The following is a 138,444-nucleotide window of genomic DNA, read 5'->3' on the forward strand; positions in this document are numbered from 1 at the left end:
TTTCTGGATCGTTTACATCAAACATATTACTGAGTCACGTAAAGTAAAGTTAAAAGGCACTCCACGGATATGCGCCGAAATATAATAATTCACGTTTGCAAAAGATGAATACACCATCATCATAGAGTGATTTAAGATATTAACTTGAATGTAATTTAATAACAATTATTTTATTTGAATTGTAAATTCAGTATAACACGTTCGCTCATCCAAAACGTTATTCATATATGTTACCAAGCCTGTGTTGAGGAACGGTCGAGTAATAAGATACTGTATGGCTTTTGTTATTTTGTGGTCTTTGGTTTAAAGCCACTTATTTTGTCAATATTTTTGTAATAATAGTATATCGTATCTTTGTTTGCAATAAAAATAAGCGTGCAACATTAATATTTTTACAATTAAACTGTTTACACCATTTAGCCTAAATGAATCATAACGACTAAGCAATATAGAAAATAAAGTCAAACATAGCTCTTTAAGTATTAACTTGCACTGAAAATCAAGAAATATCAATTATACATTCTCATACTATGTATAAACATAGAGAAAGATATACATACGGTTTCTGAAGTAGATTATCTAGTAAATTTTGGTGCCTTCAAAGGTTGCATTGGCAAGACCTCTTAGAAGACAAAGGAGGACATTATTATGGTTGGCATTGGTTTGTTGAGGAAAAAAATATGAGTCTGTTTCAATACGTCTCTCGTCGAGATCAGATGTTTTCGTACTAAACTGAACTGTTATGTTAAATCTGTTCTTGTATGTGATTGTTAGAATTATAGTTTCTTAGTTTATTTTTATATCTTCCATGTTTAGTAACAGTTATATTTTTAATGTTCTCCAAATCTTAGTTTTATATTATCGTTCTAATAACGTGAAGTGGCTTGTCGAATAATAAAAACAAGCAGGAAAAGTTGACGTAGGCTAATAGACGTCAGAGATGTTTTGTTAATTGTTTTGCTGGAGGCATTGTTTAATTTTTTCATCATTTAGAGTGCTTACATGTAATGTTTGTATTCTAAACAGTCTAACTGATGGGATGACTTAATAGTTCTTCAAGTTTTTTACCGTGAAAATAAAGGAAAATGGGCAATTGTCTCAAAGGGTCTTCAGCAGACGACATATCTCTCTTGAGAGGTGCAGACAATCCTGTTGATTCTTCTTCGACGGATCAACTGGGACCTCCACCACCTTACAGAGTAAGTTTTAATTTATATTAGTCTGTTGGAAGGAAATGTAGCCAGGATTTACTCGACTGTTAGTCAAGAGGATAAGTAAAATGTGAACATTCCAGTACAGATCAACATAAACAATGCAGGCCTATTCCTAAATATGTGGCCAAATTGAATATTTCACTATAGAATTAATACATTTTGGTATAAACTTTTACATCATAATTGATTACAAGAATTAACAAATAAAAAACTCACTTTTTTGAATAATCATCGAGATCCAGAATGACTCACCATTTTTTATTTTTTATAGCAGGTCTATGCATACCTATTGTTAAAAGAACTTTATTTTAATATCTGTCATTACATAAAAAAAATAATACAATCCGACCAGTAAGTATTAGTTGCCAAATGTCCTGGGTACAAGTACCATATCACGCACTTTATGTTACTGTAAGATGTGATGAAACTGCCATAACCTACTTCAAAGTTTGCAGATCTGGGTACCAGTAAGATTAAACGCCGGGGCGGCAAATCACGAATTTGACGTTACCAACGTATTCTGCTCACCCTCCTGAACAAAAAATATATATAGTACTAGGGGGTGCAAATGACAAATAACATGATTTTAGGGGGTATATTGATAAGTGGTAAAGTTTCTAATGTTTTAATGTTCAGTTTGTGTGCTGTGTGTCTGGATAATCTGTTTACTTGAATATTATCTGCGGCCGGGACTGATAGCAGCCTGATAGCATACCTGTTATCTGAGTTGTCCGGGGCATAGGTCAGTTCTACACAAGATATCGTGTTCAGTAGGTCGGATTGAGTGAGTGAGTTTACAATGATGAATCAACCATCCACTAGTTCAACCAACCCTAGTGAATTGTGTGTGTCGGAGTGTTTCGTAGGGCACGTAAAGAGCTTACGTTTTAACCGAAACGAAATTATCTCTTTTTTAATAGAACAGGGCATTTTTTAAAATGAGTGTATTTGTTCGTCGTGCGGTCGTCGAGTGGTGTTTTTAAACCGGGAGACTGTGTCGTTTCGTTGTGATAGACCACTTTTTTGTTGCTGCTGTTTAGCTATATCCGCCAACACACTAATGGTAAGTGTTCTCTGTTCATATCCATCTATGTATTTGAGTTTTTCATGATTTATTTAGTTTTTAAACTTTACATAATTGCCTTTGCATTACATTTCAATTTATATTTTTGATCAGCCCCTCTAGAATTTTATATTTTACTGTTAGGTACTATCTCGAGGGATGTTTTTCTTTTATTGACATCAGCGCGGGGCAGCACCGGAGGTGCTGCCGAAGCCCGCGCTGATGGCCGGAGGCACTCGTAATTAATTTTTTTCTCGAAATTAAGAAAAACATTATTAATTTTGATCAAAATTCTGCTCATTTCTGTAATTTCTCATTTACGTTTGCAAAGATGGCGGCGCAACCGATGACGTCATCACGAGGTTCAATCATTGGCCACAAAAGGTCACGTGACGCTAGACGTGGATGTAGAACATGGAGATATTACTGGAAAGTTATTTAATTTTTTATTTTCTAGAACTTCGTTATTTCTCATTTCCACCCCATCAAACCTTATACTTTTTTTTATATAGGACGATTCCAATAAGTTAAGAACGCAAAACTCGTATTTTTTCCGCCCCGGCGGTTAATATGATAATTACCTATGAAGAAAATGTCAACTAGAGTAATTTGAAGTACATTTTGAACTGAATTTTAACAATGAAATTATTGTTCTCTGTTGTTACATGTTTATAATTGTCATGGCAAAACAATTTTTAATACATATGAAAGTTTGTTGGTGTTATTTTTTGTGCTGGCTGTTTGAAATGGATGGAAATAGTATCAGAAAACTGTTGTAAGATGAAAGTGTAACTTAAATTTTTATTTATTGAAGTGGTTCAGTTTTTAATTAGGCTGAGAGATCACAGTCGTAGGGTTAAAGTGCATTAAAAGGTTGTATAGCGTTACAAGGGAAGTAAGAAATAATGCATAAAAATGCCATTATTCGTCACTAAAAATTTCGGTATCAATTTACAATAACGTGACCATGGAAAGGTATGTTCATTTTTTTCCCTGAAAACTGCAATTTTTCCTGAAAACAATAGTGAAGAAAAAATTCGTCGGCAACGAAAATCAAAGGAGTTACGATTTTTTGAAATCCTCTGAAAACTCTGTTTTTGACAGTACCTCTGGCTGAAATGATGCTGACTAGTACGTTAATCCTGTCAACGATGCCTGCCCGCTGCGCAGTGCTGCGCACTGCTTGCTCTTTTAGAAAAAAAAATCAACTCGAGCTTGCAAAAGTCGAATCCCAGATCACGTGATGCCCCTGCTCCTTAACCCTCCAAGTGTTGTTCGACAAAATTTTGTCGGTTATTTTCCATCCTGAACGCAATAATGCCTGAAAGGCATCAATATAATACAATAATATACTTTCCCACCAGTTTATATGCACCTGTGATAATAATACTTGGCTATAAATGCCCAACCCCAGGAAAAAAGTCCATTTTCCATGGTCACGCTATTGTAAATAAATACCAAAATTTCAAATATTACCCTGAAGGCAACGTTTTTATTAAATACCACGGTTATTACAATCATTTTTAGTAAAATACTAAAATTTCATGTATACTTTAAGTGTATTTAATAATTTTTTTACCAATATCACATTTAATAAGATACTTTATATTTGGTCTTACAATTTTTATGTAATGTGTTTTTTAACTTAATTCCTTTTAAGCTAATATTCCTTTGACTAAAAATAAAATGAATAGAGATTAAAACTGTCCAATAGTTATTCTTCGTTACCTCGTACAATTTGTCTTTAAAGCCACAGGATCCATGCATAGCCAACAAAAATATTTGGTACTTCTTCAGATTTTTGTTTTTGATGCTCTAAGGGTTAAAACCACTATTTTTATTATTCTGAAATACCATTTTGCAGGTTATTCTGGTGCCCTAGGCAAAGTACCCTTTTGCTGCCCCCTACCGTCAAATAGGACTGTACCCTTCCACACAGGAATGCTACAACAATTACAGAACTTCTTCCATGGCATGTTTACATAGCGAGACATTAATATACAACATTTTTTGTGATTCAGTAGAAAGAGCTCTATTCAAAAAATGTACATACATTTTATATATATAATATCATTTTTTTGGTTTCATTTTTGTCAAAAATTACATGTATTCACTCACCTGGGATGCTTTTGTATAAGGCCAAGCTTTTAAGAGGGCATGTTAGTCAGCTGTTGATGCCTGTCGCGCATTTGAGGTTCCCTTTTTACAACCCTTTTTAAGGTATAGAGTTAAAAGTAGCAATTCATCTAAAATCCATAAATATTTCAGTCTAGATACTGGTATTTTATGTTTTCACTCACAATTTCACTTTTTTACAATTCATCAGCATTGAGACACTAAAGTCTTAAGTGTTATAGGTTTAAGTCAAAGTTTTTACTTTTAGGCCCATTTTAAAAGTGGAGCCTTAGATGCGCATCAAGATGACTTAAGTTTCCTCTTAAATACAGGATGCTTGCCAATCGAGCTGCTTTAAATATTGGTAAACTACACAGGGTCTAAACTACACACCAAAACTAGACCAATGAGTGGGTTTAAAGTTAAACTGACATGAGTAGATCTGTAAATAATTAGTACAGATGGAGATATAGCAAAGACACAGCAATAACTAACCTCTAAGGCTAGATCCAACCACAGTGTCATCACAACAATTTCTCACGCACCACACTGACATTGTTGCTTTCATCACTAACACATAGAGAGATAAGTGGGCCTTTTATATTTAAGTATATATTTAATGTATAGCTTACTCAATTTTGACATTGTCACCAAGTAATTCATCTAATTAAAGTAGAGTTTCAAAGTAAGACAATCTGTTTTATCTAACTTTTTTGCTTGGTTAAGTACAATCTCTTATTAAGTGAATAATTGTCAGATCACATACAAAATTCTATAGTTCCTTATTATTTTTCATTAGAAAATTATAAACTTGGACCTGTACAGTTCTGATTGCAGTATTTATCATGTAATTTCCCAACAGTAAAACATTTTATCAAATTCCTGTCTAGAGTTTACATTTGACACAATTGTGGGTGTTATTTTTGATAAGAGTGTATTCTTTCCAGATCAAAAGCTAGTACGATAAGCAAATAAATACTTATACAATAAATGTTTGAAAATTTAACGTTTTCTAAAATTCCTTATGCATAAAAAATAGCCTCATTAGTTTTTATCACCTTTTTTCTCTCTGGAAGTGATGAAAATCATATCAAAACAAAGATTTTGACCTTCTCTAACCAACTATTCTTTGAGTAACATTATTCAAGTTTAGTAAATAGGATTATTAGTAAATTTTGAAATTATTAAACTACAATGAAATGTTTAACAAAAATAATTAATTATATGTGTTTAGTTTTGTGCCAGACAGGAATACTATAAAAGTTATTGAAAGTATTGTCGACACAATTTTCATGAATTTTGAAAATTAACTGATATCATGTGTTCTTAATTTATTAAACGGAAGTACTTGATTATTTTTATGTCATGAGTTACAATTAAAAAAACTCTCTGCATATTTAATTAGGTACAAAAATATAAAATATATGTCATATTTAAATGCTAGGATTATCTAGCTCACAGATGGTCTGATTTTAAGAAGTGTAATTAGTATGCCACAAGATTCCATAGTTTTTTTGACCCTTTATTTGCAATTAAAGATTTTGATTTTAAATTAGATTGTTCATCAACAGTGTTTGCACATCTTAAAAAAAAAAAAAAAAAAAAAAAAAAAAAAAAAAAAAAAAAAAAAAAAAAAAACAAAACAAGAGTATCTTAGTATAGATAGAGTGATGATGGCTGAGCGGTCTAAGACACTGGACTTTGGAGCTGAGTTAGAGATAGTGCAGGTTCAAATCCTGTCTGTGATTGTTGTACTTTTTATCAGTACCATCGACCTTGTACTGTATCAACTCTTCCCCTCTTTCTGTTTGATAAGATCCTCATACAGGCCAGTGCCCCATGAGGACAGGCAGAATAAGGTTTAAAAGGGAATTGGTCTCTTCTTAAAAACATAAAGAAAGCAAAAAGAAAAAGAAAAAAGAGGAAGAATATTAACAATGTTTGCATATCTTTCAGAAAATTTGTGTATTACTATAGAGAAAGACATTAAAATGAGCTTTAGAATGTTGTTGATATTTTTTAAAGTATAATGAATCATGAAAAAATAATCATTTTTAGTTATTCTGTTGAGCTGGGATTTATGTAAAAAAGTGATCAAGTATAATTTTTTAGTGTTAAGGAGTCTCTTATATTCTATTTATTAGGAAGTATGAAACAATTTCTACCGCTGATCCGTATGTAATATCAAACAATCCTATGTTACAAGATATATCGCCGCACTGCCAACAATAGGATTAGTAACAAACAATATCAGATGTAGGAAACATATAGGGTTTATGATAATTTTACACACAAAAATCCAGAATCTGTCCCTAAGATTATAATTAATCCATCAAGACATACTCATTTTGAGTGAACATGGTTCTGAAATTGAACGCCGTAATTTTAAACACAAAATATGGCAATATTTTAATTTTAAGAGTCACACATTTCTGTTCTTAAGGTATAAATTAATCACACAGCTTGAAGGATTGTATGAATATCAATCAAAGAGCATGAGCTATCTGATAGACTTCTCCCGTTATTTTTCACAGAGCGGTTATGCTCTGGATAACATATTCCCTAAGTTGAAGCAAGAGATGAATGTGGTGGGAATTGTTAAATTACTTTCTAACGATGGTGTTTAGTTGGTCTGACTGGTAAATTTTAACAACATTAAGTCGAGGAAACGCCATTATGTGACAAAGTATTCGTAGGAGTTTTAATGGTTCAAACATAAATATTTTTCTCAAACATCTGGCTGTTGAATCTTGAATGGATGTGTACAATGTTCCATTCGAAAAAAAATGTTTACCATTTTTTTAGGGTGATAATATCAATAAGCTTTTCAAGTGGTGTTTGGACTTATGCTTTCCATTGTAAATGTTGAGTTATGAAATAGAAACGTAACTGGATCTTAGACAGTTTAAAACCTGAAAGGGAAAAAATCAAGGGTTAAATTACAATAAATTAAAATATTATACAAATGGCAAAGCAAATAGTAAAATCTCCCAAACGAAAAGTAACATTGGAAAAAGCAAGTTAAAAAAAAACTAAAACCTCAGAAAATATTAGTAAATTGGTCTGAGGTTTTATAAATACGAAGGAAGGGTTTAAATGAATAAAAGAATATAAATTCAAAATCTCATTATTCAGACATGTACAGATTACAAGAATAGCGTCAATAAAAATGTATACATACCCATTACACTGAGTATATACAATTTTTTGTATATTTATACATAAAATATATCAATTTTGGCATTCATTGACAGAGAAAGGGCCTGTGGGCTTCTATAAAGTAAGTTGTAACAGCAACTATATAATTATAATTATGTATATCTCGATTACATACATTTTTAAAATACCTTATAACACTTAAAAGGTATTTACATTTACAGAAAAAAATCAAAAGAATACAAGGATAAGCCTAACAAGTAATGTTTAGATTTTTTCATAAATTTTCTCATTTTGTACGGTAAGAGGAAAAGGAAATTAGGGAGTATTGCATTTGGGGATTATCAGCTGAAAATAGGAAGTAAACCTAATTAATCTGAACTAGTAAATCCTCAAATTTTCTCATTGTATATGCCATGCCATTATTATCAAAATTAGAAAGGAAAATGATTTTTTTTATCTTTCTGTGTATCATATTGTACTGTGACTGTAACTTGCATTAAAATTTCTTATAAACTGTTACTCGCGATTGAATGGTACCAACTAAATAAAAGTATACAGAATTGTTTTCAAAGATTTTAAATTAAATTGAATAAATCCACATATTGGTGTCAAGAGATCTATAGCCTACATTAAATAACTGGGCTTTAGAAAGGAAACAAAGAACACTCTTCATAACAAATTGCCAATTATTCACTATCACCTTGAAACAGCCTTTTACAAGTACTTGGTCGTGATCCATTGTTCCTAGAATGTACGAGATAACAGTTACAGGCCTAGTGCAGCTTTTGTTGAAAAGGAATTCAAGCTGTGTAGTTTCCTGAATTACAATTTGCTCATATGTTTGCCTTGTTAAAACTTTCAAAAACTATAATTGTTTCATATTAAAAATTTTTTAACATTTATAATTAGTTTTTATAAAATTACACACAAATTTTAATATTAGCAGAAAATATTTACAAATCCTACTCAAAAGCTTTTGAAAGAAATTATTTTAACAAATTACGAGCAAAAATTAGAAGCTTTAAGAATTTTTGTTGTTTTTTCATCTTATCCTATCAAATTATGTACACAGATTATTTTGTCTTTATCGGGTTTCTGTAATTTGACTTCAGATTGTTTAGTAATGTGATGCTAACATCTGACTAACATGTAATAAAACATTTTAAAGTAGCCACCATTTAAAAACATGTATTCAGCACCCAATTAGATTTAATAATACAAATATGTGTGAACATCATATTTACAAATCTGTAAAACAGTAGATATGCTATTTTGATCAGCTGTTTTCCTTTTCTAACCTGTTGTAACCTTGCCTGTTGCCTGTTTATGGGGAAGGTGAGTGGGTTGACTGTTTGAGATAGTTGTAGGCAGGGCTTCTCCGTTACCTGTTAGTAGGATAAACAATTAAGGAGAAGTTGGTCCCCTAGCCCTAATTGAATTTACTAGTTAATCTCTGTGTATTTTGTTTGAAAATATAATTGAATTCAGATATATAATAATTTAAGCTTTTATTGTAAGATTAAGTGTAATTTTCCTTAACAATGCAGCATGCAAAGTTTAGTTGTAATTTATTTTAAAACTTCATGAATTTTAAGTGGAATTTTACCTTTAGATTATGTGTATTTAACACTTTAAAAGTACATAGTTGTGCAAACACTAAGTGGTGGGCCAGCTTACGTACATGCTCCATCTGCCGGGTCTCAGTGAACCGTTTATGTACGCTGCCCACATCATGCTCTAGAACTATTAATCAGTATTGATATTCGACTACAAAAATTATAATTCCAGATCGTTTTACAGTTTAACCCTCTAAGTGCTGACTATATTCACCTGTAGTGTCACACACTATAGGAATTTTGCAAGCGTTTGCTCAAAGTGAATTATTGTATGTATTATGTACATTATCATTTACAAACTGTAACATATTGTACTTTATATATAATATATATTTAGCGAAAGCTAGAGAATGATAAATTAATAATTTAAATCACCTTACCATTGCATATTTAAAAGTTGTAAACGGTTTCTTATAGAAATGTTTTGTTATTTCTTTTTCCACGTTTAGCACTTTAGAGCAATTTACTAAAACTCACTCTCACTAAAATAAAAATCCAGAATATACAAAATAAAAATCATTTATTTATATATATATATATATATATATATATATAAATTATCTATTAATACATTATTTTAATTTTGTTTGTTCTGGATTTTTATTTGAGTGATTTTTATTATGTATATATAAGACTTTAATATTTACTTTGTTAAAAAAAGCACAGGAACAAAAGTATGTTGTTTGTGTTTACTGAAAAAAACCTAAAAATCTTGCACACTCAAACAGTTATTTCAGTTCATGCTGATATTATACATATCTTTAATCTGTACGATTAGAAAAAGCTTAAAAATATGAAATATAACTACTAAAGTTATTAACAACAAAATGATTCGCGTAAAACCACAAGAGAAGACAATTCCAGCTAACAACTAGTGAAAATTTAGGAAAAGTAGAGATGGCATGAGGAATAGTGGAAATGTTATTTATGCATGCTACATCGTGTGCCGTAAATGTTGACTAACCTCGCATGGCGCGATGCTAGCACTGAACCTGAATGATGTGCTGTTACTCGTACATTGCAGGCCCGGTTACTTTATCTTTTTTGTACATTCAAAAATTTACAGTTGATTCTCAGCTGAAAACATCAATATTGAATTAAGTTTCACATTGCCAAGGAAAAGCAGCAAACATTCAGCAAACAATGAAAATGGTTTGGAATATTACATGTCACAATATACGTCTTGTATGATATTTGACAGCAACATCAGTGGTAAAATGATTTCCTTCAAGTTGTAGCATGAGCTGGTATTATTGCCTGCAGGAGACTTTGCCTGTGTACTACCCATCCCCCAACATCAGCCGACCCGTAACTCAGCTGACAGAGGAGGAGCAGGTGAAGATAGCCAAACGCCTGGGCTTAATCCAACACCTGCCTACTGGAACTTACGATGGATGCAAGAAGAGTAGAGAGTGAGTATTCATCATCAACTTTATTATTTTTATGTTCAATTTGTGTGAACGAATCACTATTTTAGTAATAAGGTAATTCAAAAGGTCATGGACAGATAAATTGTAATGACTATGACCTTTTAATTCCTTATAGTCTTTAATGTGTTCAATTTTAAAATGTACTAAGTTTATGTATTATCACAGTGACAAATAAGTGTACACTATTTGTTTAAGTAACTGTAGTACACATTGGCCGATTATTTGTTTAGTTGGGAAAATTTTTTCAGTTATTTGTAAATAGATCTAATGCGTTCAACATCATATTAATAAAGAAATTCCCTCCTTTTCTATATCCCATATTTGTTTACAAATAGTTTCATTACACACTTGTCATTATTTTAAGAAATAGACTCCTTGTTGAACTGGTTCTTCACTAAATCACCAATTTTAGTCCAGCAAACTTTGTTTTATTATTGAATCAAGATTGTTAAGATTAACTCAATACGTGACTTGCAGTGTACTTTTGAAGATCAGGACCAAAGATTTGAGGGCATTGTTTAATTGTTCAGGATGCAGAACAATTTGTTCAATTAAGTGGATGCAGTAAAAATTGTTAAATTAAAACTCCCACCTCATGACTAATCAAAGAAAAGCACTTTAACCCAATTACAAAACTTTTGATTTCATTCCGATTAATATTGGCCATTTACAGTTTGAAATCACAATTCAATATCTTCCTATTTTAATGAACGGTTCTCAAATGTTTCTTCATCTAGCTATGGGAATAATAAAAGTTAACTCAAATAATTCGAACAATATCAGTCAATTAATTGTTATTAGTGAAATCCAGTAATTTAAGAATTATCATTTGCATATGAAAATATGCGTTTGTCATATAAATTTCTTAGTTTCATTTTAGAACTATAAATAAAAATTCCAAAATGAGATGTACAGTACTTTTTACTAGGGGTATTAAAGTATGCACGTGATTTCAAGGTTGTGCGTTACAAAATATCTATATTGTAATTGTTTTCAATGTAAATACCTCATAATATTGAAGAGTACAATTATTAAAACATTAAGTTGATTTGTATATATGTTTCTATTAAGATATCTTTTAATGTCTGAGCTTGAAGAACATTTGGATTAATCTGAATTCCTTGTGATCTCCTATCAAAATATGTATATTCAGGGTGTCAAAAACGTCTGTTGGTGATAGTACTTATCAATTGAAACAAAACAATGTCATATAAACATATTTCAAGAAATGTCTCGTTTAGTTGCTAGCTGCCATTTTGTATTTTTTCTAAAAACATCTTTAAAACCAGTTAAGCTAAAGAAACCAAATTTGGCACATAGGTTTGAATAGATAAGTGTTATTTTCTTTAATATGGTGCCTGTTGAGAATTTTAAAAGTCAAATAATAATAATAAAATAAACAGTATAATTATAAAATATTATTAAATACAACTATTTTTGCTAGCATTACTAGCATTTTTATTACAATTCCAACGATACTTGTTTCAACGAAATCCGTCAACGCATAAGCGAACACAATCACTTTAAAGATACACTTGCCCAAGCCAGACGTGTCACAGTTGAGAGGCATCAGTTAATTGTTCAAATGGTGGGTGGGGGCAAGTCAAATATTTTAAATAGGATGACCTATCGAGTAATACCTCTACAAATTAAAGGTCATGATGAAATAAAACAAATGATAAGAAGTAAACCAATATCTGACCTCACTGTCCAAAATGGATAGCATTTAATCAAACATCAATAACCTCAATTAGATGTTTTGTTTGATTGAGTCTAATCAACTTAGAGAGAGACTTCTCACCAATTTTCACCAATCTCCTTCCAACATTAAGATATTAGATCAAATTGATAATATGACATTTTTCATTCATATGATGTTGCATCTGTTTCATTTTAAAATTTTTAATGGTATAAAAGAACAAGAATAATTTGTTCACACAATAAAGCGCAAAGGTTTTTTTTTTTGTAAGTCAAAACATCAGCATAAAGTATAATTATTGTATGCAAATAGAAAACCTACAACAGATAATGGTACCCTAGAATTTACAGAATAGCACTTTTAAAATCATAAAGTGTATAACATAATCTGGAAAAATCTATATTGAGAAAAGTAAAATTTATACAATTAGTTGAAGATTTATCACCAATTTATCAATTTTGTTGAATGAATTGGAGTATTGTTATTATTTAATTTATTAATAATTCAAATTCGGTCTTGTCGCTTTGTATTTCTTCAGACAAGAGAAGAAAAATGCTTGCGTCAATCTATTTTTAAGCGCCCTGTTCATTTGTTAGGCTTCCTCCCAACTACATTCTCCCCAATGGGACTTCCCTCTACGTCAATACCACTGACCCCAGTATAAGCAATTAATACTCTATGCCAGTACTATTTTTTTTATCAAAATTGTTATTTAAGATGTCCCAAATGACTTATTACTGCTTATATCTTTGATCACAAATGAAAGTTTAAACATCATACTGTTAAAAAGTATAGTTTTACAACAAAATCTTATATTTCAATTTCAGTATTATGATTTTTTACTGATATTAGAATGTGTTTTTGTGATTCTAATGGAATTTAAGTTTTTATTTCATGTGTTTTATATAAGCATTGAGATTCTGTGTACAAATACACAGAAAACATTCAGAACTTGCTTATTATCCTCACCTAATTCACAGAGGTGTTTCTGACATTGAAATGTTACTTTGGTAGAACATTTCATAGCTCTACGGTGCTCAGATTGAATCTTTTATATTATGTAGTCATTTTTAGAATAATTTTACACAAATTATTTTTAAGTAAAGAATTATGTACAAATTAAATTTTGTATGTTAGCTGTAAAAATATGGTTTAAAATATACTGACAGTTTCCAATTATTACATGAATCAATCAGTCAATCAATCAATCAATATTCTTTATTACATATTCTTGGAGAATAGTAAATCGTCAAAATACAAAAACAAGTGCAAACGTAATTTGAGAGTCCATGTTGCTAGACACACACCAACAACCGAATTTGGTTGTTGTTGTTCGGTTGATTTTGAATCAACCAAGTTGTGAGATGATCACGATGGCTCAAAAAATTAGAGAAGAAACCAAATCTAGTATTACTCGTGGAAGTGAGATTAGGATCATATGATGATTAAACATCAGACTATTACATTAATGTTTCCGGTTCATCTCATCACAAATGTTGTTGTTTTTGTGACAAAGTTTGGATTTTGGATTCAAATAATGTTTTGAAGGCGAAAATTTAGCAATGAGCTTGAAGAGAATACAAATTAAATTGCTATATGAATGTACTTATGAGCACTCACCCAGTAATTATCTAGTTCCAACTTTAGTGGACCTTAATTATGCATTTGATATAATTAACCATTCAGTTACTTTTCAAGAAGTTATTATATGATGGACAATCAATATATTTATACAAATATCAGTATTGAGTATATTTGTATTAGTATTTAGGAAGAGGAGGAAGGTGAAGTATAACATTTTAGAACTGTTCAACTTGGTACACCGCAGGGATCACTACTGGGACTCTTTCATTTATCTTAATATGCTAATTACACATTAGTAAAAGTATAATTCACTCATAGTTTTCCTGGCTCGTGCTGAACAGAAATATATCAAAAGATAAACTTGCATGAAGTAAACTGTCAATATGTCATGCATGATTGATCGTTGATAATTGTGTCTATAATATCAATAATCTTTGGATGACCACTTGACAATTGAACTGTTTTAACTGAAGGTTTCTGCAGTATTACTTTAGAGGAACATGATATGCTTATTTTATGTAGGTCTTGTTTCAAAACTTTTTGTCCCAAATCTTATTCATTCATCTTTGCTCGGAGAGCTTGTCCCAAACTTAGTTGGCATATATATTGACTTACCAAACAAATCATTTCATTTGGTAGTTCCTTAAAATAATCTTCCATGACTAATTATTGTTTTTACCACATTAAGATTAAATTGCGATACATTGTGATGATTAAAAAACATCCTTTTACTTTTTGTCCTTTGTATGTGTAATGTTCATCTTTAGAATAATAAATATGAGAAGATATAGAAAAGTATTAAATTTCAGTATAAATACCCTCCTTAGGATATAAAATAAAATATTAAATAGGGCTATAGGAACACAATGAAAACATAACTTGGACACAGAACAAAACAAAAATGTATACGATTGTTACAAATCTATATTTAATGGTGATTGGTATCAAACATATTGTTAATGTTGGTGCTATAAAGCAAATTTAATGTATATCATCCAATTTTTGAATTATTTTTAGAATATCTCGTTTTATAGTACAATGACAACAAACTACAACACAAATTAATTCCTAATATTCTTCACTAGTAGTTTATATGACAGCCATTTTGAAATTGATACTTACGTTTGAAACATGGTGTAATTCTTAGTGTTGTTATTTTGAAAAAAACAAAAAAATAAATTTTCATAAGATCTGACATTTGACATTATATTTATGACATTTGACAGTTAAAATTATTTCCCAGACAAATAAAACTTCTGTAAATCTTGGAGATTAAAAATACCAGATTATTTTGTAGCATTCATTATACCAGTAAAGGTAACAAAACTTTAGTATTTTGACAGGCTTTTGTATACTTGTAGCAAGTTTATATTTTAAAATAAATTTGAAAGTTCATGTTTTGAGTTGTCAGTTTGAAATTAAAATTAATTAAGGTATCAAATGTTTATTTTACAAAACTGTTTTGCCATGCATATATGGATACAGCATTCTCAAACTAAACTAGATGTTAGGCAAATATATAACAAGTGCATATTGTGTAGTTCTTGAACACATAAATCCTTTCATAATTGTGTATCCTTAAGATTACAATGATTTATTACCTTTACATTATAAGATTGCCACAGCTGTTATGCAATGTAAATACTCTATAAGCATTCAGATAAACTATGTTGTGGATTATTAGCTTAGTCTCGTGAAGGAGTGACGGTGTAGCAGATCGCAGACCGTTTCTGTTGCATTGGCTTTTACCTATCCAGTAATGTAGTAACGTTGATGAGTCCATTAAGAGCTCGTGGCACAGTTTTGATGGAAGCTTAAGTCAAGTAACATGTTGTTTTTAAATTCTCGAAACTGATTATTTAAACAACTCTGATTAAAAAGGACATTCATTTTTTTGAGTAACATTTTAAATAGGCCATATAATTTATATTCAAGGTTAATAAAAAAGAACGTTAAACATTAATTTTTGATAAAGAAGGCTAAAAACAGTCTGCCATAAGCAGAGTGTAAGAACAAAGGAGAGTAGATCTCTCAAGATAAAAATCAGTGGAGTCCTTCAGGGAAATCCTACCTGTGACAGATCTCTTTTTCATTTTATCAGTCAGGTTTTAGATAAGCTTAATGTCAAACATTATATAGTTCATATAGGATATTACCCAATGTTTAAAAGGTCTTGCATTTTATAGAGATGTCTAAATTATATATACTTTTTAAATATACTTATCAATGCCATTTTTATTACTAAGCCCTTTAAAATTTTGTTCTATTGATCTATACTTACTTGAAAGATTTACCATTTATTCAATACAAGTTGTTCTCCTGACAAGGTGCAGTCACTAAGTACATTAAAAAGTCCTATGACGTTTGCAGATATTAATCTTTATAAGTGTAAGCCATCAACAAACGGAAAATCCCTTTCGGTTATAATGTCTGTTATCACAGACGTACATTGTATATCCCAACATCTGTATATATATGGACATTCACAAATTATTTTAAAATACGAAATTAACGAAACTTACACTTGCGCTGTACAAAATGATCACAAATAAACAATCTTTCTAATGAAGTTGTGAATTAAACTTTAAACGGTATTTTACAAATACTATAATTAGTGGTATTGCAACTTGCTATACTTTATATGTAAATCAGCTGTAAATGCCAAGTAAATACACACTTTATTGTTGAGTGAGGATTGCATTGTTTTTTGAATTTATTGCTTGGTTGTTTTTACTACTATTCTGTTCACGTTTATATATGTTTTACATCATTCGTTTTTATTTTATGATAACCCTATTTGGTTTGGCCGTTACTAGTCATCCTGAATAAAAATTAATTCTCAAAAATGTAAAATTAAAAAAACCCATAATTTATTACTGAGAAAAATGTATTAAATTTGATATTGTTCACTTTTTAACTGTACATTTGTATGAAGTGGTCACATAAGTGCTTACTATGTTTATGTACCGTAATCATCTAATCAGAGAATACAAAGTAAATATAAGTTTGATAAAAATGTTTTTTGATGTTTTTATTAACATAATATATGCAAGCATATATATTTCTCACAGTTATTACTTTATAATTTAGCAGTTTAAATCTTGAAAACAAATTTTTTTATGAAGGTCTGTAAAACGGACACAACAGTGCTAGGGTTTTTAGCTGATACATTACAGTAAATCACAAGGATTTTCGGGAGATATTTTGCAATAAATGGCGGGGATCGAAAGGATTAACACCCTTTATGAGTTTAATTGATTGATTTTTTCCGTACCAACAATGAGAAAAATGACGAATAGTACAGCTCACTCAGGATACGACAATTTGTGAGTCAACTTCCCAAAATTTGTTTGTACGGTGAATAAAAATATCTGAATTTCCTAGGTTAACAAGAAGTTTAGGTAAATGTCCAGGAAAATTATAAAGAACATCGCTCATGATACTTTCATCTATTTTATTTTTGAGCTTATTTTTTTTAGATATATGAATGAACATTTTTTTTTCTGTAAAAATCATAGTCATATTTTAGGTTAAGTACGTTAATGTCAGTTAAAAAGTAGCTACAAAACTAAAACTGTTAGTTTTCTAAAATTTCAAAAATGTATATAAACATATTTACAAAATTTACAATTTTTAATATTATTAATTTTATCATAAATATAACATTTAATATATTAAATTACGATTTTACTACAAAGATAGTGGTAAAAATTGTATTGCTCTATCTTTTATAGATTTTGTTTTGGAAAGCTTTAACCAAATTCTCACATGTTTTCCCAATTAAATAGCTGCTACCATTTCTGCAGAGGCCTCAATAAATACTTCCTCAATGGGTTAATACGTCAGGAGGAATGCTGGGTGTCTATTACTATATCCATCCAAATTAAACTGATTTGCACATCCTTGTAAAAATTAACAAGATGAACATTTTTAATGTTTTCATACAGCTAAATCTTCATACTCACCCTCGTCATATGTTTTAGGTGTGTGTAAATCCTTTAATTGTGATTCATCATAATCTATTCATCCCTATTTCATTGACTTATTGGCTTGGAAGTTGTTTTTCACGTGTTATAATCCGTCTTGTTGTAAAAATGTAATGCTCTCTAGATTGTATAAACTGATTACGTATATTAAGAGTACGTATATTGTGAACGTGTTATAGATGTGTGATCTGCATGGTGGAGCTGGTGGTGGGTGACTGTGTCCGTTACCTGCCTTGCATGCACACGTACCATGTCAAGTGTATCGACGACTGGCTCATGCGCAGTTTCACCTGCCCATCGTGCATGGAGCCCGTGGATGCGGCCCTTCTCACCACCTACGAGACTAACTAACCACACGGCTAGTCACGACAACAACAAATGCTGTGATTATTAGAAAATAAGTATTCTATTTTATTGTAACATAACTTAAACACGTATATAAACGGTAGTGCTGGTGTCGGAATATGTGACTAATGTGAACAAAAATATTGCGTATTTGCGACATAAATAATGTAAATATGTAGTTATATATAAAAGTATTTAAAAATGTATCATAATTATAATTATTTTTACATAATACTATTTGTTAGTGCTATTGTTACTCGATCATCTACAGTTGTTGGATAATTTTTCGTGTTATTTCACATAATAGTTGACTTTGAGCAATACTACAGTCTGTGCTGCCCCAACAGATTTTATCACCGTCTTATAAAAACAGCGGAAATCCTCTGTATTTTTTGCCATTCGTAAATTAACTGTGGGATGTTTTAACATAAAATGTGGTCAAAAGACTTGAATGTCGTGTTAATGACTTCCGTGATATTTTATATTGTTGAATTCTATGGCAGTATTTAAATGCTGTAGACTTATTTTGGTAGAAAAAATCGCTTCATAGTGGTGGGAATTCATTGTATTTTTTATACTTTTTAGATTTCAAGCAGAATTAGAGGTATGTTACACTGTACAAAAATATGTATGAAAATATAACCTTATTAATACATTAAGCGTGTTTTTCCATTCCCTTGTTTACCACTTTGTGCATGTTAATAGTCTATTGTTTGAAATGTAAGAAACAATCAATTGCTTAGAGCAGTTTTAAGTGAACACAATCAAACCAATTGATCTCTAAACTGAGGTCATCAAGAAAGTGAAGATTGTTTGTTTCTGACACTAGAGCTCTCACCATTGTGATTGTTTACTCTGAGAGTTCAGATGTCATCAGTCAGATTTATGATTACTTCTGTAATCAAGAATAACAAGAATAATAATAGCATATAAAATATAATTATTAACCCTGACAATTATATCAAGTGATGTCCCAAAAATCTCAAGCCATTTTAGACAAAATGTATGAGTTTTGTTAACAACTCATAACTAGGCTATTTCTAATTAAATGCAGTTTACAGAAATATGAAAAAAAACTGCAAATGTAATACGTTAAATAAAAAAAATTAATATATATATATATAAATTTTAAAATTTCAAGTTTGTTGATGAAAAGTAACCAGACTTCATTCTCCTACTGCTACACGTACTGTACTTAATTTCCAATTCTCTGAGAAAACGCCACTTTTTAGATTTTCATTGATGAGGTGTGTTATAGCTCTTGTTGCAAAAGGACTTTTAGATCTAACCACTTGGTTAAATATCCCATCGCTACCAACTGCCTTTGATTTTATTTCATTCGTAGACGATTTCACTTCTTCAGAAACAGTGGTAAGACTATATCCATTTATCAAACTATTTTGTTTGTTTCTCTTGTAAGCATTCAACATAGTTTCATCAACTTTATTATTAGGTCCCATATTAAAAAAGTAGTTATTAACATCGTTTGGCTTGAAATGGCATGTGAGGTCAACTTGACTTTTTTTAGGCACAACCAAAATTCTTAGGATTTTTTTTATGAGGATAATTTATCTACAAAAGAGTCTACTTAGTTTTCCATACCGACCCATTAAGTCTATTTCTTGTTTGTCTATTTAGGATGCCTTCAGCTGATTCTAAATTATTACCAAAAATGTAAAAGGAAACTTGCTACAAAATTACAATCTAAAAAAATTATACTAAAACAACTAATTAAAAAAAATTGTAATGTATGTTTTATATTATACTAATACATTTTTCAGTATGCACAACACAAAAATTGTTATTGCTGATACTGGATTACTCGATATAGATTGATTCTGAAGTGGATCTTATAAAAAGATTTTATCATGAAGTTTTAGTTATTATAATGTTAGTAGTTGAAATCATGAAGAACTCATTATACAACTTAAAACTCTAGGATTTGTATGTTCATTTAATATTCTAAGTACAGTTCTTCTAATATTGACACAGGTGTTGTTAATCCACAAAGACACATAATCTGTATCGTAATCTGTGTTTTGCTTAATAATGCAATCTAGATTTTGCTGTGAAATACCTATTTCCCAAGATGTCCCATTTGTGCCAGCAGGGGATAACATTATATTTGGATGGTATAACAATATGTAGATATTGAAACACTTTTATAAAACGTTTTGTGCATTAAAACATACTCGTCTTCTTTCTTCATTTATTCGTAATAAAATAAAACAAAAGACATATATGTGAAAATGATATTTTTGTGAATTTTTCCCAATAGCTTTTAAGTGCTTCCATTTCACTGCACAAATGGTTGTCATCTTTCAAAGTAAAACCTGGCTAAATATTGTTGCACTCTAAAGGAAAAAAGGGAACCTACATGTGTTCAAACATAACTCCAATTCCAAAAAGCATCCTTTTGCACATTTTTTACAGTTCTCTTATGTCTTTACAGTTCTGTAGTAGTGGTTGATACATGATAGATGTTGCGGAAAGTTTACAGAAAATAAAGTATTTGACTTTCTACCATACCCTTTTTTGGTATTTTCTTCAATATATTTTGATTTATTCAGTGACATTTCCAAAAAATCTTAAACTACAACTATATTTACATGTAAATATCTGTTCAAAATATTGTTTTTCACTGAGAAAAACAATCTAACTTATTTACGTCTTGCATCCTATTATTTAAATTGTAGGCTTAAAATGTAGTTACTACTTCCTACATTTTAAACTTAAAATTACAATATTTTTCCATCTGTGTGTGCTGAAAGTCATAATAAATTATACCAATAAATTTCTCAAGTAATTTTCTTTAACTTTTAAGTCTTTTGAATGGACACTTGTGTTTATTGTAATATATAGCAGAGGATTGACTGTGTAGGAACTTTGTTTTTGTGCAAAGCAAAGTATTTGTATTAAAAACTGTAATAAATCTATACATTTTTAGCATTTATTAAGGAAAATTATACAAATTTGAAAAAATATACTTTATTTTTTTAAATAAGGCGGATTGAACTAAAATAAATATACACTAAAACAATAATGAAATACATATATAAATAATATTTTTAATGTACAAGGTTGTTAAAGCTTTACATTAAATGTATTTTCATTTTATAATTCTACATGAACAAAATAAATCAGCATGAATAACAAGTTATTGCTGGCTCGGCCGTGTCTCTCTGCTGCAGTGATAGCTGAAGCCGAGTCTGGATGCTGACTCTACCTTATAGAATGCTTCAGCAACTTTGCTTTGTGACTGTAATATTCCTTGAATCTGCTTTCACCGTAACACTGAAACAGTAAACAAATTTTAATCGGATTCCTTGCAAATGAAAAAGAATAAAATTCAACTTTATGACTGGTTTTAAGTCATCATTTAACAATGGGTGAAGTCATAAGAAAGTAGTGTCAGATAAAGCAAGGTTATAATTAGATTAGAACACCTGTTTTTCAGGGTGCCTTGGATGGCAGAAATAGATTACAAACACGTTAAAAAATTTATGGCCAATAATACATGGTAATCAAAGTTCCCTTCTCCCATGCTAATGTTAGAATCATTTCAGTTATAAAAAGAAAACTTATTTAGGATTATATTATTATATTCATATATAGGTCTATGGGATCTACTTTTGGGGTATTGAAAATTTGGGAGGTATACACTTGTGTAAAATATTTAAGTGCAATATGTTATTAGATAGGTCACAAACATCTAATAATTTTGGCACAATTTTTTATTTTTATTAGTTTTTTAGGTATTTGAAGCCCATTATTTCATTTTGACCAATACAAGAGTTATAAGGTTTGGAATTATTGAGTGTTTGGAGAAAAAACACTAAAATTTAAATATGCTCAGATGTACAAGGATTTAAAAAATTAAAAACAAAAAAATCACACAAAAGTTTGTATCTTCTAATAGAGACACCAAACCTTAATTTATATTTTTGTTAGGGGTAAAAAGTTATTTTATGGGGGTTGATCTTTATTTTCATTTTCCAACTTACTGATAAATTTGAGTTCATAGATGAATGCAACACTAAACTTTTTAAATTCTTGGTTTACGTTTTCCTGAATTTTTAGTAGGAGATATGAATTTTGTAATGTATCAACTTGGAAAGCTAATCATTAATATTCAGAAAATAAATTAAAACCACTGGTTTGTGCCAAAAGTTCTTGGTTTAAAAAATGTTGTAATGAAACAACGTACATCCGTAAGAAAGTATTGGTAATTCTCTTTTTCGTAATTATTGGTTTTCCATAATTGCTGTAACAATTTCACTAACGCGTGTTAGTTGCGGTACTTGGTTTTGCTTCAAGGCGCTTGTTTGTAGTGTCACAGTTAATTGAAAATCATGCCTTTCGAGAGATTGGATCTGTAATTCTTTTACTTGAGAAGAGTATTGATCCAGTTTAAATTCATCAACAGGTCTAGGCCTGTTAGGTGTGTGGACAAAATGAGAAGAGTGATTCAGTGGTAAGGAGAACTATGGGCTTGAAATTTGCGTTATGAGCATCCATGTTTGGTTATTGATGAACTGGTTTATGTGATGAGGAAAATTCAAGAAGCTATAAGTTGACAACTTCTATTCTGTGTATAGTATTTCCCAAGGTTTGTAGACCATTTTACCAATGCTTACTGTGAAACACATAGAGAATATCTGCGATGAAATTCTCATCCACCACCAACATTCCTTAGTCTATGCCGATGGAAACGCACAAAAACCCTTACTGCAAATGTGACACAACAAACTTTAGAGAACCATGGATGGGATCAACTTATAACAGTTCAGATCTTGTTGCATCCTAGTTACTATTGCTTTCTTTTTCCTTTTTTTCCACCTGAAAATCTAACCTTGTTTAACAATGATGAGATCAAAGAATGTCACTATTTAAATTGTCATGGTCAGCATCTTTTTGTTATGAAGGATACAAAAGTTTGCACAACACTATGACGGGTATCTATCTAAATAACTGTTGGTAGTTATGCAGGAACATAGTTTAAAGTACAGAGATCCTTTGGTAATAAATCGCTTTTCTTAGTATGTATTTGTTTTCGTTGACTTACAACTGTTATTTATTTTCTGAATACAATAGAACTTGCCATCCATTTTCCACTTAAATTCTGATGAGTTACAAACAAATATTTTTCTCAGAATACATGAACACCCTGTGTTGCTAATAACGATACCTAACACTGGTGAAACAATTGTATATTACGTTTACAGACACTATTAAAACTCGGCTAGAATTAAACTAGATAGGCGGCAACTCGAAACATTAGTAAAATTGATTTTATTATTGTAACACGATAATCTCAGCGATCAAGAGTTGGAATATTACCACAATGTAGATAACCTTGGATTAATAATGACAAAACACCTGGAATGGACTGAACAAGATATTATGGTCTTTGATAGAAAAGTTTTTTTCTGAAACGTTTTGTATTATTTTTACAACTGAATATTAGCAGATATCTGGCTTTACTGCATTTTAATTACTGTGATATTACGCTCTGACTTTTTTTACTCACCCTTCAAGTTATTTCAATAAATCATTCACCATCTGCTTGGTGATTGTGGAATGCAGTCCCTGATACCAACAGACATTTTGGTTTACATTCTCGCTTTAGAGCTGGGGCGTGGTATATGTTGTGGAACTGGCATGCATTATGCAATCTTTGCCGCAAGTATCATGTGAGTTGGAAAATTATGTAAATGGATGATTGGGTGATTTGATACATAGAGGTAGTAGTAAACAATTATTTATTATAAAGTTAACTCAACTAACGCATTGTTTTATCGTTGGAGGTACATGCAAACTTTCTTTGGATTCATTTATCCGTCTTACAAATGTTTTAAAATTTATTTAATTTTTCGTCTGTTTAAAATATGGTTTTTGGTTGTAGTGAATATCAATAAAACCACCCTACAGATGGTATATTATTGTTAAAATAACAGGAGTGTATTGTGCTTGAACAATGTATTAATACAAAATTCTCAAGTTCCGTAAACCCAAGAAATGTTTATTGTTCAATGTTCAAATTCCACGTCTACCTATATAAAATGCTAGTTGTAGCAAAATTTCCCATTTGTATTTCCTTTGAGACCACTTCGGTACATGCTAGCAGTTTTAAGCTAAATTTGTATTTACACTATCGTTGCATAATGTTTTGGTATCTTACCCAGTAGTCAAACTCAACGGCCCGATTTAAGGTGTTGGAGTTGGAGACAACGCTCCACAGAGACCAGAAGAAGTGTGACGCCAAAGTGTAGAACTCTATCTCTATAAGGATGTGTTCCAATGTGTCTTCAGGCCTCTTCCGGTAGCTGGGTGAATCGGCAAGTGTGGACAGGTATGCTTCAACAAACCATTCCTGCATTGTTTGCAAACAATAATTAGTTCATTAATCGTCATGGCTTTATCTTGAAGGAAAATTGGAAAAATTGTCAGTTTAAGTAGCTGGCACGTATATATATTTTCAGTTTTCAATCTGTGAGTGATGTTATTCCTGAGAAGTGAGGATGTTATTACTACCATAGTTTTGTAACATCTCCATGGTTTCCCCAAATATTACAGATCTCCAGAGCCTTCGAATTAATTTTGTCAAATCTATAAAATGCAGCATGCATTATAACCCAGATGGAAAATAATTCGAAGCCAGCGTTTCAGTCTTCAAATATTTAAGAAAATTAGGTACAAAATGGTAATGGTACAACCCCCTTAGTTTGCATCATTTTACAATATTCAGTCAATTAAAATATAGTGGAGTCATCGTCATTTAACTCACAATATAATGTATTCTGCAATATTTAAATTAAACACTCAACATTTAAAAAATCTCCCTATTAATACTGCGTTTAACAAATAAGTTTACTTTATATTTTTGAAATTTCTTATGATTTGAGAAGAGAACTCTCCGCACATAGTCCTAAAAGGACCTTCACACCTCCCTTACTTATGTTTGCTCCCTCAAAATTTGAGACTTACAGAAGCCAATCAAATTTGAGGGCCCTTACGAGACAAATTTAGGACATTTAAATAAATGAATACTTTTATGCGTAAATAATAAATACATAATGAATACGTGTAACTGATATTTTGTGGCAGGGAATATACATATATCAGTGTCTTCAAAATTAGAACTTGAATATGGTAACAATTGTGTGCTAACTCAGTATACATGCGAAAAACAAGGATTCAATTTTGAATTCGCCTCTCAATTATGAATATATTCTAAAAATTGTATTAAAATAATTAATTAAAAACTGACTTGGAGTTAATTATGTGCAACTAAGTAGAAATTCAAATCTTTAACTATCTCTAGGACCTGATTATAATTTTGTAGAATTTTCAAAATTGATTTTGTACCTACAACACATACGATGTTGGAGGTCACAACAAGTATATCTTAATATGCAGTCAACAAAGTGATGGACCCCAGATCTAGTAAACTCACCTTCTGTTTCACAGAGGCATGGTCTTTCTCTGGCCTAGACCAGAAGTACGGGTGGGAATCGTTCTTGTAGTCGTACATCCACTCCACGAAGTGGTTGGCCAGGTCAAAGCCACGCCTGTTGTATCCACAGTACTCGAAGTCTATCACTACCAGGTCGTCCACAGTGATGTTCTCGAGGGCCGGCTCAATCAGCTGGCCGCCCTCAGAGTCTCCATTCCTCAGGAGGATGTTACCTTCCTGCATGTCATTGTGGCAGAACACCACTGGCGACTTTACTTTCTCCAAGAACTTCCTACAGGGCACAGAGAACAGTCAGTATCTTTTTGTTCTTCTTAATGTGGGTTAAAGTTTATACTTTGGTGAATTAAATTAGTTTCTATTCAACTTTGTTCCCATTGAATGTATAAAATGGAATTTTATTCAGTTCTTCTATTGTTATCATATAATTTCAGCTCTGATGTTGCAAGACAACAATAAAAATACATATTCAGTGCATTATTTCAAAGACAGTGTATAAAATTCTTTGACAATGGAAGGATTGTGAAGGAAACAGGATTTTTCCGGACATTTGACATTATTTAGTGATACAAAATCAGTATCACTACGTTTCGAGATCTGCAATCTGATCTCTTCTTCAGGTAAATAACTAACCTAACACATAATTACAAACTAGGTTAAAATAAACAAATCATACCAGAGCGTTGTGACACGCGTTAGTCAGGAATCACAACCACCATGTTGTGTGTCAACTTCAGTAACTCTAAAACATGCACTTAATAAAACACTAAACACAACACTAATTAGTATAGTGTATGTTATTGTCAGAAAACCGGTGTTTGTGACTGTTCAAGTTCAGACTGTCGAAACAATCTTAAAATAATTAAAAATCTTTAAATATTTCAGCCTTTCTGGGGAGAGACATCTTCAGTCAACTGATGTTAAGCCGAACATTCAATGGCTGAATACCAAAGTACATTTAAAGATTTCAGTTTTGTTTACAATATTTCGATTTGGTTTGAAGTGGAACATTTAAATGTTTGTAATTACACCGGCCATATAATTTTAGAACAAAGGGTTTATTGTTTTACTTTTAAAATTTATAAAATGTGTACATTTAGACTATATTGTTTACATGTTTTAGATGCTAACAAAATTAACAGTCAAGAAGGTTTGGTCATTTTAGGACTGAAAATGTTTAACGTTGTATTATTGCTATAGTAATTCACATTATCAGTATAAGTTATCAAGTTAATTCTTTAAAAAAAACTTGAACTACTAATGGCCATAATGGGCTATAAATAATAAAACTAAATCAGAATATATTTTTTATTTTGTTTTTAACAAAATTACATGTTTTGAAGTAAATATGGTAAACATAAAAAAATTCAAAGGTATTTCAACATTACCTGTATCTTAAATTTTGTAAAAATCAGTCCATTAATTAGGTAACTGTCAATGCTAGGTACAGACAGACGGCCGTTTTCACAAAACCGCCTCTTTACTCAGTAAGTGTTCTGAAATAGCCACTGAGAACCACATTTGTCTTTTTGGACACTGAAAATACTTTCTCTTGTACTGAGGACTTGATAAATAATTGAAAACCACTGCTCTTTACTCCAAAAAAATAAAAAAAGATCAACACATATCGTCTTTGAATTGCTGAAAAACTACGGTAACATTCAGTTTCATCAAGTTTGTTGTCATTTGGTGTTGAAGTTTCGATATTGCAATTAAAATATTGAGGATGTGCATTGTTAACATTATTGTTATATATATATTTGATTTGATTACCTTCATTCTGAGGAATCATGACTTGTTAAAATGTACAAATGAAATTCATGACCACGATACTCGTAATAAGAAAGAGGCAGTGTTTGAGTACCATAGGATTAAGAAAATCTTTATCAAGTCACATTGTATTGTCTCTGAAAGTAATAAGGTTAATGACCTTATAAGTGGGCATTCAGTGAAAATATTTAAACAAATATTTTCTAAAGTGGTTACCCAACAATCCTTTTTATTCTTTACATGAATTTTTCAAAGTGTCTGTGATCAATTTTTAAATTTAGTTTTTATACTGTCCAACTGTGCTTAATTATTTATTAATGTTTTACAATAAGTGTCTGTCTAATTTTATGAAATAAATTTGTTTTGTTTGTATATGTATAAGTTGTTATACTATTGTTATTTTGGTCTCTAGTTTTCATAGAGATTAAGTTTGTGATATTGTATTAACCAATAACTTTTAAACGGTTTTTATTTTTTTTACTTATTAATTATAACTTTAATCTAAGTATTGCTGTACTATTTAATTAAGTAGGTTAGTGACATGTCAATATTGCCCAATTTGAATGACTTTGTCAACGCTTTTGTAAGCCTGAACGACGATAAACATATTCTTATTCTTATTTACATGATTACTTCCAGTACCTGAGCCAGACCAGTTCCTTGCGCACATCCAGTTCTCTCAGCTTCTCTATCATGGTGGTGAGCTCTGGGTTATCTGTCACTTGCTGTTCCACCAAGTGCTCTATCCTTTGAATCCACCTGTCATAATCAAACCATACATCAACATGATTACTTCCTGTACCTAAACCAGACCAGTTCCTTGCGCACATCCAGTTCTCTCAGCTTCTTTATCATGGTGGTGAGCTCTCGGTTATCTGTCACTTGCTGCTCCACCAAGAACTCTATCCTTTGAATCCATTTGTCACATTTAAACCATATGTTAATATGTCAGTGTCTGAGATTACTGCAGACCCAACACTTCTTCAGCCAGATTTCATGTCAGAAAAATTATGTCTCTTATAAATATAACTTATTCACAATCAGTAGTAGAAAGTGTTTCAGTAGATAATTCGTATAATCTTTTGTGCTATTTATTTATTATTACGTATCAGACCGCCTCAAGTTTCATTAAATTTTTATTAAATAAAAATTATGTACAAACTTTCCATAAACGAGTAAAATGTATACCATATGCCTTTATACCATACGCCTTAAAGAATTCCACCATTTGTCCAAAAATTATGGGTATTGGACTGACAAAAACAACATGTTCGGCCAAACCCATTCTTCTCCCCAAGTCTATACTCAATGAAGTAGTCTAAGTGTTTAGGCATTTTTGTTTTCTCTCCTAATACTGACCAAATAAAAAACACATTTTGTATGCGTAATTTAAACAAATTAAAGTGTTGACTTTGCAGCACTTTCACTCTTCATTTAACTAAGGATAACATGTTGAAAGTACACTACTGTTTCTTCCAATAAAGATAAACTAAATAATGATCAAAGGTCACAATGGGATCAGTAATTTTGCTTAATGTTAAATTTGCTTAGTAATGTTTTAGATATTAATTCCTCCACATTATCTGGCGTAAATTAGGACATACTGGGTGTATTGAAACTAAACAATTATAAATAGATGGGTTGAATAAAACAGCAATGTATTCCAAAATAAATGCTCAAATACTAAAAGTGTGCACCGGCCTCTGTTTCTCTTCATAGTCTGCAAATAGTCCCAACTTTGTGCCTACCAATATTTCACCTCATTCAACTTTCATTTCGGTCTCTCCTTACTGACATTATAGGAAATATTGACCTTGTTATATATAAATCATTGGTTATGAGAAAAAATAAAGGTGAAGTTAGCTTTTAGCCTCTTAATAGAAGAACTACTTAACAACATTAGTGCTTGATTATAATGATTACCTTTTATTATTTTAGTGGATTTCTTTCTGTTCTATTTGTTTGAGCTGAAGAAAAACTGATCTTTATCAAAAGTCTGCATCTTACTCAACAGTATTTGAAGAATTGTTTAAGTTAAATTTTTCATATTAGATATGATCTTAGTTCAGTCAGGACGAGAAATTAGAAAACATTTTGATCGAAACGTACAATGTATTTATTACACTGGTTTAAAACTAATTAACTAGATCAACTTAAGAAAAAGAACTTCCAGCATTTATTGGAATAGCACTTTGGAATAGAATTTTCACATATAACATTTACAGATGTTTTGTACAGTCAATGCTTTTACAGGTTTTTTGCAATTTTACAACTCTAAGACTACCTAAAACAGATGGAAAATTTAAGTAAAATCTTTTACATTTGAATCCCAAACAGATAGAATAATAAAAGTGTCTTAAATTTTATATATTGCATTTTTCTATTGACACCAATTATTTCTGTAAGTTTATTTATCTGTTTTTTTCTTTGGTATTTTATTCATGTCAACCTTTTTTATTCAATTTAAATTGTTATTAAAGTAGATAAGAACAAAATTTACATTTTATTTACAGCGCTAACTTAATTATTGTAACAATATAAGGCTGACAAAATTTATTGCATCAATTTATGATAAATAAATATATGATATTGAAAACTTGATTTGGTATAATGATCATAATTCAGACACAACAAATTATGCTCAAAACCTCAAAATCTGAGGTTAGTATAAAGCATAGAGCGCAAAACTCTACATCAAAGTCTGATTACTGATTGCTAGAATAAAGTTTGACTCAATTGTAGTTTCATAGACAAATTTATTTCAGCAAGTTTATGGACCTACAAATGTAGATGCTGAATCTGATCAATCAGCTGCACTCGTAGATTGAATATTTGATCAAAAGATTTTAAACATACTTGGATTGTACTTCACCTTTCTATAGAGTCCCACATTCGGGTAGGGTTTCTGTTCATCGGCACATCCATCAAATGTATAGTGGCCAGCTTCTGTGCTATTTTACTGCTAACATTGGGATGGGCCAGCTCTTTAGTCATCAATGGTCTAGCCTACAAAACGATAAAGTGATCAAACAAAACATTAACGAAATTAATATATTATAAGATGTGTAAACTACTAATTACAATTTGCATTTACACAGAGAAGAAACCATTTTCTCAGTAATTACCTATTATTTCAAAATTAATTGTAAATAAATAAGTAGGGTATTCGGTTAAAGTTTATTTACAATATTAGACTATTTAACATCTAATTTTTTTGGTTCGCACCACATCTAATGCATTGGAAAATGAGCAATTGAACTCCTTAAATGTTTCGAACTTGCTGTAAAAAGTCATCTTCAGCTAAGTCCGACTGAAGATTAATCCACAGAAAGCCAAAGTATTTTAAGAATTGTATTGTGTAAGCAATGTTTTGACAATCTGTGAATCGGAAAACGTAGATCTTAGTCCTTATACAAGCCGTGTAAGCATAAGTACAAAGGTTATACGATTTTGCTTTATTTTTTGGTAATAATAGGTTAACAAAAATTAATTTACATCTCTTCCTAAAAGTGCGTACATTTATTTTTAAGACACTACACTTAAGGCACATAGTATTTTTAGCTCCCATAATCCTAAATAAATTTGTTTAAGCATTCATTTGTGAAACAATATGTGGCTTAGTATTCAACTTTTAAACAGCCTCTATTTTTCTATTCTATTTTCTATTTTATGTTCTATTTTTTTTCTGACAACACACCACAAGTTTTCACCTTATCCTTGTAGGATGACTTCCTGAATTTTCACATGGTAAGAAGGGAAAAAATTCTTTAAGTTTCCATGCTTTTGATACATCCCATTTACATTGACATACCTAAAATCTTCTTTTATCAATTTTTGTCAACATTCCACTCTGTTAGTTGAAGGTATTTTTGATATACCACAAAAGTCCTGTTTCTCATTTGCAAATCAAGAATTATTATTTCAGTGCATGTTTACATAACGCAAGCTGGAGTAATTTGGTATATAAAAATATTTCTAACGCCCCAAAAATGGAGGTATGGGGATTCGTGTAAGTAAAACATTTTCAACAGTAGTCCAATCATATGACACCTCATTTAAAAGATCTTGATAAAACAAAGAGAATGATCAAAATAAAGGTTTCTAAGTTACTGGAGTAAGACAGGGAGATGGGATTTCTCCCACTCTCTTCAACCTGGCTGTGGAAGAGGCATTACAAAAAGTTAAAAGACTACAAAGAGGGGTTAAATTAGGAGTGGACCTGAACATAATGGCATTTGCGGATGATGTAGTGATCTTGTCAGAAAGTTTGGATGACCTCTCCACACTAACAAAAAGTTTTATTAAAGAATGTCAAACAGTAGGCTTAGAGCTAAATGAAGATAAAACTAAAATTATTCATTTTGGAAGACATGCTGGAAATGTGAGAACAAACTTAAGCATTGACAACTACTCGATTGACTGTGTAGAAAGTTTTAAATATTTGGGTGTAACAATAAACAGCAAAAACGTGGAGGATATAGAGATACAAAGCAAATTAGCTAATGCAAATAGGTGTCTTGGGGCGTGTACAAGACTCTTTACGTCAAGATTGTTGTCACAATGCTCCAAAATAAGAATTTATAAAACAATCATTCAACCAGTCCTAATGTATGGAAGTGAAACATGGACATTAACGAAGAAAAATGAGGGGCGGTTGATTGTTTTTGAGAATAAAGTTCTCCGAAAAATATTTGGACCAATATGTGATGAAGGGGTGTGGCGAATAAGAAAAAATAGAGAATTACGCAATGTATACCAAGATCCTGATATTGTGGCTTTGGTGAAGGCAAAGAGAATTAGCTGGCTAGGACATGTACATCGGAGACAGGAGGGCACAAGGTTAAAAGAGGTCTACCAGGCGGTACCGACAGGAAGGCGCCCTTTGGGTAGGCCAAAGATAAGATGGTGCGATCAAGTGGTTGAAGATGTGACCCGGTGTGGAGGGTCTGTGGATCTGGCGGAAGACAGGGTGGCGTGGAAGAGGCTCATAGACGAGGCAAAGAATCGACTGAGATTTGTTACGCCCCGGCAGTAAGTAAGTAAGTTAATGTTATCCATCATAGTGTCCAATTGATAGTTTCTTTTTACCTTTGTTTGATTAAAATGGTACCCATTTTGTTTTCCTTGTGTTGTTGGATTTGTCTCAACAATACTTTTAAGTCAAGGTATCACTTGATGACACAAAATCTTTTAGTCGCCCCAGAATGCATTTTTTAGTGAGAGGGGATTACCTTGAAATTGATGAAAACGTCCTCATATGATGTATTACTTATCCCCAAGAGAGATTTGAATATTCTGAATTATTCAAAAATTAAGGTCTACACCTTTAAAGGAGAAGACTTGGACACACACTGTATAGAGGAAAACTTTATGGTAGAGTTTGATTCACTTTCTTCAGCTGAGAGGGTTCATCTATAAGAGTTAACATCACTTAGTGTTTGGCAATAAGTTAGGTAAGACCAATAATTATAAGACCTGTTATAATTCATCAGTACCTTGTACGAGATAAGTTGAGTTCAGTGGTAAATTGTGTTACACCAAATATACCAGTATGTGTCTTATCTGTACACTAGGTAAATATTCTCTAAAATTACATATCGGGATCCAATAACAAGTGTTTGATGGATTTACTTAAATCTTAACTGAATGGTTGACTGACCAGTTGTCTTTGGCAAGTAAACTATTTGTGGGATAGAGGTGAGTGTTTCCCTATCCCTATTCCCTATTCAAACAAACGTAGATAACAGGGTGCTTGAAGAATTTAGGCAAAATCTTAAGTTTGAGTCATAAAATATGTACCTTTGCCGTTTCTGTATCTCTTTACTTATTGTCTATCTATCTAGTAGTGTTCTACATAAATGTTCTAAAACGTTGTGTATGAACACATAACGTAACTGTGGTGGGATGGATTTTAACTCAATGCGAATATTGAGTTCAGCTACATTTCAATTCCCACAGTGTCTCATTGATATTTAGATTACACTCGTGTTTGTAGTCTAGATGTCTCTGATGTTGAAATAGAAAGACGCTGCACTAAGTGGATGGTGAACTGGAGCAGAACTCAACATTCATTGTGTACGTGTTTTATTATTGATAGTTTTAATAATAAACAATACAAAGATTCATCTCAAGTCATGAATCCCCCTATACCCAGTTCAACATTAAATATAAAATTCAGGGTTTAACCCTCCAACAAATATCATAAATCCATCACGCTTCATTATGTAAACAGTTCGTAATAAAAAGCAATAACGATAGGTGTCATTGTGAATCATTTGTGTCAATATGAAATACAAATAAAATATAAACAAAACAAAATGAATTACTGACAAAAAAAACTGTTAATGAATTCTTAACTAGGAGATTATACTGATAAGCAGATTACAGTATAATTACTTGTTCTAATCTTAGCAGTGTTATCCTGGGAGATGGTGTTATCTGCCTCGTGGTGGGATAATTATTATAATTTACAGTCGCAATATAGATAAATATATATACCAGTGTGCAGATACTCGTCTTTAACGACGTAAAAAGTGTTTCTGCTGAAGTAAACAGCTGAAATTTCTACGAATGATTTATTGCGGTTTGTTTACTGACTCTAACTGGAAATGGGACAATGAAGATAAGGGAGAATGCAAAATACTGAGTGATTCAGATGATGAAACCAAACAATAATTTGTCTAACAAGAAATATATTCTATATAATGTTTTCAACCGTTCCTCTTATACCAAACTAAAATACTTTTTAAATTGTGGTGCAATCGCGGAGAGGCCAGCCACCCAAAAACTGTGAGGAAAATAAAAGAATCTTTTGCCAATTGTATAATTCAACAAATTGCGTTGACAACAAATGGCATAGTACATCTTATGAAGTTTTAGCCTTAAGAATTCAACAAAGACATGAATACTAATTAAGGAGTGTTATAGTTTAATTAGTAACTTCCATCTAACCTTATGATTGAGACGTATCCACAATAGGCGGAGAGACGGGCAGGCTCACAAGTCGAATCAAGATACTTTATGAGGGTCTTGCTTAGTTACTTCCATCTAACCTTATGATTGGAACGTATCCACAATAGGCGGTGAGACGGGCAGGCTCACAAGTCGAATCAAGATACTTTATGAGGGTCTTGCTTAGTTACTTCCATCTAACCTTATGATTGGAACGTATCCACAATAGGCGGTGAGACGGGCAGGCTCACAAGTCGAATCAAGATACTTTATGAGGGTCTTGCTTAGTTACTTCCATCTAACCTTATGATTGAGACGTATCCACAATAGGCGGTGAGACGGGCAGGCTCACAAGTCGAATCAAGATACTTTATGAGGGTCTTGCTTAGTTACTTCCATCTAACCTTATGATTGAGACGTATCCACAATAGGCGGTGAGACGGGCAGGCTCACAAGTCGAATCAAGATACTTTATGAGGGTCTTGCTTAGTTACTTCCATCTAACCTTATGATTGGAACGTATCCACAATAGGCGGTGAGACGGGCAGGCTCACAAGTCGAATCAAGATACTTTATGAGGGTCTTGCTTAGTTACTTCCATCTAACCTTATGATTGGAACGTATCCACAATAGGCGGTGAGACGGGCAGGCTCACAAGTCGAATCAAGATACTTTATGAGGGTCTTGCTTAGTTACTTCCATCTAACCTTATGATTGAGACGTATCCACAATAGGCGGTGAGACGGGCAGGCTCACAAGTCGAATCAAGATACTTTATGAGGGTCTTGCTTAGTTACTTCCATCTAACCTTATGATTGAGACGTATCCACAATAGGCGGTGAGACGGGCAGGCTCACAAGTCGAATCAAGATACTTTATGAGGGTCTTGCTTAGTTACTTCCATCTAACCTTATGATTGAGACGTATCCACAATAGGCGGTGAGACGGGCAGGCTCACAAGTCGAATCAAGATACTTTATGAGGGTCTTGCTTAGTTACTTCCATCTAACCTTATGATTGAGACGTATCCACAATAGGCGGTGAGACGGGCAGGCTCACAAGTCGAATCAAGATACTTTATGAGGGTCTTGCTTAGTTACTTCCATCTAACCTTATGATTGAGACGTATCCACAATAGTAGGCGGTGAGACGGGCAGGCTCACAAGTCGAATCAAGATACTTTATGAGGGTCTTGCTTAGTTACTTCCATCTAACCTTATGATTGAGACGTATCCACAATAGTAGGCGGTGAGACGGGCAGGCTCACAAGTCGAATCAAGATACTTTATGAGGGTCTTGCTTAGTTACTTCCATCTAACCTTATGATTGAGACGTATCCACAATAGTAGGCGGTGAGACGGGCAGGCTCACAAGTCGAATCAAGATACTTTATGAGGGTCTTGCTTAGTTACTTCCATCTAACCTTATGATTGAGACGTATCCACAATAGTAGGCGGTGAGACGGGCAGGCTCACAAGTCGAATCAAGATACTTTATGAGGGTCTTGCTTAGTTACTTCCATCTAACCTTATGATTGAGACGTATCCACAATAGTAGGCGGTGAGACGGGCAGGCTCACAAGTCGAATCAAGATACTTTATGAGGGTCTTGCTTAGTTACTTCCATCTAACCTTATGATTGAGACGTATCCACAATAGTAGGCGGTGAGACGGGCAGGCTCACAAGTCGAATCAAGATACTTTATGAGGGTCTTGCTTAGTTACTTCCATCTAACCTTATGATTGAGACGTATCCACAATAGTAGGCGGTGAGACGGGCAGGCTCACAAGTCGAATCAAGATACTTTATGAGGGTCTTGCTTAGTTACTTCCATCTAACCTTATGATTGAGACGTATCCACAATAGTAGGCGGTGAGACGGGCAGGCTCACAAGTCGAATCAAGATACTTTATGAGGGTCTTGCTTAGTTACTTCCATCTAACCTTATGATTGAGACGTATCCACAATAGTAGGCGGTGAGACGGGCAGGCTCACAAGTCGAATCAAGATACTTTATGAGGGTCTTGCTTAGTTACTTCCATCTAACCTTATGATTGAGACGTATCCACAATAGTAGGCGGTGAGACGGGCAGGCTCACAAGTCGAATCAAGATACTTTATGAGGGTCTTGCTTAGTTACTTCCATCTAACCTTATGATTGGAACGTATCCACAATATAGGCGGTGAGACGGGCAGGCTCACAAGTCGAATCAAGATACTTTATGAGGGTCTTGCTTAGTTACTTCCATCTAACCTTATGATTGAGACGTATCCACAATAGTAGGCGGTGAGACGGGCAGGCTCACAAGTCGAATCAAGATACTTTATGAGGGTCTTGCTTAGTTACTTCCATCTAACCTTATGATTGAGACGTATCCACAATAGTAGGCGGTGAGACGGGCAGGCTCACAAGTCGAATCAAGATACTTTATGAGGGTCTTGCTTAGTTACTTCCATCTAACCTTATGATTGGAACGTATCCACAATAGGCGGTGAGACGGGCAGGCTCACAAGTCGAATCAAGATACTTTATGAGGGTCTTGCTTAGTTACTTCCATCTAACCTTATGATTGGAACGTATCCACAATAGGCGGTGAGACGGGCAGGCTCACAAGTCGAATCAAGATACTTTATGAGGGTCTTGCTTATTTACTTCCATGTAACCTTATGATTGGGAATATAAGTAAATCTGGAAGTGAATTAGATAGTAGATAGGGACGTATAGTTTCCTGACATGCATTTACATATTGAACTGTTTTGAATAAACTTTATTTTATCACCTCACTAAGTCTAACTTTTAACTGATGCTTGCATCCATTGATTTGTATCGATTCTCCAATTTGCAGTGAAGTGTACAGGTTAGTCCATGTTGTGAGTATTAATCACTTTTCATGATTATTATGTTTCATGGCACATACAGCACATAAATAGGTTATTGAATTTAAGCACTCTCAATGAAAGATTAATTAAGTTGATGTAGGTCCTTGATCTAGTAAGATAATTATCACAAGATTGTAATTAATCTACCGGTAACTAATTTGATTACATAGTGTATGTAATTCACTTGGATTTCTTTTCGAAACGTTAATATCTACTCAAGATATACTGTTTACATTTAATCTCAAAAGATTTATTACATTGAAATCATCTTAGCAAGGCTATTTAAACTAAAAAAATCTTAGTCCCAGATATAGGGACAGTATCATGTTTATATATGTGATTTCTGTAGTTTATATTTACATTTAATATAAGCTAATCAAGGTCCAATAGGCGTCTTATCAATAACTAACTCGTGTGTTTTACAAATAACTTTAGAATATAATTATTGAAAATTTCTGCTCTTAAGATGTGTACTTGCTTGGCCTTTGATGGTAATTCATATCAAGAAATATCATATTGTTAAAATAAAATAACACTATATCTTGCTGTGGTTACATACAATCAATCTACAGTTATCATATTGTGGACAGGAAATAGCACTGTATCTCTTCGGAAACACTATTGCCAACATTACCATCTTAGAACTTTGCTATCCACCAGTAATTCATTTATCCACATATGAATTTAATTTATTTAACTGTATGGAGAGCCAGTGGTTGTTCAATCTAAGGCATGGACTTTGGTTCCGAGTTAGGCAGTGCATTTTCAAATACTGTCTGTGGTAGTTTCAAATTTTACCAGCCCTGCACTGTACCGACTCTGCTTCTTATTCTGTTTTATATATCCTCACTCAGGCCAGTGGACCATGAAGACGATCAGAATTGGCTAAAAAGGAGATAGGCCTGTTCTTTTTCTAAAAGTATTACATCAAAACTCTAAAACCAAACAACAAATTTTGTGTCATCACTCAAATTCAAGACTGTTGTGGCTTTCTCGCATCCATCACGGTGTAGGCAAAGGTTAGTATGTGATGAACCTCTTGATCTCATCGAGAAATGGCAGGACCCAATCAGTCATATTTTTATTCCTTTCAAACAATTTTACATTGCATTTGCAAACGTCAATAAATAAAGCTAAAAATCCTGCAGTTTGCTACTCTAAAATTCATTCATTGCTCGCATACATACATTAAATTACATTCTCTCTCTCATTCATACATCGCTTCAGTATCGGTACTAAGTTACGAAAAATTAGTGGTCCCAGCGGCGTAACATGAACTCATCTACAGAGTAAAACACTTCAGACACTAAAAGGTCCTTTAATCGAGCTTTAAACAGGGTTGGGTTGTTGACATTTTTTTATGCTCTCAGGGAGATTATTAATTAATCTGACACCAGCTTTTGAAGGAAGTTGTTCAAATGCCAGTGTTCTATGATATTGCATCCTGTAGCTGTACCCACCTCTAGTATCACACCTGTGGACGTCCCTGCCCCGCACTAACTCACATCGGAATCGGCAATACAGAGCAACATCCAAGATATAGAGGCACGGTAAAATCGGAAAAACATGGTCTCTGAAAGGATCGCGGCACGAATCTCTTGGATTCAATTTGCACACGATTCTAATGACTTTTTTCTGGCCTCACACTGTTTTATGGCCTCATGATCAATTAATGAGGTCGAAATAATATAATATATTTATTTAGAAGCACAGCCGGTTTGAACACGTTTAATTATTTTCATTCATATTATATGGAATGGCTCAACTGAAAATCTTACATGTTTTCAAACCTCACTTTAATTCTCTAAGACGTATGGTCATGAGTAAAGTTATGCATGTCCAAAAATGGGTACACCTTCACGGTTAGCATAACATCAGTGGCGCTCAAAATCCCATGTTGGATTGTGCTTCACGTGGCATCATGCAATCCAATCTTATTGGTCTTGTACTTTCTTTGCAAGAATACTGTGGCTTCGCCAAAGTTGGATTAGTTATTGAGACGTTCTGAACTAAAAATAAGTCTAAGAAACGCTTGACATAAATCTTTATTTATTTATTCACGCCACTCCCCTGATTTATTCTCGTCGGATTTCTAATGGACCAAGGTAGTTATAGGAACGTAGATTTCGTGCATCCACTTCTAATAAGGTCTGCAATCTTTACTCTTCTGATATTCTTCGTGGTTGAAACTCAAGTGGTATGGTTCATATCCTCCGCTTGGTAATAATACTCGTGGGAAAGTGCCTCGTTTTTTGATACATGCCTATCTCAGAAGTAAATACTGCCGATATTCAGGTCATCAAACTTATGTATAAAGTCTGCAAGTGTCTAACCACTTATCAGGACTGAGACTATTCAACTTCACTGTGCTTTATAAGAAAACTGAACACTCCTACATCCCTCTAGAATCAGATATATATTATAAATGATATAAAATTGTGAAATGTATTTACACCCATACCTGTCCGAAACTAACTCTATATCTCCTTTCTCAACTCATCTATAATGCCAAAACCCCCGGCATTGCAGCAGCGTATTTGGCAGTAATGGCAGATATGAATTTGCACATTCTGGAGCAATACTCAATGTGAACTTCACCAAAGCAGAACCTTCAAGTATGCGACCTAGTTTTGTTTTGACCACGCTTCCTCTCCACCTCATCAGCTGAGTCAACCGGTGCATTCGTGTGGTAAATGTGTCATCCAAAGTGTTTCATTTAGTTCACCAGACCTGTTGTGAAGATGTTTCCTCTTTCCATACAATATATCCGTTGATTCTAGTGACATCCAAACTGTTTTATGTGATGTTTGAGATTTCATGTGTGTATTTTTTGTGTAAGTGCGGGAACACTCCAAGAAAGTGAAGTACGTTGTGTTCAGAATTCATAGGTTAAGCATTAAAGTAATTTAATGTTATTATTTCAATTTATTAAGTATTAAATACATTTTCTTAATTCACTTCACTCACTACTAATTATAATCATTTATTACTTTTCACTGAACACTCAAAACAACTGTGGCGCAATATTTTATAGCGGAAGCAGATTAGCCAAATTAAACCCTTTCACTTTTCTAACTCTCTCACACAAAATAGCGGGTTAACAATTTACGTCATTCATGATCTTATCAATTACTCATACGTTTTGTCATGTACTGTTGCCACCATATTAATAACAAGGTTGTTAGGCACTCTATGCAAAAATCGTTTCAGAGCAATACTTTTGTTCGTACCCAACGAACGATATCAATGCTATGTTATGGTATCTTGGGTGGATATCTGAGATTGACAATTGCAATGTACGACAATAATTGATCAGCCCACATCATCAATATACATCTTGGTTAACATAAACTCAACCACTATTTAATGAAGGAATAAAAAGATTTTTGAACTTGTAAAGAAGTGAGGTAGCTTGTACCTAATATATTATGTACAATGTCTATAGATATGAAAATATTTTATCATACCTAATAAAATTTGGTTTATCCAAAATTTTATGAAAAGAATCAAAAGTAATTAGAATGTGCCTAGAAATTGATTAAGCAAGGGAGATAAAGTGTGATCAGCTGATTAAATAAGAGTAAATACTAGTTGATCAGGTTCGATATGGTAGTTCCCTTAAGATTTAAATATTTTATCAACATTTCATTAAATATTTTCATGTGGGTATATTTCTTAATGGGTATGCTTTTATCACTGGATTGATAATAGTGACTAGGTTTCATTTCGTTATGCAAAGCTCTTTCTGCTGAAACATGCCGTAACATAACAGGTTATGTAAATATTTATAATTAGTTGGAGTTATATGGATGTTGATTTATCCTTGAATTAATTTATCAGGCTAATAACATAAAATTATTTAGAGTACAAATGGGAAACTTTATTTTTTCGTGTTGTTTAGGCATACAAAGGATGATTTCTCTTCTTTGCAAAGTGTGAATTAAATAAAATCGGGCCATCTCCTTCCATAAAGTTTTAATTCATTACAGGAATATTATAAATGAATGTGCGACTGTACTTACGGCTACAAACTTTTCATATACGGCCTCCTGGAAAGACGCCGTACAGGCGAGGCCCGCGTTGCCGCTCTGACAAGGTGTAACGTATGAATACTGTACTTACGGCCACATACTCTTCATAGACGGCCTCCTGGAAAGACGCCGTACAGGCGAGGCCCGCGTTGCCGCTCTGACAAGGTGTAACGTATGAATACTGTACTCATGGCCACATACTCTTCTAGCCGGCCTCCTGGAAAGACGCCGTACAGGCGAGGCCCGCGTTGCCGCTCTGACAAGGTGTAACGTATGAATACTGTACTCATGGCCACATACTCTTCTAGCCGGCCTCCTGGAAAGACGCCGTACAGGCGAGGCCCGCGTTACCGCTCTGACAAGGTGTAACGTATGAATACTGTACTTACGGCCACATACTCTTCTAGCCGGCCTCCTGGAAAGACGCCGTACAGGCGAGGCCCGCGTTGCCGCTCTGACAAGGTGTAACGTATGAATACTGTACTTACGGCCACATACTCTTCATAGACGGCCTCCTGGAAAGACGCCGTACAGGCGAGGCCCGCGTTGCCGCTCTGACAAGGTGTAACGTATGAATACTGTACTCATGGCCACATACTCTTCTAGCCGGCCTCCTGGAAAGACGCCGTACAGGCGAGGCCCGCGTTACCGCTCTGACAAGGTGTAACGTATGAATACTGTACTTACGGCCACATACTCTTCTAGCCGGCCTCCTGGAAAGACGCCGTACAGGCGAGGCCCGCGTTACCGCTCTGACAAGGTGTAACGTATGAATACTGTACTTACGGCCACATACTCTTCTAGCCGGCCTCCTGGAAAGACGCCGTACAGGCGAGGCCCGCGTTGCCGCTCTGACAGCAAGGTGAGGATCACACATTCTGTGATGAGTGTCTCTAAGGCCCTGTTTCTGTTCACTTGGCCGTAGAACCTCACCAGGACCCTGCGGGGCTCTGCCTCAGTGACGGGAATGTGCTCTGGTAACTCGCAGCAGTACAACAGGTTGCTCAGTCCCCCACTAGAACAAGGACGAGAACAGGACATTGAAGTTGAAGTGGCTCGTTATTACTACACAATAGAAGGAACAGAATGTCTTGTACCTCTGTAATCATGCAGCATGCATGAATAGTCACATAGTTCGGTGTTATGAAATCCAGTATTTGCATCGCAGTCTGACATTTTGTATTCAAACAAAGTCAATAATAATAAAAATTGGATGAATATTTCTTGACTGTTCCTTTACAGTTATTTTATTCTGTTATAATTCTTTGTTATATAGAATCTACCAAGTGTATAATAGTATCACAAGTGGTTATTCTTGTTTATGACGTTTTCCCAAATAAGTAAAACACGTTGTTTTAATAATAGCCTGTTGAAAGAATGAAAGAAAGAAGTGTCGTATTTTTCAAGCCAAGTACCTTTAATTAGTCAAACAATTACAGCAATCTAGTCGTTCCAGTAATCGGTTTGTGAGTCAGTGTGTCTGACCTATTAACGAGTGTAATTAAACACCCCGGGGTCAATGTGGCATTTTATTTGAAGCTATAGCCTCTCCATTTATAACAGCTACACCATAGTCTGGAGACCAAGGCCGGTAAACGTGGTGATGAGAAAAAGGTAAGGCTGTTTCTCAAAGTCAAAAAGGGTATCCTCTATTCATTAATGACCTTGATTATGCTGGAACCAAGGTTATTACTGCAATTAGAGATTTTGATAGAGATCTTAATTCTCATTTCCACGATGTAACAATCATATTTTTAAAAAGCAATACGATTATTCAGTGTAGAGTTTGACACATTGGTCGTTATGGATACTACAAATACCGGCATTCACTTGCTCTTAACTTATATCTCGATCCTTAAATTGATCTTAACCGGCATAACTTCATGACATGTTACAACAGTATCTTGATTGCTGGTGTTATTGCACACTCCGAATGCAAGAACTAAAGCATGGCGACCAACGCCCACACGAAGGCCATGCGTTAAACTGCAATAAAACGTGGGTGCTTATCGTGTGACCAAACACTAAACTACTTCATAACTACAGTGAAACACAATTTGTATATATGGGACGTGTTACAAGATACGTACTACGTGAAATGTGAACACTGCTTTGTAAGATATAAAGAATGTTTGTGTACGTAAATGTATACAGATTTCGGAAACACAATTACCGAAATTATTTTTGAAGACCGATACAGAAAGATTAATTTCCGAAAGCTTTATATTTGTCCAGTAGAACAGTTCTGGGAACAGGAAAACACTGGAATTATCGTTCACAACAAAAAATATGTATGGCCTATGGTGACAAAACATCTTACTTCTCTTCGAGCAACTAAATTCAATTCTAGTAGCTAGGATATAACTGAAAACTTGGATCGAATGGTCTTTTCTTCTGTTTAATATTTGAAGGTAACAGCTAGTGAACGAACAATCGCATTGAACGAAATAAAAAAGGTATTACGTCTTTAATTCATATTTTCCAATAAAAACAATCTTTCAAGTAATGCAGTCAATCATTCTCTATTTTACACCCAAAACCATAAGATCGGTCTTTGCGATCGTGCTCATCCACTCTAGGAAGAGAGAACTTGGTGTGAACAGCACTCATCATTTCGATGAATTCATGTAGGATCAGTCTGGATGGGAATTCAATGCAGTCCTAACTGAAGGAAATGCGTAGCATAGAGATTGATTCAGTGCGTGTACTTCTTCAGATTGATTCAGCACTAATGAATTCATAACATTGTAGAATACCAATTAAGAACAGTATACGCTATTCAAATCTCATGTCATTCCTAAATTAATCAAATTCAATATCGAGATACCAGTGCAAAAAAGTTGCAGACTGTATAAATTATACATGGTTGTCTCGCTAGTATCAACCGGTTGGAGTGGTAAAAAGTAACCGTGATTTCTCCATCCTCCATTGTGGTGAATGCTAAGGGTATACATCCTATATGAACATGATACTTTATACTTGAACGCCCTTACCCAACTAACCTGCATTGTTGGGAATGCATATATTCGTAGAGAGAGACCTGGTCTAGAAAAACCAAATGCAGAATCGTAACTAGCGAACGTTTTTTCTTTTGAGCCTATACCCTGAAGTCCCAATACCGTTAGTCTGAGATACTCTCACCTGGTGTATGAAATCTTAGTTTGGAGAGTTGTGCCTCAAAGTATTTTGTAGGCATATTAAGACTTAGAAAGAAATAAGTTAGTCATTTAAAATTTTTATTTTAGAGAGTCGTTTAGGAGTCATTAGAAGACTTGGGTTGTTACCTTCGCCATGACTTTATATACTTGAGGGGATCTTGTACTGTAAAACAAACTGCGCTGTGGCGTAGGGCAAGGATATTCGCCAGTATGCCACTAGGAACAGGGGGCCACCAGCAACATAAATCAGCAGCTTCTGGAGCTCTAGTTTCACAGGTTGGCTGGAGCTGTTAGTTGGAAAGCAATGGTCTGAAGACTTGGGTTGCTACCTTCGCCATGTCTCTATATACTTGAAGGGATCTTGTACTGTAAAGCAAACTGCGCTGTGGCGTAGGGCAAGAATATTCTCCAGTATGCCACTAGGAACAGGGGGCCACCAGCAACATAAATCAGCAGCTTCTGGAGCTCTAGTTTCACAGGTTGGCTGGAGCTGTTAGTTGGAAAGCAATGGTCTGAAGACTTGGGTTGCTACCTTCGCCATGTCTCTATATACTTGAAGGGATCTTGTACTGTAAAGCAAACTGCGCTGTGGCGTAGGGCAAGAATATTCTCCAGTATGCCACTAGGAACAGGTAGTCCAGCAACTTCTGAACTCTAGTTTCACGGTTGGCTGGAGCTGTTAGTTGGAAAAAAATGGTCTGATGTCAAGAGCAATGAAATAATGTTTGATGAAACAATGTATGAGTGTGTAAGATAGAGAAAATGTTAAAGATAGGCGCATTTTATGCACTGTAGGAATGAATCTACGGCAATAATAAAAGAAATCTTTACATCCTCTTACGTCAAAATTACTGTATTAGAGAAACCCCTTTCGGAATTATATGCTCAGAGAAATCCCAGCGTCCTATCTTATTGAAAATAACGACTTTTAGTATCAAAATAGAGAAACTATGCTCCTACATTTAATATTAAAGTGTGGAATCGTGTGTAACAATTCCAAGTAGGCTGTGCTAGCAAGTTTGTACAGCCTGCTGTGTAACATGCACGAGCTTCAACGTCAATAACTCTGCTGCATACAATGAGTTAGTTTAGTATACAAAAAAATATAAATTATGTTGAGATTAGGCTCGCAAGTATAAACTTGCTTATGTTCAGTTTTCAATGTATCGGAGTGCAAATGTTTGTTCAAAATGGTGTGAATGTTCTGGTATGGCGCGAAGACGTTCAGCGATTTTTTCGTTTTTTAATAAACAAATAAAGAGTTCCAAACAAGACATAGCAAGAATGAGAAGAAATCAATTTTTACCTGATTTTGTGAAATATCAAGTCGGAGAGTTGTATGGTGCGCCACGAGCCTGGCAGAAACTCTCTGCAGAAGCGGAAGGCAATCTCACTGATTTGACTCTCTGCACAACTCGCTGGAGAACCGACATCCTTGTCACTATGCCTCGACGACACTGCTATTATTTCTTTAGTAGCCACGGTTAACATTCTAAAACATTGACACATTGCAGGATTCGTGTCACTCGGAATAAATTACTAACATTAATAAGCTAATATGTTAGCACAGGGCTCTCCATGAAGAACAGAACAGAAAGAAATTTGAGTTTTTAAAATCATGCATTACTGAATAAAAATAAATCTTGTTATTTAAATAACACATGTTAGACAAAATAGTACTAGTAATGGTCTAGTTACATTTTGACAGGAACTAAAAACTAACAATGTAAAAATATATTCACTAAATAAATTATAGTATCTGTTATAATAGGAATTCAAACATTAGGTTACACAAACAAATTATTGTTATAAAATAAAATTTCTTAAAAACAAACAGCACTTTCAGAGAACTCTTTCCAAATGTAGTTCTTTCCTAATAATGGAAATGTGGTTCTATGTGAATTTCGGACACACTAGAAACACTAATTACCACGATATATCACTTTTGAAGGCGATATATATATATATATATATATTTAAAGTCAGGGTTTGCAACCAACCTCTACTTTTTTCACCATTTAAATGAAGAAAATATGACAGGTTTTTAGTCTGTAATAGTGGAGATGTTAATACCAAAAAGCAGAAAATATAGATGACTCGATTAACCATTATTCTTGCAAATTTCGTTGTTTATCATATCCTCTAGGAATGCGAGAATGAAAGTAAAAACATTTCTCAATAAAGTTGAATCAAGAATCCACTTTTAAATAATCATTGTTCCTCCACACCCTCAAATAAACGAGCATATAACCAAGAATTGGAAATAATTTAAAAGATCTTGACGGTAAGAAAATTAAATTAATGGGAATTAAATTAATCTTGAAAATCACCATTTAAATGTTTAAAGAACTGGGCAGTATTTTTTTTATTTGTAGCTGTGTCCATTTTAGACGGTTTCAAAATAAAAATGTATATTGTAAGGAGAGTTCACTTTTAAGACACTTTGACAGCACAAAATGGAGCAAAACAAGTATCAGCAAATAATTCGTTTTGGGTTGAATCACGCTTTGATTCACACCATCATCTTCACTCACTACAAATTCAAAATTGAATCTATTGTTCAGTAAGAAGCTGCCGCACACAAAATATTAATGATAGTGATTTATTTCTTCTCTTTTAAATCATACGGCTTGGATATCCTGTATTCGTAGATGACATTGTTCTTTAGTGTCTTAAGTTACCTATATAGAACTCGGTCGATATATAATATGTGATTTAACTGTTAGAAAATGTATTAATTGTGTAGTTAATCTAGCAATCTAGCATATATTTTGTTTAGGCGGTACGGGAATGGTCAAGCCGTAGTGTTTACTTTGCTATAACCATTTATCATCCGATCAAAATATATGATAATTTTTGTAATGGGAGTTTAATCTTTTTTTAAAAAGTCCTACGACAATGTAAAGATATGATTTCATCTTGTTATTATATTTCGCTCATTTCTCTAATTTCGAATTTCGAGGTGGTGCAATCCATTTTTGTTATGAATCATTTTTAAAGTTGATTAAAAGCCCTTTAAGATACCATTTTTGAAGACAGGAAATACAGGAACAATGGTTTTTAATTATTGCATGAGAAATGGTAAGAATTAGACGCAAACCTCTGGAAATTCTTACAATCAAGCACATAGAAAAACTGTTGAAGAAAAGGACATACACTTTTAAAGCATGCACTTCAAAAGTAGCTGAAGGGAGTAAAATGATTTTCCTGTGTAAACAAAACTAATTTTCATTAGAAAAATTATTGAATACGTGTAATTTTCTTAAGTACTACCCAATTTAAAATATAATTTCTTTAAGTCGTAAATGAAAAAGATATAATACTCTCGGAAAGTTACAGCTCATGCACTTACTCTAGTAATTTCACATTTTTAATTGTTTGACCTTTTATTGGGCCTGATTAAAAAGTTGCCATAATCTCTTACTTTAAATGCCTGTAATGCCTCGTGGACTGCTATACAAATGTTTTCCTATTATTTATATTTTCCAGGAAGTTATTTCAAAGAGCTACGCCTTTAGTACAAAACATTCTACAACCAAAAGTCGGTATTAAACACTTGCTATTGCCCCAAAACTAACCTCAATTTTATAACACATACGTTGGAATACTTACTTACATATGTCTACTTTTGTTGTAGTCTTCTTTCATAATGTAGAATGAATATTTTCAGGTCTTTCAAGCTTTTCTTATAAATAAACTGGCAACATAATTTGTGATATTCTTAACACGAAATGCCTGCTCTGGCCCTCCGACGCTGTCTCCAACAATTTCGATTGATTTAGTTGGGAAATTGAAAGCTCGATTTCGATTGTCTGTTAATTAAGAATCGGGATCTTAATAAGGCGTCTAAGACCGAAATACTAAATGAGGAAAAAGTAGTATCAGTTATGTAATTGACTTTACGTAAAAACCAAGTTTTCAGTGGTTTGGTAAAGGTAGTTGAGCTACAATGGTTTTCACTGCAGTTAAATTACTAAACAATCCTAACCAAATAACCTGTGAACCTTGGTACAATAAAACGTCCATATGCTTTATGAATCTTAAATGTAAGAACTAATAGAATAAAGATATCAGTAATTACCTCCAAGTAGAACTGTCAATATCATGTATAATTGTTTTGCTGTCGGTGCGAAGTACGAAAGCTGCGATGAAAGGTGCACAGCTGTTGTATGTGATTCGAGGTAACAGGGTGGATTGGTTGCAATCAATAGACTAGCGGCGCACGCCACTTTACTAAGGATATAACCTTATTCCACAGCCTGTCTTATCTACAGACCTACCTTGTTGTTATCATAGAGGCATTATCACTGGCTTCAATGGAAGGGCACGCCGTCGACTCTATTGCATAATACTAATCATTATACTGTGTATAGTTTTAGTACCGTGAATCAGTAAACACCTGAACAATATGTATAGTACACTACGTCGTTGTCGGTGGTTATACAACGTGGACAGGGCCGGCATGACTGGGGGTGCGTTCTGTGAAGGGGGATGAGGAGTTGAAAAAAAAATGATAAAGAGAAAGTAATAATAAGAAGAAAAATAGTAATGAAATTACTGGATTTTAATGTATTTTATAAAATCTAAGTATAACATCTTTCCTACGCTCTAGATTACCGATTTAATCCATAAATTGTAATGTTATAAGATTTTACACCTGAAAAAGAGAACAGATGTCAGTTTTCGAAACGTCGTGTTTCTGTTATATCATAACAATGGCAAGTGTCCGTAATCGGACCATACTTACAAATCCATCGTTAATAATGAACGTTTAACAAAGAAAATGCATTGTTCAAACTGGTTTGAGACAATAGTTCATAATTGCAGGAGGTCCAGGATGTGTGTGGGTTAATTGAACTTTTACTCTCGCTGGTTACTTTTAAAAATGTATAGCCATTGATTTTTATGACACGAAAAAGATGAAACGGCAAATCATTATTTTTCATGAGTGGCGAACTAACTAAACATTATTAAATTAACTACATGAGCTGTTCATTTAATATTGAAATAGGTTTGGGAATTATATTGCCCTAGGTAGGACATTGGCGTAACACCACGCCAGGGTTGCCACCAGCAGGGGAAAAAGCGGGAATTTAAATCACTGGAGAAAACTGGAAATAAGCCGGAAATTTCGTTGTAGAACCAGGAAAGCCCGACTTGTCTATGTCACAGAGTTTAAATTAAGATGTGTTTAGTTTAATTGATCTTATGTAACGCTTGCAAGAATGTCAGAAAAGTGATAAGTTAAGGAGGAAAGAGTTTAATTTATTAATAATGTACAATATCAAACATACTATATATACACACAGCGCACACTACAATTTTTGTTATTTTTGACCATTTAATTATAATTAACAAACAACTAATACGTTTTTCTGAAATCATACTTTAAGTCCTCCAAAATCAAATGTTGGTGTCAAAATTTCAAAATTGTTTCCGAGGAGGACTCTCAGATCCCCCACTCGATTTCAAGGGTGGGGGGGGGGGGTTATTGTTTCACACACCCTGTACCCCCGGTACGTCAACCGCTACTCTCCTCACCCCAAAGTGGCACCCCTAATCCACCCCCGGCTTATTGAGATACAATGCCAGTAAATTTTCTTTTATTGGCAGGAGAAATTTCTTTGTATAAATTGAACCTACATGTAAAGTAGCAATCTGTTAGTATTAAGGTAGAAAGGTTACAGATATTCCAGGATTGCATCTAGCGATTTGATGACACCTGCAAATTACAAATTGTTATATTGTACATTTTCTATACCAGTGAACATAACTCTGACACATCTAGATTGAGAGGTTGTTTGGACCTTCATAGTTTATAAAGTATCTTAATTTTACATAAAAAAATAATGTTTAAGGACATTTTCTTGTAGGTGACTTAAAAAATTCAATATATTAAATTTAAACGCAAATTTTCAGAACAAGATTCAGTTTGTACAACTTTTTAAGACCTATTGGATTATAAATAGTTGCATATTTAGGAACAAAACTAAAACGATTGTAGAAAATGGTGTATTAATCATTAAAGCACGATTTTGGGGGGAAAATCTAAAACAAACATAAAGTAGAACATACTTGTCTGCAAATTCAATACCAATGACTATTTTCATGATGAAGTTCATTCTGTGTTTGATTAAAAGTACAATGCTGTTTGGTTGGCTATTGGTAAACTGGCAACTATGGCCATTATACCATTAAACTGTCGATCTGCGTATGTAACGAATGTAAAAATTATAGATTTATTCGGTATGACTTTTGCCACATAATTGTATTAATGTGACCGGAAATAAAAGGCTTGACTTTGAATTTTATGTTCCATATTTCCACAAAAATTTGAGATTTAATTAAAACTGTAATAAATATTTCCAAGAGGAGTCTATAATGATTTGGTAATCCATGCTTTGACGAGCCGCTCTTATGCTGGGAAGCATTATGAATCTAGTCAACTAACCTTCATGACATTCTTTCTCCTGAGGGGCAGAGTTACGCAACAGTTACATGATTGCGCACAAAACAGTTCAATAACTCAAAGAGGTTTAAATCACAGGACTGCTTAAAAAACGTTACGAATAATTCATAATAAATAAAACAATTTTTAATCAAATCACATATAAATAATTGGAAAAATACAGTGTCAGTTGCTTTTTTGATTAATAACAGAAGCTATCCAAGGAATGAACTTGGCCGTGTCCGTAAACACAATGTACTGGCTGAGATCACAGGCGAGGGTGGTCGCGTTCAGCAAGGATAGGCTGACCAGCCCCCGCAGTTGCCATCTTGTGACATTTAGGCTGTCCTTGACGGGCAGCATCAGTCCTCCTCCACTGTCTCCATTGCAGGGCCCCACACCTGAAACACGCACTAAAGTGTGTATACACAAGTTCCAAGTTCAGAAGTCTAGACTGATGGTATCCTGAAGAATGGATGTGACCAGCCCCCGCAGTTACCATCTTGTGACATTTAGGCTGTCCTTGACGGGCAGCATCAGTCCTCCTCCACTGTCTCCATTGCCGGGCCCCACACCTGACACACGCACTAAAGTGTGTATACACAAGTTCCATGTTCAGAAGTCTAGACTGATGGTGTCCTGAAGAATGGATGTGACCAGACCCCGCAGTTGCCATCTTGTGACAATTAGGCTGTCCTTGACGGGCAGCATCAGTCTTCCTCCACTGTCTCCATTGCAGGGCCCCACACCTGACACACGCACTAAAGTGTGTATACGCAAGTTCCAAGTTCAGAAGTCTAGACTGATGGTGTCCTGAAAATGGATGTGACCAGACCCCGCAGTTGCCATCTTGTGACATTTAGGCTGTCCTTGACGGGCAGCATCAGTCCTCCTCCACTGTCTCCATTGCAGGGCCCCACACCTGAAACACGCACTAAAGTGTGTATACACAAGTTCCAAGTTCAGAAGTCTAGACTGGTAGTGTTCTGAAAAGAAAGGGTGGCCAGCTTCCCTAGCTGCCATCTTGTGAATTTTGCGAATTCAGTTGCTCTGTGGCCAAACTGCAATAGTCATGTCCTACTTTTTCCCACACTGTAGAATATGACCTTTATCAGTTCCATCCATTAACTCCACTGCAGATCACCTCTGACACATGTACCTAGTATGTATACAAAAGTTCCACATTGAGAGATGTAGAGTGGTTGGACTCAGCAGTAACAAGTTGAACAGCCTGAGTAGACGTGATATAGTGATCCTCTCCTAATGTCTCCATTGCAAGACCAAACACTTGAAATCAAGCAATCATTGTACATGAAATATACAAATGAATACTCAGTAAACACAACAAATATAACATTCGATCCAATTTTAATTTTTCCTTTATCTATTAAAATTAATCTGTATTGCTCTCAATTTTTTTTTATATTTTAATTTACTAAGTTTACTTAGACAACCATAAATTGTTTCAGTACATCTTTTACCTGCAGAATTAGCTTGAAGAAAAATTAAATGTAACTGTGCAAAAAGTGTGTGTGTGTGTGTGTTTTTTTTTCAAAAGACAACATTTTTATTTTGATACAGTTGAACAGGCCTGGAAATTAAAGGGTATTGCAATTTGATCTCTTTGTGATTCTTAACTTTCGCATTGAATGTTTCTAATTCTGCAAATAAGCATTTTAGAAAAAATTTCAAGTCACTATTTAAAAAAAGCTTCTGCAATGCACATATACGTAATTCATCTAAGCTAAATATATGTGAATGTTGAGTTTAGCTCCAGTTCACCTTCCTCTTAGTGCAGCGTCTTGAATCAGACGCTTTCATGTCATCATTTCATATCATATTATCGTTTTGGTATCAGAGGCACCTAGGCTACAAAATATAGTGTAATATAGGTGAAACTGTATTTTGTAGTCTATTTGTCTATGGTTTCAAAAAGATGTAAATAGTTTATTTTGAACTTTTTCGTCGCCGAATGTTTTTGGATCTCTTCTGACAAACATGACTCCAGGTTTTAATCAGTATAGAAGTAAACTGTATTGTCAAAACCTTTTTTAGTTCAAGGAAACTATACAGTACTAATATGCGACTGGTGATAAAAAAGGCAGTTGACCTCTTTTGAACGAGTAAGTTCTTGCTGTAACCAGAATCTTTAAACACAATTTAAGTGTTACATTTTATTTTAACAAAAATAAATGTTTTGATTTACCATCCTTGGCTCCAGCACAGAGTGTTGTTGAAGAGGTCAGGAAGAAGAACTCTGAATGGCTACCCACGCATTCTTCTGTGGAAACTATCGGTATCTCCAGGAGCCTTGGAGTCGGAGACATCTTGTTGCCGAGGTTGTCTTTGCCCCAGCCTACAACCTAGAAGGGGCCAACAACCTTATAACTTATCTCAACATTAGGAAGAAGCCCTCTACATGTACCTAGTAGATAGAAACTACCTGCTTGGGAGACTTTCAAACAATAGCAATATCGATTTTATAGCGAACGTCATATTAATTTAATTACATTATTTCTTATATTTATTTGTAAACTAATTATTTGTAATCAATTGTTGTTAGAAGTCAATTAAATACTATTATACAGAGGTTATTTAAAGATGTTGATTAGGCAAAATTAAGAACTCTTCCTTAGAAATTGCGTTAAATGTATGTGGAGCAAAACGATCACTATGTATTATTATCCTCCCAAAGTACGACATTGTTAATCTAATTGAATTTGTTCTTAAAATTTGTTTCTGATATTTATATCACAATTAATTACACAGGGCGTTAATAAAGTCCCGCAAGGGCTTGATAATTCTAGAACGATTACAGGTAAAGAAATAAAACTGGGATGGCCCGTAAGGAGTCAGAAGGAAATCTTAAATGAGAGCATAGGTTGAGTAGTACATAAAAGCCTCAAAAGCTTCAATCTTTAATACATTTGCTGGTTCAAACCTTTAAACATTTACTATCTAGGTCTTGTCCTTGATGGTTTAATATTTTTGTCTTGGCTCAATTTGTGAAAGTTAAACTTATTAAATGAATAATGGACTTAAGAAATAGTTTTTAAGGTAGTGACTCTTCACATCCAATGGAGGATAATCTATAAGGAGTTCGGCAAATCAAATTTAACGTAAGCACAGCTCAAGATGTACATAATTTTAAAGGTGTTGTTTAGCAAAGATGAATACAGCAAACCTCACTTAAAAAGGCGAATACAGTAAAAATGGCAAATGTTCAACGTTTTTACTGAATAAGTGATGTTTACTTACCAAATATTTCTAGCGTAAATGTTGCGTTGTGAATTTGTTATTTGACAGTTGGAAATACATACATAAAAACTATTTTCAGAATTTAGCAGGGCAACTGGAGGAATCAATTGACGTTCTTGCACCATTCTTTGCCTCAGTTCGTTTAAGTTATGAGTATTTGTTTTGTAGACATTGTCCTTAAGGTAAACCCAATCAAAATAGTATAATGGAGACAAATGTGATGATCGTGTTGGTCACTTACAATACCCCGCCTATCGATCCACCGTTGTGGAGAAACGTTGTTGAAGTATTCCCTTACTTCAACGCCTTAGTGAAGTGGTGCTCCGTTCTGTTGTAACCGGATGTTCTGAAATGTTCTCCAAAGATGTTAAGAAGTACTGGTACAGTATCATTTTGGAGCATATGTAAGTACGATTCTGCATTTAAACTGCCTTCTATAAATACAGGACCTACCAACTGGATACCTATCACGCCAAGCCAGACTTTATATTGTGTAACTGATAATAGGTTTTTCCCTCTATAATTCTTCTCTGCTAAACAACCCATTTTAAAATTATGCACATCTTGAGCTATGCTTACGTTAAATTGTTTTGCCAAACGCGTTATAGACCATCCTCCATTGATGTGAAGAGTCACTAACCCTAAAGACTATTTTTTAAGTCCAGTATTAGTTTACTTTTCACAACCTGAGCCAAGACCAAGATATTAAACCATCTAGAACAGGACCTTCATTGAAAATGTATTAAACTTTGAACCAGGGTTGTCTTTTAAAGAGTGAATCTTTTGAGGTCGGATTTGCGGCATTGTACTCTACTAATAAGGACCTTTAATTTGATGTACTACTCGACCTATGCTCTCGTTGAAGATTTCCTTCTGACTCCTTGCAGGCCACCCCCTGACATATCAAAAAGTAGATTTACGGGTGCAGTAATGATGTACCAAGTTTTATTGCTTTAACTGTAATCGTTCGGGAATTATCAAGCCCGTGCGGGACTTTATTAACATCCTATATGTTCAAAGTGACACGACTTTGATTTCATCGTGGAATATATCCATTTTTATAATGGACTTAAGTTTACATTCGAAGACAAATCTCTTAAAAAAAGTCCTTCTTCTTCACCATTCTGGAATTAAGTATGTATGTGTGTGTTTGTGTTTAATTTCTGTGTATGTGCGTTGTGTGTTTTTATGTTTGTTTGACTGTGTGTTAAATTTATTATAAAATGAACTTTATTTTAGGAAGGATGAATGTTATAAATACACTTCACTTGGGTTGTTAATTGTTCATTACTCCACTCACTTGTCATGTATTTGTTGAAGAGCCAATAAGGATTAATGAGTTATCCACATTATGTTTATGTCATACGCTATGTTATGTGCGGCAAATATGTAATAGGACTGCCAAAAACAGACATACTGACCGTTAATTTCTACTTAACAAATTATTTCTATCAATGTGTACAGACAGTATACTCCTACTTTATGTAGATGACTCCATTCACGAATACTTCATAGTTTAAACTATTCGTCGAAGAGGAGTCACAGAATCTTTAAAAACTATACAAAAGTGTTTAAAAATTTTAGCGAAAATCTCATAGTCAAACAATTAAATACAAATTGACAATTATTAGTCCATTTTTGTTTTCATCAATGAGAATTTCTTTATATTGTTAATGAACTAGTATGATCAAGAACGGATCAAAGTTTGTGTAGACTTGATCCCAGTCTGATCAAAACTTTTAGTTGTGATCAAATCTGCTAAGTTTATAACTTGAACTTATCAGCATTTGATTTCAGATGTCCAAATTTCAGTTCAAAGCCTGATAAATGTTCCATCAAATCCGGACAAAACATTGTTAATCATTGTTCCTAATTTCCACTTAAGCACAAATTATAACCATTATATTACAAATAGTAAAATCAGTCTAGAAAAATGTTCAAGAATTAAAATAGTTAAAGTTTAAGCGAAGAAAGTTAGGGAAACCCCCATAACTGTTAGTTTAGTTCTATGAAGATTTGTATGAAGTACTTTTCCAATGTGCTAACTGATGCCAACGTAGGACTGACTTACAGTGCCTACGCGTCCAACGATCAGATCAAGCTGGGGAGGCTCGCTCCACAGACATACGGGCTGGATGAACATGCTATAATCTATCAAGGTTTTTAGCTGCAGCAATGCTACGTCCGCTGTGTACTTGGTGGGATCAAAGTCTGGATGGATGTGTATTTCACTCACCTGAAATATGAAGTGTTATTTGGTAAGTACACAGCCCCTTCAAAAATAACAATAACATTCAAAATAATGTAATCATTCAAAGATAAAAATAAATAGAATATATATATATATATATATATATATATATATATATATATATATATATATAAATCTAGAATAGAAAACAATTCTACTACCCGATGATAATAAAGAATAATTCGTAAAAAAAAAAATGGAGAATCCCATGACACGTCTTGAAACTGGTAATAATTTTGTCTGGAAAAGAAAACATTGCTGACCTATTTTTAAAACTAAAGTCGTTCTAGAAATATTATTGTTTTCTTAGAAAAATAAATTGCACAACAACATTTTAATTACATTTTTATATAAGAAAATTCAAAAATATAAAAGAGTAGTGGTCCGTAAAACATGTAGGTCACACATTTTCAAGGAAGTATTCAATGAAATATATAACATTAAAGTATTATTAAAATACATATCTATTAAAAAGCATAAACGTATCAAAGTTTTTTGTTTATTTTAGAATGATTTAAACATGAAACATTACAAAAAATGTAATTTTGTATATCTCTTTATAAATCTAAAATGTAATTTTCCATAGAATAATTTATTTTTTTGTTTTTGTCTTAAATGCATACATGAAGTACAAGAAAACATGACGATCTTTTCGATGGCAACAAACATTATTAAATTTATCGTTTTAATGAAGCACTACTATTTATCAGTAAACTTTCTTTTTGATATGGAATTTGGCCACTTATTTAATATTTTTTTATTTTAATACGGCAATGTGATCACCTTTTAACTCCCACTACTTTTTTTAAAAGATTGACGAAATTCCTTTCTGCTAAATCGCTCCTATAGTTTCCATTCAGACATTTGCCTTATTAAGGAAGTACTGTGTCTATTCCCAATGACAAAGAATATGCTAATTTTGGAGAGAAGTGTTGTACCTGTTTGATGACAGAGTGGGGCTCCTCCCATTGTTGCAGATTGAATTTCCCAAGGTACACAACAACTTCTGAGGGTTTCTTGGTAACAGTATCTTCATCGCGTATACAATGGCCCACTGAAACCGACCATCACTAGTGCGTCACCATAAATTGGTAATTCTAACCAATATATGGGTCAATCTCGATTTTTCTCATATTACAATATAATGTTCCAATAGTCAATTAGAAAAGGAAATGACTAGAATTTCTTGCCGGAAAGCAGTTATAGGGAGCAGGGAACCGCCAGACGGTCATATATTGCTTATAATTACCTATTAGTGATCAGGGGCGCTGACGTGATCTGGGCTTCAAATTTGGAACTACTCGAGGTAATTTTTTTTTTTTAAGAGCAAGCAGCGCGAAGCGCTGCGCAGCGGGCAGGCATCGTGCGTGATCCTTTTTTTATTAAAAATTACTGATAAATTGTTATTACATATTAAAATATAATGTAGGTAATGTATGTAAAACAATTTTAAACACATGGCCGTCTGGAAGTTGCCTGCTCCCTATAACTGCTTTCCGGCAAGAAATTCTAGTCATTTACTTTTCTAATTAATTATTGGAACATTATATTGTTATATGAGAAAAATCGAGGTTGACCCATATATTGCTTAGAATTACCCATAAATTGTTACTTACTTATAAACCTATAATTTTTTGTTACTTATACAGGATGTCTTAAAAGTCTCACCCCACCTAGTATCTCTCTTATGAATAGAGATGGAATGATTTACTTTGGGTATGTTTATATGACTAACTGAGGAAGTTTTCCGTGTATGAAAATGCATGACTCCCCCCCCCCCAAAGGGGTAATTTGGGGGGTAAGTCAAAATGAACCCCTAGCAAGTGACACCTCATCTTAAAGGTTTTATAAATAAAAGAATAATGGCGCAAACTATAGATCTCTAATGTTACTCTATCAAATTGGTGGCTAATTAAAGTTTAAACTTTTTACAAAACCCCACAGTTCAAATTGCATTTAAAGATATTGTAAGGCAGATAAAACATTCACTCGGTAATTATTTTGAGAACTTCGTAAAACAAGTCAATAAAAGGATATAAAAAACTTCAATAACCATGATTAACATAGCATTTAGTAGGTTTTGTTTTGTCTGACCGGAGCCCATTACGAAGTCCTGGGAACACAAATTGCTGATTTTGCTTTATCATCTCTTATTGTTTACCAGTTAGTGTGTGAGACACATTCCGACCACTTTTGCACAGTAACTGGACACAAAAATCTGTCGAAAATCTCCTCAGTTGGTCATATAAACATCCCCCAAAGTAAATCACTCCATTTCTATTCATAAGAAAGTCAATCGGGGGGAGGGAGTTTTAAGACAACCAGTAGATTGACCGTTTATGTTCTAAATTTTACAGTTTGTTTCCACACCTTTTTGACCATTAAAAAGTAAACCGTTGCATAAGTATAAGTTGTATTTTTTTGTTAATTTCCCATTTAAATGGTGGCTTATTCAGTATTCAACATTCTAAAACTTTAAATTGCTTTAATATTTCAGGATGCCCAATTTAAATTTATTTTAAGCTATTTCCTGTGTATAGGTACCTAAAAACCCAATATTAATGAAATGTAGAGAGTTTTAGCCTAATAAAGCTAAAAATCTAGAATAACTTATTGGGAATACCTTTTCTAAGGGTATGTTTAAAACCAATAAAATTATTTTCCATAAATAGCTATTTGAATATTTATTGAACAATTCCAATAGATATTTAAATTATAAGTATTCCATGAATACAAGAATACTGCATATACAGTAAGTAACTGGTACAGTCACTACCAGAATGCATGATCAGTGGGGCTGATCCCATTGGGTTTTGGGATGGCGACCAGCCTGCGTTCTATTACATAACGAACTTGCTGTTTAACACCAGTTTCGTAATTCAAATTCAAATTACTTTATTTGTATCATATATAAAAAGGGCGAATTTAGGGCCATAAGGCCCTGTCTTACAATTAACCCCAATACAATAATACTTGAGTCAAATAAAACTACTATATTTAAAATAAAACAAAATTATATAATAAAGGTCTCTTTAAGAATTTAATACACATACATTCATTAGGCCCTATCCGTCCTCCAAGACCTACCCCAACTAACCCATCGCTGACATCGTTTCTAGCAATTGAGCTTTCAGTAAGGCTGCAAACCGGTTTCGACTCCCTACTGACTTAATATGGTTAGGAAGAGAATTCCATGATCGACAAGCAGTAACGACAAATGATTTGTTGTAAGTTGAGGTTCGATGGCGGGGAATAAGAAGCATTCATGAGGCCATTCTTGTCTCTCTTGCGCTTGTTTCAGAGACCAATTTGAATTTGTCAGCCAGATATATAGGCTCTCCAGAGTTAAGACTAGAATACACCAAATTAAGAATTTTTAATAATCTTGTATCGGCCAATTTTATAATTTAATTTTGAACATAAAATGCGTTATATGGTTATCACGCCTTAGATCAAATACAAAACGTAAACAGTAATGTTGGCATCGCTGCAATTTATTAGCAAGATCCACAGTCATATCATTGATTACAGAGTTACAATATGAAACATTAGGAAAATCAGTGTTTTTACCAGTGAAAGTTTCACACATTCTGGCAAGAAGTGCTGCATCCTCTTTAGTGAGTGTACTGATGCAAACACCTTCTTACAGATGCCCACAACAGCATCACACCATCCAAGAGTTGTGTTCATAGTTAGACCCAAATTTTTCACTTTGTCACGGTACGGAAGAGACTTCCCTGATGATTTAGTGATTGTGTGGAGTGATGTCTCCACATTTACCTGTAAGTATATAACTGCGAGTGATAATGCTGCCACTGCAGTGGAACTCTAGGCCGAGTGAGTTCACCACGAAGACCGCAGCGAGCCACGGCCACTCCCCTCTCTTGATGAGACGTCCTCCTAACACCAGTGGGTTGGCAGTCACTGCTATCCCGCACTCCCCTCCTGGGTCTTTAGGATAAATAGTGACACAATTATTTGCTGCAAATGTTCCACCTTAATATTTGTATCAGAGAGTTCGTATTTGATATTTTCAGACAAATATGGATTAATATTTGATTTAACATCAAACCAAGCTTAAACTTACGCATTTGCTCAGATTCAAAAGTGATAGATTGTATTAGGAAATAAGTAATATAGTGAGCGTGAAGAAAAGTATATAAATACTGTATAAAGAATAGTGTGCATGAGTATTATCTTTTGAAATATGAGTGGGCGCGCGCGCGTTGGTGTGTGTGTGTGTGTGTGTGTGTGTGTGTGTGTGTGTGTGTGTGTGTGTGTGTTGTATGTGTGTTGCGCGCGTGCATTTGCGTGTGTATGTGAATTTGAGTGTGTGTCTTCTGGGGGAGGTCATGCGCTACTAATAAGCTGATGCTATAAATACAGATAACAACCCTCGATGATAAGGAATGGTGAATTTTGTACGTAGTTTTTCCGATGTCCGTCTGTGAACAGAGTTGCACCAAGGCCTGTCCGTGGTCATGGTCTCCGACAGTTAGTCGTTTTGTCCTTTTAATAATAATTTCCATTCACTCACTTCATCTAAATAAATTCTAAATTTTATTTTTATTTTAAATTTGTATAGAAATTTATTTTGCTTTTTTACTTTTTTACTTGCTAATTTCCGTTAAGATTTACTAAAATTTGTACGGTTTAAAATACAAACTGAGTACCTTGTGGTGACTCGTTCTCACGCACAGGCTTTAGTAGCCCATGTTAATAAAATAGTAGCCTATGTAAATTAAATTAGAAATATAAATTTATTTTACATATTAAACTTTAAAACCAAATTTTAATGTAATAATATATTTTTTAAGACAATGAATATATTAATATGTATCTTTTGTTAATTTTTCTCAGAATAAACGATTTTGATTTGATTTTTTTATTTAGTCCGATGAGGCTGATATAATCATCAGTCGTGTTATAAAGGAAGATTCACTGAAAATACATGATTACCAATGTGATGAAATATGTTCGGTTTGTGCTTCATGGGCGGTTGAACTGTAGTAGGCACTTGACGTAGGGTGTGCTCCAGTCGGATATCAGTTACCACTGGTCCTCTCACTGCAACATGACACCATTCATCATCCTGGCTGGTCAATTTGGACTACTTTAACGCGTTATATGTGTGGAAACTGTGTAAAAATGTATGTTTGTAGCTTTTGAATTGTCTAGGTTTGAATATAACTTTTTGATACATTTTATAAGTGGTGTAATAAGTTTTTATATGCACATGTTATCGTAACTAATATTTTTAATATTTGTTCAACTGGTAAGCCGAATAGGCGGTAAGGAATCATTTAGATAGTTAAAAGTTAAGTCGGTACACATACGTTCAAGTACTGTTTGAGCAATCGGGCATTTTACAGCGGGCATTTTTGTAACTTTCAGCAAGAGAGCAGTTTTGTTCAATCACCTGAAAAGTCAGTATTCAATTTTGGTATGTATTAAAGTTGCAATACTCGTATTGTAAGATTGGCAAATGTTTAAGGTGTAGAACATTCTCCAATGAATCAGAATTGTACTTCAGCAGGTAAGTTACGCTTGGAATGATTGTACCATTCAGGTGAATTTGTCCTCCTCGTGGGAAAGGCATTACTCAACTGGGTTTTCTCAATTTAGTGCGGTATAGACTACAATGTGAGTTGTAAGTTTGGCGAATTTTAAAAAATTTGCAAGACTGTCCATTGGATTAGAATTGTATGTTTGGCCTAGAGTGCACATTTGTAACTTTGGTCAAGATTACTCTTTTGGCAGCTATTGCATTTTAGCCATAATTGTCATGTTGTAATATTAGCCAATTGCTAAGCCGATGAGGAATTTCACATTTTATAAACAATACTCTATCGAGTACACATAAAATCATTTGTTGTAATGATTCTGTAAATTTAGGCAATTTTAATTATCTCGTTATCAATGTAAAATAAAATGGTGCAAATCTTACAACACCATTTGGCTGTTACAATTTCTATTCTAGTTTTAAGATTATGATGACTAACGATTAAAGCTAACCTTGAGGCCCAGTGCATATGACTTGGGAGTTGATGGAGATGTGACGTACCGTTGGTAGAGGGGTTACCAGAGGAAACCTGACTCTGTACATCAGAGCAGATGATAGGTTGCCAGCTGTGAGGTTGGATTTGTCAGCAACCTCTACTAGACCCACATATTTCTGCACAAATACTGTATTTACTAGAAACATAGCAGTAATTACACTACTAGCAAGTTTGTCAAGCCATTCTCTAGAAACAGATCTGTAGAAAACGAAATCCTACCTAATTACCAATTTCTAATCATTAATTTAAGTAGTCACTAAACCTCTCCATCTCCTGCACAGGCAATTCAATTTAAATGCGTTCTTGTCAGAAAGTATTTTTTTTATTTTTTCAAAATCTGTTTACTTTGATGCCCAGATAGTCCAAATAAAAAGGCAAATCACTGTATGAATTCACACGAAATTTGTTGAAAAAGCTGAATTTGTGAACACGCAAAAGTTTAAATAGCCAGCTTTTAATTCATCTGGTTCAAGTTATTTAAGTGACATTTTTATAAAAACGCCACAAAAGTGGTCATAATAGGGCAATAGACAGAGTAGTACCTTTGAAAAGCAACCCAATTTATCACAGTGAAATATATTATATTAGTTACAAATTAGACGTCTCATTTAGTAGGGAATGCCTAAAAGTAAAAAAGATGGAATGATTTGGGGAATAATAAATGCATGTTCTACGTACTTTATAAATATATGAATATAATTCTTTGTCTGAAGTTTGTTTTTGACGATGAAGGGTTTGCGAGGGTAACAGGGTTATTTATCTTTCCCATTGTTTGTGTGAGAAACACAAAAGTATCACTATCTTTCAGGATATGCAATATGACCTCTCTCTCAAGTGGATAACTAACCTATACATAACTGTACAGTTCAAAATAAAAAAAAACATCAATGTGATGTAACACACAAAAGTCAGAAACCGTAACAAAACATGTTGCTTCTCAATCCCATGTATACTATCAATAATACGTGCACTTACTAAAACGACCTGATCCTTCAATAAAACCTAATCTAAAATGATATCATTTAGCATTTTATGTAAAATAGGTTTGAGTGCTTTTCGATTTGTGCAAAATTGATTCTAGTTATCTAGTGATTCTGATCTATTAATTGTTTTTACCAAACGGCACTTAAAAATAAAAATGATGTGTAAGGTGTAACAGGCATACACTTTTGTTTTCGAGGCACTAAAATTATCAAATATTTAAAATTTAAAAGGATTGTAAAATAATATTGTGTACAAAAAGGTTCCACGAGTTACACACATTAAAACAATGACGTTTTTTTCGTAAAATCATGAATCATCATGAAAATAAATTACCAATACTTATAATTGATAATTTATTGTGAAAGTAATTTCCTTTTTTTAACAACTAATTCAACACGTTAAGAAACTAAATCCTGGATGTATACACACTGTAAAAGAGTACTACCTCTGAATTTATTTTCGTGACAACAAAAATCATAAAATAATAATGGAACACAGGTGAAACTCGTAATATTGCAAAATACATACCAATCGCACATTCACATTATGAACATTCCACGTTTCATATGGAATGTTTGTTACTTGTTAGATCTAATATACTAATATTGGACACGCTAACCAGTAGCAGTTATCGATTGGGCGCTGTTTTGTATAAAATAAAATAATATTTTATTAATGACTGTATTTTGTTGTCCATCATTTTATAATATACGCCTTTTGTATCTCCCAATTATTGAAAGAATGCAAACCCTTCTTCGGCAAATCTTTGATGATTTGATCTGATAGCAGAGTTTGAAAACGCTATCAGTGTGTGTATTCTTTCAAAAACATTTGTATTTTGGTGTCGGTTACTAAATAAATGTTCTGTTATTTTGTTAAAATCTTGTTTTCCCCCTCCGTAAACTAAAGACTGACATTTTAAAGTGGATTTTTCATTCAAAATGAGTAGTCCACGATCAGCCCCTAAAAATGTGGAATGAGGGTAATAATATTAAAACAGCATGCTTGAATGAGTACACAATGACCCCTTATATGGAAGTCACGTTATGATTATCCTTACATTGTTCATTCAAAATGTATCACTTTTAAGCTTAGTACTATAATAGGATACTGACTAAAGAATTCTCGTATATTGAGAATGTAGTTTAGAAACGTTTTTTGCCTAATTAGGAATTATTAGTACTACACAACTGTTAATACAATAACCTATGAATGTTTTGTAATATATATTCAATTATATATTATTGCAAACTGATGAAGAAAATAAATGAGAACGGTTTAAAGAGAAACAATTCTATATGTTTTAAAACAAGATATGTCATACATTACAATAATACTTCCTGCAATTGGGTTGATATTAAAATACTACAGAAATATATTTAGTTTATTTATTGAAAAAGCTTAAGAATTGTATACATTTAATGGAATTCAGCTCACAAAAGTGTTCTCGACACACACTCCTATAAAATGTCACAGTTTGACTGACTTTCATGTATATATGAACTGATTTAAAACACATGCATATCTTACGAATTCTCAATTTTACTTAAAATCCTACAATAGTTAACATGGGATATACCAGATCATATTTCAAGGCTTACTTATCACACAGACTTACCGACGGTAAAACAGCCTGTAGCTGCAAGTGAACAAGAAGATAGAGCATAGTCCCGATAGGTGGAGATATGACAGTGATGAGCCCAGTCACCGTGATGCCCGAATCACCAGGAACAGTGTGACTCTGGTATTGAAACACTTGAGGACACGGTGATTCAGGAATCTGGGGCCGGGCCAGCCCGTTGACCAGAGTTCCCAAAAACATCGTTCCAGCCTGTGAAAAGTGATCATTTTACTATTAGTATCAAGTACCGAGACTGTAAATGTTGACATGAGCTTCTTATTTGCAAATGTGACGAATTCAGAATGACATGAATAAACGGAATGCACAAAAAATGTGCCTGTACTGACTTTCTGGTAGAGGAAACATCACTATTCACAAAAGTTCCGAGGATAACTCTAAGACATAAGGTTTTTGTTATCTTAGGACAAGAAGCTGATGAATTGCACTTAGTCCTAAAAGGTACTTTTGCGCTGCTTCCAGAGTGACAGAGTATTCCAGTTGGCTAATATTAGTGGTAGGGGCCGCCTCCTGTGAAGATATATGAGGAGGGATTTTAGGCACTTATCTCAGTCATGTCTTCATGGAAGAAGGATAAGCTAGCTCTGTACCAGCCTTTCCAGCTAAAGCAGGCAGGTGGTGGCATCCTCTTATGTCTATGCTATCAACAGACTTTAACAGGATTTTTCCGGACATTTGCCATCGTTCAGTGAAACAAGAAATCAGTAACACTACGTTTCGAGATCTGCAATCTGATCTCTTCTTCAGGTAAAGAACTAACCTAACCTGCATTAGGTTAGTAAAGAACTAACAGGAAAAATCCTGTTTCCTTCACAATCCTTCCATCGTGAAAAATAACCTTCAAACAAAGAGACTTTAACACTTAGGGAGCCCCACCAACTCCAACAGCCATCTCTCCCAGTACACTAGACCTATCAGTCAACCCTTGTACAATAATATCTTTACATTTGCGGTTAGTGATATGCCGCTCCTGGACATCAACAATGTTGTCCATATTCAAGTTAACATATTGGTGTTTGCTCTACGAAGTTTAGGTTCAACTGGAAGGTATAAACCAGCAAGAGATAAACCCTCCTGGGGAAACTCCTAAGTTACTGGTGCAATGTCTACCACCAGAACAATTTGGATTGCACCTTCGGTGTTTCCTACGATACTTGCCTTTTGTGCGATTAACTAAGAGAAGATGTCTGTTCACTTAATTGACATTTTCCAATTTATTGAACCAGCTTTGATTTAAACATTCATACCTAAGGACATACTTAAAATTATGCCTAGTCTATCGGTCTGTGTGATAACTCTTGAGAAAAAGGTTCTAGTGGCTCGAAACTTGGTACATAAGTTCCTCTTAGTACAAGGAAGAACTTTATTAATTTTGGTACCAAGGGCGGTCCGTTTGTCTGTCTGTCAGTGTGTGAAATAACACTTAAAAAAAGGTCCTGCAGACTTGGTACATAGGTTCCTCTTGGTACAAGGAAGAACTTTATTGATTTTGGTACCAAGGGCGGTCCGTTTGTCTGTCTGTCGGTGTGTGAAATAACACTTTAAAAAAGGTTACAGACTTGAAACTTGGTACATAGGTTCCTCTTGGTACAAGGAAGAACTTTATTAATTTTAGTACCAAGAGCGGTCCGTTTGTCTGTCTGTCGGTGTGTGAAATAACATTTTAAAAAAGGTCATGCAGACTTGAAACTTGGTACATAGGTTCCTCTTGGTACAAGGAAGAACTTTATTAATTTTGGTACCAAGGGCGGTCCGTTTGTCTGTCTGTCCGTATGTGAAATAACACTTTAAAGAAAGGTCCTGCAGACTTGGTACATAGGTTCCTCTTGGTACAAGGAAGAACTTTATTAAGTTTAGTACCAAGGGCGGTCCGTTTGTCTGTCTGTCGGTGTGTGAAATAACACTTTAAAAAGGTCCTGCAGACTTGGTACATAGGTTCCTCTTGGTACAAGGAAGAACTTTATTGAGTTTGGTACCAAGGGCGGTCCGTTTGTCTGTCTGTCCGTGTGTGAAATAACATTTTAAGAAAGGTCCTGCAGACTTGAAACTTGGTACATAGGTTCCTCTTGGTACAAGGAAGAACTTTATTGATTTTGGTACCAAGGGCGGTCCGTTTGTCTGTCTGTCAGTGTGTGAAATAACACTTTAAGTAAGGTCCTGCAGACTTGGTACATAGGTTCCTCTTGGTACAAGGAAGAACTTTATTGATTTTGGTACCAAGAGCGGTCCGTTTGTCTGTCTGTCCGTGTGTGAAATAACATTTTAAGAAAGGTCCTGCAGACTTGGTACATAGGTTCCTCTTGGTACAAGGAAGAACTTTATTGATTTTGGTACCAAGGGTGGTCCGTTTGTCTGTCTGTCGGTGTGTGAAATAACACTTTAAGAAAGGTCCTGCAGACTTGGTACATAGGTTCCTCTTGGTACAAGGAAGAACTTTATTGATTTTGGTACCAAGGGCGGTCCGTTTGTATGTCTGTCCGATGACCCTTTTGTTACATTCTATGTGGTCTCTCGATAGTCCTCTATATTGTTTTTTAAATCGTTATCAGATTTCAATTATGAGTTTTCAACAGCTGCTACAAATAGTTTAATCTATGGCTAATGAAATTATAACCGCAGTAGAGCAGAACCTGAGAATATATAAGTTTAAAACCTTAGTTTTTTTACAAATACGAGTATTTTCAGGATTTAATCACTCCCGCACAAAAAATATTGGCAAGTCTCTCTGCTAGTACAGCATACCCTATATGGAAGACCTGCACTGCCACTGGTGTCCCAAATCCGGTAAGGCCTACTATACTACCGCACTTTACAGTACATTTAGCAATCATTGGACAGAATCACTGTACAGGTTGTGCCGCGGAAGTACTGTAGATTTTCTCCATTAGGATTTCGATTTTTGGAAGTAAAAATTGTATGTGTTTTATACTACTATTTTTTAAATGTAATTTCCACTACAATGAAATAGTTTATCAATTCAATGTCCAATTTATATAGTGTATTATATTTTTAAGAAGAGGTGGAACAATGAATAAACTAATGTATACTTATTATAATACTAGTTTTAACTTCAGTTTAAATTTTGTTCAATAAAACTTGTTTTGTTCTCCTAAATGAATAATTAATTTTATTCAGTCCAATTGGTTTAAAATGTATAAATTTATTTAATAAATTAAAAATAATTGTAGAATTGGAAACCATTTTTATTTCTGTATATATGAAATATTCAACAATGTTGGTTGAGTTTAATGACGTAAATCGAATACTAATAGGAAACTTAACCATAAAATAGAATTTTGATTTGTTATCAAAATATATTTATTTTACCCGCCGATACCGAAAATAAAATATTATTGGTTTTAAACTCGCCATACGGTACCTAAAATTAGTACATACTTTAAAGTAGCCCAAAGACGTTACAGGAAACGTTCACCATAGTACAGAGTGGAGTGGAAATATGAACAGAAGTTTACAATTCCTATTAAAAGATTTTTGCAGTAAAGCTAATCGTCTTGTACAAAAAAACTAAATGTATAATTTGATTTTCGGTACTTTAAAACAAAATTGTAAAGCTCTGAGAAATACAAAACAGCACAGACCTCGACTAGGTATGAAGGTGTGTGGAAACTGTAATAACATATTTAGTTTTTAATTAAGGCTATTAATTTTACAGTAAAACATCTTTTAACATTTAACATTTTTAGTTGTTAAATTTTAAAGATATACCTCTGCTGTTTGCACTATAGTAAACAGTTTCTGAAAATTTCACTTAAATAATTTTACGCTACGTTTTATACGTTTACCCAAAAAATACTTTTGATTTTAAAAATCTGACTTTCAGTATCAGAAGGGCAAAATGAATGTTGACATAAAAATAGAATATCTAATAATCAAACGCCGTTAATGAGTACAGTTGATGTTTAATTAGTTACATTGTAAATTTAATTCAAAAGAACTATCTAACCCAAAAGCACTCATTTAAATGTACCAAAAGCTAGTCCTTCGTCAGCATTTAATAGTTAAAAAGTACAATGATAACCTATAACATAAAAATGTTATATTACCATAACTGTAGGTCTGATTGTTATCCCCAGTAGAGATATCACTATCGCTTCTTCTTTCTTGACATCAATGTTTGTTCAGTCTGTGTCCGAGTCTGTATGACGTTGCCTGTCACTGCTTCTCGTTCCGCCAGGTCCTGTTTTGTCCAGTCCTGACTCTCCATCGTTGTTTATACGCTGTAATACCAATAGATTATACCATGCAGCTAGTTTGTTCTCCAGCGCTGTCTCATAGTGTAGATAGCGGTTATCTCAGACCTTAGATTATGTAAGAATCCAAGATAAGAATATCGTATCCAATTCTAGAATCTATTGACCGTAGAACATTGAGGTTATGCGCCGTCCTGCGGCAAACGAAAGAAACAGTGATTATATTATAAAAAGTATTAAACCTTTCATATTGATTAACCTTTGAGAGTAATACAAAAATATCAAAATGTTCAGTTTAATTCATAAAAATAACGCAATTACTTCAAGAAAACTGAGTACAGTCAGATTTAAACAACAGATTTAGTTCAGTAGCACTATCTACGCGTAACCTAACTTTGCTGACTAAAGTTGTGCCACAAAATCGCCATACGGATGCAGGCTTTCAAAAAACAAAGCTCAGAGTAAGTTACATCGTGGCATGCGGATCGGTCAGTAGGGATAAAGGGTAATCAGGATTTTTTTTCAACGTTTAATTGTGAACATTTGTAGTTACCTAAGTAAAAGAAATAACTTGGGCTAGAGAGTCACCCATTAATTGAATTGCGTGAAAATTATTCATTTAAATTCTGGGAGAGCGAGGCATAGGGCTTTCAAAAAATAAAGTAGAAAGTTGAATATATTGCATACTCTATAACGAGTCCACAATGTATTACATTTAGTTAGTGACAAAACTCTGATGACAAAAGTAAATCGTGAATTGCTTGATTTAATCTAATTATTGATTATTAAAAGTATCTATATGAAATAGCCGAACACGAAAATAAACCGTAATAATTCTATTATACGAGCATATTTCTTTTCAGCATAGTGTAAATCATAACCTCTAAACTTGTGGCCAAACTAGTAAATTGAACGTACAAAGAAACTAAAATTGACCCATCCAGGTGTACAATGTTGAAACTTTTGTTCTATTTTCACACTTCTTAGAGTGAGGCAATAGGGAGCGTAGAGACAAGAAAAGTAAATAGCCTTCCATGAAGTTTAACTCGGATACAAAGTATAAACAATGGTGTTATATACTGTTGCACTACAAAGAAGATTTAAACAAATCAAATTGGCAACAAGCAAATTGGTAATAAAACAAGATAAACTTTCAACTGGTGATTTATATGGATGAACTTTGACACTAGCTCACCTCTTGGTTGGATAAGTATTAGTAAATAACACATTACAAATTGATTATGTTCCAGTCTCCAATTATATTCAATACTAACAAATTATATTATCTCTAATGAGGATTTTCTTAGTTAAAAAAAACTGAGAGATATTTTAAATGGATAAATCTTGAATAACTGGCTTAATATTATAGGTTGTAATTTGGGCTGGTGTGTAATAAATATGATAATTTCTATTAATCTGTCCCTAATAAACACAATTTATCTAATATCTCAACATCTTTTTCAGTTGAAGTGTTGTAAAAAAATTGCAATCTACGCTTTAAATTAATACATGTTAACTTCTATACTTTTAAAGTTTAATAGCCGATGACTGAATTTGAATTGTATAACCACTTAGAGGTTTCAGCTAAATTAAAAAAAAAAAAAAAAAAAAAAAAAAAAAAAAAAAAAAAAAAAAAACTGGATTTGATTATAGGTTTCATTTATAATATGATTTATTAAATTTGAAGCACAAATGGTGGGTATTGTGTTAACTGAACTTATGACTGAATGCTAACCAGAGGGTCCTGTTTTGATTATAAAGAACCTTATTATGGATTTGATTGACTTTAATGGCAATGTGATGTTTATATTTCATAAATAAATACAATGCTACATTTTAACATTTTTAAATGCCAGAACAGAGTAAAGTTTGTTTTATTTACTGCAAATGGTACACTAAAACGATAAAATAACAGTTTTCATTATTTGAAACTTTCAGCTATATGTATGCATAAAACATGGAAAACGTTATTGTGATTAAATCTTTTTCAACTATCGCATTAAGAGTTACCATAAGAGAAAGCTGCCACAACACTTTAATGTAGCCTACTCTAATGAAAATTAGTCTGAATTAGGTGTGATATACCAAAGTATTCAAAACGATTGAAAACCTAACTTGGAACAAATAAAACAGTCCTTATTTAAGGAGCTTAAGTTATGATTCCATCGAAATAGATATTGTGATATTTCATAATATTTACACATGAAAGCAACAGCTGAGAAACATTGGTACCAAGAGTCTGAATGTGTCACTTAACCAATGTCTTGTTTGTTTGTTTCCAGAGCTAAATACTGCAATAGCCTATGAATATATTATAGATTGTTCACAATACCTAAGTAATTTATTAAATACAGTGTATTAAAATTAGTAAAATATCGTTCTTAAACTTATTAGGAGAGGGTTGATTTATTTATTTACCCACACTTTAGACGAGAAATTATACTAACTTTATTTCTTCTTTATAGGCCCTACTATAAAAGATAACTGAGCAAGTTTATTACAACTTAGGTTCTGGTTCACCGGTTGGCATAAAGTTCCCAAGAGGTGTAATACCAGCGCCTGCTGCTCATGTCGAAGAAAGTTTAGGAATTAATAATATATTTGTAGATCATCCTATATATTTGAATCAGTCATCAATGAGTTAAAAAACTGAACTGTCCAGGAGTTGATGTTAATCATGCATGCAATAATTTCCGGATGCAATAGCATTTTTGGTAGAGTGAAAATACACTAGAACTCTTTCCTCCCTAAAATTCCCATAAACAAAGAAGACGCCTTATCAAATTCGAAGCACTCAAAGACTCGCCTATATCCAAATTCTACCTACTGAATCCTAATCTAGCTCCAGATCTAAGCGTGTACAAAATCTATATTAATTTTATAACGTGGAGATAAATACTACCAATACAAAACATATTATATAAAGTATACTTAAATATAATTCAAATACAAGGTTTAAGATTAACAAAGTCTACTTATATTATAATAATCGCCACTAGCAGAGGCTATTATCAGGACTATACTGATTTTACTGGCCAACATATGAAAAGTCCAGTGAATGACCCCGTACCTCAAAAACGTACAAGCTGATTCTGATAAAACTGTGCATACAAATTCTAGATATACTCTAGCATATTATATTAAAACCCTCATTCTAAGGTCACGCCTATTTCCAAGCCAAACCGACTTTGTAGATTAAGCACTTAAACAAACTGATGGATGGTATCGTATCTCAAAAACGTACTAGCTGATTTTGATGAAACCTTGCATTCATATTCTAGACATAGTGTCTTCTATTATATTACAACCATCATTCTTAGGATGTGCCTATTTTTGAAGCTGTAACGAATTTTCGGCCCTAGCACTAAATCTGTAAGTTATGGATGGCTTCATACCTCGAAACGTACGAGATCTCCACGTTTGGATGAAACCTTGCACGTACATTCTTGCATAGTCTACCATACTTAATTGTATGTATACTAGTGAATATTAAAAAATCACTGGTAATTTTACAACCATAAGATTTTCTTTTTCTATCCCAATACAAATCAAATTTGTCATCCTTTGCTCTAGGAAGGAATTTGTTTACCAATATCCCCAATTATATCTTTGTTCCAGGTTATACTGGGCCAATTAATATAGATTCTTCAATAATTCTTGGTTTAAATGGTGTTGAAGATGGTAGTTTTTATAATTCAAATTCTTCTTCAGAGACTAGTAAAATATCTAAAAATTTGTCGAAAAAGTGGAATCAAATCCACAATATTTTGATTTTGACTTTAAAAAATGTTCTATGTTATCTTAAAAAACCTTCTTATAAAACTCGTTAAATTGATCAAAACTCATGTCAAAACCAACTTAATTATTATAAATGTTTCTAGAATAGGGGGCTTGCTTAAAACGCAATACATTCAAATGATTTATTATGACTTGTTTCCAAACTTTAGAGAAACATCGAGAAAGATATATTTTTATGTCTAGAGTACATTACAGATTCATTATATGGTCTATAAAATCGATATAGATCCGAAAATAGATGCGGACTAAGAATGAGGGTGGTAATGATAACTATGACAGGAATATGCATGAAAAGTTTATTTAAAAACTGCTCGTGCGTTTTAGAAGTACGAACCATCCATTGGTTTTTTTAGTACTCCTGTAAAATTAATATAGCTCGGCGATAGGTGTGGCCCAAAAATGAGGATTGTAATATAATATACTAGACTATATCTACAACGTGTATGCAAAGTTTTTGGGAAATCGGCTCGTACGTTACTGAGGTACGGGACCATCCATATGATATTTCAGGTGTTTACCTTTAAAATAAATAAAGTTATGATATATCCAACATCAAGTAAAGAAGTAATTAATGTCATTACAAATATCTAAAAAATAAAACCTCTGCCGGTATAGATGAAATATCAGTTAGAATGTTAAAAGATATAGCAGACCTATTAGCAGAACCTATTAGCCACCTCATACAATTCGCTACAAGATGTTTACCAAATCCCTTAAAATTGCAATAGCTAGACTAATATACAAGAAAAGTGAAAAAAAGACCAGAAAACCTATCGCCGTATCTCAATTTTGACGCCTATTTCTAAGGTTTTTGAAAAAATATGTTCACCCCATCTATCTACATTTTTGGGAAAACATGAAATAATTTGTGAAAATCAACATGGGTTTGTTAAAAACAGATCTACAACCAGTGCAATGTTCGCTCTTATAAATAATATCGTCTGCGTTCTTGATGAGGGAAACTACTCCAAAAGCCTTCTATTCCGTCAGTCATGATCTACTACTTGAAAAAATGAGTCGTTAATGGGATAAGAGGCTTGGCATTAGATTGGTTCAAGTCTTATTTGAAGGTAAGGAGGCAATAGGTAAGAGTATCGGCAGTTTATGAGTGTGGATTTCTGCGGCAATATAATCCACGCGATCTTTCTACATCGAGATTGTGCCCCAGGGCTCCATACTCGGTCCTACTCTTTTCCTGATCTTTATCGACGATCTTCCTGCAGGTACTGAGTCGGCCAGGGCCGTCCTCTACGCTGATCTTTTGCTGTCCAGCTCCACTGTGGAAACTCTTGAACAACTTACTTTTGTTGAAGCCAACGGTTTAGTACAATGGTTTGACAGTAATCTGCTAACAAATAATTCACTCAAACCCCAGTTTCTAAACTTTCACATTTCTGAAATATCCGCTCCTGATTTAGTTCTATCTAGATGAAATTCCTATCAACCCGATTAACAACACAACATTTCTTAGACTGACCTTGGACGGCAAGCTAAAATTTCACAACCATATTCAAAATGTATCCAACAAAGTGAGTTGCCATTCGCACGTTAGCAATATCATCTAACTCTGATGTTCTTCTTTCTGCATATTACGGACTCATTTACCCACCAATCGTCTATGCTCTGCCCATATAGTGGTGTGAGAACAAACGTACACTTTTTCTGCTCCGCCTACAAAAAAGCAGAGTAATTTTAAATTAACAGGCGTCAATCTTGTAAACTGATTTTTAAGTCTTTCAATATTTTCCATGTCTTTATATTTACGAAACTTTATCTTTCCTAACTCAATACATTGAAATTTCCAAAATTCATCCTAACCATCAGTATAATTTAAGAATTTCTAACAACCTACAAGTCCCTGCACATCACACAGCTTTCTTAAAAAAAAAATCCCTGATACAATGCAATTAATTTTAACAAACCTCATATGCACCTCAAAACAAAGTCAATCCATTTAAAATTAAAAAAAGGCTTAAGTTATTTCTCCTTGAAAAATGTTTTTACAGTGTCCCTACATTCCTGACTGACGGCTAATTGGACAACCTGGTAGTTTTATAAGAACTTAAGAGTTCAGTTCAGTTATTTTATTGGTGATTGTAATCTGTTGTAAGAAGTTATCTGACATGACCAATGCATGTAATTGTGTTACTTGGGTTGAATAAACGAGTTATTGAGTCAGGAAAATAGCTGCTTTCGAATGGAGATTATTAAAATGTAAAGTAGACTTTGTTTATCTCAAATCTGTGTTGTAATTCCTTTTAATTAGAGTCTGTAGAGTAATGTATGTATTTATTTTATTTAACTTCAAATTATGATGGCTAGATTTTTAAGGGTTTAATTCAGGAACTGGGTTAGGAGTAGTTCACGAACTAGGTTAGTATTAGAGTCTTACAATTCTTTCTTTCTATGGATGGAATCTACGGGTAGTTTACATTGCGAGGCCTTATTGGTGTCAGGCGTAGAATTCAGTCAGCTGCAATATTCAGCTTACACCATAGTAATATTTTGGATCAGCTGTGGGAACATTCGTGACAAAAATTTTATTAAGATTAATAAATGGTTTAATATTGAAACTAAATATTCGTTACATTTAAATACAGAAGTTTTTGATACAATGTTCACTCAATAGATAACCGATTGAAACTAAAATAACCGACTAATCAATGAAACTGAAATAATCGAAACAATATGTTATTTTAGTTCGGTTATCCAAAGCAATGTTTACATCAACTCATCATAAATACAACAAAACAAAAACAAATGTTGATTTAGGGGGATGAGTTGGCTTTAATGTTTGTGCGATATTAAAACTGCGTAATTTTATGAATATTAAATAGTTTAGTGTGATGTGACAATAAGAGATGTGAAACTGTTTTATAGTAAATAAAAACTAAAACAGCATTAATCCAAAACAATGCATAAATCAGGAATTTTGAGGCTGTGTTTGTTGTGTCTTCTTGTCTTTTGTTCTTCAACATTAGTATTTTATAAAATGAAATTGACTACGAATGAGACAGGTAAATTATGTATTAATGAAGCATAAACTAATTTTGTGTACAAATATTTTAACTAAGCCATATCGAAATACTTAGAAAATTCACCTAACCTCAGTTTAACCTTAAAAGTTGACCAAAGACATCTTTTGTATTTTTCTCAGTTTTTGCATACCGGCACCAAATATTTTGGTAAATATAGAGTTTGGTCTTGATAAAAATGTATAGATATCCAAGTTTGAAAGTTAAGCATAAACTAACAAGCCTGAAACACCAACAATAACAGAAGTTACATTAAAATTTAGCCTGTTCATATTTCTGTGTTTAGATGTATAAAGCAAATAATTTACAAATAATAACTTATAGTTTTTCTATCAATAATGAAACAGGGTCTTGCCTGTGGCACTTTTGAACTAAACTATAACTTAGTAAATTCATAACTCTGAAATTTGGAATCTGATTAAGATCTAAGTTTAATACAAAATATGCACAAGTGAGTTTTAGAGAATGTAGTTCTAGAATTATATGAAAGAAAGTTGTTATAAAATTACTATTGTAACTTTTGTTCTTGACTGGTGGGTTAAAAAAATCAGCATTGGTCATGTTGTGGAGCTCGTAAAGTCTTTATCTAGATTTGTAAACCACTATTTGACTGTAGTATGATAAGCACCCAACACACGGATGATCGATAATATCGAATCACATTTAGAACAATCTAACCCTTCACACGGATATAAAAATCCATTAACTTTCTTATAACGCCATGACAAGTAAAACTAAATTTTGTTTAAGTTCAAAGCTAATTTTTATTGGTATATAACTAAATTATAAAAGGCAAAATAAAAAAAAGTATGAAACAGAGCATTTTACTTAAAGTTTGTGTATTTATTAATAAAAATAAAAAATAACTATTTACAAAACTGTTTATTTCAAATAAACTTCAATATTTCATTGTAAAATGTAACTAAACAGAAAACATTTTTATTAAATTTTACTATAAAATAAGATAAATATTTCAAACTAATCACAACACTACCACACGATGAAGAATTATAATGAGATACATAGTAGATGAGCACATGTGAGAACCGAGTAACCCTTTAGGATTGTGACGATGTGCCTAGGGACGATTGGTTGGAGGGAAGGAAACCTCTTCCACCAGCGGAGCTTGAATGGTTTACAGACGGCTCTAAAACAAAAAGTGGCACAGGTGGTGGAATTGTGGGGGTGAGACCATGTAGGGAGCTGGTGATCCCTATGGGTCCTTATCCAACAGTTTTTAGGTGGAGGTCACAGCCATTATGGAATGTGCTCGTGAGAATCTTAGTCTGCATTATAGGAGTAAGATGATAAATATTTTCATGGATAGTCAGGCAGCACTGATGGCGCTGGAATCTTGTGTGTTCAAATCCAACCTTATCTGGAATTGCTATCAAGTCGTTTCTTCCCTTGCCAGAATCAACAATGTGACTGTTTGTTGGGTCTTAAGGGGATCCCTGGGAATGAAAGAACTGATGCTCTGGCCAACCGGGGCTCAGCATCAATTATGACAGGCCCTCAACCGTTCTGCGGTATTCCAAGGTCTTCGTGATAATAATGTCCATTGATGTTATCATCAGTTGAAAAAACCCATGTCTTTGTCAATGACAAAGTGGAGCAACCAACAGTGATTGAAGAATGTGTTAAAATGATTGAGAGAGTCTTTCACATTTAGCCCAAAAAAATCTGTTCGGGAGGCTAGTTGTAAGTTTGCAATTCCAATGATTCAATTTGTGATTCTCGTAATTGTCACTTGTGCTCGGAACTTGCATTCTGTGTAGTGACAACATTTTGACCTAGACTCCAAGCAGCTTTTGGGTATGTTTGAACCCTTTTCTTTCCCTTCTTTTCTTTTTTCTTCTTTCTGTTGTTTATTTTTGTATGTGTCCACTTGATGAAGAGGATAGATTCCAATCCTCGAAACCTTGTGTTATACCTTTTTTAACATAAAGTGTCCCAAAATTAGTGTCAAGCAAAGACTCAGAGATGGAGTGCCCCTGAAGGTACACTAATAACCTAAAACATGTTATCCAGTTTTTCAGTTTTATTAATTTTTTTGCACTTTTTTTATTAAACTCTTGACTGTTATAACGTTATAGGCTATAGCCACATAAATAGTTAAGATAATATCTTGAATTTAGTTTTCAAAACTACATGACTGGTAAATATATCTGGCAGATATAAATTTGTCACCATACATCTCCATGGTGTTTAGAAAACTCATTGAATGTTAGAAAATGTGAAATCTTTAACGATTTTAAAATCTTTGAAGCAAATTAAAAATATAAATCTTATTATTTCTTTTTAGTCATAGTTTCAAAAACATGTACATTTTCTCAGCTATTTACCCTATAAATATAGTAATGCTATCCTAATCACATCATACCTTAAATTCCACTCAAAACGCATAGAGCAGAACATTTCAGTTTTAGTTATATTAACCTGCTTTTATACTTCATGCTTATTATAAGAATTTTTTGTTAATCTATTTTTCAAAAACAGTTCTGTAATTTCATAATGAATTTAACATCTAACTCCTTTTATCAGGCAAAAATATTTGTATAAATAAAAATATATTTTTTTGTAGTTTTTTCATTCTAAAGTGAATATTTAATGTAATTTTCTTATTTCATAGTAATTACTGAATACGTTTTACGCATGGTTCATGTTTTATGCTAATCGATAACCAATCTAAAAAGCTACAAAGCAATAAAGAAATAATTCAATATACAAAAAAACAGTGGCAGTACATAACCAAACATAAAGCATTGTGAAAGAGTACAAATAGGGTTTTGGGCAGAACTGGCATTTCGGGTACTGATGGTCACAGGTTGGGCAGCAGCCTTGGGCACTGGCGTCCAAATGGTTAGTATGTATTATCAGACCGATTTGAATGATATTATATACATTTAATGTCAATTTAATTGATTAACATGCATAAGTAATGTGACCAGATATTTTTCACTCCAAAGTGGGAGACTCTTCTGAATAGTGACCATTTTAAGGGGAAGGAAGGGTTGTGTAATAGTGAGGTTTGTGAGAATAAAATAAGCATACATCAAATAAACAATTAGCAAATGTTGTATTTTACGATGTAAAATGTCCTAGCTGAAACTGAACTTAGGTACTGAAGTCTATTTAAATCTCAGTGTTTAATATTTGTCACTAGAACCTATTCTTTTAATTAGATTTGGCGATGATCGCAACTTTGCATGAAAGTCTTACATTGAAATTGAATTTTGTCAAGAGAATTGACTTCAAAACGTCCACTGAAAGCTGTGTTTTTTTCAGTTGTCCAAACGTTCTTCATTGCCAAAAAACTCATTCAACTGACGTGTTGCTTCCTGAGATGGTCAATACATACACTGCAATCTTACTTGTGTACTTACAATTTATTGAGTTTTCTTTAAAGTGTGTAAACATTTCTACCTATCTAGAATCAGTTTCAACTTTTTCTCGTTCCGCTCAGGAACTTTACTCTCCAAATATTTTGTTACATAGTCGATTTCATCAAAGATTTGCGTATCAGAAGATAGTGGAAAATAATTCTTTTGCAATCAAGCAATCCACAGAAGGTTGGATGACCTCCCACTTCTGGGTTTTCTTCAATCTTGCCCATTTTAAAATCTCTAAACTTTGAAAATGGACAATCCATTGCTCCAAGTACTGAAGTGATGAGTCAGAAAAGAAACAAAAGTGTCCGTAATAGTGTCCTTTTTCATGTTTTGAGCAGCTTTTTGCTATCAGATTATGAACTATGTGTGGAATAATCTATTTACAGTCTTCTGTTGGAGATTTTCTTTCACGACTTTTATCTGAACTGTAACCTTGACTGCCGAGATCTATCACCTTCTAAATTTGTCTGTTGAAACATAGCTGCTTGGCTGTGCATGAAATAAGCCATATTTCCGAATGTGGAATTTCAGGACATTTTGTTTGGTTTAGAAAGTACTCTTTAAGTGGAATAAAAAGTTTCAAAATTCTTTCAACTGCGACCATTGTCACAAAATATCTCACTAAAACAGTATACATTTTTTGTGATTCATGATTTGAGGCATCTGTCATCACTGAAATATAGTTGCAATCATCCAGTCCTTTTTAAGTTAACTTGCATGAAAAAAATGTACAGTGCCGAGCGGTTTTGAGCTCAGCTGAACACACGTGATGAATTTACTCATTTTTAATTGGAGGGATAGAAACACATAGTTAGTTCTTCGTTATTTTCTTGCTCCTGCAATCATATTTGTATTTTTATATTAACTGAAGGAAAAAGTAAATATGTTATACGGTATGCATATTGTTACTTCAAATATGTAATGTCAGACTCAAAGCGGGACATTTAAGTCAGACCCACTGTCCCCACAGTCATTTGTGGGGACAGTGGGTCAATTTACTGTAAGCGGGATGTATAGTCACATTGTGCATAAGGCTGAAATTCTTTACTGTTATATCTTAAAGTATATATATATATATATATATATAAAATACTTTGTGTACAGATAAGACAGAAAGTTTTATTCGATTAAATGCAAATCGATTACGAGATGCTAGTGACATCAGACAGAATTACTGGTGAATTGTAACTAAATGCCATTATAACTTTTACGGTGTTATGTTAGCCGTTACTAGCATGATTGAGAAAATTAATTATATCTGCACTGTAGCTTGTCCTCTCTGTGTAAAATTATGCATTTTTACCGTTGTATTGTATCTTGTTTGTCTTCTACTGGTTTGTGCATTCAGGGAAGTACTTATATTGTACTTCCCTAAGATAAAGCATGTCTACATATGTTAAAATAATTATTGATTTATGTTTCAGATGGGAAAATTTATTTACATAAATGGATACCAGAACAGTTAATTTATATTAACAGACAGGAAAATATAAATAAGTTTTGTAATAAGATTGAGAACAAATCAACAGAAATTAAGAACATAGTCTCCAATAAGGAACTGTTGGAGCATATACTTGTGGATTCTAAGCATAAAATGCTCTACTGTTATGTTCCTAAGGTATTTATTTCTATGCATTAACTTACACTACTAATGTTTACAGTTATCTGATCATGCTAAGAATAGATTTTAAAAGCGTAAGAACGTTTTAAAATGTGCATTAAACACATTTAATGACACATGTTTAACAAAGGTTTTTTAACACATTCAGTGCTGATGACCCCTTTAAGCTTCGTGCAGGCTTGGTGGTGTGTGTGGCTGATGCTGTTCAGCATCAAGGGCTAGTTTTAGCGCACTTACGTTTCCCACCATTATGTGGTGAAAACCGTCAGTGTGTTATAATTATTAATGCTGTTCAGTCATATTTGACGGTTAGAATTTATTTTGTTACCGTTCGTTTGTTATTTCTCATTTTAGAGTTGTGTACTAATGGGTGACAAAATATAGGAGACTTTAGAAATCCTAATAATCTAACGATTATTGAAATTGGTCGTGAATTTGACTTTGACTCCCAGCAGGATCCACGTTGACAGTTCCGGAACCTCACTTTGGTATCCCCTTTAGTTATAGAAAATGGTCCATAAAGAGATAGGAAAGTTATATTATTCAAGAGGCATAACTCCCAAGGATTGAAAATATTAAAGCTATTCATAGACCCGTTACAGTAAAGTAAAGAAATGGCTTTGACCTTACCAAAAGAAAGAATTAAGACTTCTGATTGGAATGTTAGCAAGCCAAGGACTTCTCAGAAACACCTTAGGAGACTAGGACTGAGTGATTGAGTAGAATGTAGTTTTTGCAATAAGGATGAGGAGTTATAAGACCATGTCTGGCTGGACTGTCCAGCCATCTCAAAAAGTCAACTTAGGTGGATATGAAAGGCCTTTCCTGAACACTGATGTGAAAGAGGCGGACCCCAAAAAGGTAGCAGAGTTAGCTGTAAAGCTTCTGTTATAGCTTGCAGATTGATGGGAATTAATAGTTAGGGGAGCATAAAGGGGGTCACAGTGCATGGGGCTGTTAGCCATACCTCAACAAGACAAAATAAATCACCAATTCCACTCCACTCCTCCCAGCATGATCCACCAAAGCAGCTATCTCTGTGGAGGGTGTGGAATCCATATCATCATATGGAAGATATGATGATGAAATCATCAGGGTTCGTCTTGTGCCAGTCTCAATTAGTCTGACAGAGGAAAGAGCTCTGGAACAAATTTCTAGAACAGGGATGCTGTTCACCTTGTTGCTTACAGCAATTCAAGTTCTGGCATTATTAACATGGGTGGTAACAATATCAACCCCTGTCATGGAAAGCCTTGATACTTTATCCTTACAAATCCAGGGTCCCTGTATCAGGGCCACATGAAATTTTTCCTCCAGAAAACAGCTGAACCCTCTTTAATGTGCTGCAGATTGACCTGGAGAACCTTGAACCACATGATCAGCCGCCATACCCCGCATCTTCAGCTTGGAGTTTTGTTTCTAGACTTCATAAAAATCCCACGAGTATTGAGAAAATAACAGATCCATCTGGTCAGAGCCCTGCAAGACCATGTATGGCTATTTTCACTAGGGAGGCGCCCAACTGTCAAGGGATGGCGACGCACTACCACTGCGCCATACATCCGGTTACTGCCGTCGCATAGTGCAATTTAGGGACACTTGCCTTGATCCTGGGGTTCAGTTAAAGCAGGGTCACCTCATGTAGGACGTTTAATAAGCGTTTATCCGAGCCCAACCGTCGGTTGGACTCTGATCCCCCATTGGTCTTTAGTGACACTAAAGGTAGTGTCACTCCTGGGAAGATACCTTCCCAAGCCATTGGGGATCATCCAAACTGAGTCAGCGCATCCGCTAGACCCAGAGTAGTAACATAATTGTCCAATTAATTTGAGAATAACATGAATGTCGGTGTGAACAAAGAAAAGCTGAAACCCATGCCTATTTTCAAGGGGCGTTGATAGACAGGACCAGATGATGAGTTAACTCTTTTCAGCACAGGGCATGGGGTACAATAGTGTCATCAGCAGTGAGTGTGTTAAAAGGGTCTTGGTATAGGCATAGATCTTTTAATGATTGGTTTACAAGTTTATTTAAAACCAGCAAACAAGGGATAAAAATTTTCTCTTTGAAACAAAACCATTTATAACCAATATAGCAATAGCAGATGCATTAATCGTTATACTGAAGTTGCAATATGTTATTACCACTGGAATGTTAATATCAATAACATTTGGATTTGGTTAAAATTTGTAAGGCTATTTGTATTATATAGTTACAGAAATCTGCTTCCATTAATCGTTTCAATCTTTACCCCAATCTTATCATATCAGGAATTTTCAAATAAAATTAAATACATTCTCTTAGATAATACTTATAAATAATTTGAAGGCTCAGCCGATTTTCAAAATTTGTAAATATAGTTGATTGTTTTTTATGTGTATCTATATTTTTTATTAAAAGTAATAGTGTAAAAATGTTACATGCTAAAAAGTGATTACGACTTAGACTTTTTAATTCTATGATGCCTTCCTAATTACTGAACAATAGTTGAAATAATTTTTCTTGTAGTTGAAACACCCAGGTATTTAATGTGGTTTTGTAGATTAATTATCAATCTCTAGTCTTAGGCTGTCTTGTTTTATACTGTAAAGTTGCATTTCTAAAGCTATTTGAAGGTTTCTCTGTAAAAGGAGTAAGTCAGATATATAAATGTCATACATTTCGGGGTCTTATTATTTTTAATAATATTTAAATATATACAAAAATAGCTTTCGCCAATAAAATGCTTTGCAACCCAGAATTGTATTTATATAATATACGAGTATAAGAATAAAAATACATTTTGGGTTGACCTTTTAACTAGTAGTAGTTTCAATTTCTTCTCCAGGATGGAAATTCATCCAAGAATACAATTATTTGATAATTTTGGAAGGCTTTTAATGTACTTTTGAGAATAAACTAGTGTCTAAAGATTGTTTTAAAGTATTAATACTAACACTTTAATGATTTGTTTACTTTTCAGAGTGACTAAAACACATTTAAGTTCACAAATGTGCTAACATTTAATGAAACTTGTTAGGTAGTTTATTTCTTCCTTATATCTGTCAATTGTGGTCATTTCAAATGGGAACACTAATTCTGGGGGAATTTGATGATGAAAAAGGTGAGTGCTAGGCTATATGTTTGTTTAAATTTTCATATTCTTTCTTATTGAGGAATAAATTGAGAATTGCAAGGAAGTAGATGTGCCTTATAACGGGTTGCAAGTAAATGAACTACTGTTATTAGTTATCAGTTAAATTAACCCTTTTTAGGACCAACAGCAGTTTACTACCGTTGGCAGAAATACCAAATAAGACAAACTTGTCAACCCAAACGTGATTGTGACAGAATTGGTGCCGAGACTCAATTTTTAAGGAGTGCAAAAACATAACCATGTCTCAGTGTAAACTTTTGTCATTACATCATTTGGTTGAACTTTTTTTAAGTTTAAGTCATAGCCGTGATAAAATTATCATTTTTAAATTACGGAAGTTACACTACTTCATGTTTGGGGTGACAAACTAAAAAATTAACAACAAAAATTCGCTTTTTATGTGAATTTCTTATAGTATACTTAACGCCTTGTTAACTGCAATATTAATCTGGCATAATAAAGTTTAATTGCTTTGACTTCTCTAATGCTTTGTAAACTTTTTTTACTATCATCTGTGTTACTGAATAAAGAAATATAGTGTAATATTTTACCTAATTTCGTAGTGCACTAAAGATGTGATTGATATCAGGAATGCAGTAATCCTAAGTACATTATAAGAATTAGACTTAGTGCTGTAGATAATGTTATGGCATTAGTCTACTTTCTGTTAGGGATTGATTACATTCTTAGCTAAATTGGTGAATACCGGCCCTTGGTATAGGCACGTTTTTGTGTGTGTGTGTGTGTGTTCCATCTGCTCTCTTCTTGGATATCAATAACCGGAACCAAGTTTTAATGGCAGTTTGCCTTATCCAAAAAGTCAGTTATCCTAAATACGCTTGGTCTCATCAGCTTTGGATAATCGTGTGTCTAGTGTATTGGAGGTTTTCCTACAATATTAATTCTTCTGTCTGGAAGTAGAAACAAATAAATTTCATTTGATTTTTTAAATTTTAAATGAAAAGACATTTTACTAGAAAAGAGGTATAATTGTATTGTGAACATTAAATTATAAAGTATAAAACATTTTTATTTAGGGAAAGACTTGTAACAGGTTTTCCTCCAATTTGCTGGATTTTCTTGGATGTTTGGTCAAATACCTTCAGCATTTAGTAGAAAAACGGCTATTTAACATTATCAACAATTAGTGAAATACATTATTTTTATTACACAAGGTATTAAAAAAGTATGAACTGGTTTATTCAGATCCTTACAACTGGAACTTCTATAATAATAATATAATATCAAATGGACACTTGATGTGTAAGGTGAAGACGAAAATAATACCACATTTATGTCTCTGAAGTCTAGCAAAAGAAACATCTAATGTGTTGGAATTTCTTGTACAATGAGAATGAGTGTCAGGTTTTACCTTTAGTTTATTACACGTTACTTAAACTGTAGATCTTATTAATCTATTTAACTGTTTTTTAATTAATAAATGTATGTTCTAATATACTAATATTTCTGATTAGGTGGCGTGCACAAACTGGAAACGAGTGTTTATGATAATGACAGGAATGGTTCAGACATCTGATATATTATCCATTCCATCGACTGTTGTACACCAGCAGCATTACATACCTTCTCTGCTGAACTTCACGGATGAGCAGATTCAAGAGATGCTTCAGACTCATACGAAGTTCATATTTGTCCGTCATCCGTTTGAAAGACTCCTCTCTGCTTACAAAAACAAGTTTGAGCAGCGTTATAATAGCTCAAAGTACTTCCAAAGCAGGTTCGGTCGTAAGATAGTGAAGACGTTCAGAGCCAATCCTTCGTACAAATCGCTGATGAATGGTGATGATGTAACATTTTCAGAGTTTGTGGCTTACGTTACGTCTAAGAACAGTGTGTTCAACGAGCACTGGATGCCCATCGACAAGCTGTGTGAACCGTGTCTTGTCAAGTATGACTTTGTGGGTAAATACGAAACGTTGAACAGAGATGCTCAATACATTTTGGATCAAGTCGGTGTTGGAGAAATATCCTTCCCCAGAATCAGGCCAACAAATACATCTAGCCACCTGAGCAGATACATATCTCAGTTGTCTTACAATAGTATTATTAGTTTGTACAAGATTTATCGTAATGACTTCAAGCTATTTCAGTATAGTTTACAAAGTTTTTTAGGCTATGATTTGGAATAATGCCTGTTACTTAATAATACTACTCTTATTATAGGATTGAGGTAATATTTGAAAAAATATTTGATTTAGTATATCTGCTGCAGTGGACTCTTCCATCAGTCATAGTGCTGAGATTGTAGCAAGTTATTTGTTGCAAATTAGCTACAAGTCTCGAAGACTTTAGACTGTGTGTGACTGTGAAAACAGTCACAGCATAGTGGTTGACTCCTCGTTCATTTGGTGCTACCTTTAGTAAAATGTCAAAATAAGTATTTTATTAAAAATTATACTTTTTATCTGTTTCTAAGTTGAATTAGCACCATGTTGATAGTTGGGCTGTGTTAAGTATGCTAATTTTGTGTATTTATATTGGGTGGACCATTCTGCACTTCAGCCACATTAAATGTGTTAACATTGTCATGTTGTGGAATGGATCAAGATACAAATATATTGCTCAAATTCAGTCTACATAATTTGAGAACATTTTGTGAAATACAATAAGATCTAAATTACTCCCTTGAAATTCTTTAAAATTTATCTTAATGTTCTTAAAACTTGCTTGATAATGTAAGTAGGTACTATTACATAAACATTTATTCGAGGAATAATGGAATACAGTGCTTAACAAAAATTCAAGATAATAAAGTATCATCTTATATTTTTATTAGATTGCATTAAAAACTAATACAAAATAATTTAACCTGTAGAAATTAGATCTTTCATTATTTCTAGCACTTGCAAACCATTAATTAAAAAAGAGCTAACAAATATTTTTTCAAATGTACCCTACAATAGCTTTTAAGACACTAATTACGCTTATTACAAAGTGCTCAAATTATAAAAGGCATTATATAAGGTTCTAACACATAACAGCCTAGTGTGACCATATTGACATGGTAGCACATATAGTATTTATACAAAGCATGATTCAATTGACTTTATAACCTTTCACGCAGAGGTCGACCTACCTCCTGGACGCAAGAGGTCCATCAAGGAAATTTGCTCAGATTACTTTTATACCATTTTTTATTTTCCTTCAAAAGGAAATCTATTTAAAAAATCCTGTGATTAGTTTGGCTAACTGTGTCTCAGAATATACTACTTTAAATTATCTGCAAATAAAACTGAGCTGGTAAAAATTATATTACAAGTACGGTACAATTCGCCGTAACATTTTGACAATGTGGTCGGTTGCTCATGAGCAAATTGCTGCATTTACTTAAAAAGAAAATGTGTGTAATAAAATAATATACATGGAAAATGTAACTTGAATTTATTAGAAGTAAGTGATTCAAGTAATCATGTAATAATCATGTTCTCCTTTGAACTTGTTCAAGCAATGTATTAAAAAAAATGTGTACCCTAATGGGGTCACATGGAATCCATACCATCTCTCTTAAACCTGAAAAATTATGTTCACAAGCATTTGTGCTGCATCATCCTCCAACATGAACATATTCTGAGTCATCCCAGCCCATTATCCTGTGTTCCCCTCCTTTTTATCTTTGTTTTACATTCATAAAGCTTTGCTGTTGTCATCAATTATTTGTATACATTGTATTTTAGTACATAATAGACTATTTTAGCTTCTTAAGAATATAATATAGTTTAACACAATGACTTAAAATATTACTCTTCTTACCTCCAAGACATAGGCTCATGCCAAGATCTCTAATGACATGTTGGACCTATAAAACTATCTGCCTTTTTAACTTGAGACAGACACAGGTACTTACCAAGTCCAACCCGCTAGAAAGGTAAGAAAGGATGGCCCAGTGGTTAATAGACTAAATCTTATCAGTTATGTTTAACATCAAAAGTTCTGTTTACAAGAATATAATAGAATATATTCATTGCGTTGATAATATATATTACATTGTATTGCAATAGTTAATAATACCAACTTTTTACAGTATTTATCTTAAAAACTAAATCTATTCACTCGACTTTCCATAAAGCTGCACACATACACACATTCATACACATACAAAGAAACAAAATTCGTGGGATCAACCCCCAGGATTGCAACACTGCCGCGAATATCAATCCCAAGTGTGCTCCATGAACTCGCCAACTTAGTAAAAAGCACAAGACACCAGGTAGTGTTTTAATTGGGTTTAAACATTTTTTTGGATTTGTTTCTAAATTTAGTGTTTCAGGGAGACCGTTAATAAGTTAACTATTCATGTTTTACAAAGTGAGAACTTTGGGTTCTGATCAGTACCTACTTTATTGTTGTGTTAGATTAACTTCATCAAATATCAAGAGATAGATACTATATAACATGTTTGATTATGTTGACAAGCTCAAAGAAGCGTTAACTTATCACAACTTATCAACTCCTTATTGTACTAGTGGAACAATCATAATCATTGTATGAATGGTGTAAAAATATTTCACACCTGGTTAGGTGAAACCACACTCCAACCAAATTATTACTCTTCAGTTGGAATGATTATTCATGATTATAATCAATTTCAACCTCACCTTAAAACCTTTATGGTTTTTTGCCTTGTCAGTTGGGAAAAAAACCGAGCCAAATTATTCTAAGCAATAAAACAATGTTGGACCAATTAATACAAGATAAAAGCTAAATTAAATCTGTAGCAGTAGCAATGGTTTGTATGTGAAACAAACAATAGGGAAAATTCTAATATCATTCTAATGAGGTTATTGCACTGCTAGACCAGTCTTTCTCAACCTATCTACTCCTGAAAAGTATGAAAACCTGGCCTAAGTTTATGTAAGATAACTTTTAGTTCCATGAAGGCTTTATATCCTTTCTATATTTTTTATATTTGTATTTTCTTAGTATTGTTTTGCTCTCTTTGAGACTAGTTTATTTAGTCACCAGTTATGTACTTATTATTCAAATGCTGGAAGTATTATTTATAAACTATTCAACAAAGCAATTGTATCTACACCAGAACCCCTGTACTGGTCCAGCCTGTCTATAAAACTGTAATTTTCTATTACAGGTTTATTCTTTAAAACCATGTGCAATTAGTTTTTGCTTGTTTTCTTTTAATAATCCACAATTTATCGGTAAAAGTTCTGTTAACACTTTGACGATTAACATTTTTCAAACCTAGTGCATCTTCTGATTATGCTCTTAGTACCTATGAGTGTGCTATTTTCATCAAAGGACTGAAGGTTTTCTTGTAGATTATGCAAATAGAGATAAAGTTCATCAATTCTTATTTCTATTAACTAGTTTTAATATCTGGAAAGAGTGTTATCTTGTTTTAAATTGATTTTTTTCCAAATGATAGTAAAGTTTTATATGGTTTGGCAGCCTGTAGGGAGTGGCGGGGGAACCTTTTAACTTATATAGTCAACTTAAGTATAATCCTATTAATTAAGTTAATTACTGTATTAGTCGTTGCTTAATTTCACACCATGTTTATGAAACTAAGCTTCAATATAAACATTTGTAACACTTCACAAAAATTAAATACAATAATATTATATACTTTTCAGCCCTTTATCAGTAGTTTAGAACAAATTGTTTATTTTAAAAATATATTTTGTAAAAAATAAAAATTGAAGTCATTTTTGAGATGTTATAAAAATATTTTATTTAATGATTTTAAAAATTTTATTTCCCTAAAATCTTAACTAAATGACTTATTTATACATTAGTTCATGATTTAATTTTTAGGATAATTGTTACTATATGTGTTTTATATTATAAGTTTTTGTATGTATAAAATTCAGAGTTTCCCGTAGCTACTATAAGCATAATTAACACGTTTATGACAATTTTTCGCAACTACTGTCTTGTACCTCATCGAATAAACAACGGGCTTACGAAAAGCGCGGAGTGCGCCCGATGGCGTACACGTTGCTATGCATTACCTTATTGCTTCCTGTCTTGGGGGTTTGTTAAATTTGTTCCAGCGCTTAAATAAATACCTCAAACTATCGTGTACCCCAACGGGTGAATGATTGCTTAATTTTTTAGGTACACCTTGGGGTACATGAAGAAACATTAAAAAATATATTGACGTAATATTTAGGGGCAAAATTGCGTAGTGTACATACTTTTCTCACTATACTTAGACGTTCAACGTAAAAAAAACCGATTACGGTTTTTGGCATTATTATTGAAAAAATTTGTCTGTATATAAAAATGTGTAAAAATTAGCCGTTGTCGTGAACGTGTTAATAGTGGAATGACTGGTGAAAACACCAATCTACCAAAGAAAATGTGTTGCACATAGAAATTTGTCAAAGTGTTAATTGCATTAATGTGGTCTAGTCATGCATTTTAACCCCTGCCATATAATATACATATTTCTGGTGTTTACAATATATCATAATAACTGAAGTATTAAATTGAGTTGAACCATATACACTTTTTGTATAGTTCTCTATTGTCAATCATTTATGGAGATATATAAATACTTAATATAAATAACAAAATAATGCAGTCACTGTATGTTGTACTTACTTTGTTTTAATTTTACTCGTATTTTGCTTTTTTTCCGTAAAACGGTTGTATATGAAATATAATAAATAAAAGGTCAGGTATAAATTATATGGGTTTAAGCTGGTATCAATGTAAAGGTGAACATATAGGCAAACTGATAGGAGAATAATTCACAAGTAAACTTGTTGTCTTGCAGATTATTCTTTATTCTTTTGTGAAATGTGGCCAGAAGCTCCCTATTCAATATGTTGTAAAAAAGATTTTAAAGAATTTGCGTTAAAACTTTTGAAAAAGCCCAAAAATTTTGAAATGTATTAACCAAAAATAATATTGTTTGTATGTCTCTAAGAAAGTATTAACATAATTTTCAGTTATTTGTTTGGTAATTTCAACACCTGTCCAAATTTGTATTAATGTTTGATTTACCGTAAGAGTAATCGGTTTGAATGCTGGTTAATGTTTGACTTAACTTAGGAGGAATCTATGTTTGAATATTGCTCAATGATTATGTTAAATCAGGAGTAACACCTGCTTGCTTCTGAAACTTGTTAACATCTATGTGTGCCAGGGAATCTAGTATAGTACTGTATACCAGTTACATAATACTGTTGTACATTTGAATAGTTTATTATGTTTATACCAAAGATATTGTAAATAGGCTAGAGCTTGATTTCATTCTTTTTCTAAGTTCAAATCAAAAACTTAACTGGGGATCTGAGACTATCCCCAGGTCTGGACAGTAACTTAGCCAGAGTTCAGTGGGTCAGCTTGACATCAGGATAAACTGACATCCTGAAACCTGAATTTTGTTACAAAAGAACAATGCTAAATGTTGAACAACTTAACTCACTTATTTTTCATCATAGAGCTTTATGAGGTACATCTTTTTAAAGGTATGAGTTGTATACATCCAAGTGCTTTTAAATTCAACTGGTATTGCAGCTATAGTGGAAGGGTTGATTCAATGTGAATGTTGAGTTAAGCTCCAGTTCACCTTCCTCTTTAGTGCAGCATCTGAAATCTGACGCTGTCACAGACTTGACTCCTGAAATATGGAGTCATGTTCGTCTGAAGCGATCCGAAAATAGTCGCCAACGTAGAAACTCAAAAAAAATTCTTTGCATCGTTTTGACATCAGAGACACGTAGACTATTTGAATCAGCCCTTCCCACCATAGCTACATTATGTGTAGAGAACTCGGTTGCTCCACCATGCTTTGGGATTGTGTCAGTTAACATCGTAGTGCACTGAATTGTGCACCTGATGAGGCATTGAGAATACCTTTTCACTCAGATTGCACCAAGTTTTGTAACCTAGGTGTCTCTAATGTAAAGAGTTCATTTTGAGCTTCTTCGTCGCCGACTATTTTAGGATCCCTTCAGACAAACATGACTCCAGATTTCAGGAGACAGCGTCAAATTTCAGATGCTGCACTAAAGAGGAAGGTCAACAGGAGCTAAAATCAGCATTCACATTGGTGTTATTGATTATTCAACAAAAAATCTATCTATTCAAGTTATGACAAAACTAAAAACACTGCACAAAGCCAAAAAAAGTATAATTTGTACCTTTAACATCTCACAGCAAAAAATAAGGTAGTCGGACTGTTTAGTTTAACATTGTTCTTATGAACAAGAATCGAGATAAAAGATTGAAGCCTTCCTCTGTCAATACTGTAGATATAGATGGGCAAGCACATATCTGTTATATACAAGTATTTTTGGATATGCTCCACCTCATTATTTGTTACAATTGATACTTTCTTTTTGGGTTTAAATTTTCATCTTTTGTAAATTAGATGAAAAAAGTTGTATGGTTGTACAAAGTGTTATTGTAATAGTTGTTAAGGAACCTTGTACTTGATATACTAATATACAGAACCTAACAATATTGATACCTGGTGCTATTTTCCTGCTTTGTTTTAATGTTTCAGCTAGTTTTATACTAACATTTTAATGTTTAACATGTTTATATCCTGTATTGTATAGAGCCAGATATAGCCCATGAGTAGTGCAACTAATTTCTATACTGGACAAATAAACAAGTTTACTGTTTTCAAAATGATTTTAATTTTTTATCCCATCTGTTATGGTCATATTCTTTTTAATTTTGTGCTTGCAGTTCAATTTTAGGAAGTAAATGACTGGTTATGAATTAATGTAAGTACTTTTGAAAGTTGGGTACATCATTAAAAATACTGTAAAACATATTACAAACAATACAGTCCACTTACAATATTACAACTTTAAAAATAAAATATATGTTTGAGTAGATCACAGAAGTTTTTATTTTATTGTAGAAGTAGCATATTTAGAGAATCATGATGTCTGGTTTTCGATAGAGTTGAGTTTTATTTCTTAAATTTCCAATAGGTATTACGATTTTTAATGGATTTCATTTCTTGTCTGTGGATAGCAGAATAAATCTTTAAAGTTTGTCAACTGGCAAATCAGATCAGAAATGTGAGTATCAGACTTTTTACGCTGATAGTCGCCATTTACAGATTAGTAATAAATCTCTAGATTGGATAGTACAGCTTTCTTTTTAACCCAAACACCATTTAAAAATGTTGATAATGCAATATACTTTTTTATTTCAAATTATTAATCTACTCTGTCTGGATTGTAATCATTTCTGTCATAAAAATAATTATCAATAAAAACATTTTAAAATGAAATGTAGTTAAAATGAACTTACATAACCAGACCCTACTGACTCTCACTATACAAGGATGTATCCCAGTTTTATGCAACTCAACTGAACTGGGATAAGTCAATCACAAGTGTATATCTGATGCCAATGGCCTAAAGATGATGTTTTACTTTTTATATTAGCTTCATATGTTTTGTTTGTTGTATATTTTCATTCAATTTAATGTTTTTTTTTAACACATTTGCAAAGTTCTTGTATACTGAAGAAGAACATTCTCATTGAACTTCTGTATAAAAGTTATTGAATGTTCTAGAACCTATATTGTATAAATAAAAATATTTAAAGTGTATGCAATAAAATCGGTTTTATTCAAGCTTTTCATATTATAAGATATTTAAATAAAAAGATAAATAATATTATCATAAACCAACATACAAATCTGTTACAAAATAAAAAACAGGAACCTTTACAAAGTTTTCCTTACATAGTAAAAAAAGTAACTACACATTAGTAGTTAGAATTGTACATAAATGAAGGAAACAGGATTTTTCCGGACATTTTCCATCGTTCAGTGATACAAAAAATCAGTAACACTACGTTACTGAGATCTGCTATCTGATCTCTTCTTCAGGTAAAGAACTAACCTTAACACATAATTACAAACTAGGTTAAAATAAATAAATCATACCAGGGCATAGAGAGTAAGTCAGGAGTTACAACCACCATATTGTGTGTCAGGGATAATGTTTTACTTTTTCAAATGAAAAAAAAGGTTTTGCAGATCTCGTAATGTAGTGTTACTGATTTTTTGTATCACTGAATGATGGCAAATGTCCGAAAAAATCCTGTTTCCTTCACAATCCTTCCATGTACATAAATATATTTGAATTTGTCTGATTTCATATACTGCATATACAAATCAAATTAAAAAAAAAAAAAAAAAAAAAACAGTAGCAGTCGTGGGACTGCCGATAGAAGTGAAAACGGAACTATTAAGTTGAGAGTAATTAACAATACGTTATAGTAGCAGTACATCTGTAATTGTAAATGTGACGCGTTTTTAATTTTCCAATTTTAAAATCCACGAAAAAATATTATCAAATAACTAGAAATCTATTTTACCACGCTAGTAAGATAAATCTTATATCGTAATAATACTCATTTCATGATGAAGAGGTTAAATATTAAAAACATAATTAAAATGAATAATGCTAAATTTTAAATACAAATATTCGTACAAATATTAAAAATGTTTAAAAATATATTCGTTGTTTTCATTATTCATTTATAAGTGAGTAAACACCGAGTGAACAACAGTGAGTTGAACACCGTTGTAAATAATAGAGTTATTGCTATGGATAAAGTATATAATTGCAATAACAATTAAACCCACAATATTTTTAAAACTAATAAATTAGTTAAATTAACTTTGTTCTTTCGTAAAGGTATTTTTATTGCACAATAAACTAATTTATTGAGTTAATACGGTATCAGTGAGCCAATGCGCCAACTACAGTTCCGGCAGAAACGTTCACTCATCACTTCATACGCTACTACAGGCTAAACTAAACTTCCAATAAAAAAATGATAAATTACAAAAAAAATATTCATCTATTTTCACACAACTTTCTCGCTGACAAATTTTGTCTGACCAAAAAATAAAAAAAATCCTCGCTTACTACTTTTTTCTTGTCATTGTAAACGCTATGTAAAATGTAAACAATAATCAAAGTTATTTCGAAATGTTTTTAATATTTAAAAATGTAACCAATAGATTGCCAATATTAAGAGCTTTAATTTGACGCATCTTACATAATTGTACGACATTGGCTTCACTTTTAAATCGCGAGAGGAAGCCGTAAAGGTCACTGATTTTCGCAGTCTGTTTTCATACTCCGCCGGGACAGTTTTAACACAGCGAGAGACTGACTTTTTCATGCAGGTTAGTAGTCCGCGGCCAAGTCTACGGTTAAAAAACACAGCGAGACTGACTTTTTCATGCAGGTTAGTATCATTAGCATGTCGGTGACGCGAACCGAGGATTTTACCCTCTACCAAAACGCTCAACGCGCCTAAAGAAGTTTTCACTTCAAAAATCTACCAATCAATTAATGAGTTTTATTGAATCTTTTGATAAAATGAAAAAAACTATATACTATATATAAACTACATATTTGATAGGATAGGATGTATATGTTTGATTATTATGAAATGAAGCAATAAAAAATATTGCCAATCACTCAACAAAAATATCAGTTTTATTACTTGCAACCATTTAATCTGAACTATCTATCTTCAGTTCTGCTCTATTGTTAGCATTTTACTAATTGCAGATTGCAACAGTATATTCTCTATAAGTGAGACTTATACATTTTTCACACCTGACTGTTGTAAACCTGTTATTTTTTTCTTCAGACAATATACACACTTTACCCTCTCTCGGTTTCTTACAAGATCTGGCCTTGGTTCTTCTGTTTGTATTCCAAGATACTTTTTTATTTGTAATTGCAGATCATTTTCAGGCCATTGCTAGAAGCCCTCCTGATCATATGGTCTTGCCTCTACACCGATTTTGACAGAATCATGCATAGACGATATCAGGATGACATTCTGGATTTATAAATAGACAAAACTCTTAAATTGGAACATTCATGTAGAAAAATTACTTTCCAAAATTTCATCAGGTTTATATGCATTGATGAAAAACCTGTGTGAAAAAGAACCTTAAAGGTTATTTATTTTTCGTATATTTGATTGAAAGTTCTCCTTCCCAGGTTGTGCACGCTGTTCAGAGCCTCTGTGGCTCTCGGATACATTTCTGGGTCCTGGAGAGTATCCAGGGCGGTGTTTGTCCCAAAGCAGGGGAGGTCTAGCCCAGAGCGCCCTCTTCATCCAAATGCGCTTACACTCCAGGAAGTTCATGCGACTAAGTCCTGCATCAATTGATATGCAGGATTGAGAAAGCGCTAACAGCAAAACAATAAGAATATCTTTATCCATAAAAGTGTTACTTACATATTTTTAAAAAAAGTTACAAGAATTTTAAACTAATAATTTAAGAATCACTTTAACTATATTTAGCACTTAACACACATTTCAATATACCACTTGCATGATGACTCTTACATCAAAAGTAACAAAAAGGAAACACTTCACTTATATGATCACACTAACAAATATTTTAGTTAAACATACTTTTATGAATATATAGGGCCTCTAAAGGCAAAGCGTGTGCAGAGGTTCCTTCATGCTAAATTAAATTCGTAATAGCTTAGATAGAATGTTGACAATTAATTTTGATTATAAAAACTTCCGTTTATAAAACGCAACTCTGATCCAAATAAAATGTTTTAACTAATGGTATGCAGAAGAAAATTTATATTTTGTTTACTTAATAGCCATAATTTCAATAGTTTTGAAAACATATGTATATTTTTTTATCAAATATTTCTTTTGGTATTGTATTAAACATTTTCAGGTCCTAAAAAACAATAACTTTTTCTAAAAATGGTTAAATTGGGTTTTGGAACTGCTAATTTGTCTTTGTGCCTTAATTTATTTTATAGATATTAATTAATACAGGCAAATTACCACTAGTGATATAACATATTTTTCAAACCTTATACACAAACAAATATGTTATTGGAAAAATTTTTAAACTTATAAATAATGGATGAGGTGGCTTGTATATACATTTTCTTTGAACTAATCGAATGAATTTCTTTTGTTGCATTAGAAGAGGCTTTAAATTCGTTTCATAGGTTCCACCCCAGCAAAATTTTCCGTATTCCAATCTACTGTTTACCAATGAAAAATATAACATTCTCATAACTTCCTCTGTACACATATTTTGTAGAAAATAAAAGGTTCTTAAGATACTATTAAGTTTTTTCTTTACCATGTCTATGTGTTTTTTCCAGTTTATTTCCCTATCCAGCAAGATTCCCAGGCATTTCAAATTGTCAGCCTGCGATAATTGCACACTCAGGACACTCTTTGTTTGTACACAAACAACTCACACAATTGTATAAAATTTGATTAGGTAAACGTGATTTTCATGCAGCATGCTTGAAATATAGTAAGGCTGACGTGGGTTGCCTAAACGAAGAGGGTCTAGTTTGGAGGTGTAAATACTGTCAATCTACGAGGAGGAAAAGCATGAGATTTGAGTCTGCAGCAGCTGAAGGTAAACTATCTCTCTCGAAGAAGTAGCAATAGGTGTCCTGACATCGAAGGAGCTCATACAACACAGGCACTTAAGCGCTTGTCAAATCAAATCAGATTTATTGCCAAAACATTTTACAATGCATGGCAAAAGTCTTCTTTTTATTCGCTAAAATTTTTGTCATACATTCCACAATAAATCTTATTCAAAACACATTGGGCGTTGGAGCAGTTTTTATTGAATCTGGTAATTTGTTTATGAAAGGAACATCTGCCTGTGAAGGCGAGCGTTCATAAACCACTGGTCTGTGTCTACTAGTTCGGTAGTTATCTCTGCCTCTAGTCTTATGCGCATGTATGGCACATTTAGACACACAAAACTGAGTTGGTTCCAAGATGTAGAGACTGGGCAGCATCAACAGTTGTAAATTGTTGAAGGCCTCCGTGCACGACTCTCTGAATTTCAACTGAGTGATAATGCAGATTGCCAGTAAGTAAGAGATCAGCCCGTAAGTGAGATGGGGATAAATCAACCTGACTAGGGCAGTATTTGGCTATAAACCTCAAAAGATAAAGGCCTGACACCAATTTGTAGCAAACTTGATCAATGTGATTATCCCAAGTCAACCCTTGATCCAGATATATTCCCAGGAATTTCGAGCAGTAGACGTCTTCCAGCATTGTCAGCCAACATAACAGGTGGCTCGTTATGCATGTCTACTAACCGCAAAGCAAAATTAGAAAGTTGGATTTTGCAGAATTTGTCTTAAGATTGAGGCTGTTGAAATGTTGGACACAGTTGTTGATCTCAACAAAACTGTGCTGTTCTAGAATCAATTTTGATTTCCTAGTAAAACAGTGTCGTGTCATCAGTATACTGCACAAGACTTCCAAACAGAAGTGATGAACCTACGTCATTGACATAGATCAGGAAGAGAATTGGACTATGAGGATTGAGCCCTGTGGGATACTATAACTCGGGTGAATTGGTTGAGATAATTTGTTTGAGATCTGGACAATTTGAGTTCTGTGGCTTCTTCTTCTTCTATGGGGGAGGCCTACTGTCATGCACTTAAACCTCAAGGGCCTTTTACGAACCCCGGGAGCACACCATAAGGCCTACTAGTCTATAATTTCAGCAGTTCCGCAAACTGCCGAAAACAACCTATCAGGTCCTCCTGGGGAAATTCACCACCTTGTCCAAATTACCAAAGATGGCATACCGCTCCCTTGCTATTGAAGGGCAATCAAAGAGCAAGTGTACGGCAGTTTCATCCTGCTCATCACACATTCTACATAACGGATCCTCCTCAAGGATGCCGACTCTGTGAAGATGCTTCCTAATCCCGTGATCAGACCTATAAACCGAGAAGTCATTAATTTATTTAGTGAGAAAAGGTCAGACGCCACTCTGTTAGAAGGCGACTGTAGTACAATTCGGCTCTTTCTCATGTATGGATGCAACCTCCACCTTCTCTCATGTTCAGCGCGAACCCATTTAGAGACAGCCCCAAAGGATTCACACCATGGAATACCGCAGAACGGTTTAGGGCCTATCATAATTGACGCTGAGCCCCGGTTGGTCAGGGCATCAGCTCTTTCATTCCCAAGGATCCCCTTATGACCCAACAAACAGTCACATTGGTGATTCTGGCAAGGAAAGAAACGACTTGATAGCAATCCCAGACAAGTTTGGATTTGAACACACAAGAGTCCAGCGCCATCAGTGCTGCCTGACTATCCGTGAAAGAATTGATCGTCTTACTCCTATATCGCCGACAAAGATTCTCACGAGCACATTCCATAATGGCTGTAACCTCCGCCTGAAAAACTGTAGGATAAGGACCCATAGGGATCACCAGCTCCCTGCAGGGTCTCACCCCCACAATTCCAACGCCTCTGCCGCTTTTTGTTTTAGAGCTGTCTGTAAACCATTCAAACTTCGGAGGTCTCCTTCCCTCCGACCAATCGTCCCTAGGAGGTATCACAATTCTAAAAGATTTGTCGAAGGAAAACTTTTGTGGCATCTGATCAGAGATCATGTGCAAAGCATCCTCCTGAATCAGAACACTACAGTGCTCACAGCTGCAGCCCGACCAGAGTCCCACTTTCTAAGACGTAGGCAGTCTTCCTGGCCATAGCCCAAATAACAATGTCCAGGGGGGCGAGGTTGAGACAACAGTCTAGAGCTGCACCCGGCGCATTAGGAAAATCCCAAGTGACAGCAAGGCAAGCCATCCTTTGGATGCCAGCCAGACAAGCTACCGCCAGCTTGGCTTCCGTTTTTGCCCACCAGACAACAGCTCCATACATTAGTGCAGGTCTGATTACGAAAACGTAAAGCCAGTACGAAAGCCTTGGCTTAAGTCCCCAAGACCCACCTATCATGCGTCTGCATTGAATTAAAGACCATTTCCCCCTGGCGATGACCCTTTCTAGATGGGGTCACCAGTTTAGAACCCTATCTAGGATCACGCCCAGGTACTTGACCCCGGACTTCAACTCAATGGAAGAACCTCTGAGTAGAAATGGACCAATACCCTCCATCTGTCGCCTCCTAGTAAAGGCAACCACAGCATTGATGCGATTGACAGTAAGGCCCACCCCGTGACACCAGTTTCCCACCATGTTTAGAGCAGCATTGGTCAGTTCCGACTGTTGTGTTGAATTTGCCATTCACAATAATCATAATATCATTTGCGTACCCCTGTCCAAAGGCACCGCTACTGTTCAAAGACATTAGCAGGTCGTTCACAACTAGGTTCCACAGGAGATGAGATATGACGCCGCCTTGTATGTGAGCAAGGACCTTATCCAGTCACATATATGACCGTCAGTACCACGTCTGGAGACCGCTTTGATAATTGCCTGAGTGGCCGTATTATCAAAGGGTCCTTCAATGTCCCAAAAGACACCTGAGGCTACCAATTTCGCTGCCAGCGTTTTCTCAATCCTGCATACCAACTGATGCAGGGCCGAGTCGCATGACCTTCCTGGAGTGTAGGCATGATTTGGATGTAGAGGTCGCTCCAAAAGAGATCATTCCCAAACAAACCTAGCAACCATCTTCTCCATGGTTTTGAGATGAAAGGAGAACAGACATATCGGCCTGAAAGACTTGGTCGATCCAGGCTAGCCTTCTCCTGCTTCGGTATAAACACTACTCTGGACACTCTCCAGGACAGTGGAGTGTACCTGTGGGCCATGGAGGCTCTGAAGAGTCTGCACAGCTGGGGAAGGAGAATATCCAGCCCCCGCTGCAAGCAAACCGGTCTCACCCCGTCTCCCCCAGGAGTTTTATAGGGACTAAAAGAATTAATCGCCCACTCGATCCTTCTGAAGGTTATTACAAGGTAAGCCAGACTCCATTGCAAATGAGTGGCGAGCCCCGTAGGTCTCCCTTCACTGTCGAATGGTTGATCATTGTAATGAAAAATACAGTCCGGAAAGTGGCTCTCATCATAACTTTTAGAACTCTCTCCGGTTCAGTAATGTATATACTTTGATCGTCTTTGAGACCACCAAACGGCGATATGGGATTTTTTTCTAATAGTTTCTGAAGTCTTGCACAGCCCTGCACACTACCGATGTCGGTGCAGAGTTTCTTCCAGGCTAATCTCTTAGAAGTAGGGACCTTAAGGTTGTACAGTGCAAGAGCCTCATGGTAGGTCTCCCAAGTACCCGAAGTTTTAGCTCTCCTGAACAAAGCCCTAACCCTCTTCCTCAAAGAGGCTAGTTCAGAGCTCCAACAGGCTACTTTGGATCTACTCCTGTTGATAACAGGACAGCTGAGATCAAAAGAGCCCACAATTGCACAGGTCAAACTGCCAGCAGATTTTTCCAGCTGCATCGTGTTATGAATCCGTTTCCCATTAGTACAGTCAGATTCTAGTTGTGCCCTGAGGTTATCCTTGTATGATACCCAGTTTGTGTTTCTCGGATTCCTATACTGAACCTTTTCAAGCACTAGTTCTCCGATTTTAAAGCAGATGTAAGCATGATCAGAAATGGAGGGCTCGTCAGACACATGCCAGCCGCGTATCCGATTAACCATAACCTCCGTCATCATGGTCATATTACCTACATCATGGTTACTACTAACTCCCTACGCGCCCTCGTGCGAAACGTGGGTACATTTCCCACATTTGAAATCACTAGATTACGGGATATTATATATTCCAAAAGCGACTTACTGTTAGTGTTGGTGCTGCCCGACGCCCGTTGTACGAGTTGGCGTCGCATCCAACCACTAGCTCTGAGCCGCTCCTCCCAGCATGGTCCACCAAGGCAGCCATCTCTCTGGAGGGCGTAGAATCCACATCATCATACGGGAGGTATGGTGATGCAATCAGCATGGTTCGTCCAGTTCCAGCCCCCATCAGCCTGACTGTGGCGAGATCCCTGCAACAAAATTCCAGAACAAGAATACTGTTCACCTTGTTGATTACAACAATATAAGCTCTGGCATTATTAACCTGGGCACTAACAATGTTGACCCCTGTCATAGAAAGCCCTGATATTTTACTCTTACAAAGGTTCCTTTTATCACATGAAAATCTTCCAACAGAAAGCGCCTGCAGAACACAGCTGAAGCAGCTTTATTGTGCTGCAGATTTAACTGAAGGAGCTTGATCCCCATGATCAGCCGCCCCACCCCGCGTCCTCAGCTGGACTTACTCTATACCAATGAACACCCTCCAGTTCCTCCCTTTAAGAGTAGCTGAAGACTGCCCATCAACCAGAATCACCATAGTTCTGGAACCTCCCGTGTGGACATCTCCAACAACCTTTCAGTCAGACACAGAGATCCCAACATTCTGCCTACAATGGCCCCAAGAATGGTCGCAAAGTCCTTCCCGACCATAGGACCGCCGACCCTGAGGAAGCCCTTGATAGATCTTATGAGTTCTTCATAGTCCCCACAGACCACACCTATCCCCCAGGGCCACCGACCCCCAGCCCTAGAGCCAGACCCCGCAGCCAATCTCTGGTCTCGTTATTGCTACACAGCATGACGAGATCTCCCCTTTCAGGAAAGCACCTCTTAAACTGCAGGCACACACCCTCCGCTGAGTGTATCTCGTCAAGTATGCGTCACCGCAGCTCCAAGGCCTCCTCCTCCGAGAAGCACCTTTCAAGAAAGTTTGCAAGTTTGTGTCCCGTTAGAACTTCCCCAAATATGTCTCCCAATCCCTCCTCCACTGAGGGATTGGTTTTATTGCCAGTTCGCTCGATCTGTTCTGGAGGTGTGGTAGGGCACTTCTTCAGCAGGAGCTTTGGCGGGGGGTTTTCCGCCGAAGAACCGCCCGAGCGCCCTCTTTTCCCACTCGGAGTAGAGTCAGCACCTACAATTTCCTCTGGTCTTAACTCCCTCTGCTTCCTCAGTTTTTCTTTCGTTGGCTGATTTTGCCTCCTCCACTCACCATCCGGAAACCAGGTGCCATCAGCTTTCTTTTGCTCCATCGCACACTGCTTGCGCAATTTGAAAGGGAGCTTGAGATTGTAGTCCAGTTCACATGCTTCAGGGTCTGTGTCCATGGATTCAACGTCCGCATATGTACCACCAACTGCTTAATTGTCATCGATGGTAGTTGTGCCTGATGAACAAGCAGAGATATGCAAAGCCAGGTTACCGGATGCAACTGCTTGTTGCAAACATTCCAGATCAAGATCACTTGGGGTTTGTTTGTTTGTAATTTCTGACTCCATAAAGGTCCCACGAGTACCGAGGAAGTAAAAAGGTCCGCCCAGTCAGAGCCCCGCATGACCAGGTAAGGCTATTTACACTTGGGGGGCGCTCAAACCTCAAAGGCTCCGTTCGCGACGGACAACCCCTGCGCCATGCATCCCTTAGGCACGGTTCGCTTCACACTGTACGATTGGGGGCCCCCAGTCAAATTAATTTGTGTGGTGCAATTCCTGACAGACCAGTAGAGACTGGTCATACCCGGCCTGGCACCACTACTGCGTGGCGCCGAGGGCCGTCACCGTGCAAAGTGCACATTCGGGGCACTAGCCTAGATCCTGGGGTTCAGTTAACAGCAGGGCCACCTCATGCAGGACGCTTAATAAGCGTTTATCCGAGCCCAACCGTTGGTTGGTTTGGGATCCTTCATTGGACTTGAGCGACACCTTGGTGTCACCCCTGGAGAGGTACTTTCCCAATTCTTTGGGCATCATCCGAACTAAGGTCAGCCCATCCTCTAGACCCCTAAGTCTTAGCTTTTCTGTTGCTTACAAATTGCATGAGTCATTGGAGACGTCTCAGATGCCATGACATTCAAGTTTTCAAGCATTGTAATATGGTCAACGCAGTAGAATGCTTTCAATAAGTCTAGGAACACACTCAATGTGGTATCCCGATGTTCTACCCCTCTACAACCATATCGACTAGACTTACAACTGCATCTATAGTCCTGATTCAGGAGGATGCTTTGCACGTGATCTCTGATCAGATTTCACAAAGGTTTCCTTCGACAAACCCTTCAGGATTGTGATACCTTCTAGGGAGCCATGGTTAGAGGGAAATAAACCTCTTCCACCAGCGAAGCTGGTTTACGGATGGCTCTAAAGCAGAATATGGCATAAGTGTTGGAATTGTAGGAGTGAGACCATGCAGGGAGCTGGTGGTCCGTAAGGGTCCTTATCCCACAGTGTTTCAGGCAAAAGTCACAGCCATTATGGAAAGTCCTTGTGAGAATCTTCGTCTGTGGTATAGTAGTAAGTTGATTCACATTTGATCCATTAAAGGCATTGGACTTTTGTGTGTATAACACCAAACTTGTCTGGGTTTACTATGATTCAGTTATTCCCTTGGCAAAATCATCAATGTGACTATTTGTTAGTTCTTGTTCATGAAGGGATCTCTGGGAACGAAAGAGTTGATCAAGTGGCCAAGTTAGCCTCAGATTCCAACATGATGAGCAGGTCAACCGTTATGTGGTCTTTTTAGGTGTGAATCCTCTGGACTATCTCAAAGTGAGTTCACGCCGAATATGAGAGAATGTGGAAATTAAATTAGGGTCTGAGGTTGAGCAGAATAGTCCTACAGTCACTTTCTGCTGGACCAGGGTGGCGTCTAACCTTCTCTCCTTAAGCAGATCGGCGTCTGCTCGGGTTAGGGGTCTAATTACGGGACAACGTCATCTGAGGAAGCGCTTCACAGAGTCGGCATTTTCCGGGAGAATCCGCTCCGTAGAATGTGTGATGGGCAAGAAGAAACTGCGGAACGTCTTTTCTTTCACTGCCCTGCAATAGCAAAGGAGTGCTACGCCATCTTCAGTAGTCCGACAAAGGTGGTGAATTTCCACAAGAGGACCTGATCGGTTGTTTTCGGCAGTTTTTAGAACTACTACTACGTGCTAGACAATAGGAAATCCCCTAGGAGAAGTAGAATAACATCATGGTATCGTGTAAACTAATGATGCAATTAAAGAATTAGTCAAAAGGTTGCTTTGCAGTCTTTGTCGCAGTACAGCAATAAAAATATAAACATATCTCAGCTGCCTTCTCCAAAGTTCTAGGGTTAATAACTCTGACAATAATAAAAGTAACCCCATTTCTAAAAATGAAATGATAATAGAAGATTTAACCCTCTCCCGCTCGCAGTAGCGTAGCCAGAAATTTCGTTCGGGGGGGGGGGGGGTCCGAAACCGGGGATCCGGGGGACGTTTTGTGTGTTATTTGCCAATGAGTTCACTGGTAAAAGGTAAATACCAAAAATATGGAGCTTTAGTAACTATGCCTTATAGAAAGTGGAAAGATGTAATAGGCAAATTCAACTCTCACAGCAACTCTAGTACCACAAACTTTCTTGTATAGCTACAGAAACTTTACGAAGTTCGATTCTGGCCTAGTAGAAGGCACCAATGTATGTTGCATTCACTAGATAAGAAAGAAGAAGAACAAAACAGAACTTCACTCAAGCGTATAATTGACACAACTATATTCTGTGGAGAAAATAAAATATCCCTTCGGGGACATTGGGCCACTGACGGCCGAAAACCCTTTAGAAAAGGAGGGCAATTTTCTAGCGTTCCTCGGGTACAGATCAAACTAACGGTCGGAAAATGCGCCGAAAAAATCTACTGATTAGAAGTTCGGCTGCTTTGGATTTCACTGATTGAGGTATTTATGGATGAGTTATAATGACGATATTTTGTATCATTACACTGTAGACAAGTACATAATTATCGGAAAAAATCAAAGAAATCACTTTCGATCGGAAATAAAAGACACAAAATGAAAAACTCTAATGATTAGAACTTCAACTACTTCGGACTTCAGTTATTGAGGTAAACGTGGTATTTTTGATTGAGTTAGAGCGACGATTTTTTGTTATCATTAAACTGTACTTGACTAACTATATAATTAACGAGTAAATTCTTATCAGTAGAGTTTTTTTCGGTGTATTATCCGACCGGAAGTGATTTTTTCAATTTTTCCTCGATAATTATATAATTTATTAGTCGGCGTTTAATTGATACCGAAAATCAATGTTCTAACATAATTCTAAGTACCATTTTTATCTCAACGACTCAACCAGTAAAATCCAAAATCGTTTAAAACTACACTATCCGAAAGGCCGAGCCCAAAAGTATCGTTTGATACTTTATGATTTAAACGAAAGGACAATTATATTTTTAACAACGGTCACTTTAATCAATTAAATCAATAAATTTAATGTTTGTAGACAAGAGTAATGATAACTCTCCTTTTTTCTCCTGATCCATGCTTAATTTTTTAATGTCTTAAAATTTCGGGGGGGGGGTCCGGACCCCCTGGACCCCCCTTCGCTACGCCACTGCCAGCTCGCATTGTTTCCAGGCGCTCACGGTGCTTCTAACCTCAATCAATTCGTTCTGCCGGTCGCGCTCGGTCAAAATACGCGGCGCCTCAACTTACACACGTTCTGTCATTGTAATTAACTATAATTATATATATTAAATATTTTAAAAAAATATTTGGTTCAATGAAGTTGATTGTACGAGACCAGTGAGGGGGCACACGGACAGCTGGGCGCCGGTGGCGCGGGGTTGTTTGTTGCGCAGTTACTTGGTGAAGGTCATTGTCTGGCTCGCCGTTACTGCCACTGCCACTGTGATCACTCCCAGGGCCTAGTATCAAGGGCTGAGCCATTTCTTTGATCTCAGCGTGGTGCCGCCACGGCAGGCGGAGTGGTGGGAGGGGGTGCCGTGACGTCGCTGGCTTGATCAGGCCAGATACCGCCACCTTGCCTGCACCGCGTTGCAACTTGCAGGGACTGGCCGTGTTGGCGTTGAACATGTGTTACATTGGCGCACTGTCGTTTACACGCTGCTGCACATGACGAAGTGTTTTAATTGAGGTTGATCCTCAGTGATTTGATGTGGATTTAGTTTATTTATGCAGTGTCAAAATGAGTTGTTGTGCTGTGGCTACTTGTCCAAATAACTCTAAAAACACTAAAGGAAGTGAACAGCGAGTAGTGTACCATAAGTTTCCAAAAGACAGTGAGACTTGTAAAATTTTGTTATCAAACTGTAAAAGAAGAGACGCGGTAAATTGTAAGTATGCCTATGTGTGTAGTGATCATTTTGCACCATCTGACTACATTGATGACATGAAAAATCGCTTATTAGGGCTGCCTCAGAAATTGTTATTAAAGCCCTTTGTTGTTCCGTCAATAAAACTTTCCACTATCAGTAATGACGATGACGATGTACGCAATGAATGGATAGAAAAACGACGTGTTCGTAAAAACGCAATTGAACGATTAGACAGTTTAAGTCCAAAAAAACCTCGAATTGAGCCGCTAAATACAGACCGATTAGACGAAAGTAACCTCGTACAACCGAGTTCTGTTTGCGAAAAAATGCGAGAATCTGTTAGAAGAAAACAACAATCTGAAATCTTCCATTGTTGATTTAGAACAAAAACTAACTAATCTGAGAAGAGAGCATGATATATTGTATAAATCCATTGCGAAAAAAAGGAAAATGCATTCTAAAACCTTAAGAAGACATGCAAAAACTGTCAAAACCCTGAGGATAAAACTCAATCTATTAATCTATTATCATGCATAATAATTGTAGTTTAAGGTATTGACGTCTTAAACAAAACAGTAAACAAATAATGCTGTAAAATGAACGAACTAATTTTATTTGGACTTGCAATCTTTTCGTCATTGGTTCTACTAGACATTTACATTGCCTAAGGTAAGTCACAAAATATTTTCAAACATATCCATAAAATTATTTAAATAGTTATTAACCAATAAGATGTGTGCAAATTGAAAAAAAGTAGATTCGACGGATATGATTTCTTTCTAAAATTATTCTATTATTCATTTGTATAGAAAAGCGTAAGGGAATATTAATAATATTTTATTCCAATTCTTCCAATGAAACTTATAGATAAACTAATTTACTACAACTTTGCCGCTAAAAGTTTGATTTTAACCAAAAAAATAACGCTTATAAACTTTCAATGCATTGCATTTCGGAGTTCAAACACGCCTTTTTGTGGTTGTACAATTTTCAAATCGATATAAACTTAAATATATTTATACTGCTTGCTAGTTTCAGCAGATCACACAGTTTAAGAATATATAAGGATGTCCTTAATTATATTATTCTACTGATGTGTAATAGCGTGTAAACTGTAAACCATAACGCTCCCATAGTGACAAGCGGGTAGACGCGGCAGACGTCAGGTTCGTGACGTATGCGGTCACGTGACCAGGGGGTCACGCCGGCAGGCAAAATGGTGCAGCCCTTGATACTAGGCCCTGGATCACTCCGAACTACATCCTCAATGCCACCAACCGCTTCAAAAGGCTCTGGTACATCACTACACTCACTTGAATCGTTGCAATCACTACTAATAACGAGATCGATTTCACTGTCACGAAGTGTACGACTACAACCCGCCATTGTTTCCGCACAACTAATACAAATAGCAAAATAATGGAATAAATCTACTGTAAAAGTAAAGTAAATGGTCTCCTGATAGCAAACAACCCGTAGTAGTACAACATATTGCTACTCGAGAGCAGCACTTATCGGCACGGTAAAGCAGTGCGTGCCGATCTGTGCCGTTTAAGCTGCAGTAGCTATATGGTGGCCGTGCCGATTGATGTCTTGCGAGCGGGAGAGGGACGGATTAAAATTCTAAACACTACATATAGTACCTCTATCTACGAATCTGGAAGCATGTTTTTTAAATTCAAATACTGTAGGTTCGTTAAAACACCTGTGGTAAACCGTTACCGTTTGAACGAAGCAAAGTTAGCCGTCTGTTTGAAGTTTCTGGGCCAATGTAAATATTATGTTAAAATATTACATGACCAATGAATACAAACCTTATAAGAAGCGCAAAGCCAATGTTAAAAAGTCTGCCAAATTTTATTTGAATTTTGTAAGCTTAGCGCGTCCACCGCTAGGGCGTGGCCAGCTAGAGTGAGACAGAAGACAGAGCGGGAGCGAGGGAGAAGACAGCGCGCGGCCAGTTAGAGAGAGAGAGAGAGAGAGAGAGAGAACAAGCTAGAGCGAGAGGGACAGACATTGAAACAAGTGCTCCTAGCGGCGGACGCGCTAAGTTCGTTGTGGCGGGAAACCAACTTGGCAGACTATTCTCCATATAAGCTTTGCGCTTCTTATAAGGTTTGTATTCATTGGCAAGACAGAACAATGAAACCAGTATAATTATTTTTATGAAATCAATTGATTAGTAGTAGACGAAAACAATATAGTACGAAGACAAATAAAGTCAAAGTACACAATGACATTGAATGTTCAAACTGTTTGAATAACTAGGTCACAGACAGTTCCCGCCTAAGTGTTGCCAACATAACCAATAACATAAAACACCGTGTGCCATTTCCTTTGTCCTCACTCTTCTTGGAACCACTGACTGCACTTGTGACTAAGGTAACCTTAAAATATATATTTAAGATAAGTTAACATTTTAGATTTGTTGTAATAGTCAAATCATGTAATTTTTATTTCAATTGGGGATTTTAAAGCGTGTTTACTTATAGTACTCATTCTGCAGACTTTATAAGCTTATATTTTGAATCAGAATGATGATGTGCTAGACAATATTTATCTAAATCATTCAATATTAATTACGATTAATATTATTATATCTGAATAAGATTTATATGATCTAAATAAATAAATATTATAACTATCCTGTCTGCATAATAGGTAACTATGGTCCTTTTATTTTCATATTGTTATTCTCTTAAGAAAATCACATTTTTGTTTTTAAATGAAACTGTATAAGGAACTATCCATTTGACAGCAATTTCCTACACAAAAACTACCTTACATTTCTTTTAGTTTGCAAATAATAACTCAATTGGTCTAATAAATAAAACCTTTATGGTGTATAGTGTGGAATAGAGCCTAGACTTTCCACATAGGCTACTTATTGAAAAATACCATAGTGGTATTTCAAAATGCCAATTTTAACCAACTAAATGTAATGTAGGTATGGTAGGAAGGATTAAATCAATGTGCATATTTGATTTGAGTTAAACTCTAGTTCACCTTCCTTTCAGTACAGTGACTAAAATCTGACGCTGTCACAGACTTGACAGCGGCTCATTATGAACTCATTAACAGAGTAAACCGCCTTTGACACCAAGAGAGGTTTCAGACGACCTTTAAATTTCTTGGGCTATTGAGTTGTCTGATATCTTCAGGAAGCCTATCGATTAGTCTGACACCAACTTGAGACGGCAAGCGTTCAAAAGAAGTTGTTCTGTGTTCGATTCAAAAGTTGTCCATGCCTCTTGTTCTGTACTGATGGTCATCCCTGCCCTGTATCAATTTACATTTTTGTCTACAGAACACAGACACACAGACAACCTTGAAAATATAGAGGCAGGACAAAATCAGTAATTCAATCTCCGTAAAGGCTTCTTTGTATAACCCTTTGGAGTTCAATTTTACTATAATTCTGACTGCCTTTTTGAGATTTAAAAACTCAACTTTTTATTTGGAACAATTGCCCATAATCTTAAACCGTAAAACAGATTGCAAGAACGTAGCAAAGAAAGAATTCTGGGGGTCAAGACGACTGATATTTTCGGTTTTTATACAGAAAGTATAAAGCGATTGCATTCAAACCACTCATTCCCCATTTTGTTCCTTAAAAGTTCTTGACCCGTTTCAATGTTGGAAACGCTTTTCAACTGAATGATTTAAATTGTTTTCTTAAAAAGAATTTAAAACATTGAAAATTTGGGGGGTCCGGAATTCCTGGACCCCCTCGCTGGTTGCATCCTTGGAGATGTGAATGTCAGACCATAATAGGCCATTTTTAATAAATCCGTAGAACAAAATTTTGCAAGGTTGCACAGGACATAAATGCCGGAGGCAACCTTAGACTAAACTCATATTGCTGGCGAAGGAAAAAATTCATGGTGTTTTGACTTTTGAACGTTTGTTTTCAAATTGATTCTAGAGAAATGCTAAATGCATGAGTTCAACTTAATGAATTATGTTACTTTGAGATCATGTTTTTATTTTTATCTGATGCATAGAGTCGTGTCTTCAGTATATTGAATCACTTTTCCATTCTGTATTGATGAGCTCAACCTGTTGATATCCAAATATTGATACTTGAGAGACACCATAAGGCATTTTGACCCTGTCTTGCTGAGTACCTGCAATCTGCACACACATGTGACAGATACCACTTAATGCAACAATGTCGCGTGATGCACACAAAATCTTTGGACAGGTTGAGGAATATACTTAGCACATTTTCTTGCCTCTGTAGACCATCAATAATATTATGAATGAGATCCATTACGGCATCGACTGTCGGATTTGTTTCTTGAACCTGAACTGTTCGGAGAATTTTGTGAGGGCCATAAACTTGTTCAAATTGTTTGATAGAAGTTTTTCAAAAACTTTACTAAAAACGAGAAACATGGAAATTGGGCGATAATTGATTAGGATTCAAGGATAGTCTTTTTTTTTTAATTGGAATCATTTTTTGGTAATCTTAAATGCTGACGGAAAGACACTTTATGGGAACGATAGGTTTATCAATTTTGTGATTGGAGTGCAAAGGTGCTTGAAACCACTCAATATGCCGTTGATGTCACTGGACTCTGTCGATCTCAGATCCTGTATGATACGGTCCACCTCAATCACACTCACAGAACGAGACAGGTCTCGTTAAAGGCTCTTCACAAGGGCTGTCCAAGCTAAATGAATCCTTGGGTTAGCCACAGAAAAAAATGTTGAATTTCCTTGCCACTTTCAAGAGATTATTAATTATTTTAAATGGTGTTTTGAGTACTGAACTTGAGAATTTCAAAAATTCTTCCTGGTTTTTGTAGTTTTTAATAATGTTCAATGTGTTTTTATACTATCTGATTGTTTTAATTTATCTTCAACATCTTTTGCTTTGGCATTCCTAATTTCTATAAAATAGTTTTGTTTGAAATACTGAAAATTGTTTTTGAATTCAACATTTTCAGTTGTGATGTATATTGAAAGATAAAACAAACTTGAGCCTCTCATTGGAGTTGTGAATATTTTGCGTAATCCAGGTATTCCCACTCCTTTGAAAATGGTCTTTGAAAGTTTTATGTGGGTAGGTGACATTTAAATGGAAAAACACGGTCTAAGAACGTGTTAAAGCCTTCCTCCACTTGTTCAAAAGAATCCAAGAATGATCATGATTCCTTCTTGATACATTTGTTGAAAAGCTGTATGTATACGGATTTCAAATCTCGTTTAATTTTCACGGAGGGAGTTTCGTATCTTGTTTGGAGTGAGTGAATACAGTTTCCTGGGTGAAGTCATCGGAGATGGCTGCATCCAGCATGGAGACTGAAACATCCGAATATTTGCAATATTCGTGATGTTGTTTTCGATGGCTGTACATGACATAGTGGTTACTTGTGTAGATGAGTTAAAAAGAAATTGCTGAAAGAAGCAAGAATATCGTGAAGCTGCTGAGTTAGAGGGGTCACATGGTAAAACAAAAATTGACAAACCACCCTCTTTAAAAATTTGTTCAGTAATAAAAGTTAGCCAGTTTGTAATTGTTGATTCTGAACATAGTGACAGTATCAGCCATGAAGAATTGTTCCAAAACAACTAAGATGTCACGGTGCAGATCTAAAAAAAAATAATATGAATCCGTACAAGTTTTATATTTTGGACAGCTCTGTATACAAGAAGTAAAATAAATTAAATTTAAAAAAATTGAGTGAATAGAGATCTTTAAAATTAAGTACGGCTCAATTTACCTTTAAATTTGATATGAGAAGTGTATATCAAGTCTAGTCTCTATTCATCATTATTCTACACTATAGATATAAAGATTCTAATTATTACTCCAATTAAGTTATTTTTGCCAACAAAAACAAGCACAGTTCATGTTTAGAAACTTACTGTCATGTTCGTCTTAAGAGTTATTTTATTCAATCTGTCGTATAGTTTAGTTAAATACATTTTAGATTAGGAATTGTTGCTATAGTTTATTTAAATGTAGAATTTGTAGTGTTTAATCATGATGAGTTGCTTTGAAAATCAGTGTATCTGAGAAAAACTCGTATGAATAAAATGATTTTTATTTATATTTATTTTTAAATGCATAAAAGGTATTACGTGCTTTTGGTCATGATTATATGACTAGTACCGTCAACTGGGGTTACTTTACTCCAATTTTTGCACTTTATAAAGAAAATGCTGGTTTTAAATTAGAAAAACGTACAATAACAAAGTAATTTGTGATAATATATTTGAAGAACTAATCTTTGATGAGTTTTATTTGTTTTTGAATACAGTTATCACTGTTTATCTATTAGTTATATATTATTTTGGAGACAAGTTACCCCATAGAGGAGGTTACTTTACTCTGAGTCTAAAACTATATGTAAAAGTAAGCCAAATCATTGTAATGGGGGTAAAATAACACTGTTTAAAGGTGATAAAATACTCCAACCTAGTTCTAAATAACATAGAGCTTTATTTAAACATCATACAAAAGATATCTGTTAAATAATTTGTGTTTTTAATCAAAGAATCTTGACCAATTAATGTCAATTAATGTCATGTTTTATTCTAAACTAAACTAGCCTAAATATTATTGAAATGAATCTTTAAAACTATACCAGACTAAAATACACAGAATCTTTAGTGTACCAGACTAAAATAAAACACTGGATGTGAAATTCCAATATATGCTCAACTGACAGCTAACATAGCCATACACAGTCAAGTTCTGGGACTGATAAAAACCTCGCTTAGAAACTTGTTTTGGAGGTTCGATTCCTCCAAGCACATCTTGCCAAGTGTAGTTATGACTGTCTTTCTGCTCTGGCCATTTCCATGACTTCAAGGATTTCTGCATTGAAGAGATGTTCACTTTACAATCATTGAAACTTTCAATTCTTCCTGGAAATAATTCGTCTTCATATTCAAAGACTACAAACTCACCAACCTTCCTGACAACACTTTTTAGTGAAAGTCAAATTGTGTCCTTGTTTCCCTGCAGTAACTCTTCGAAATCTTTATCTTCCAATAACTCTCTTTCATAGTCTTCTACTACTGTGTGAAGATCAACATCAATATCACTGTCTTCACATTCAGCTTCCATTTTTTTTCTTTGGAAATATTTTTTTTCTGTCTTTTACGGTTTCTTATCTGATTTTTCTGATGATGCCACTTCATCTAAAGTCCTCGGGACCGATGCTCTTCCCCGGAGCTACATCCATCTTCTTTTTCCTTCCCTTATTACTTTTCGAAGTCCACTGGGCCCTTTTCTCTTCTAAAGATTCCAAAAAGGAGGTTTCAATATCATTCTCAATCATGGGTGCATGAGGAATTTTCTTTAAAATTTCATCAACACTATTTGGATAGATTCCACATGACTTGAAACCAGACATTAGATTAATTTTAGAATTAGGCTCGATAAACTCCAAAACCTTTTTTAAAAAGAGGGGAAAATCCTGCTTTCGGAGAGTTGAACATGTGAATCCACCATTCTCTTTCCACTCTGTCAGTATTTTTCTCCAACCCCTTTTAAGAGGGGCAAAAAATGCCACGTCAAGTGGCTGGGTTAAGTGTGTACTATTTGCAGGAAGACTAACAAAGCTTATATCATGGGCTTGACATAAATTTATCACATTTACTGAAATGTGAGAAGACAAGTTGTCACCTAGACCACCTTCTTGCCTGGCAACCTTTTGAGGCGAGGTAAAAGTAAACTCTCAAACCATTCGTTAAATGATACTGCCTCAAACCAGCCTGATTGAGAACAGGTATATCTAGCTCCTGAAGGTCCGTTCTGTGTCCAAGTATCCCACATATTCATTGATTTGTATACTACAAAGGGAGGGAGAATTTCCCCTGCAGCGTTGCCACAAAACATAGCAGATATGCTGGTTTTAATTGTGTTCATTATTCCCTTGGGATACTTTGAACCACGCTTGATTATTACTTTCTTTCTACCTGGATCATCTGTTAGGTTTGACTCATTGTAATTCCAGATATTTTGGGGTGGAACACCTTCTGTTACATGTTTCAGGTTTTCTACATATTCTGTTAACATTTCTTTAGATATTGCGGCACGGCTCCTTTTTATGTTTGCAGCAAATCGAGATCCAGTCAGTGCTGGGTATCTTTTGAGGAATGATTTAACCCATTCTGAACCAGGCACATTATTTTTGGACTCCTTAACTCTTCTTCCACATTTATCAAGGTAGGACTTGGCAATCATTCTTAAGTCAATAGAATCCACAGGAAAACCAAAGTCTTCGCACCGGGATATACATCGAACAAATGCAGATTCTTCTTGATCGTTAAATACTGTTGGCTTACCACATGGTTTGCAATGCCGTCCTTTAAGGTGATTAAATATTGTTTTTCTTGGTATCTTGTACATCACTTCAGCCTAGCGATGAGTGATGTCACCATTTCTAATTCGTTCCATGCATTCATTAAAATTTTTCACAGAATAATCACGGTATTTCCTGGTTCCAGGTTTCCTTTTATAAGTCCTTGGTATGCTGAAACAAAAACAAATAAATTAAAAGCATGAAAAAAAATCATAAAAAATGTGGGGGTTACTTTACTTCAACAATATTGTGGAGTAAAGTAACACCATTAGTCACAAAAATTAACCTCAAATTGTTAAACATCACAAAATTAATAGAAAAAAAGGATAAAATGCTCATGAAATTCAATGTTTAGCTTGACAATTAGTATAGGTTTACATAGATATGTCTCTTACCTTAACAATGAAGCTCACAACCCGTCTAGATGTCAAAGTTTGAAGACATTAATATTAGGAAAATGACACTTCCAACTTTTATCTCAAAACAAACAAACAAGAAATGGCGGGAATTAATGTTCTTTCTCTCAGATCATACAGCAGTGTAACCAACAACATAATAAAAATATCCCCAGTCAAATCTGATCAGTGAGTTCTGATCCATAATCTTTTTTCCGAAAATGGAGTAAAGTAACCCCTGGTGGGCCAAAGTAGCCCCGGTTGACGGTATGCAAGTTTATGTATTTTAAAGAAGGTTGTGATGTAATAGTGCTGAGCGGTGTGGATGACTCAATGAAAAGTTGAAGTGATGAAAACATTTAAAATTAAAATGTGTGTGCATTAGTGACTGAAAACAACCATTCGAATTTTAGAGGAATCAATGTTGGTTCAGTGCTGCGCGGTGTGGAAGACTCAATGAGGAGTTAAAGTGATGAAAACGTTTAAAATTAAAATATGTGTGCATTAGTGACTGAAAACAACCATTCGAATTTGAGAGGAATCAATGTTGGTTCAGTGCTGAGTGGTGTGGAGGACCAAATGAGAAGTTGAAGTGATGAAAACGTTTAAATTTAAAATATGTGTGCATTAGTGACTGAAAACAACTATTCGAATTTGAGAGGAATCAATGTTGGTTTAGTGCTGAGGGGTGTGGAAGACCAAATGAGAAGTTGAAGTGATGAAAACGTTTAAAATTAAAATGTGTGTGCATTAGTGACTGAAAACAACCATTCGAATTTGAGAGGAATCAATGTTGGTTTAGTGCTGAGGGGTGTGGACGCCTCAATGAGAAGTTGAAGTGATGAAAACATTTAAAATTAAAATGTGTGTGTATTAGTGACTGAAAACAACCATTCGAATTTGAGAGGAATCAATGTTGGTTCAGTGCTGAGGGGTGTGGACGACCAAATGAGAAGATGAAGTGATGAAAACACGTAAAACGTGTATGCATTAGTGACTGAAAACAACCATTTGACTTTAAAAGGAATCAATGTTGGTTCAGTGCCGAGCGGTGTGGATGACTCAATGAGGAGTTAAAGTGATGAAAACGTTTAAAATTAAAATGTTTGTGCATTGGTGACTGAAAACAACCATTCGAATTTGAGAGGAATCAATGTTGGTTCAGTGCTGAGGGGTGTGGACGACCAAATGAGAAGTTGAAGTGATGAAACGTTTAAATTTAAAATATGTGTGCATTAGAGACTGAAAACAACCATTCGAATTTGAGAGGAATCAATGTTGGTTTAGTGCTGAGGGGTGTGGAGGACCAAATGAGAAGTTGAAGTGATGAAAACATTTAAAATTAAAATGTGTGTGTATTAGTGACTGAAAACAACCATTCGAATTTGAGAGGAATCAATGTTGGTTCAGTGCTGAGTGGTGTGGAGGACCAAATGAGAAGTTGAAGTGATGAAAACGTTTAAATTTAAAATATGTGTGCATTAGTGACTGAAAACAACCATTCGAATTTGAGAGGAATCAATGTTGGTTTAGTGCTGAGGGGTGTGGAAGACCAAATGAGAAGTTGAAGTGATGAAAACGTTTAAAATTAAAATGTGTGTGCATTAGTGACTGAAAACAACCATTCGAATTTGAGAGGAATCAATGTTGGTTTAGTGCTGAGGGGTGTGGACGACTCAATGAGAAGTTGAAGTGATGAAAACATTTAAAATTAAAATGTGTGTGTATTAGTGACTGAAAACAACCATTCGAATTTGAGAGGAATCAATGTTGGTTCAGTGCTGAGGGGTGTGGACGACCAAATGAGAAGATGAAGTGATGAAAACACGTAAAACGTGTATGCATTAGTGACTGAAAACAACCATTTGACTTTAAAAGGAATCAATGTTGGTTCAGTGCCGAGCGGTGTGGATGACTCAATGAGGAGTTAAAGTGATGAAAACGTTTAAAATTAAAATGTTTGTGCATTGGTGACTGAAAACAACCATTCGAATTTGAGAGGAATCAATGTTGGTTCAGTGCTGAGGGGTGTGGACGACCAAATGAGAAGTTGAAGTGATGAAACGTTTAAATTTAAAATATGTGTGCATTAGAGACTGAAAACAACCATTCGAATTTGAGAGGAATCAATGTTGGTTTAGTGCTGAGGGGTGTGGAGGACCAAATGAGAAGTTGAAGTGATGAAAACGTTTAAATTTAAAATATGTGTGCATTAGTGACTGAAAACAACCATTCGAATTTGAGAGGAATCAATGTTGGTTTAGTGCTGAGGGGTGTGGATGACTCAATGAGAAGTTGAAGTGATGAAAACGTTTAAATTTAAAATATGTGTGCATTAGTGACTGAAAACAACCATTCGAATTTGAGAGGAATCAATGTTGGTTTAGTGCTGAGGGGTGTGGAAGACTCAATGAGAAGATGAAGTGATGAAAACACGTAAAACGTGTATGCATTAGTGACTGAAAACAACCATTCGACTTTGGAAGGAATCAATATTTGTTTAGTTCACTTAATTTTGCCACCCACTTGTGTACATTTGCATATTCATGTGCATTAGAATAGCTCTGGGAGTGATTTTATAATATCTGAAGCAGAGGTTTTGTCTAACACATGCACTTAGCTCCGTTTCTCAACAGTTTGGTTTAATCAGTCTTTGAATTTGTTAAATATTTTATTAAATGGACTTTCCAATAGATTTATTTTGGTTTATATTTAAAAACTTCATCTTCAAACTAATGCACAATCTCAGTGTAAGGGCCTTATTATTCTTTTCTGCTTAATTTAGTCTTATTTACTGAAAATTTTGATATTACAGGTTTATTAGCTTAGCATTAGCTAAACCTATCACTCAAGGATTGAAAACATTTCATTTTAGCCTGTATGTATGTCTGACTGTCGGCACGATATCTCACAAACGGACTAATCTATAGACTAACTCGAAATTTTGCATGAAATTTGTCCCTACTCCTATAAAGGCAATACTAAATTCGATGATGGTGCATGTTAATCCATGGGATTTAGCTGAGCGTTGGCGAATATTTGTACGTTGGTTTTATGGTAACCATGATGGCAATGAGAAAATAGAATAATTAATCAGTACAGTCATATGAAACTTTAACATGTGAAATTTGTATTCAAAAAGAAAAAAAGTTATAGTCAATATGATATTAAATCAGTATCAAGATTTGATCTCACTCACAGAACTAGTCAGGTCTCGTTAAAGGCTCTTCATGAGGGCTGTTCAAGCTAAATGAATCCCTTGGTTCAGCCACAGGAAAAAATGTTGAATTCCCTTGCCACTTTCAAAAAATTGTCAATTATTTCGTGTGGTGTTTTGAGTACTGAAATTGAGAATTTCAAAAATTATTTCTGGTTTTTGTAGGTTTTTAATAATGTTCCATGTGTTTTTTTGATTATCTGATTGTTTTAATAATTTACTTTCAACATCTTTTGCCTTGGCATTCCTAATTTCTTTAAAATATTTTCGTTTTAAATTGTGAAAAACGTTTTTGAATTCAACATTTTCAGTCGTGATGTATATTGAAAGTTAAAACTTGAGCCTCTCATCGGAGTTGTGAATATTTTGCGTAATCCAGGTATTTCCACTCCTTTGAAAATGGTCTTTGTAAGTTTTGTGTGGGTAGGTGACATTTAAATGGAAAAAACGGTGTAAGAACAAGTTAAAGCCTTTCTCCGCTTGTTTCAAAGAATCCAAGAATGACCGTGATTCCTTCTTAATACATTTGTTGAAAAGCTGTATGTATACAGATTTCAAATCTCGTTTAATTTTCACAGAGGGAGTTTCGTATATTGTTTGGAGTGAGTGAATACAGTTTTCTGGGCGAAGTCATCAGAGATGGCTGCATCCAGCACGGAGACCGAAACATCCGAATATTTGCAATATTTGTGATGTTTTCGATGGCTGTACATGACACAGCGGTTACTTGTGTAGATGAGTTTTAAAAAATGCTGAAAGAAGCAAGAATATCGCGAAGCTGCTGAATTAGAGAGGTTGCATGGTCTAGGTTGCCGATGTTGAAGTTACCAAAAGATTATACACTTCAATGATTTAGAATTAAAAATATTTTGACCAAGTTTTATCCTGGCAACTTCAAAGTCTATATAACACCTGTAATCAACATTGAATGGTGGGAACTTCAATTGAGATTTAACAAAAATTGACACACCACCCTCTTTAAAAATTTGTTCAGTAATAAAAGTTAGTCAATTCGTAATTGTGTTGACTCTGAAAGTAGTGACCGCATCAGCCGTGAAGAATTGTTCCAAAACAACAAAGATGTCAGGGTGCAGATTAAAAAAAAAAACAAACTATGAATCCGTACAAGTTTTATATTTTGGACCACTCTGCATACAAGATGTAACATAAATTAAACTTAAAAAAATGAGTAATAGAGATCTTTAAAATTAAGTACGGCTCAATCTACCTTTAAATTTGATATGAGAAGTGTATATCAAGTCCAGGCTCTATTCATCATTATTCTACACTATAGCTATAAAGATTGTAATTATTACGCCAATTAAGTTATTTTTGCGAACTAAAAGAAGTGCAGTTAATGTTTGGAAACTTACTGTCATGTTCGTCTGAAGAGTTATTTTATTCATTCTCTCGTATAGTTTAGTTAAATAAATTTTAGATTAGGAATTGTTGCTATAGTTTAATTAAATGTAGAATTTTTAGTGTTTAATCGTGATGAGTTGCTGTGAAAATCAGTGTATGTAACACTCGTATGAATAAAAGAATTGTTACTTTTATTTATTTTTAAATGCATAAACGTTTTTTACGTGCTTTTGGTCATGATTATATGAGTAGTATGCAAGTTTATGTGTTTTAAAGAAGGTTGTGATGTAATATTGCAGAGCGGTGTGGAAGACTCAATGAGAAGATGAAGTGATGAAAACGTTTAAAATGTGTATGCATTAGTCACTGAAAACAACCATTCGACTTTGAAAGGAATTAATGTTGGTTTAGTTCACTTAATTTTGACCGATGGCTGGGGTTTGAAACAAGGTTTGTACCCAAATTGGTTTCACCTCAGGAAAAAAGAGGTTTTGTCTGCTCAACATCATTATTACTGGTGACCAAACATGGATTTACGGATACGTCCAATTTCAATATGTAGTGTAGTTATAACAAAATGCGACATATCAGTTTTCTTATGAATCTCAAAGTCAAGCTGGTTTTTAAAATAAAGCCAATCCGTTTACTTTTTGTTAAGACCTATGAATGTGTATATTTTCAATCATTGTTTGAATGTTTCTTTGGTAGCAACATTCTCATTCCCCTACTTGGATCATGATGGGATATTGCTTAAGGCATTCTTGAAAAGTACCTGTGTTGACTCAAAAAATGTATCTTGGTGTAATAATCAGAGCAAACTGATATTGCTTAAAAATAATTTTGAACCTCTTTCCTTATTGTTGGCTTCGTACGATTGGTCGTCCTTGTTAAGCGAGTGTAGTAATAAAAGTTCTGTAACACTATTTGCTAAGATTTTGTATGTCATTTTACATAGTTTAAATAATTTTAAGGTTTTTGCTAACTTAAATAACACAAGAGCAGGAAATAAAAACAGATGCAACCAGAATTGGTATACTGCTGAACTGGCCATAAAGAAAGACAATAGACAATAGACAATATTCTTTATTTGCAATTTCTTTAAGAAATACAATGGCGTCAACATGTGGCAATCTTGCTTTACAATCTTATGTATGTATTTATTTATTAATTTTGTGTATGTTTTGTCATCTTATAAAAGGTTAAAAAACTCCTTGGTCGAGTATAAGGCTCGCTCCACTAGCCAGTTCTGAAGTTCATTTTTTAACTGGTTTCCTCTCTTGTCCTTAAGGTTTTGTGGCAATGAGTTGATGATTTTGCGCCCAATGTATGAAGGTTTTTTGCTATATGTTGTTGTGTGGTGAATAAGAAGACTGTAGTCGGCTGTTCTCCTAGTGTTGTATGAATGTGTGTCTTCATTTCTTGGAAGGTCCAGCTGATTGGTGTAGATGACAACTGCAAGTATGTAGAGTGATGTGACGGTTAAGATCTTAAGTGACTTGAACGCTTCTCTGCACCTATCTGTAGGGCCTAGGCCTGCAAGTGTTCTAATAGCTTTTTTCTGGAGGATCAGGATTTTGTTAAGGTTGGCCTCGGATGTTGAGCCCCAAGAAATTAATCCATATCTAATGTGAGATTCTACCATCGCGTAGTAGGCTGTTTTGGCTAATTCCGGGCCTCCCATCCACATCATTCTTTTAACTACAAATATCCCAGATGAGAGTTTCTTGGTCAATGCATTAATATGATCTCCCCAGGAAAGGTCAGCATCAATTGTAAGCCCCAGTAGTTTTGTCTTTTGTTCCGTTGAAATATTGGGAATATCTGGTATTTGTTCATGTCTTCTGCTAAAATTGATATGTATGGTTTTGGATGGATTGATAGCTAAGTCATTTTGAAGACAGTATTGGAGTGCTTTGTCTGTAGATGATAAAATGCTAGTTACTAATTCATGTGATGTGTCATTTGCAAATAGAAGAGTTGTATCGTCTGCGTACATTATAGTCTCTACATTGTCATCATTGATAAAAAGAGAAAAGTCGGTGAAAAGAATAAATAAAAAGGGGCCCAGTACTGAGCCTAGAGGCACTCCTCTTCTCACTGGCAGTGGCTTTGATCTGTATGCATATTTTTTTCCATTCAGATTTTGTTGAATTTCAGTAATTTGTGTACGATCTTTCAGGTAGCTAGCCACCCAATCTTTTGCTAGGCCGTCAATACCTAAATCCGAGAGTTTTCTCAGGATGAGGTCATGACCCAAGCAATCAAAGGGTTTGCTGTAGTCAAGTAGAATAGCTGAGACATGTTTGCCATCTTCCAGGTTGTCTGTGATTTTTTCAAGTAAATTTGTAACAGCTGTGGTGGTGGATCTACCTTTGAGAAATCCATGTTGATTTTTTGTAATAAGTTCATTTCTTTCCATGTAGTCTAGCATTCTTGACAGAGCAATCTTTTCTATTATTTTTGAGAGTGTTGATATTAGCGAGATAGGGCGGTAATTCTCTGGTTTGATGAGGGATCCTTTCTTGTGTTTTGGATATATTTTAGCAGTTTTTAAAGCAGAGGGGAATTGTCCTGAACTAAATGATTTGTTTATTATACTGACTAATGAAGGTGCTAGTTGTTTGGCACAGTGTTTTACGGATTTTGATGGAACCTCGTCTACTCCACAAGATAACTTAGATTTTAGTGAGGATATTGTTGCAAAGACTTCCTTTGTGTTAGTAGGTTTTAAAAATAGTAACCGGGTATCACTTTGTGGGAGGGTAATTTGGTGAGTTATTATTGTGTTTTTAAATTGTTCGCGATTGTTTTCCAATGTGGAAGCTGCTATTTTCGAAAAATATTTATTAAAGTGTTCAGCCACAAGAACAGGGTTATCCTCTATTTTGCCATCCATCTCCAACTGCATATTTGCTTCACCTTTTTGTTTATTTTGTTTCTCCGAGTTGATTGTGCCCCAGATGGCTTTACCTTTGTTGTCAGCCTGATAAATATATTCTGCTGTTGTGCTTCGTTTGAGATTTCGGAGTTTAAGGTCGTAGGTTTTCTTTTTTTCTGTCATTGCTATTTTGTCATCATTATTTCCAGTTAGTTCATATCTGTGTAAGGCAGTTAGAAAGTCTTCTTTTAGAATTTTTACTTCTTCATCGTATTGTACATTAAGCTTCCTACTTGGTTTTGCTTGTACTTTCTTCTTATGACATACATGGTCTAGTGTTTGTCTTACTGTTGTTAAAAATAAGTTATAGCTCTCTTCAACGTCTGGTGCAGCATGCACGCTCTCCCAATTTTCTGGAAAAAATTCATCTCTAAGTATGTCAAGTTTTTTCCTTGAAAATATTCTCCTCACAGTATTTCTCCTCTTTCTTAGAGGACAAATATGTTTGCATGTTGACGGTGCAAATCTGGCCAGTGTGATTTGATATCCCAGTCTGTACTACTGTAAAGTTCACCATATCTTCTGATATGTTTGTGCAAATACAATCAATAGATGTTCTGGAGTGATAAGTAGTCCTTGTCTCTGGGAGAGATAGCCGCTTGATACCAAAAATTGATAGTTCATCCTCAAAGAAAGTGTTGTCTGTATTTACGGTTAATCTGTCTATATTGACATCTCCCATTAAGATTTGGAGTTTAGCTTCAGCTTTATATGTAGTAAGTACGTCAGCTAATATGTCAACAGCTAATTTGACTTTTCCTGCTGGAGGACGATAAACACCAAGTACATAGAGTGTTTTATTCTGGATATTAATTTTTGCTAATGCAGTTTCACATACCAGTTCCACGTTCCTATTAGATATGTCAATTGCTTCTGTTTTTAAGTTACCTTTTTCCTGTACATAGATTGCAACTCCTCCCATTTTATGATTTTTTCCTACTGTAAGATGTTACTAATTCATATCCACTAATCTTGGTGAGTAATAGCTTTTCTGTGCTTAATCCATGTTCAGAAAGTATCAGTATTGTTGGTTTTAAATCATTCATTAGATGGTTTATTCTCTCTACTTTTTTTGATAGTCCTTGGACATTTTGATGAAATATAGTTATGGGAGCTATTTCATCTTGTGTAGGATAGAATTCCCAAATATTTTGATTTTGTGTTTTTTTGTAGCCTGTTTGTGCCTTGTCTTTCTTGGATGTCGAAATTCTAAAAAAGGAGCTTACCATACTGGGTAATACTGATATGAAGAGGTGTTATTCGTGAGTTTTGTCTCATGTCCATTTTCCTGGGTTTCTTGGTGGTCTTCACCTACTGTAATGGGTGGCAGCAAGGTGTGGTGTGTCATGGTTGAGTTCTCTTGAGTAATCGGCAAGGGTGTGTTATTACCTTTCTCTGTATTTTCCAGAGTAGAGGCACTGTGAGTCTGAAGTGTAAGAGATTGACTTAGAGGGATGTGTTCATCTGCTTGCGTGTGTGGTACTATGTGTGATTCAGCCCTAAGATGTTTTGCTAGATCATTGTCTGAATAACTGTTCATTTGCTTCACCCATTCTCTTAGTGTGTCATTTGCCACTGGTGAGAAATATTTGAAGGTTTTTCTGTGTCTTGTAATTGCCACAATGCAGTGTGGTTTATAGTTGTAGAGCTCCTCTTCTGGGATCTTTGATGTTCATACAACCGCAATGTGGTCAGTTTGTTTTCCTTGATACTCGTGGATAGATGACACATCATACCCTAATTTTTGTACCTCCAGTTTTTCAGATTGTTTAAACACTAGTACTTTGTGTTCATGTTTGTCAATGTTGAGTTTTTTATGTCATCCAGTTGAAATAGTTTGTGTTTCTTTCTTTATGGAGCTGCGTGTTGTCATTCCTTGTGGGTAGAAATGAGACATTAGAGCTGCCACACTGTTTGTGCACCTGTATGAATGGTTTAGGATTTTATCAACAGCTGTCAGCTTCATGATGTCGTAGTAGGTTAAGTCATGTGTTGTTCTATTTATATATGGTATCTGGTTAATGTCACCAATGAGAAGGGCTTCCTGAGCATTTGCTACTGCGCATGCATAGAGTATTTCACCAGCGTGCATCATCAGGGCTTCGTCAAAAATCACTCTTTTGTAGGTGCCGCCTCCCGATTCCATATATTTTGTCTTGTTTATTTTGATAAACAAGACAAATAGGAAATGAGACAATAGTCAATAGGAATGAGTGGACTGTCCTGCATGCATCCTTTGTGTCATCACGGTTTGGTTGTTTCTGGCTTAGTCTCTCTCGAAAATCTTTTGCCCCTTCTTTCGTAGGGAAAAGCACTAGGTCTCCATCTTTATAGTTATTGATGATAAAAGTGGTTTTACCACACCCTGGTACTCCCTGAACCAATTTGATTTTGATGTTAGAGGGATCTTTAATTTGGAGGCGTTTTAGACTTTTGTAGAGTTTGATTTGATTCATAATGACTGTTTCGTCAGAGACTAAAATAATTTCATTTGTTGGTTTGGCACTCGAGGGAACTGAGTACTTGAAATTGTTGTTGCATTGAAGCTCTATGAAATGAATACCATCAAAGCCAAATTGATAATTTATTTTTGGATGGTTACCTAAAAGCAGTTTTCCCGTCTTAAGATCAAAATTACATCGTAACTGAATTTCGAAGCAGTCAGCTTCTTCTTAATTTGGTCCAATGTGCTGTTGTTTAGTGTGTTATTTTTGTAGAATTGGGAGAATTTTTGAAGAAGTGTGTATTCTGCAGTTTTCCATAGTGTTTTTGTTCTTCCATTGCAGCCACTGCAAAGCTTTGTACCATTGATTCTTCTCCTGTTGTAGTTGAGTGTAGAGCAGGGGTTACAGTCTCATTGCTTCTCCAGACATTGTAAATACCTGTCTTAGGTGCCAAACGGGATATTGTAAGTTGTGAACTGCATTGATCCTCAAGTATTCTGTCCAAAGATTTTTTAATTGTTTTGTCAATGGTATAGAATCTGAATCTATGTAAGTATGCATTGCAGGAGAATTGTTGAAAGACTTGAAGGATATCCGCAACACTGGTGATACCTAGTTGCAGCGAGCTAAGCATGTTACTTACATCCAATGAGAAAAGTACTGGGAATTTGATGCATTCGTTAATAGTTTCGTTAAATTTGAAAAGTTTTTCTTTCCAGTGTTTTTGCTCTGATGAGTAACATATTACAAAGTAGATCTTCTCTTTATCTAAAAATGTTACAAAGCTATTGTATGAGTGTTTGTGTTCATTCACCCTTTTAAAAATATCCTCCGCTGTTTCTGAGGTTAATTTCAAGGAGCATTTTGTTTTTTCTATGTCAAAGAACCCAATCTCACACAATTTAGGTCTATCATCATCGTTGCAAAGAGTTGTAGATATTAGTGGTGTTTCATCTGGAATGAAGCCGAACAGTTTTAGCTTTCCAATCACTGGTATATCTTGAGGGTCTATGGTGGAGATGCGACCAGTATTAGAGTTAACTGCTACAGCTCTAATAATTCTCCTGCTCATGCTTCTTGTCTGAGTGATTTCATTGTCCTCATCATCGCTAAGTTCTTGAGGAGAGGCATCTCTTGCAGCCTTGCTATCAAGTAGTAAAATGTGAAGGTCACCGTCGCTTTTCGGAGATGAACTCTTCAAACTCGTTGAGGTATTTGCTAGCTCGTTTTCATTTTCTATGTTAGTAATGTTAAACATGTTGTTTGAGTTATCTCTTTTTCGACGGTAACATGTTTTTTTCTGTTTTGCTTAATTGCTTTAGTATTTTCTGTATTTTTAATTTGACTTTGGGAGGCAATTTTTCCTTCCAATAGTACAATTTTTTGCTCCATAGCTCGTTGTTTTTCTTTTAATTCCTTAAGGTCACAAAGAAAAAGTTGGTGACATCCAAGTGATTGTAGATTGAACTTTAAAAGGTTCTTTTATTTCACTGGTAGGGCAAGGTCTGTCCGCAATATTATGTTGATGGGTTGTTTCTTTTTCCAGGAGTTTGGATTTCAAATTGTCAATGTCTTTGATATATCCTTCGATGATATGTAATTTGTTTCTTATCATGCTCTTCAAAAATGTCTTGCATTTCTTGGAAGTGTTGCTTTTCCTTCTCTAGTTGTTTTTCCCTTTCTTCTAGTTTCTGTAGTAATGATTCAATCCTCCGTAAATATGTTTCTTCCTCTTTTTGAACCTCTTCTATTTTGGCTTCCAAATTCACTATGTTTACCATAAGTTTGCTATTTTCTTTTTGCAAAAACTTATTCTCCTCTTCTAGTGCCAGTCCTATTCTAGCGGCCATAGCCAGATTCTCATCTTTTGCTTCAGGTTTTGCAAGTGATAAGCTGGTTTCAAGTTCTTTTAACCCATTAAAGCCCACAATTGTTTTTCTTCTTAATTTGCTTGAATTGCTATTTAATTGTAAAAACTAATGTAATATATGCCAATAAACACAATTTTTTTTAATTTTGTTATTTTTCTTAATTTTATGAGGTGGGTTGCTAACGACCCATTGGGATTAAGGCAAAGAAATGTACATTTAGATAGATTGATATATTTACTGACACTACGAATAAGAAAAATGGTTTACATACAACTGAAAACCTGGATTTGTCTGTTTTCTATACAAGTTCAAGTTTGCTTTTGATGGAAGGGTTCAAAACATGAATCATGGAGTGGTACCTCACACCTTTTACACGCTTTTACAGTTTTGTTCGCACACATCACACCCCGTCTTCTTTTCTGACCAGTAATGATCAAATGACCACCATGACTTTGACGTAAAGGATGCGAAGCTTTTGTAAGAACCCGAGAAGGTCCAGGAGACAGTGCAGGTTGACCGTACATTTGCAGAAGAGCTTTCACAATGGCTCTACGGAACCCCAAACTATCAGTTTTTAGTCCATGGGCTCGAGCGAAAAACCAAGCATTGCTCATCACCACATCAAACAGCCAAAATACTATGGGAATATACCACCTTTTCCCTCTAAAGGCAATTCTGTATTAGATATATTGTTATCCATTAGGTCAACTCCACCCATATTTCGGTTATAGTGACCAATCAAGTTAAGCTGTGGAATAGCAACTTTAGTTTTTTACTACAGATGAATATCGTTTGACTTCTCCCAGAGGTTCGACGCCATGTTCATTGGACAACATTCGAACAACACTGTTGTCTTTCCAAACTACAGCAACAATTTGGTTCTTTTCATCGATGTAGCTTTCATAGGCACCACGTTCACGTGTCATCATTGTTTTTTTATCAACATCCATCAAGTCGATTTGGACGCACTGTACCTGTTGCTTTCATTCCTAATTCACCAAGTTTAGTTACTAGTTTGGCACTGGTAAAAAAGTTGTCAGTATGCAAACTGAAGGATGTAGATGGAAAGGTGTCAGAGAGTGTTTTACAAAATCCTAACACTACACTTTCACCCAAACCCAAATTCTGTTCTCTCATAGATCTCTTTCCCTGATAAACGTCTGCTTGAAGACAATAGCCATTTCGTGCAGCTACTACCCATGCCTTATAACCAAATCTGATCGGCTTTCCACGGATAAATTGTTTGCACGAATGCCGACCGAAATACAGAATCATGGATTCGTCTACAGACAACTGATTTTCTGCTGGAGCATTATGTAAAAATGTAGCATTGAGTTTGTCTAAAATAGGCCTTATTTTACCCATTCTATCTCCCTCCACTATGTTGTCATTGTCACAGAAGTGCATATATCTTAGTATATCATCAAATCTGTTTCTTCTCATACTTCTAACGACTAGACTGTTATGAATGTCATCTGAGTTTTCCCAATACATGCGCTTTCTTGGCAGTGGAACATACCCTGTCAAGTAAAGAATGCCTAAAAATGTAAACAAAATTGGGCAGATCCAACTCAAAGCTAGGGTAGTTTTTTTGAGTTGCATAAATTACTGAATATTTTACAATTTCTTTAGCCAAATCTTCTGTCATGAAGCATTTGAAAAAGTCTAATGGGTGAGATTCTTTTCCCAAGGAAGTAACTGGAGGCCGCATAGTATTTTCTGTACTTTTAGATTTAAAATCGCCTTGAACCCAAGTTCTCTCAAGTGTTTTTTTACTCTTTGGAATATTAGTTTGAGTTTCATGTAATTTTTGTTTAGATGATATGGTATTAGTTTTAAATGGTTGGTTTTTTGTTAAAGTTTTTTTCTTTTTGTTAGTAGTGTTTGATGTCTTGGTGAATGTTGTTGCATTCTGAACCTGATGAGTTTGATATGTTTTTTGTCGTTTCGGGGTGTGAGATACTTCAACTTGTGAGGTAGTACTAAAAGATTCTTGCTGAGTAGAATCCTGTAGTGGCTCTTCTGCTTTGTTCTGCAATTCTCGTGGTACACTTTTTGGCTCATCAACATGATCACTAAATTGTGGCTGGTTATGTATATAATCTAAGTGGGCTGCGGAGGTTGTAGTTTCTGATTCTTGTGGTAGGTGTGAAGTTTCTTCCATTCCTTGATCAGATTCGCTGTTATCATCATCATTTACCTTACCTGCAAATTGAACTTCTGCTTCTGTCATAAGCAATCGCCGAGCCAAACGGTCAGGATCACCACATTCATCATCTCCAGAATCTTCATCCGTCTGAGCTCGGGGATCATCAATATTTGGTGGACAAAGAAAAATGTCGGCTTCGCTATATTCATGGAAAGTGTCATCCTCAAGATTCTCTAATATTTCTGATAGCGTCAACGCTCCATCATTTCTGAAAAGAAACAAAATATACCTACTGTAATTATTGAACAGAACAGTATTCATATTAAATGTTTATTGCAATTTATATTTAAAAACCTGTTAAATAATTAAAAAAATTATGTAAACTATTTTACCAAACATTATCAGGTGTGGTCCCGTTAGTGACCCACAATGTAACTTGACCTATCTCTTGGAGTAAGTCCCAATGGGTCATTAGCGACCCAACTAAAATAATTTGGATTATACAATGGTATTACCTAAACCAATAAACAACCTGAACATTTCTTCTAAAACTACATATCCTAAGCTACAGTATTCAGCATATTTTGAAAAATAAAAGTTGAATTATCATATAAAAACTAACCTGTAAAGCGGAGCAGCCATGATGGATTTTTGTTCACTGAATTTAGCAGATTGTAACAGGCAGAGGAGCGACGATAGCCCAATATCACGTTATCTGTAGGTTAATTGGTCTGTCTTGAACAAGATCAGACTGGACAGATCATAGATAAAAATATATATTTACCTTACCACACCATTCATAATGTGGGTCGCTAACGACCCATTGGGCTTTAATGGGTTAAGGAATTATTTAACCTAGATCTGAAGTGGTATGATTTAGGAGTTACTATCTCATCATGAGCTTGCAACATTGTTTCTTCTAAATCTGGTGTGGTATGAACTTTTTGTGTAACAATTTTATTACAAGAAGGCTGTGATACGTTTTGTCGTGTTATTGGTGAAGTAGGTGATGTTAAGGTGCCACAGGCATTGCACGTCCAGGTTTTTATTTCATCCTGTTTTTTCATTTCATTCAAAGTCTTATCTTTTATGTTAATACAACCATTATGGTACCACAGTTTACAGGGTCCAGTGCAATAAATGCCAGAGTATTTTACCCCAATACTACATACTCCACAAGGGTATTTCGAGGTTGCCTTTTTTAGTTTGACCATGGTTGTCAATGAAAAATGGACAGTTTTTTTATAAAGTGTTTGGCTGGTTCACTATGTCATTGAACAAAAGATGGACAGTTTTTTATGAAGTGTTTGGTTGGTTCACTATCTCAAATGAATAAAGATGGACAGTTTTTTTATGAAGTGTTTGGCTGGTTCACTATGTCAAATGAATAAAGATGGACAGTTTTTTATGAAGTGTTTGGCTGGTTCACTATCTCAAATGAATAAAGATGGACAGTTTTTTTATGAAGTGTTTGGCTGGTTCACTATCTCAAATGAATAAAGATGGACAGTTTTTTTATGAAGTGTTTGGCTGGTTCACTATCTCAAATGAATAAAGATGGACAGTTTTTTATGAAGTGTTTGGCTGGTTCACTATCTCAAATGAATAAAGATGGACAGTTTTTTATGAAGTGTTTGACTGTTTCACTATGTCTGTATATAGAAGATGAGCAGTTTTAAAGGTATTGACTGGCTTATTGTTGTGCACAGAAAGGTTAAAAAACTATGATGTTGTTAAGTGTTGTTTATTACAAATTTAACAGTTCTGACCAAAATTGTCATTAATATTCATGAAGATTGCTGTTCTTGGATGGAGTAACTAAACATACAAGTAATAAAAATATAAAAAATTATGTTCAGTAAATTGAAATGTGAATACAAAAATGCTATAATTCAGGCTATTTGTGCTAAACATTAGAATTATATCAAAAATAGTAAAAATAAATGTAAAATTTGATAAAACGTTAACACAGCAAATAACAAAAAGAGATTTGTAGTATCAAACCTGATGTATTTAAAACATGTTTTCTCGAATCTATCAAAGATATAAAAAAGAAAGTTGGCAATCCCAGCTCAGGTTTTAATTTTCTTGACTTTATGGTTAAATTATTATTAATAATACAGTTAATTTTAAATGGACCATAGTAACACCAAATTATATTATAAATGCTGTTAAGGGAATGAGTAATTTTCTGATAGTCTTGATGTATACAGTATGTCCAACAATTTACTAAAAAGTATTATTGTTGGTTTGGCTGAAACTTTGGCAGTGTCCATAAATTATCTGCTTCAGAATTTTCCCCGAGCAACTAAAAATCTCAAGAGTATGTCCAATTTTTAAAAATGGTCCTAAGGTCCAACCTCAAAGCTACAGACCAGTTTCTATAATTCTTATTTTAGGTAAACTAATTGAAATATTAGTTTACAAACAAATTACATCTTTTTTGAAAATGTTAACAATTTAAATCCTTTACAGTATGGTTTTATAAAGGACAGATCAACTTTTAATGCTTTGGATCAGCTTGTTAGACAGGTACACCCATCTTTTGAAGACAAGGACTTTGCTCAGGCTACATTCTGTGACTAGAGCAAGGCCTTTGATTGTGCCGATGGTAAAATTCTCATCACTAAATTAAAATTTTATGGATTTTCTGAGTCGAATCTAAATTTTTTTGAATTATATCACATTAATCATAGACAATTGGTAAATGTCAATGGTAAGTGGTCGGAGGAAACTACCGTGGAGTGGGGAGTTCCATAAGACTCCGTTTTGGGTCCCCCACTTTTCTTAATCTATATAAATGATCTCATATATATATATATATATATATATATATATATATATATATATATGAGTTAGCTATCTATATACATAAATATCCAAATTTACTCTAATTTAAACATGAAATTCATAGCCATAACATGCGTAATAAAAATTATGCTGAAATTGGACAATTTCAGTTAAGCAAAACCCTTAACAGTCATGTTGTGGTATCATTAAAGGTATATAATTTTGTGGAAAGGCAAATTAGCTCATATCTCTTTGACAGATTTAAAAATAATTTATATTCCTGGCTGTTGGAGAATCCATTTTATAGCTTAGATGAATATTTCAAAATTTAAAATATGATTTTTAATGATTATTGTGTTTTTTATTCTGTTACAATCACTGTTATGCTGAATAAGCTTAATTATAGTTAGTTTTAAGATTTTGACGTGGCCGTAATAATGAGCTGTATTTATGACTTTGTCAATGATGTTGTACATTTTTGTGGCAAATAAAAATGATGGAATGAAATGAAATGCATGTAGACATATTCAGAGTGTTCTATATAAAGATTTTATTGAACAACTTTTCAATCTATTAATAAATATAATCATATAGGGAGTAGAGTTAAAACGTGTTACCTATATTTAAGCAACGATTAACCCTGGTGAAAGTATCAAGCCCTTTGTCTCTTTTACCAGTACCTCAAGTCAAAAGCTGCACTAGTTTCTGACAAAATGCTGTGTCTATTCATTGGATTTTGTAACATATTATTTAAAACCGGAGCACACAGCAACAGACGAATGTATACAGATGGACGAACAAAAAATCACTCCCCAGCTTATCAAATATGCAAGTGCACACAGAAATCCATACGCTTGCGTACATTTGTATATTACTGTGTATTAGAATCGTGCTGGGAGTGATTTTATAATATCTGAAGCAGAGGTTTTGTCTAACACATGCGCTTAGCTTCGTTTCTCAACAGTTTGGTTTAATCAGTCTTCGAATTTGTTAAATGTTTTATTAAACGGACTTTCCAATAGATTTATTTTGGTTTATATTTAAAAACTTCATCTTCAAACTAATGCACAATCTCAGTGTAAGGGCCTTATTATTCTTTTCTGCTTAATTTAGTCTTATTTATTGAGAATTTTGATATTACAGGTTTATTAATTAGCTTAGCGTTAGCTAAACCACGTAAACCTGGTGGCTTTTCAAACCAGGTTAATGCCACTCAAGGATTGAAAACATTTCATTTTAGCCTGTATGTATGTCTGACTGTTGGCACGATATCTCAAAAACGGACTAATCTATAGACTGGCTCGAAATTTTGCATGCAATTCGTCCCTACACCTATAAAGGCAATACTAAATTCGATGATGGTGCATGTTACTCCATGGGATTTGGCTGAGCGTTAGTGAATATTTGTACGTTGGTTTTATGGTAACCATGATGGCAATGAGAAAATAGAATAATTAATCAGTACAGTCATATGAAACTTTAACATGTGAAATTTGTATTCGAAAAGAAAAAAAGTTTTAGTCAATATGATATTAAATCAGTAACAAGATTTGATTTGATTTGATCTCACTCACAGAATGAGTCAGGTCTCGTTAAAGGCTCTTCATGAGGGCTGTTCAAGCTAAATGAATCCCTGGGTTCAGCCACAGGAAAATGTTGAATTCCCTTGCCACTTTCAAGAAATTGTCAATTATTTCGTGTGGTGTTTTGAGTACTGAAATTGAGAATTTCAAAAAATTATTTCTGGTTTTTGTAGGTTTTTAATAATGTTCCATGTGTTTTTTTATTGTCTGATTGTTTTAATAATTTACTTTTGACATCTTTTGCCTTGGCATTCCTAATTTCTTTAAAATATTTTTGTTTTAAATAGCGAAAAATGTTTTTCAATTCAACATTTTCTGTCGTGATGTATATTGAAAGATAAAAACAAACTTGAGCCTCTCATTGGAGTTGTAAATATTATTGCGTAATAAAGGTATTGCCACTCCTTTGAAAATGGTCTTTGAAAGTTTTATGTGGGCAGGTGACATTTAAATGGAAAAACACGGCCTAAGAGAACGCGTTAAAGCCTTAGTCCACTTGTTCGAAAGAATCCAAGAATGATCATGATTCCTTCTTGATAACATTTGTTGAAAAGCTGTATGTATACCGATTTCAAATCTCGTTTAATTTTCACGGAGGGAGTTTTCGTATTTTGTTTGGAGTGAGTGAATACAGTTTCCTGGGTGAAGTCGTCGGAGATGGCTGCATACAGCACGGAGACTGAAACATCCGAATATTTGCAATATTCGTGATGTTGTTTTCAGTGGCTGTACATGACATGGTGGTTACTTGTGTAGATGAGTTACAAAAAAAAGCTGAAAGAAGCAAGAATATCGCGAAGCTGCTGAGTTAGAGGGGTTGCATGGTTCTAGGTTGCCGATGTTGAAGTTACCAAATGATTATACACTTCAACGATTTGGAATTTAAATAAATATTTTTACCAAGCTTTATCCTGGCCACTTCAAAGTCTATATAAGACCTGTAATCAACATTGAATGGTGGGAACTTCAATTGAGATTTAACAAAAATTGACACACCACCCTCTTTAAAAATTTGTTCAGTAATAAAAGTTAGCCAGTTCGTAATTTTGTTGACTCTGAAAGTAGTGACCGCATCAGCCGTTGAAGAATTGTTCCAAAACAACAAAGATGTCACGGTGCAGATTAAAAAAAAAAAAAAAAAAACTATGAATCCGTACAAGTTTTATATTTTGGACCACTCTGCATACAAGAAGTAACATAAATTAAACTTTAAAAAAATGAGTAATAGAGATCTATAAAATTAAGTACGGCTCAATCTACCTTTAAATTTGATATGAGAAAGTGTATATCAAGTCCAGGCTCTATTCATCATTATTCTACACTATAGCTATAAAGATTGTAATTATTACGCCAATTAAGTTATTTTTGCGAACTAAAAGAAGTGCAGTTTCATGTTTAGAAACTTACTGTCATGTTCGTCTGAAGAGTTATTTTATTTTCATTCTTTTCGTATAGTTTAGTTAAATAAATTTTAGATTAGGAATTGTTGCTATAAGTTTAATTAAATATAGAATTTGTAGTGTTTAATCGTGATGAGTTGCTTTTGAAAATCAGTGTATGTGAGAAACACTCGTATGAATAAAAGAATTGTTATTTTTATTTATTTTTAAATGCATAAACGTTTTTTACTTGCATAATTTTTGTACGTGCTTTTGGTCATGATTATATGAGTAGTATGCAAGTTTATGTGTTTTTAAAGAAGGTCGTGATGTCATATTGCAGGGCGGTGTGGAAGACTCACTGAAAACAACCATTCGACTTTGAAAGGAATTAATTTTGGTTTTAGTTCACTTAATTTTGACCCATGGCTGGGGGTTTGAAACAAGGTTTGTACGCAAATTGGTTTCACCTCAGGAAAAAAAGAGGTTTTGGCTGCTCAACATCATTATTACTGGTGACTAAACATGGATTTACGGATACGACCAATTTCAATTATGTAGTGTAGTTACAACAAAACTCGACATATTACATTTCTTTTGGTTCTCAAAGTCAATTTGGTCTTTTTGAAAATAAAGCCAATCTGTTTAAGTTTTGTTTGGACCTAAACCTAAAGTATTTTAATTTATTTTTAAACTTATAAAAGTTATTACTTGTTTTTGGTCATGATTATATGAGTAGTATGCATGTTTATGTGTTTTAAAGAAGATCATGATGTAATATTGCCGAGCGGTGTGGAAGACTCAATGAGAAAATGAAGTGATGGAAAACGTTTAAAATGTGTATTCATTAGTGACTATATGTGTAATGCATTGATAGTTCCAAGCGGTGTGGAAGACTTAATGAGAAGTTTGCCAGTGATGAAAACATTTAATTTGTTTCAAATTTAACAGATATATCTGGTAAATAAATAGTTCTTATATAAACGTTTAATTCTTCTAATTGGTAGGTTTCACTGTCAAGTAATTATTATTGTCAATTTTCTTCTTCACTCCTCCAGTTTAAGAACTCATCCAGCGAGTAAAATGGGGCCGTTCTGTAAGCTATCGTGTGAAGACTGACATCATTCCTTTTCCTTGCAGTGCTTTGAGTTCTTCAGGAAGAAGGTTAAAAAAGTTTCCTGTCTGCGTAAGAAGGTTTCTTCTCAAAGAGTGCAGTATGCGGTGTAATGGATGGTGGAAGTTTGATGCATGGCGGGTATTGTATGAGTGAATGTCGTGGCCTCGTAGTAGTTGCTGTCTGTCTGCGTGGACGATGACTTGTCTGGTATACAAGCCAATAATTGTTATCACACAATGGCGAGAGAATGCACTCGTACAGGTCTCTCTTGGACCGAGGTTTGACATTATTCTCACTGCTATTTTTTGTAATAGTAAGATTTTTTGTGAGTTTCCTGCTGTTGCACCCCTCCAGATTACTAGACCGTGTATTAGATGGGACTCGAATAATGCGTAGTAGGCAGTTCTTGTAGTCACAGTATCACTGACTTGCACTACCTTTTTTAAGATGTATAAGCACGTGTTCAATATCTTGTAGAGTTGGTCAATATGATTGTTCCAGGATAAGTTGTTATCTATAGTAATTCCAAGGAATTTCGTCTGGCTTTCCATTGATACAACAGGTAATCCTGGAGTGTCTTCTTGCCTTCTCCCATAAGCTAATTGTTTAGATTTTGCTGTATTGACTACTAAGTCATTTTCATGACAATTTTGGTAGGCCATATTTAGGGAAATGTAGGAATTTACATCCAAGTTGTTGGATGATATTTCAGACACTGAGCGTGTCGTGTTATCAGTGTACATCAGAGGAGTACAGTGTCTGCCTAAGTACTGTGGCATGTCATTTGTCAGGGGGATAAAAAGGACTGGTCCCAGTACAGATGCCTGGGGTACACCTCTGCTAATGGGCAGAGGGTCTGATCTTGTTTGTAAAAACCTTTTTGTGTTGGATCTTAACAGTCTGACTTCTTCCCTCCACATAAATTCGGAACCATTGTTTGACCGTTCTTTTAACTCGTAACTGTTCAAGTCTGCAGAGGATTAGTTCATGCTCCAGACAGTCAAATGCATTGCTGAAGTCCAGCATAAGGTTTGACCAAATTTTTCCTTCCTGATTAATTTATATTTGATTTCATATAGTTGGCCGGTCTAGTCAGAAATTCCAGCATGAATTGCAGTTGAAGTTATTTGTTCCTCGTCTAGGTTTGTGCAGATGAAGCAGATGTGGGAGTGACCCGTGTTGGAGGGACTGCTTAAGATGTCATTTAGCATTTGGTTATGCTTATCTATTTTCAAACTATCAAAATTTATATCTTCCATTACAAGAATTGTACGATTCTCTGCTCTGGTGTCCTCAATTGTTACTGAAAGGAGACTAAGTGCAAGATAATGACATTTTCTTACATTTAAAAATATTATAATGAGTATATTCTTTTAGCCACGCACTATTTACTTATTCAAACATTTATAAACTCATTTAATTTATAATACACTTTGATTGCATAGTTACGGTACAATATATTCTTTGTTTAAGCATTACATTCCTCAAGTAAAAGTAATTTTAACTAATTATTTAAACATTTTTGGTTTGATTTATATATAATATAACAATTTGTTACATTATATAAATCACATTTAACATAATTAATTAATTATATCGTGTAATTTAATACGGAAAGAATGAACGAATCCGTGAAGTTTGTACTGAACCTTTGTTCGAAATGGATA

General features: G+C 34.4%; 5 protein-coding genes across 8 annotated transcripts; 2 read left to right on the forward strand and 3 right to left on the reverse strand.

Moving 5' to 3' along the window:
- The first annotated feature begins 672 nt into the window (after positions 1-672).
- On the forward strand, positions 673-18,870 carry LOC124368820 (RING finger protein 11). Its single transcript, XM_046826221.1, has 3 exons — positions 673-1,199; positions 10,431-10,579; positions 18,046-18,870. The coding sequence occupies exons 1-3, from the start codon at positions 1,086-1,088 to the stop codon at positions 18,215-18,217; spliced, it is 435 nt and encodes a 144-aa protein (XP_046682177.1). The 5' UTR covers positions 673-1,085; the 3' UTR covers positions 18,218-18,870.
- A 2,389-nt stretch (positions 18,871-21,259) lies between these two features.
- Positions 21,260-48,719, reverse strand: LOC124368821 (choline/ethanolamine kinase-like). Its single transcript, XM_046826222.1, has 8 exons — positions 48,557-48,719; positions 45,782-45,967; positions 42,104-42,332; positions 30,328-30,461; positions 28,098-28,214; positions 25,668-25,959; positions 24,393-24,584; positions 21,260-21,505 (listed from the first exon to the last, which is right to left on the reverse strand). Exons 2-8 carry the CDS (start codon positions 45,964-45,966, stop codon positions 21,434-21,436), a joined length of 1,221 nt encoding a protein of 406 aa, XP_046682178.1. The 5' UTR covers position 45,967; positions 48,557-48,719; the 3' UTR covers positions 21,260-21,433.
- A 2,329-nt stretch (positions 48,720-51,048) lies between these two features.
- On the reverse strand, positions 51,049-51,364 carry LOC124369400 (chymotrypsin-C-like; the record flags this gene model as incomplete). Its single annotated transcript, XM_046827404.1, has 1 exon — positions 51,049-51,364. A coding segment is annotated over one exon (255 nt), but the record flags the coding sequence as incomplete, so codon positions are not given.
- Positions 51,365-51,647: 283 nt separating this feature from the next.
- On the reverse strand, positions 51,648-69,538 carry LOC124368822 (serine protease gd-like). 3 transcript variants are annotated; one of them, XM_046826223.1, is made up of 9 exons: positions 69,179-69,521; positions 65,094-65,306; positions 62,448-62,607; positions 61,392-61,499; positions 60,213-60,383; positions 57,371-57,486; positions 56,253-56,417; positions 53,130-53,286; positions 51,706-51,845 (listed from the first exon to the last, which is right to left on the reverse strand). In XM_046826223.1, the coding sequence occupies exons 1-9, from the start codon at positions 69,179-69,181 to the stop codon at positions 51,721-51,723; spliced, it is 1,218 nt and encodes a 405-aa protein (XP_046682179.1). In that variant the 5' UTR covers positions 69,182-69,521; the 3' UTR covers positions 51,706-51,720. The 3 variants fall into 3 exon arrangements, with proteins under 3 accessions (XP_046682181.1, XP_046682179.1, XP_046682180.1); XM_046826225.1 differs by lacking the exon at positions 56,253-56,417 and having other exon boundaries at positions 51,648-51,845; positions 69,179-69,538; XM_046826224.1 differs by lacking the exon at positions 61,392-61,499 and having other exon boundaries at positions 69,179-69,530.
- A 6,305-nt stretch (positions 69,539-75,843) lies between these two features.
- LOC124368823 (carbohydrate sulfotransferase 11) lies at positions 75,844-88,385 on the forward strand. 2 transcript variants are annotated; one of them, XM_046826227.1, is made up of 4 exons: positions 75,844-76,140; positions 80,975-81,168; positions 84,134-84,274; positions 85,783-88,385. In XM_046826227.1, exons 3-4 carry the CDS (start codon positions 84,263-84,265, stop codon positions 86,455-86,457), a joined length of 687 nt encoding a protein of 228 aa, XP_046682183.1. In that variant the 5' UTR covers positions 75,844-76,140; positions 80,975-81,168; positions 84,134-84,262; the 3' UTR covers positions 86,458-88,385. The 2 variants fall into 2 exon arrangements, with proteins under 2 accessions (XP_046682183.1, XP_046682182.1); XM_046826226.1 differs by lacking the exon at positions 84,134-84,274.
- Positions 88,386-138,444: the final 50,059 nt, after the last annotated feature.

Source organism: Homalodisca vitripennis, chromosome X (assembly GCF_021130785.1).
Source record: "Homalodisca vitripennis isolate AUS2020 chromosome X, UT_GWSS_2.1, whole genome shotgun sequence".
NCBI lineage: Eukaryota > Metazoa > Arthropoda > Insecta > Hemiptera > Cicadellidae > Homalodisca > Homalodisca vitripennis.

Bases quoted from the DNA above. Each gene is read 5' to 3' on its own strand.
- LOC124368820 (XM_046826221.1), top strand. From the start codon at position 1,086: ATGGGCAATTGTCTCAAAGGGTCTTCAGCAGACGACATATCTCTCTTG. The intron at 1,200-10,430 runs GTAAGTTTTAAT...TATTGCCTGCAG, and splicing joins GACCTCCACCACCTTACAGA to GAGACTTTGCCTGTGTACTA. The intron at 10,580-18,045 runs GTGAGTATTCAT...AACGTGTTATAG, and splicing joins GGATGCAAGAAGAGTAGAGA to ATGTGTGATCTGCATGGTGG.
- LOC124368821 (XM_046826222.1), bottom strand. From the start codon at position 45,966: ATGTTAACCGTGGCTACTAAAGAAATAATAGCAGTGTCGTCGAGGCAT. The intron at 30,462-42,103 runs GTAAGTACAGTA...ATCGTTTTGTAG, and splicing joins GGCTAGAAGAGTATGTGGCC to GCTAGACCATTGATGACTAA. The intron at 25,960-28,097 runs GTACTGGAAGTA...TGTGCCCTGTAG, and splicing joins AAGGAACTGGTCTGGCTCAG to GAAGTTCTTGGAGAAAGTAA.
- LOC124368822 (XM_046826223.1), bottom strand. The intron at 62,608-65,093 runs GTAAGTCTGTGT...GTATTTGTGCAG, and splicing joins TACAGGCTGTTTTACCGTCG to AAATATGTGGGTCTAGTAGA. The intron at 53,287-56,252 runs GTAAGTCAGTCC...GGCCCCTTCTAG, and splicing joins TCGTTGGACGCGTAGGCACT to GTTGTAGGCTGGGGCAAAGA.
- LOC124368823 (XM_046826226.1), top strand. From the start codon at position 76,038: ATGCATAAATCAGGAATTTTGAGGCTGTGTTTGTTGTGTCTTCTTGTC. The intron at 76,141-80,974 runs GTAAATTATGTA...TTTATGTTTCAG, and splicing joins ATTGACTACGAATGAGACAG to ATGGGAAAATTTATTTACAT. The intron at 81,169-85,782 runs GTATTTATTTCT...ATTTCTGATTAG, and splicing joins TCTACTGTTATGTTCCTAAG to GTGGCGTGCACAAACTGGAA.